The sequence below is a fragment of the Salmo salar genome, chromosome ssa05 (assembly GCF_905237065.1).
Source record: "Salmo salar chromosome ssa05, Ssal_v3.1, whole genome shotgun sequence".
NCBI lineage: Eukaryota > Metazoa > Chordata > Actinopteri > Salmoniformes > Salmonidae > Salmo > Salmo salar.
This window is the reverse complement of record NC_059446.1, coordinates 57,317,447-57,444,233: the sequence shown is the minus strand read 5'-3', so window position 1 is coordinate 57,444,233 and position 126,787 is coordinate 57,317,447. Positions and strand designations below refer to the sequence as shown.

The following is a 126,787-nucleotide window of genomic DNA, read 5'->3' as shown; positions in this document are numbered from 1 at the left end:
ATAGAGGGGGGCTTTGGCCTTCCTCACTTTAAACTGTATTATTGGGCTGCTAATCTGAACATTGTGTCTTTCTGGAGGGAAAGTTTACCTGAGATGTGACAGAATGATATGCCTTCATGGCTTTTGATTGAGCAGGCCTCCTGTCAACGTTCCTCACTCCCTGCACTTGTTAATAGTCCATCATATGTGAAAAAAGCCACTAATGGCTCTAATCCAGTCATTTGTCATACTCTTAGGATCTGTAAACAGATTAGGCATTTTCTTAACATACCCACTGTATACATTGTCAGCCCGATTTGCCTGAATCATGCTTTCCACCCTGCATTGGATGATATGGTGTTTTCACAGTGGAGGGAGAAGGGGCTCACAACAATTGGTAATTTATACATGGATGGTCAGTTAGCTTCATTTCAACAATTACAGGGAAAGTTCAACATGCCAACAACACATTTTTTCAGATACCTCCAAATCAGGAATTTCTTAAGGACACATATCCCACAGTATGGCATTAAGACAAATAATCCTACATTAGATAGCCTGATCCTTGTCAAACCCCATTCAAAAGGTTCGGTCTCTAGACGGTATGATCTGCTACAGGCCCACATAGAGGTATCCACAGACACTATTAAAAGGGCTTGGGAACAAGAACTTGGTTCAGAAATCTCAGATGAGGACTAGGTAGAAGCTCTCAGGAATATAAACCACAGTTCAGTGAATGCCAGACACAACCTTGTACAGTTTAAGGTGATACACAGGTTACATTACTCAAAAGTGAAACTGCATAAAATATTCCGGGACTCCTCACCACTGTGTGAGAGGTGCAAGCAGGAAGAGGGGACGTTGACCCACTTATTTTGGACATGTCATAATTTACATGCTTACTGGGCTCTAATTTTTGATTACTTCTCTAAAGCCTTGGATAGAGTTCTAGCCCCAGATCCATTGATCGCTCTGTTTGGTTACAGTTGATGGGAATAACCAGGAGGGGAAGGCCGTCTCTCTTTGTACTCTATTAGCCAAAAGGCTCATATTGCAATTTTGGAAATTGGAGACTGTACCTACCTTTGAAATGTGGTTACGGGATTTAGGGAATGTAATACATATGGAAAAGATACGATACACTACCTCCAATAGAAGTCCATTGTTTTACAAAATGTGGCAGCCGATACTGGATAAATGGTGTAGTCCCGCTTCATAACTGGGTTGATGATCAGCTGCTACTCTGTGCTGTACTCCACTCAATATTTCTTTTTGGCTTAACTACACTGCTTGTAATGACTATATGCTGTCTTCTTATACATGTACCACCTAATAGGATTTTGTTTTATTTTGTGTATGTGTGAGTTAAGTTTTGTCTTGTCATCTAAATTGGCCATCCCATTCAACAGTACAATGAATGTCAATGTTTGTATTGCTGTCTTTTTTAATAGATTTTTTTATTGGAAAATAATAAACATATTATAAAAAAAGATCAGGACAAAGGACACATTACAGCACCAGGTATAAACGAGGCTTCAGAAACAATTTGAATATCAAAGTCACAAACATAATTACACAATTACACACACTTACCATAAGATGTGCTAATTGTGATAGTAATTGGGATGCTAACCATTTTGATGAACCAGGAATAAGAAATCTTCAAGGTGACACCCCCACACATGTGATATCATTGAAAAGCCCAGAATGTCCTCTCAAAGGTAAAACAGGACCTAACACAGGGGCATGTATGGCCATAGAGCTAAGGAACAAAAATGAATGTCCATTAGAGAGGACAAAAATGAACTGCTGGGTCTCAGGAGGATATGACATCATGACCTTATGATGAATTGATTAACAAATAAATACAAAATATAGTCAAGGGACAGCCCTTTGAAAGACAATGAGAGCGAGAGAAAGAGAAAGATGTGAAGAATGCAAAAACCTTGGAATTTGTTTTAGAAACCTAATCCAACCAAAAACAAAGAGACCCAGAAAACCTTAATTAACTTATGCCTTCACTATGGGGAAACACTGACACAGTACATAAATACCCTAAGAAAAGAAAGGAACAGCATGTCTGAAAACAGTTCAATGTGATTGAAGAATCCATAGAATTAAATCACTTCTGGGAAAATTGGAACACACTAAACAAAAAACACAAAGAGCTATCAATCCAAAACCACTTCTCCAACCTTTTCGCCATATGACAAAGAACCAAGAACAAAAACATGATAATTTACAAAACTTAGAATCAGCTATTAAAGACCACCAGAACCCATGGGATTCTCCAATTACATTGGATGAGCTACAGGACAAAATTCAAACCCTCCATCCCAAAAAGGCCTGTGGTGTTGATGGTATACTAAAGGAAATAATAAATTATACAGACCATAAATTCAAATGGGTTATTCTTAAACTCTTCAAAATGATCCACAGCTCTGGTATATTCCCCAATATTTGGAACCAACATTTGGTCACCTCAATCCACGGAAGTGGAGACAAATTCTACCCCAATTACTACTGTGGAATTGTCACACCCTGACCTGAGAGAGACGGTTTATTTCTCTATGTTGTTAGGTCAGGGTGTGGGGTGGGCATTCTATGGTTTATATTTCTATGTTTTGGCCAGGTATGGTTTCCAATCAGAGGCAGCTGCCTATCGTTGTCTCTGATTGGGAACCATACTTAGGCAGCCCCTTTCATTTTAGTCATTTAGCAGACGCTCTTATCCAGAGCGCCTTACAGTAGTGAATGCATACATTTCATACATTTTTTTTTTCTTTCTCCGTACTGGTCCCCCGTGGGAATCGAACCCACAACCCTGGCGTTGCAAACACCATGCTCTACCAACTGAGCCACACGGGACTTTTCCCTCCTTGAGTTGTGGGATCTTATTTTTGTACTGCTTTGTAAAGCCTGCAAGACGTGACGGTCGTTTTTTCCATTGTTTATTATTTTGTTTAAGTGTTCAGAGTTCTAATAAATATCAAGATGAACACATACCACGCTGCACCTTGGTCTACTCCTTTGGACAACCGTTGCAGGAATCTACGCCAGGAAAAATCCTCAACAGCCGACTCCAACATTTCCTCAGTGAAACAATGTCCTGAACAATTGTCAAATTGGCTTCTTACCGAAATATCGTATGACAGATCACGCATACACTTATTGACAAACAAACAAAACAAAAGCAAAGTATTCTCATGCTTTGTTGATTTCAACAAATCTTTTGACAACATTTGGCATGATGGTCTGCTATACACATTGATGGAAAGCGGTGTTGGGGGAAAAACATATGACATAAAATCAATGTGAAATTGGCAATTAAAAAACACAGATTTCTTATCTCTGGGCCATGGGTGAGACAGGGTTGCAGCTTGAGCTCCACCCTCTTCAACATACTGTATACGGTATATCAACAAATTGACGAGGGCACTAGAATAGTCTGAGGCACCCGGCCTCACCCTACTGGACTCGGTAATCAAATGTTTGCAGATCATCTGGCGCTTCTGTCCCCAACCAAGGAGGACTTACAGCAGCACCTAGATCTGCTGCACATTATCTGCCAGACCAGGGCCCTGACAGTGAATGTCAGTAAGACGAAAAGAATGGTGTTCCAAAAAAGGTCCAGTTGCCAGGACAACAAATGCATATTCTATCTAGACACCGTTGCCCTAGAGCACAGAAATCATTTTACATACTGTACCTTGGCCTATGCATCACCACCACAGGTAACTTCCACAAGGCTATGAACGATCTGAGAGACAAGGCAAGAAGGGCCTTCTATGCCATCAAAAGGAACATAAAACTCAACATCCCAATTAGGATTCGGCTAAAAATACTTCAATCTCGACTTTGTCCCGGTCCTAACAAAACTTGTGCCAATATATCCTCCAAACACCGGCTTCTCGGGCATTATCACTTAAATAGAATGCCCTCTATGGTTGTAAGGTCTGGGATCCACTCACCAACCAATAATTCACAAAATGGGACAAACACCCAATTGAGACTGCATGCAGAATTCAGCTAAAATATACTTTGTGTACAACTCAAAACACCAACCAATGCATGCAGAGCAGAATTAGGACTATACCCACTAGTTATCAAAATCCAGAAAAGAGCTGTTCAATTCTACAACCACCTAAAAGGAAGCGATGCCCACACATTCCACCATAAAGCCCTCACCTACAGATAGATGAACCTAGAGAAGAGTACCCTCAGCCAACAGTGGCTCTGTTCACGAACACAAACAGACCGCAGAGCCCCAGGAAAGCGACACAATTAGACCCAACCAAATTGTGATAAAGAAAAAGGACAACTATTTGACAAACTGAAAAGAATCAACCTAAAAACAGAACAAAATGGAATGCTATCTGTCCCTAAACAGAGAGTACACGGTGGCAGAATACCTGTCCACCATGACTGACCCAAAATGAAGAAAATCCTTGACTATGTACAGACTCAGTGAGCATAGCCTTGCTATTGAGAGAGGACACCATAGGCAGACCTCGCTCTCAAGATGTCACGATTGTCGTAAGGAGTGGACCAAAACGCAGCGGGATACTCATCTTCTTTTTTATTTGAAGAAGGAAAAACAAAATAAACACGTATACAAAAACAAACGACTCCAAACAGTCCCGTCAGGTGCAACAAACACTAAACCAGGAAATAACTACCCACAAACCCCCATAGAACAAACACCCCTATAAATAGGACCTTCAATCAGAGGCAATGAGAAGCAGCTGCCTCCAATTGAAGGTCAACCCAATAAACACCACATAGAAATAGACCAACTAGAAATAACATAGAAATACACTAACATAGAACATAACCCAAACAACCCCGAACCACACTAAACAAACACCCCCTGCCACGCCCTGACCAAACTACAATAACAAACAGCCCCTTTACTGGTCAGGACGTGACACAAGAGAAGACAGGATACATGTCCACTGTCCAGAAAATTAGGTAGAAACTGAGCTGCACTTCCTAACCTCCTGCCAGATGTATGACCATATTAGAGACACATATTTCACACAGACCCACAATGAATTTGAAATCAAATCAAATTTTGATAAACTCCCGTATCTATTAGGCGGAATACCGCAAGGTGCAATCACAGCAGCAAGCATTGTGGCCAGTTGCCATAAGAAAAGGGCAAATACTTATTTATCTTCCCCGCCTATTCGTACTACAACTATTTGCACATTGTTAAAAACACTGTACATAGTTGATAATATAACGCTTGAAATGTCTTTATCTTTTATAAATTATTTTGAGTGCAATTTTTACTGTTAATTTCTAATCGTTTAATGTTGATTTTGTTACATTTCTTTAGTCACACTTATGTTCATTGTTTATTTCACTTGCTCTGGCAACGTAAACATAAGCAATAAAGAAGAACCATTGAATGGAGAGAGTGAGAGAGAGAAGGGAGAGAGAGAGAGAGCATAAAATTACAACAGAATGTGTCTTTAAATTACTAGCGCACAATGTTTTCAGAAGAAAGAGAGGCAATATCTGTACTGCGATAACATGGTTTCCATCAGCATACTGTACAGTAACAGACTATGGACTATCAAGGAAGTAAATAGCAGATATGCTGTGGTAACAGTTATGACCATAGGATGGCAGCAAAACATCAAGGAAAGGAGAAAGAATTGTCCCTCCCTTTCCATTGAAGCACTGACCAATAGATGTGATTGTCTCATCATGACAGAAGTGCATTCAAGTATAGTTCCTTACATTGCATGCTATTATGGAGATGATGCCTCAACAATTCAATGACAAAGATACAATGAATAACAATTTGTTGAATCCTCATTGTGAGTTTCATCATCATAAGCCTACCAAAAGGCTGATGACTGAACCAAATAACCTTTTTTATGTCTGTATCTATGTAATGTATATTTGTGTGCATCTATATCTATGTAATGTATCTTTGTGTGTATCTACTGTATATCTATGTAATCTATCTTTGTGTGTATCTACTGTATATCTATGTAATCTATATTTGATATAGATACACACAAAGATACATTACACAGATATAGATTACATTGATATAGATACACACAAAGATGCATTACATAGATACACACAAAGATAGATTTCATAGATATCTTTGTGTGTACACTACTACAAAAGTTTGGGGTCACTTAGAAATGTCCTTGTTTTTGAAAGAAGAGCACATTTTTTGTCAATTAAAATAACATCAAATTGATCAGAAATGCAGTGTAGACATTGTTAATATTGTAAATGACTATTGTAGCTGGAAACGGCTGATTTTTTATGGAAAATCTACATAGGCGTACAGAGGCCCATTATCAACAACCATCACTCCTGTGTTCCAACGGCATGTTGTGTTAGCTAATCCAAGTTTACAATTTTAAAAGGCTAATTGATTATTAGAAAACCCTTTTTCAATTATGTTAGCACAGCTGAAAACTGTTGTTCTGATTAAAGAAGCAATACAACTGGACTACTTTAGACTAGTTGAGTATCTGGAGCATCAACATTTGTGGGTTCGATTACAGGCTCAAAATGGCCAGAAACAGACGTTTCTTCTGAAACTCGTCAGTCTATTCTTGAAGAGGTGACGCCGGGATGCTGGCCTTCTAGGCAGAGTTGCAAAGAAAAAGCCATATCTCAGACTGGCCAATAAAAATAAAAGATTAAGATGGGCAAAAAAACACAGACAGTTGACAGAGGAACTCTGCCTAGAAGGCCAGCATCCCGGAGTATCCTCTTCACTGTTGACATTGAGACTAGTGTTTTGTGTGTACTATTTAATGAAGCTGCCAGTTGAGGACTTGTGAGGCGTCTCTTTCTCAAACTAGACACTCTAATGTACTTGTCCTCTTGCCCAGTTGTGCACTGGGGCCTCCCACTCCTCTTTCTATTCTGGTTAGGGCCAGTTTGCACTGTTCTTTGAAGGGAGTAGTACACAGCTTTGTACGAGATCTTCAGTTTCTTGGCAATTTCTCGCATGGAGGAATAGCCTTCATTTCTCAGAACAAGAATATACTGACAAGTTTCAGAAGAAAGTTCTTTGTTTCCATTTTGAGACTGTAATATACTGCTCAAAAAAATAAAGGGAACACTTAAACAACACATACTGGATCTGAATGAAAGAAATAATCTTATTAAATACTTTTTTCTTTACATAGTTGAATGTGCTGACAACAAAATCACACAAAAATAATCAATGGAAATCCAATTTTTCAACCCATGGAGGTCTGGATTTGGAGTCACACTCAAAATTAAAGTGGAAAACCACACTACAGGCTGATCCAACTTTGATGTAATGTCCTTAAAACAAGTCAAAATGAGGCTCAGTAGTGTGTGTGGCCTCCACGTGCCTGTATGTCCTCCATACAACGCCTGGGCATGCTCCTGATGAGGTGGCGGATGGTCTCCTGAGGGATCTCCTCCCAGACCTGTGGTGCAACGTGACGTTGGTGGATGGAGCGAGACATGATGTCCCAGATGTGCTCAATTGGATTCAGGTCTGGGGAACGGGCGGGCCAGTCCATAGCATCAATGCCTTCCTCTTGCAGGAACTGCTGACACACTCCAGCCACAGGAGGTCTAGCATTGTCTTGCATTAGGAGGAACCCAGGGCCAACCCCACCAGCATATGGTCTCACAAGGGGTCTGAGGATCTCATCTCGGTACCTAATGGCAGTCAGGCTACCTCTGGCGAGCACATGGAGGGCTGTGCGGCCCCCCAAAGAAATGCCACCCTACACCATGACTGACCCATCGCCAAACCGGTCATGCTGGAGGATGTTGCAGGCAGCAGAACGTTCTCCACGGCGTCTCCAGACTCTGTCACATCTGTCACGTGCTCAGTGTGAACCTGCTTTCATCTGTGAAGAGCACAGGGCGCCAGTGGCGAATTTGCCAATCTTGGTGTTCTCTGGCAAATGCCAAACGTCCTGCACGGTGTTGGGCTGTAAGCACAACCCCCACCTGTGGACGTCGGGCCCACATACCACCCTCATGGAGTCTGTTTCTGACCGTTTGAGCAGACACATGCACATTTGTGGCCTACTGGAGGTCATTTTGCAGCGCTCTGGCAGTGCTTCTCCTGCTCCTCCTAGCACAAAGGCGGAGGTAGCGGTCCTGCTGCTGGGTTGTTGCCCTCCTACGGCCTCCTCCACGTCTCCTGATGTACTGGCCTGTCTCCTGGTAGCGCCTCCATGCTCTGGACACTACGCTGATAGACACAGCAAACCTTCTTGCCACAGCTCGCATTGATGTGCCATCCTGGATGAGCTGCACTACCTGAGCCACTTGTGTGGGTTGTAGACTCCATCTCATGCTACCACTAGAGTGAAAGCACCGCCAGCATTCAAAAGTGACCAAAACATCAGCCAGGAAGGATAGGAACTGAGAAGTGGTCTGTGGTCCCCACCTGCAGAACCACTCCTTTATTGGGGGTGTCTTGCTAATTGCCTATAATTTACACCTGTTGTCTATTCCATTTTCACAACAGCATGTGAAATTTATTGTCAATCAGTGTTGCTTCCTAAGTGGACAGTTTGATTTCACAGAAGTGTGATTGACTTGGAGTTACATTTACATTTACATTACATTTACATTTAAGTCATTTAGCAGACGCTCTTATCCAGAGCGACTTACAAAATGGTGCATTCACCTTATGATATCCAGTGGAACAACCACTTTACAATAGTGCATCTAAATCTTTTAAGGGGGGGGGGGGGTTAGAAGGATTACTTTATCCTATCCTAGGTATTCCTTAAAGAGGTGGGGTTTCAGGTGTCTCCGGAAGGTGGTGATTGACTCCGCTGTCCTGGCGTCGTGAGGGAGCTTGTTCCACCATTGGGGTGCCAGAGCAGCGAACAGTTTTGACTGGGCTGAGCGGGAACTGTGCTTCCTCAGAGGTAGGGGGGCCAGCAGGCCAGTGGTGGATGAACGCAGTGCCCTTGTTTGGGTGTAGGGCCTGATCAGAGCCTGAAGGTATGGAGGTGCCGTTCCCTTCACAGCTCCGTAGGCAATCACCGTGGTCTTGTAGCGGATGCGAGCTTCAACTGGAAGCCAGTGGAGAGAGCGGAGGAGCGGGGTGACGTGAGAGAACTTGGGAAGGTTGAACACCAGACGGGCTGCGGCGTTCTGGATGAGTTGTAGGGGTTTAATGGCACAGGCAGGGAGCCCAGCCAACAGCGAGTTGCAGTAATCCAGACGGGAGATGACAAGTGCCTGGATTAGGACCTGCGCCGCTTCCTGTGTGAGGCAGGGTCGTACTCTGCGAATGTTGTAGAGCATGAACCTACAGGATCGGGTCACCGCCTTGATGTTAGTGGAGAACGACAGGGTGTTGTCCAGGATCACGCCAAGGTTCTTAGCACTCTGGGAGGAGGACACAAGGGAGTTGTCAACCGTGATGGCGAGATCATGGAACGGGCAGTCCTTCCCCGGGAGGAAGAGCAGCTCCGTCTTGCCGAGGTTCAGCTTGAGCTGGTGATCCGTCATCCACACTGATATGTCTGACAGACATGCAGAGATGCGATTCGCCGCCTGGTTATCAGAAGGGGGAAAGGAGAAGATTAATTGTGTGTCGTCTGCATAGCAATGGTAGGAGAGACCATGTGAGGATATGACAGAGCCAAGTGACTTGGTGTATAGCGAGAATAGGAGAGGGCCTAGAACAGAGCCCTGGGGGACACCAGTGGTGAGAGCGCATGGTGCGGAGACAGATTCTCGCCACGCCACCTGGTAGGAGCGACCTGTCAGGTAGGACGCAATCCAAGCGTGGGCCGCGCCGGAGATGCCCAACTCGGAGAGGGTGGAGAGGAGGATCTGATGGTTCACAGTATCAAATGCAGCAGATAGGTCTAGAAGGATGAGAGCAGAAGAGAGAGAGTTAGCTTTAGCAGTGCGGAGAGCCTCCGTGACACAGAGAAGAGCAGTCTCAGTTGAATGCCCAGTCTTGAAACCTGACTGATTAGGATCAAGAAGGTCATTCTGAGAGAGATAGCAGGAGAGCTGGCCAAGGACGGCACGTTCAAGAGTTTTGGAGAGAAAAGAAAGAAGGGATACTGGTCTGTAGTTGTTGACATCGGAGGGATCGAGTGTAGGTTTTTTTCAGAAGGGGTGCAACTCTCGCTCTCTTGAAGACGGAAGGGACGTAGCCAGCGGTCAAGGATGAGTTGATGAGCGAGGTGAGGAAGGGGAGAAGGTCTCCGGAAATGGTCTGGAGAAGAGAGGAGGGGATAGGGTCAAGTGGGCAGGTTGTTGGGCGGCCGGCCGTCACAAGACGCGAGATTTCATCTGGAGAGAGAGGGGAGAAAGAGGTCAAAGCACAGGGTAGGGCAGTGTGAGCAGGACCAGCGGTGTCGTTTGACTTAGCAAACGAGGATCGGATATCGTCAACCTTCTTTTCAAAATGGTTGACGAAGTCATCCGCAGAGAGGGAGGAGGGGGGGAGGGGGAGGAGGATTCAGGAGGGAGGAGAAGGTAGCAAAGAGCTTCCTAGGGTTAGAGGCAGATGCTTGGAATTTAGAGTGGTAGAAAGTGGCTTTAGCAGCAGAGACAGAAGAGGAGAATGTAGAGAGGAGTGAGTGAAAGGATGCCAGGTCCGCAGGGGAGGCGAGTTTTCCTCCATTTCCGCTCGGCTGCCCGGAGCCTTGTTCTGTGAGCTCGTAGTGAGTCGTCGAGCCACGGAGCAGGAGGGGAGGACCGAGCCGGCCTGGAGGATAGGGGACAGAGAAAATCAAAGGATGCAGAAAGGGAGGAGAGGAGGATTGAGGAGGCAGAATCAGGAGATAGGTTGGAGAAGGTTTGAGCAGAGGGAAGAGATGATAGGATGGAAGAGGAGAGAGTAGCGGAGAGAGAGAGCGAAGGTTGGGACGGCGCAATACCATCCGAGTAGGGGCAGAGTGAGAAGTGTTGGATGAGAGCAAGAGGGAAAAGGATACAAGGTAGTGGTCGGAGATTTGGAGGGGAGTTGCAATGAGATTAGTGGAAGTACAGCATCTAGTAAAGATGAGGTCAAGCGTATTGCCTGCCTTGTGAGTAGGGGGGGAAGGTGAGAGGGTGAGGTCAAAAGAGGAGAGGAGTGGAAAGAAGGAGGCAGAGAGGAATGAGTCAAAGGTAGACGTGGGGAGGTTAAAGTCACCCAGAACTGTGAGAGGTGAGCCATCCTCAGGAAAGGAACTAATCAAGGCGTCAAGCTCATTGATGAACTCTCCAAGGGAACCTGGAGGGCGATAAATGATAAGGATGTTAAGCTTGAAAGGGCTGGTAACTGTGACAGCATGGAATTCAAATGAGGAGATAGACAGATGGGTCAGGGGAGAAAGAGAGAATGTCCACTTGGGAGAGATGAGGATTCCAGTGCCACCACCCCGCTGGCTCGATGCTCTAGGGGTATGCGAGAAAACGTGGGCAGACGAAGAGAGAGCAGTAGGAGTAGCAGTGTTATCTGTGGTAATCCATGTTTCCGTCAGCGCCAGGAAGTCTAGGGACTGGAGGGTAGCATAGGCTGAGATGAACTCAGCCTTGTTGGCTGCAGACCGGCAGTTCCAGAGGCTGCCGGAGACCTGGAACTCCACGTGGGTCGTGCGCGCTGGGACCACCAGGTTAGAGTGGCAGCGGCCACGCGGTGTGAAGCGTTTGTATGGCCTGTGCAGAGAGGAGAGAACAGGGATAGACAGACACATAGTTGACAAGCTACAGAAGTGTTGTTTCTTGTATTATTGTCTCCTGTGTCTTTAGAGAACTGTTTCACTTTGATATCCTTTTTCTTCTGTCCTGATTTTCTCTTTCTTTTCTTCTGTTAACTAGATATTCTTTGTTGTTCTTCGTTGCATTGTGTTGTTTAAGTGTTCCCTTTATTTATTTGAGCAGTGTAGAACCCACAAATGCTGATGCTCCAGATACTCAACTAATCTAAAGAAGGCCAGTTGTATTGCTTCTTTAATCAGAACAACAGTTTTCAGCTGTGCTAACATAATTGCAAAAGGGTTTTCTAATGATCAATTAGCCTTTTAAAATGAAAACTTGGATTAGCTAACACAACGTGCCGTTGGAACACAGGAGTGATGCTTGCTGATAATGGGCCTCTGTATTCCTATGTAGATATTCCATAACAAATCAGCCCTTTCCAGCTACAATAGTCATTTACAACATTAACAATGTCTACACTGTATTTCTGATCAATTTGATGTTATTTTAATGGACAAAAAAGTAGCTTTTCTTTAAAAAACAAGGACAATTCTAAAGTGACCCCAACCTTCTGGATGGTAGTGTATCTCTATAATGCATCTTTGTGTGTCTATACAGTATGTAATGTTTGGCACCATGCACTTTAAGGGACCACAATTTATTTAACTAGGCAAGAACAAATTATTGTTTACAATGACGGCTTACCGGGGAACGGTGGGTTAACTGCCTTGTTCAGGGGCAGAAAGACAGATTTTTACCTTGTCAGCTCAGGGATTTGATCCAGCAACCTTTCTGGTTACTGGCCTAATGCTCTAACCATTAGGCTACCCGCCACCCCAATGGAAAGAACTCCTTGACTTTTTGTTGTGTTATCCCTGTCAGGTGTTTAATATGTACTGTAGGTACTGTGTGTATATGTCTTTTTTTAAACTGGCAAATAAAATCTATCAATCAATCAATTATCGATGGATTTATAACAATTATATGTGTTTAATCACTTATTTGCTTTTATGTAAAGAGGTCATTCGCATTAAAGATGTAAAAACTTTGTGTTATGTGAATCTATGCAAAGTATAATCTACGAACACAGAACCAAATCTACCTAAAGCTCTTCTCTGTCATACTCTTCACACAAATCATAATATGTCTCCTTTCCACTTAATTTAAACTTCTCTTTTCTCTAAGAAGTTCATAGCTTGACCTCTGACTTCACTGGAGGGCTCTAGGCCAGGCTTGGGCTAATCTAGTAGTGTCTCATTTGAATCTTTATCTCCAAAATTTCCAATAATTACTGATGTCCTCCACCTTATCTGTTCCCCCAACTGGTCTTGTCTCAACGTTCTGGATCTTATCAAACCAATTGGTTCTACTTAAACTACACAAGAAAATAGATCATGTTAAAAGAGTTTTTTTTGCAATAAAATTCAATCAGGATAGACTCTCAGAGAATGGTTATCGATTTATGAAGATCTCAATCAGACCGGAGGCTTCCTAACTGATTGATTCTTTCTGTCTGACAAGTGCCATTCTCCGACTGCAGCTTCTGTCCCCACACTTGAGGATAATCTCCATTAAGATCTTGTGTCTTCCTTGTCACAGTCTTGTTCTTTGTTAAAATACTTCCCTCTACCCTCTCACAGTCTCTGCTACATTAGCAAATGTCACAATTAACGAATAATTGAGCAAATTGGGTTGTTTCTGCAACCAACAAACGCTGTATTATTTCCCAGTACACTGGGTCAACATGAAAATGAAAAAAGCTGTTTGTCACGAGAGAGGTTTACACTCCTCCAGATTCCCTGACCCCCAAATGTACTATTCCTGCCTTGATAAGACACTAACAATTGCCCAATTGAGTTTTCTCTCTGCAGTTAAGCTTGATGATAAGGAACCATGGCATTTACTGAGAACCACAATGCACTGCTCTTATCTCTGTATCTGCTGTACAGTAAAGCTATGTCCGGATTTGATGGGAAACAATTGTAGATTGTTTGTATAGATTGGTCGTTTTTATTAATCCATTGGTAGGGAGTCACCATTCCACTGTCAATCCTTATCATGATGGACCTAGGCTTTATGCCAAATTAAAACAATACAAATGAGATGTATAAAAACCTAGGCCCATATTTTACACAGCACAATTAACCACAAGACTCTCCTGACCATTCTTGTAAGCATTATGTTCACTTTACCAGCCTTGTATCTCGACTCTTACAGATGGAGAGAGAAGACCTGATAAAGGCTTTATGCCAAAACCCAGTGCTTTTCAAACATTTCTTTCTCTCTAGAGTAATGACCAGTTAAACCATTTTTTTAAACCTAAACTTCTCTGCCCATCTTTGTGACAAAGTAGTGCCTGTTTCTCTCTACCTTTCCTCAGTTTGTCACTAGAACATGATCCAGATTCCAAGCCGAACTCCTCGGTGCCAAGTCATGATTCATCACTTCTTCTGCTTGTGTTTGAAGATTAGTCTGTAGCACAGATACATCCTCACTGGGCATCCAGGCAGCTTAGAGGCCAAAATCCATAATCCCTTCCCCTTCATGGGAATTGTCCATGCACTTTACTATACTGCAATACGGTCCCATTTTCAGCAGGCTTTCAAGTCCCAGCCACTGACAACCAGTGATGTGTATGTTGTGTGTTTCACCAAGTGTTGATTTTGGAGGTTTAGATTGGGATATTGTACTTTGGATCCCCTACGCATCAACAGTTAATTGTTGTCGGTTACTCTCGGAACAGATGTGACAAGCACTCTTAATGTTCAAACTACTCAATAATATTTGCTTTTAATAGGCTGAATGACATTGAAACCGTGTCTTGTTTTTATAGTTTCTCAGAATTTAACTGTACAACAAATAGCATAAGCCTTTGTCAGGGAAAGTAAAGGACTATCTCTTAATGCCAGTGCCTGGTTAGTTCCATCCCCACACTTCGGCATGCTATGTGGCACTGAGGACAGAATTCACGTTACTGTGTTGGCACAGAGTTTGACTCATTCAAGGTTATGCTTTGATTTAATGGTGATGCATTTTTTAAGTGCATCATCCCTCTCTCTCTGCGTAGCAACTAGTCCATCTCTGTCACAAACACTGCCTTTCCATCTCACCTTTAGCGGTAGAGGTAAGAGGAGTGGTTCTAGAGATATAAATCAATTGAAAATTAACCCCCAGCTGAAAAACATGCCGACCCTGATTGTTTCATTGCCAGAATATCCAAGGCGGCGTAGCAGCAGAGTAGTTAAAAGTAAACATGGCACCGTATACATCAACTGGTCATGAATCATAATTACCTTTATTTACATGTTTAGATGGTTTATTTTTTCTCCTGTAATTGAAATGGGGCCAAACATATTCAGACAAAGGAGCTGGGCTCAGCCTCTTCTCCTCTCGCTGGCAATGCATAACGGTAGCAGGGAAATACAGCTACATTGTCCCTGCTGATTGGAGGGCTTGATAACGCAGACGGTGGGTAGAGGAATGTGTGAGAGGCATGTAATCCGCTTAAGCCTCATGTAACTTACAGGAGCCAATGGATCCTTAACTTAAAAAAGTCAATACTTACTTAGGTGTCGGCTTTGGATCACACGATTTCACACTTACCATTGATGCTACATCAGAATGATTCAGCCCTGCTTAGTGTAATGTGTAAATATAATAGTGCAGAGCCAGCTGTGCAACTATTACGCTAAATTGGGCCATTATTCCTATGATCAGAATGTGAATTTGATTAATACGGTCAAAATGTCCAATTGAAAATGCTTCCTCAAGTCACATTTAGATAGCCCTCTACGGAACATTTGATTCATGGCTTGATTCTCTTTATTCTATTGAAACAATAGGTCGAGTAATAGTTGACCTGCTTTGAGTTACAGTGAAAACGGTTGGAAATATCCAAACAGAGTTTGAAAAGTGTACCAGCTGACAACACGAACATGTAAAAATAGCTTGAGAAACTGCCTTAATGAATATAATGTGAGAATTTGTAGGTGTGGAAGCCTACTGTTCCAGAGAGTAGCACAGACAGATGTTCATGTGGGAGTCCAATTGCACTCAAATTATGTCAAATATGAATTCCCTTCATACAGTTAAGCGTTGAATAGAATTACGTCCTTCTCCAAATGGCAACAATTTGCCTGGAACTGAGTGACAAAGGTTTAGCATGTCAAATATTGCTGCACGAGCAGTTTGACAGGATTAACAGAGCGTAAACTTAATTTGATGTTGCCACAATTCATTCTATTCATATGGGCTAAATAGTATTGTTCATTTTGCAGCATATTTAGGGGCGACGTGTTCATACCTAGTTCTGCCCAGGGGCATTAATCCAGACTAATGAAATGATCCTATCCTCTGTGGCTTTTTAATCTATTCACTGGGAAAGTAATTGACAAACCACAGTATGTGCATTAGGATAGCTCCATCACCAAAGGACAGCTGTCACTGAAGCAATTAAAAATGACAAAGTTTAATTCATTCTCTCTAGTTTTACCTGATATGAGACATTCACAATGAGTGAGCTTTCATTTCCAGGATAGTAATGCCGTTTGGACGAGAGCAGTTCATTTGTAATTCAAAAAACCACAAGCCATTGTCTGATAGTGCTTTAATATGTCAGCATTTCACACAGAAATTAACACCACAAAGCAAAACATAACATGAATCCTGCAATAACATAACAAGATACAAAATTACATTAATGAATTACTCTGAAATTAGATGCCAATTGCACATACTCAGATAAGTCATTTGACATCCCATCTGATTATCTGTTTATGAGTGATATGCTATTTGGTCACTAATATAGACGTCATATCAGATAAAGAGCTAGGCTAACCAAGTGTACCTAGCCCTACATACAGTAAGTGAAGGACTGCAACAAGCATGATACTTAGCAGGCTTTTAGCTTAGCTTCTTGAAAAAAGACCGAGACACAATTAATTACGGAGCCAACTACCTCTGACACCAGGAGAGCCGGATCCCAATAACGTTTTTAATCCACCTAAATGTCAAGGCAACATTTACAGGTCTCCTCCTCCTCCCAGTCTCGAATGGCTGCCAAAAGGCCAGTGGTTAGTCATCTGTTTACTCCTGCAGCTGCTGGGTGTCATTGGGAGTCTGAAGGAGAAATCCCCTGATTCTATCTGCCATTTGTGACAGTTCCCCCAGACCACATTAATCAGGAAGTTCTCTGAGAGCAGGAGGAGACCGGAGGCTTGGCGTACGGCTATGGCCCAGGAAAACTGCACCAACGGACTGGATCTGAGGTGGGGATAATTCACTCAACAAAAGCCTTGCGTTAATCATGCAGTAGTATATTACAGATAGAGGGTTTCATTCATAGAAATGGTACCAGATTGAGCTTAGACTCAGAACCAAGCGCAACTATCAGACATGGCCCATCTAAAAGAGTGCTATTGAATTCATACATATATTTCAAAGAAATAATCATTTGCCATAACTCAAGTACAGTATAGTGTATTCCACAAAATGAAGACAAAGAGTGCCCAGTTTGGCAACATATTTAACTGATCTTATTCAGAAAACGACACTTTATAACAATGGAAGACGCACTCAAATAAAATAATCTGAAACATTTGTCATCCAGTAGCCATGATGACAGATAACTGCTCTCAATTTACGAGTCAAATATTAATGCTTATTTCTGTCAGCTTTGTTCATTCCCATCATAAATCCTTGTTCACACTCTCTTATCATGTAGGCCCCTCTCTTCACAGGAAACAAACCCCATTTCTTATGAAGTACCTTGTCAAATCTTCATTTCCATTTTTCACTTGTGTCAACAACTAACGAGTCTGTGTGCATGTGTACAGTACTGAGGACCCTGCAGTAGTTGACTAGTTAGATGCACAATGCAAACCGCAGAAAGAACTACACCTCAAGGTGCCTATCAACCTCATAAAGGACTTCTATTCCAGTTGTGTATCAGTGTAATTCCCAGACATTATTCTCTCACACAGGGATGACAATCACAGTGATGGTTCTCAGAGATGTTTCACAATCAGCTACAAGCATCACATTTGCATAATGAAAGCTTAATGGCCAAATCGAATATCCAGTATCATTATCGTATAGTGTTATTACATCATCATCATCCAGAATTTGCGTTATTGATGTCAGAAGTGGTTGTTATAATGTGTGGAGAGATGCCCCTGCAGTTTAATACATGTCCTCTGGCAAGTAGCACATTTTATGCTGTAACTTCCTTTGATTTCCTTGATTTAATGTTTTATAGCGAACAGAGTGGGGACTCTTTACTGTGTTTTTTCCTCATGGGGCAAACATAAATGGTTCTTTTTAAATATTGAATTACACTTAGATCCATAATGAATGAAAGTCCTTCATTGAGCTGATTTACTCCACATTAACTTGTGTCGGATAGGATATAGCTGATGGCAAGAGATTGCTATCAACATGGCATCCACATCAGAGCTGAAAACCATTGCTAGCATTTTTTTCCCCTTATCTACCGAAAACAATGTACACTGAGCATACAACACATTAAGAACACCTGCTCTTTCCATGATATAGACTGACCAGGTGAAAGCTATGACTCCTCATTGAATCAGTGTAGATGAATGGGAGGAGACAGGTTAAATAAGTATTTTTATGCCTTGAAACAATTGAGACATGGATTGTGTATGTGTGCTATTCAGAGGGTGAATGGGCAAGACAAACGATTTAAGTGCCTTTGAACGGGGTATGGTAGTAGGTGCCAGGTGCACCGGTTTGTGTCAAGAACTGCAACGTTGCTGGGTTTTTCAACACTCAACAGTTTCCCGTTTGTATCAAGCATGGTCCACCCCCCAAAGGACATCCAGCCAACTTGACACAATTGTGGGAAGCATTAGAGTCAACATGGGCCAGCATATCTGTGGAACGAATTGACACCTTGTACAGTCCATGCCCTGACGAATTGAGGCTGTTCTAAAGGCAAAAGGTGGTGCAACTCAATATTATGAAGGTGTTCCTAATGTTTAGTATACTCAGTGTATATCTGTAGGAAGTTGCTCTTATTAAATGCGATGTTGATGTTTCAATAATTCACTGAGACTGAAAAAGAAACAATTTGAAAGGATCTGTATTTCTGGCTGTCATACAGATACAAACACGTAATGAAATAGATGGCAAGCCTTAATGCATTCTGACACTTTCCTTCACTGTAAGTCGACATCTACCTATTTAATTTTCCACTTTGTAATCACCAGTGACAAACAGAAATGGACAATGAGAGAAAATGAAAAATGCTATTCCATCAACACACAGAGTTCAATTAGAAGATAGAAACAGTATCTAATAGAATAAAGTGGGCTTGATCAGTTATTATTTACATAAGGACAAATCTTCAGCGAGGGCTCCGGCTGAGTACTTTCTTATAGCTACTATAGAGGGTCAAAATACATGAGGAAAAAGTATGCCAAGCCAGGAAATGTTGCGTCCTAAATGCTCGTACAATGGCCATAGGGAAGGTCTGCTCAGTGTAGCGATCTCACAAGCAGCAGGGAAGCATTAGCTTTAATAATACCTTTTAACAGTTCTGTTCCGACAGTTAAGCATCCCCCCCGTTCTATTGAGGGCCATGCCAGCCTAGCTCAAATCAACTGACACCTCTCAGGAGCGAATGCCCTGTCTGTCTCTGTTCCTTTCCCTTAGCCGCTCAGCCAATCACCCGGTGGGGAGGTAGGGAGTATCGCTGTGGTAGTTGTAATCCGGACACACTTTCTGCACCAGCTTGTAGTCGGTGCTGTAGAAGGAGATGTAGATGCAGATGACTTTGAAGGGCTTGGAGCACAGCCAGGACACATGGCTCTGGGTCTGCTCCTGAGGGCAGCTCTGCGAGGGGTCGTGGGAACACAGCGACTTCCTGGTGCCCTTCTCCACCTTCTCGTACTCCACCCTGCAGTTGAACAGCTTGGTGTCTTTGGGCTCGAGGACCGCCGACTGCTGCAGCTGGAACTCCACGGCCTTGGTGGGCGGCACCAGACCCACCGACACGTTGCCCTGGCCCGTCGCGTTGTGGCGGAAGTAGACGCTGAACGTGCCGTTGCCGTGGTCTACGATCTTCCCGGTGATCAGCAGGTTGAGCTTCACTGTCTTGATGTTGGAGTGGAAGTCTCCCCAGCCGAACATCTTCTTGAACTTTCCTGTCTTGACGATGGGTCTCCTCTTGGATCGGGAGCGGGGGTCTTGAAGGCTCGAGGTGTTGTGGAGCCAGTCCCAGAGCTCCTGTTTAGAGTACGGTTCCAACTTGTCATAGTTCAGATCCAGGCCAGACAGGTTCTTGTCATAAAAGGTCTGGGAGAGCAGGCGACTGATGGATAAGTCCTTGCTGGTGTCTGTTGTCCAGAGGTCCTTAGCTCTTGACTTTGGGCTCTCTGACTTCAGAACGTCTGAACTTCCAGAAGCAGACGAATGGGCACTTGTAACCTGTAGAAAACAAAGAGACAATCCTATTTCAATGATGGAACACAACAGGCATGCCGTGAATGTCTTAAACCGTTAAAAAAATAAGCCTGCTGTGTAGGATAAAAAGTGATGTCCTTGATATGCCATTGTTTTGTTTTATACCAATAGATCATACATGAACTGTAGATCTGAAATGGCAATAAAATCAATACCCATTTGAAATTCAGTGACGCTGAAGGTCATGACTAATGGATATAGAAAGAATATGAGACAAATTCACTGCATGACACAATTGCCTCATATGAACACAGTGTCTTTTATCAAGAGTAAGGACATTCCAATCCTGCCATACATATAGATGAATGAAGCGTTTATTCAGTAGCCTACAGACGTGACGCCACACCAGACTATTACCCCCTGAATGTTCCCTGAACGGTTGATTGATGATTCCTTTACTCTGTCCCTCATAATAATACAGATGAGAGGGCTAAGATTCCCACTGCACTTCACGAAGAATGGTGACAGTGATGGCCTAACCCCATCTGTGGAACGTGACAGCAGATCTGTCTGGGCAAAATCTTACATGTTGTACCTTTACCTCAGATCAATACTAGGAGAATAAGGTCTTCTCTCTTTCACAAAGTTCACAGGATGATATTGCGGTAGGGTAGTCTGTATATTGTAACAGTTATAGTGTGAATGCATGTTGGATTTGGACATAGAATACTTCATTTGAAAAATATCAAATCTTCTTATTTTTGGTGCTCAAGCCGAATTTCAATCTCATCTTTGTTTTGGGCCAAATTTGACTTCATATCCATGAACAGTGCAAAAGAATTGTGCAAAAACCTAATTATAAATCTGCCAACTTGATTTAATTTGAAATTTTTCTTCAACAATGTGTTATAAAGGGGGCACTATTTATGTATTGCTCACTTTAGTAAACTCTGGTTAAATAATCGCCTCCTTATAACGCACATTGTTGAAGAAAAGTTTAAAATTAAGTCACACTGCGAGAATATAATGACGTTTATGGTATTTTTTGCACTTTGCAGAATTATTTTGTACTAAGAAAATGTCGCTGCAATGTTCTTTAACTTGTACATTTGCGTTCTACCTCTGAAAAAAATAGGGAAGGTTGAGTGGTTCAGTTTCATTGAATAGGAAGTATGAACCATCATTCAAAAAAGCACAATTTATTTCCAAAGGCTTTCTCTTTCCTGATTCATTAGCAGTGGGCTCTCCAATGACCAAATGAAATATAGCTTTCATAGAGCTGTAATTACCTGTGCTGCTAAATGACTGAAGCTCAATCTCAATGGATTCCCCCTACTCGGATTCCCCCTACCATTTTTTCCCCTCGTTTGACCTTTATTTAACTAGGAGAAAGACTCAAGGTTAAAAGCATATTTTGCGAGGGCGACCTGGAAAATAAAATATTGAGTTTTCCCTTTAAGGATCTCACAACATATATCCCATTTAGTTGATTCAGACATGTTTCTCCTAAGCAATCATATGCACAATTCAATTTCAAAATGTTTCTTGAGAGCTAGCTTAGTCCTTGCTGTCTTGTCATGACGGTTATTATACTGGGTTCAACACTGACGTGCAATTAGCTTTCATCTGAAGCACCTGACAGCCTGCGCAAACTGTCATGGTCGGGATTAGAGGGCTCCGTGTCACATTCGCAGAGACCCCAATTCCCGGATTATAACCAACCTGTAATCCACACTACGAGATTAGGCAAATCAAGGCACTCCTGACTAAACCAACATTTACATCAAGGCAGCCTTGTCTGAGGAAACAGAGGAAAGGCCAAGATTACCTCGCTCTGTTTGAGAGCATGTGAGACAGAGAAGACAGAAAATTATTATTTTCCCTGCTGGTGTTAAATGGAGGTGGAGAAACGGGTTGTCACCAACAGCTATAATGGGGTGAATTTGAAAAGTTTGAGGCATTGCTCATTAGACAGTTCTAAATCTCACCTGTGGCCTCAAACAAACCAGAAATCCTGCACATGATTACACAAATACTGGGATGATTCTATCATGGAGGACATACCCTGTTAAATACCCTACTGAGTCCTATTGAAAATACCCATAGACATAATGTGGTATACACAGTAGATGGATGTGCCTGAATGTTATCTCTTCCTGTTAAGGAATCCTTTCCTAGAGAGAGGAAGATACAGGCTGGTACTGTACAGTAGCTTCCCTTGTGCTAAGGAGGATATGCTATAGGTTAAAACCCCAATATAGCAAAAATGTCTTGTTCTGATAAGACAACCTTGGTAGCTAAAAAAACACCTAGGAGAGACTATTAAAAATGTGTGAGCTTTCATTCACTGAAATGGTACTGCAGCTGGAACTCGTAGGGGGGGGGGTTATGGGGCAGACTTGTTTCTTCCGACAGACTGTTACCATTTTCGCCACTAAATTGAGTGAATTCTGGGTGCTGCGATTAGCCGACACTTCCGGTTAAACAGTCATTAGAGCTGGAATGGTTGGAACCGGCTATCTCTGTTCATAGCAACAATGTCGTCCATCCTGTTTGGGTAGTTTGGAGTTGTTTGTTTACCATAGCTTGTCTCAGTATTTTGTGTTATAGTGGAACAAAATTGCACCATGTTGATGAATCAACATGAATCATGGCCATTCCACCCATTCTATTTAGTATATAAAGGATCTTCACTGACATGACATACTTCCCTTTCAACTCTCAGCTACCATATGTGCCTAAATGAATCTCAGAGAGCACCTTACAGCACTGGTCAATCAGAACCATTCAGAATCTGTGAATCCACAGGGACATGATTCCATCGTTCAGTGAGCAGAACGGAATTGGATCTAAGCGCAGTAAGACTGTACACATCTCCAGGGATATGTTTTAGGCCAGATGTGGCCTACTCTTCTCCTGGAGAGCTACTCCCCGCAGGGTTTTGTTCAAGCCCTAATCTAACACTTGATTCTACTAATCAGTAGCTCTCCTGGGGGAGTTGGCCATCACTCATTTAGGGGATCGTTTGGTTGTGCTGATATCCAAATTGATCTTGGAATATTTAGGATGTTCTTTCTCTGGTGTTTTCATGGATCAGCTATAGCATTCTCAGAGATGAACAGAGATCAACGTGAAATCACCAGAAAGTTCGGTCTCCATGTTACCCCCACTGTTACCTGAGGGGGTCAAAGATTATGGGCTTTAGAGTGAGGCATCAAGACATCTCAAATAGGTGTGAAATAGAATGGTAGACTATCAAATGTAGCACACATAGGGCAGTATTATCGCCATGAGTTCTGTACAGGATGAAAACGGTCAGCAGTTGGACTGAGGGTATTACCGTGGCAAAAAAAAAAATAGCCACTATTTTCTCCAACTCACCCAGAGGATAAATACATAATCACATTATTTCACACACGAGTTGGTTCAAAGGCGTCCAAAATAAGTTTGCGAGGTTCCCATGGGTCTGTCAATCTGTCGAAGGAGCTCGAGGCTTGAGCTTAGGATGCGCCGAGCACGAAACAATTATGAGCACCCCATTAAAGCATGGCGAAGCAATTTGGAGGCGAAGCCTGGAAAAAACATTCACATCAAGTGGTACTATTGAGAGTAAACACTTTCTGTACATCCAACACTTCATGTTTACAATACTGTAATGACATTTTACAGTAATATAGTATTAGTTTAATATAATTGCATCATAATCCACTGAATAAAAGTGTTCCTTAAAGAGAAGGCTTCATTAGTTCAAGGGATAAAATGATTAGTGAGCCTAGTGAAGTGTGAAATTGAGTTTATAATTTTCAAGACTTCGAATTCAATTCGATAATGGGAATCGTATAAATAATTATTAATAATTGACTTATTTCAATCACTATGGAAATTAAGTGCTGATAACCCAAGGTAACTATTGAAGATTAGTCACCTTTGTGGGATTAAGTTAAAATAATGTGTAAGAGACAATTGGGCCTGTTTCTCTTGCTTGTCTGTTGACAGATTTACCTCATGCAGGGTTACTATGTACCAGAAGATTAACACAATCGGGGTGTGAGAAACTGTGATGGCATAACAATGAAGATATTATGTCAAGCTTATCAAAAGGTGAAATGTCAAGCATTATTACTTTTCAACTGAATTGAGTGACTCAAATGGGAGTTTCATCTGAGTTGATTGATTAAAATTAGATCTACAACAAATCGGGGAATGTGAATGACAAAATGTTTCCCTCTGCACCTAACACAATAGTACATCTACTAAAACAATAGATGATTAGGTAAAGATGTAAAGGGAAATTTCACAATTGTTCATCTTCATATTCATCATCTCCAGCACCACCCCAACATCAACATATGTGAAATGGCGCATTTCTATGTTTTGTAGTGAAAAAAGATAGAGGAAGATAAGTGTTTTCAATGACATTATCGGTGTGCATCGTGTGATTTTAATCAATTATTAGTATGCATTGCCCACTAATGGTCTACTAATTGGATGATGATGTCATTGGAAAGACTTATCTTCCTATATCATTTTTACTACAAAACATAGAAAAGCGGCATTTTCACATATGTTGATGTTGGGGTGGTTCTGGAGATGATGAATAGGAAGTTGTAGTATGGTGACATTTCCCTTTAAGAGTAAAAGCAAAGACTGGTGCTCTCCAATGTGCTGAAAAGTATACTCAAAATATATATGCAGCATATACATTTACCAAACACTTGTGAGTAAAAAAGTCTTTGGAAAAATGCTATGGCACAGGCAACATCTGTACATTTAGCTGGTAGCTTTGAACACAAGATTTCAAAAGAGAGAAAATTAGATTTTTACTAGATAATTGACAACAAAAACTCAACTTACCATAGAAATGAGTGACAGGAGAACAACGCACCAACATGTGGACTTCATTCCTCTTGGTAGACCTTCACTTTTCATGCCTACCTGTACGCAAAACCCTTTCTTGAAAAAAAAATCAAATTGACTTGGTAAAAATGCCACAACTAGAGATAAATGACAAAGGGAAACCCGAAAAAAGACCCTGGAGCAAATGGCTGGGATCAATCTTCAGATTGACTGAGGGCTGAAAATCAAATGCTCTGTCTATGTTTTGTCTATTGGAAGATGTGAATGATACGTTCTTTGATGCAGGATTAGTGGCGGTGTTGCGTGAACGGTACTGCTTGTAGGTCTGATTGTCAGTGTTATGTGATGTTTTATAGAGCGAGAGAAAGAGAAGAGAGAAAGAGGGATAGAGAGAGGCAGGAAGAGAGAGAGAGAGGGGGGGGGGCGAGAAAGAGTGAGAGAGAGAGGCAGGAAGAAAGCGAGAGAGAGAGAGAGAGAGAGAGAGAGAGGCAGGAAGAAAGAGAGAGAGAGAAAGACAGGGGAACGAGGGCGGGATAGAGAGAGGTAGGAAGAGGGAGAGAGAGAGAGGGGGTAGAAAGAGAGATAGAGGGAAAGAAGAGACTTCAAGAGAGCCTTGCAGTATAACTTTTCATTTGTGTCTAGAGAGACATCTAGTGGTACAGCTAACATAATGACAGTACACTAGAAAGACATCAATCAACATTTCCACTGTAACTTAGCATGTTTATAACACTTTCTTCATTTATTTTTAGTAATACTTCCGATACAATCTCTACAAAATGACGGAGTCTTATCTTTTTGTACAACACACAACTTGCATCAAGAGAACCACCATCAGTAATATCATACACCCACTTTGCAATATTCAAACTAAACATTTGTGTGCAATACAAAATAAATGTACACATATGTTGATCTTTTTTTTCTCCAAAAATTCAAAAATGTTATTATTTAAAAGGAAAACTGACAAAAAAAGTAAACATTCTCCTCATCAGCTGCTCTTCCAGCTATCAGGCAGACTGGTCGAATTCTGCCACTGCAGAACAGCGGCGTCATATTTCCTTTGTATTCATACGCTGTAATGAAGGCTGCTTAGACGGACCTCGATATATACAGAATATATGATGTGATATTGTACGCCGGGAGAACGACTGCATCATTATAATATGTCTAAGGGCACCTATGATATGGGTCATTGTGAAAAAGGACATTTAAATAGTCTTAAGTCAGAACTGAAAACCACTGTCGTGTTCCTAGAGCCTTTGTCCTACAAAATGGTACTGTTTAACTTCTTTCTAAATTCATCAGTCATTCATTACATGAATCAATGACATACAGTTTAAACCTGTGCTGCACCCATTATTAAATATGTTGGTTTCATGAATGTATATGGTACTGTAGATAGCTGATCATTGACAATAAGGCAGAAGTTAGGGTTGCGTGACATTAGAAGTTAGATAAAAATACAATAGTAGTCACACACATCGTTTTAGCTTTAGAAGGGTTTTGTTTTTTTGCGAAACAAGTTATCTAAAAAATAAGAAAATCCATTTACCCATTTATCTTCCATGTACATATGGGCTTTGTTTCATATTTAGAACATTTAAACCATTGGAAATATCTCATTGTAAGCAAGAACAGAATCAATGGTCCTCATTTAAGTAGTCTATTCGATTTCATTCTGGCATAGAGAGGGACAATACCAAACAAACTACAGTATATCGACCACAAAAGATACTGGACCAAAAACAAAACGAGTTGTGACAAAATAAAATCTATACATATTTACTATTGATTCACACCCCTCTGTGTTATAGAATGTGGACATCATCTCCAGTTTTCATGTATCCATGGCCTTGAAAATGCCTATTATTTTCACATTTTGTTTCCAACTGCATATGGTTGTGTCTTAAGAGAGGCAATGTTCTATGGCAATACAACGTATAACTCATCATGTGCATATCATGCTGCACTAATATAGTGCAATAATTGTGCCTGGAACAAAGCAAAAGGGAGACAGGCAATAGATCCAGTAACCAGGGATTGTTTCTCATCTTGTGTTCTCTGTCTGTATATGTTTATCCTTCAAGATAGGCCTCTGTCTAGGAATCAACCGGAAACCAAAAGTATCTCTTTGTTTGCGACCGAAGAAGGAGATTTCAGTCAAAATCCAGAAAGGAAATGAATCCAAGCCTTTTTATGGAGATTTTCTCCCCTTCCCTGTGGTGACTTTTGGCAACGTGCGAACCGTCAGTGCATCCTAAGCCTCCAGCTACTCAACGTTTCAGTGACAAGCAGAAAAACACGGCAAAGAAATGAGCTTGTGCTGTTTGTGTTCAAAGACAGAAAAGTTTGTCTCTTCGCAGCAGCCCTTCCATTTGAAAGCAAAAAAGGGCAAACAAAAAAAGGCATTTTCCTCGTAGTGAGTGGAGGCTGTGAAGGCTTTTGTTTAAGGAAATATCACAAAAGAAAATGGAAAAGGAGAACTACTGCTTGAAATGGACTAAACCCAAATACGTCTAAGTGGAGAAATGTTTCCTCAATTCCAATCTCCATTTAACTCATGAGGACCCAAAATGGATTCAAGATGGCCGTTGGTCTTCTTCTTCTGATCTGCAGATGAAAACATCGCTGTCCGTCCTATGATGGGATATGTCTCTTTGTTTTTACGGCAGGTGTGGCAGGTCTCTAGAGGACTAGGCTACCCCAGAGTCCTACATGTCAGCGTCCCCGTCATAGGCTAGGGTGAGAGGTTTCAATCGGTTGTTCATTTGCCTCTGTCTCTTTGGTTTCTTTGGCTTTTTGCTAAGAGGAAGAGTAGACAACATGTTACTACCCTGCCTTACAATCTGCACACTACAGTGCAAGTAATACACCACCAGCACTAGAAAGTGGCTATTACTATTATGTCAGATCTAACATATCGCTGCGATTGTTCCAAATGAATGATATCTCTATAAAACGGACATTTCGGAAGACATGGGCATATCAAAAAGATAAAAAGCAAGTTAAAGGTATTAGTATGTTAATTTGCATTAATATCTGTGGCCATGCTTCACTTGACTTCTATGGCTCTGAGCTATAAAGTACCTTTTGTATTGGCTCTGACAGTGCAAGAATATTACAGAGCTATTTAGCAAACATCACCATCCTAGGAAAAGAGAAGCACTATTGCTGTCCTGCAATCGTTAATGCCTCAAAAAGATGCATGCATAAACGCTTACTTCTACTGCATGTGTCCATATTTTTTGATGGTAACGTGAACGTGATCATCCTCAACAATTGGTGTTCCGTGCATAACAAACGTGAGCAACATAATACATGTGTGTGACAATGTATGGTAAATAGAGGATAAACAGGGATGAGATGGCAGAGGGGATTTGATAAACGCAGGGGAATGTTGCTCCTGCTCCAAAATATAGTAGCTATCTGTCATGGCCACCAGAGGGCAGTATGACATCATCATTGTGCGATTTTACATTCAAGAAAACAAATAAGTCTACAGGAAAAGGCCAGAATGAGTCTTAATAGGGGTTGAATAAGTCAACGGTGGTCACATCAGTTGTCACTAAGCCTGGTCACAGATTTTGTTCCAGGCCAACACTAACACTTCTGAGTTAACTAATCTTCATCTTGAGATGTTGATTAGTAATTGGGTGTGTTAGGGTCTGGAGACCACTGCCCTAATGGTTTAGGTTAATGATTTGGTGAAGGTAAGCTCATCCTAAAGTCGGAAGCTTACTTACGACCAGGTTCTATCCGGAGCCTACCACCTACAGTATGAGGGACCCATAGAAGGTGATTTCCTGGGACATCACCTGCACTAGCAACTTCACACAGCTGGTCAAGCGGGACATGTCATGTGGCACTGGTGGAGGGGTCACAGGTCAGGGGTCAACGATTGGCACTGCAGCTACTCGTAGGGCCGCCTCTTTTTCCTCTTTAGCCGCTGCCCTGGCCGCTGCTTTGGCCGCTGCCCTGGCCACTGCTTTGGCCGCTGCCCTGGCCGCTGCTTTGGCCGCTGCTTTGGCCGCTGCCCTGGCCACTGCTTTGGCCGCTGCTTTGGCTACTGCTTTGGCCCAACTCTTGGCAATCGGGGCAGGTATAAGTCAACTCATGTGCATTTTGGCCCATCCAGACCACCGTCCCATTGGCGTTGGACTCAGTGGCCTGAAGACGGCGGAGGACACTGTAACTGCTGCTGGCGACAGATGGCATGAAGAAAACAAAACAAACAACAACAAAACAATAAATAAACCAAAAAGATGAGGGGGGGATGAACCGACTAACGACTAAATGAAAAGGTTCAAAATCTAATCGGACCAACAACAACGAAAAATATCTACGGGGATTTTTAATGAATGATGAAGGGATGGATGAGTAAAAAAGGACAAGATCAGAGCGGACTCACCAAGCTAGGTATATCATAGACACTATGAACATGAGCAGTACCAGGGCTCCCGCTGCTACACCATATACCCACATCTTCAGCTTGCCATCTGTGGAGGAGGGAGAGCTGTCAGTTCAGCTGGCTACGCGGCTGACTGTGTCCGTAACACAATCAGAATTGGGAAGAACAATTCATTTGTCAAGCACTTTGCCCACGTATCAAGCAGAACTGGATTCTGGAAGGAACACAAGGTTGATGATGGCATCCTTTTGAAAGAAGTCTTCAGAGCTTCCACTTAGTTCCGCAATTTACAAAATGGACATGTTTTGTAGATTAGCAATGCAAGGCAACATATGCCAGTTTTCGTTCATTTCTGGCGTTGTAAATGTTGATCTGAACTGTGCTTTGAAGGACATGTCTAGACAGTCTCAATCTGTCGAAAATGGTAGAAGCCCAAGTTCCACTTACTGCCTCAGTGACATGCAACACTCTAACCAGAAAGCACTATGGGGTTAACCAAGCATGTTGGTCTTTAGAAATGTTAAAGCAGTTAATATTAACTAAGAGCATACAAGAAATTAGCATAATACATAGTATCTCCTGTATTGGTTACAATCCTGCTGCAGCATCTAACCAATCATCAGCCAAGTGCTTCCTTTTCATTTCATGCACTTATTTAGCAATGATGAAAGAGTAGCAGAGAAACATTCCTCTGATCCAAACTGGTCCTCCCATCACTTTACATTCTTGCTATATTTACTATTGTCAGAAGTGTGTGCAGAAATGTAACTCTCATAAACCAAAAGCCGTAAAAGCTATTTACTGTGGTCGACGTAGCTGCACCTGGAATAAATAATGCCCCTGCAGCATCTATCTAATTTTCGTGGGTTTATTTTTTGTACCCTGCACCTGCAAGTTTCTGAACGTGTGTTCACTACTTCTAGGATAGTCACGTAGCTGGTTCACCTGGTCCAAAGGGCTGCAGGTACCAGGTGCGGCCGGTGCGTCCTGGCTGTATGGTGGCAGGCAGGGTGGGGTTGATGGCACGGCTGGTCTTCACGTCAGTCTTCTTGTCCCCGGCTGTGGGGATTTCCAGAATGGGTATGGGGGTGCAGTGGTCCAGCTGGCCACTGGAGGACATCACCTCGGTGTAGCCCTCCTCGCACATACACACGCCAGCCTGAAGAGGGCAGTGTTACACAAATACAGTTCACTGCTGTGTTTGAATATGCTAGTATCTGTCAAATCCTTGCTTCCTCTGTCCTTGTTTCCTCAATTCCTTTCAAAGCTAATTGGAGGAGGAGGTCAGAGGGAGGGACCTTGGATCCTCTCCTTTCATGCACTTTGAAAGGAATTGAGGAGACAAGGATGGAGGAAGCAAGGATTTGACAGGTATTAATGCTTTCAGACACAACCACGGTTGTCAGCTTGTCACTATCTGGCCATGCTAGAACGGACTGAAGTGCAACACGTTCAGAACACAAACCTAATCTGAACCACTCTCACTCAGCATACATTGACTACCCGTGAACAGCTCACCTCAGTGCAGAAGGACATTGGCATTTGACACGGCGGGTCACAGGAGTTGTTGTCGTCCCCTGGAGGATTGATAGGGGGGCATCCTCCTGTAGGTCAAAGGTCACCAAAGAATGATCAGATGGCATGTGATTGGTCAGATCTTTAGGCTTTGATGTCATCTCTAATAAGGCATATGGAAATAAGTGCATTAAGGCACGCACCATTGAAGGTTTAGTAGTGCCTACCTGTGACGTTGAGTCCATCAGAGCGCTGACACCAGGTGACGCGAGAGGAGCCTGACCACGTGCTGCTCATCCACTTGTACTCAAAACACTCCCCATCTGTAAGAGCACAAGACATAATGATATCGATGAGCCATTAAGCCAGGTACAGAACAGAGCCACATTTAATTCAGATCAGTTCTACTGAATTAAACGGAACTTAATTGAACAGAGTGGTGTGGTTCGATTTTTACATTCTGGATGAACGGCTCAGGCTTTTGCTAGATGGCTTAGCATGAACGCTGTTAATGTTTTATCAATATCTCCATCAGTGCTCCAAGTGACCCATAGTCTTTAGGGAGCCCTCTGTAACTAATCACCTGCACAACCAGTTCAACTCTATCGTAAATGAGGAATCTAACTAAGAATTTAGATTTTTCTCTCAGTGCTCGCTGGCTACAGTATTATCGCTACAATCACTACAATATATTTTTTTTATCATCCGTCAGGGCATAATGATCTGGGCTGTTTCTATCTCTTTCTCCCTCTCCCTCTTCCCTATATTGCTTCCTCTACCTCTACCTCTCCCCTCTCTCTTTCACTCCTCTCTCTCATGTTTTTCCTCTCTATCCCATGTATCGCTCCATTTCCCCCTCCATTTCCCCCTCCCTTCCCCTCCTTGTTAAAGAGCGCTGGGCCACCCCATCCCCTCATGGGCCCATAGTGATGCTTATAAACCAGGTCATCCCAGCGACGGCTTCCGTGTGAGAAAAATAGGGACTCCCCAGCCAGAGCCCAGGGGGACGTAGTGGGGGGTTGGGGATTCACATAACACTGTATGCTCTAGTCTAGTCCAACCCATGAATAAAATGCCTGAGGGACCATGCTAGTACTGTACAAAAACATGAGGAATTTGTTTTGCCATATTTTAAATTCCTCATGGGGAATGTTATTTGACTTAGGTGAAAACATAAAACCTGGGTTGTATTCATTAGGCACCAAATGGAAGAAAACGGACTGAAGCGGGAAGGGACTACCTTAATTGTCCAATAAAAAAGAAAAACATACATTTTTGTCTTCCGTTGCAAAACACTTCGCTCGTGTGCCCTAATGAATACAACCCTGTTTTCCCAATCTCACCAGTGCAAGGTCGAGACTCCCAATCCTGGTCAGGACACAGCTGGACGTTCTCGGGCTCCTGGGCCATGACGGCTCGCGAGCGCACCTGGACAGAGCCAAAGTCCACGCCGGCCCCTTTGGCACACACACTCAGACACGGGCTCCAGTCAGACCACTCCATCAGGTAGCATTCACCTACAGAGAGAGAGAGAGAGAGAGAGAGAGAGAGAGAGGAGAGAGAGAACCACACAGCTGTTAGCTTCTTTGTTCCATTTGGAGTGATATACCTAGAGAAACAGAGCAAGAAACACAACTAAAGCTAACCAAGTCAGGCTTATTAAACTCTTCGGGATGAAGAACGTCTATTACAGCTCAAAGCAGATTGTTGTTGAAGTAATGTATGGGTATATCTGCATATAAAGGAGATGATATGAATTCACAACATGTTGTGCTGTTTTTTTCTCTATGCTTTTCTTGTACAGGAATAGGTTTAATCTAGAGCTATGCTGCCACCCACACTGTACCATGATGCACAATATAAAAAAACAACACATCTACATAAGACAGGAGCGCTGTATACAGTTAGCTGGTTGCTTACCTGGACAGGGCAGAACACAGGTCTCCTTCAGTATGATCAGTTTGTCTCTGTTGACAGCCAGCTCCAGACCTCCGCACAGCTCTTCCTCCACCATGCTGCCCTCTCCCTCTCCGGAGCCGTCTGACACGAAGCACGACAGGTTCCGGTAGCGAAGTCCCGCTCCACATACCACCTCCTGGGGGAGACAGGCACACACACAGAAGCATACACACACACACACACACACACACACACACACACACACACACACACACACACACACACACACACACACACACACACACACAAACACACGCACACACGCACACACGCACAGACACACATACACACATACACACATGGAAAAGTCAGATCATATCCTCTGTGTAGGTTAACTGAGTAAAAGAGTCAAAGAGAGAATAAGACAGTGTGTGGTGTAGCCTACCTCCACTCTGCACTCAGACCAGGGGCTGTACTGCCACCTGTAACAGGGTCTGACAGGACAAGGTTTCCACTGCTCCAGCTGAGAGGGACAGGGGCGCCCGTCTCCCTGGGACCCCTGCACCACCACCCTGTTACGCCACATCCTCCCTGGAACACAAAAATGCAGTGACATCATTAATGTGAGACACTCACTGGACAATTAGTCTTGTACAGAAGTAGGATCTTAATTTGATCACCCTGTTGCAGGACAACTTTCCTGCAACGCAGTGTAGTGTATTCGAGGTTTAAAAGGCTCCTGAACTTTGTAATTTTCACTTTGAAATTTCAGACTTCATTTTTCCCCTTATGAAAAAATCTATCAACACCTTCAAAAATGGCCATGAATTATAATCCAGATAATAATTCACATTTCCGGTTGGTGAGGATTATTTTCCCGCTGAAGGTAAACTGACTCAAATGAAGATTCTACATCTGTAGTAGTTACAGTATCGCATCTACCTAAAGACGTGTAGAAAGTCTGCAGACGTAGGGACTATTTCATTCAGAAAGGAAGCTTTGACTGTGATTTACATCAACATGTGACTGATGTCTGAATAGGGAGATGGATGAGCTCGGGCTACAAACCAAACGCAGCAGTGATCTCCGTCTAGACAAACGCAAGACGATGCGTTGCTCCCTCCTGTATTCGTTTCCTTTCTTTTGAATGGAGCAGTCTTCTAAAGTTCATCCTTTGTTTTAATGTCAGGTCATTCACCATTCAGTGCATTCAATTGGCAAAGAAATGTAATTACAGTATGGGCCTACAAACAGTTATTGTGTGTATTTATGTACATGTGTATTCGTGTGGACTCCTGTGCGTCTTTGCGTGTGTGTTACTATATTATTTATAGGTTGCTGTATTAGTCGTCCCTAACTACTTGACAAAGGCAGCTCTTGAAAAAGCCCGCTACACTGTTCTGTGCTCCAGCCATATTGATTACCTCTCTACTTCCACTCTTCCACTTGAGCAAAATGACTTTTCCTTTCTGTTCTGACAACTACTGCCTTCCTTTTATATAACACCAGTACAGCACCATATGAGGTGGTGAAGTCTCTTATGTGTAATGGATCTGCTGCGCTGCAGTTTGAGTATTTGTAAGCTTTCTTGATTCTAAAGGGCTTTGCAATGTGATGTATACAGTAGATATACTAAGAGTGCATCATCGCAGATGAAGTATAGGCATTAAGTGGGCTAACACACACACACACACACACACACACACACACACACACACACACACACACACACACACACACACACACACACACACACACACACACACACACACACACACACACACACACACACACACACACACACACACGGATTGTGATTTGCTGTAAAACACTGGTACTTCAAGTACTGCAGACTCAATTTCCACCTCTCCCTCGCATTCATTCCTCTCTTTCCACCGCTCTCGTAGAAATCCATCTCCACTGCGTCCACGCCACATGCTCTTTCAAACCCCTTACCCTTTCTCCGTCTCTGTTTTGCAATTGGTCACACATAACAGTTCCTTTTCCAACACAGAGCCAGCAATCCTCTCCCTCAACCAAACAACAAAGAGCACCTGCTACCGTTATCAGACAGTAAAATACAGCATACTCTCTCAGACATAATTCTACCTCACACCCTGTTCTAGCCAGCAGAACATCCTCTATAGATCAGGTGAGGATCCCCATTGCATCTTTAGCCACTATTAAAACACTTATCTCTTGCCTGTGATTTAGCTGCAGGTGCTAGAGGCTACAGGCTGGCTGTTACTTCAAAGGGCTCCCCACAGAGCCGCTAGCAGACAGACATAATAGGACAGAATCAATTGTCTGATGCCGCACAACAAACAAACAACAAAGGACAGAGCAGTCACTTTACAGGGCGACGTATGAGGCAATCTCTCTCAGTTCAATGAGCAGTCTTGCCATTTTTTTGGGGGGTGGGGGGGGGTGTTCTCCCAACCCATTAAGAGTGTGATGTGATGTGTCTCAAATGGGCCGATGTTGTTTTTTTGGTGCAGACGGAGATCCCCGTGATCGTTGGTCATCTGACAGCGTAGAGGAGCTGTTGATCTAACATGGGTTGATAGCACAGCGAACGTAGGGAGATGTGCATTCTATTATGTAAGGCATTGGTTGAACGGAATAGAGTGAGATTGAAGACACTGTATGGCTGTGTTTTAATGCCGTTTGTCTTGTTTGTGATCTTTGTTTTTTTCCCCAAACCATAGCTGCCTGAGATATTCTGGGATTTCAGCTTGAATAGGATATTTGTGGCAAACAAAGCATTCAATTGCAGAACATGCAAACGTTCCTTCTCTAACTCATGCACTGTATCTCATATTGAACCAATATTCATATAACCACCAAGATGAGTCTGGTTTGATGACCCTCAGGAGAAGTTAACCCATTAAGTGTCCTTCACTACTTCTTCTTCTTGATCATCTCAGACGTTCAGCTAGGAGCCGTTGACAGAATAAGTATATAGGAGGAGGATCAGGTCTTTGCCTTACCATCCAGCCCACACGTGTGCGAGCATTCCGACCAGGCCGACCAATCAGACAGCTGGCAGTTGACGGGACACTCCACCACACAGGAAATGTTCATCTGCCACTTCCTCTCCAGGCTCAGCTATGAAAGAGCGGGATCATTATCACTCAGTAACAGTATCAGTCACAACACCTATCATAGAGGGGTTTTGCAACAGACTAGGTAAACAGCCTATAATTCCCAGGAGCTGCTGGTTCTGTTCTGGCACAAGATGGGCACCCGGCTTGTTTAAACCCTATTATCCCTGATTGAGCCGGACTGAAACTGGGCCATGGGTTCAATAGCAGTGAGGTTAGTTTTTCCACTACAGCCTGTAAGGGACAATTTCAGAGCGTCTGAATGGATTATGAATGAACTGAGTTGAATCTGATGGGGCAACAGCAATCCTCATGTGTAAACACTTCTAAATGTTTTATGGAGATGCTGTACATGCCTGTAATTTTATTTGCCTAGAATCACTTGGGGCTGATACTGATCCATATTATGTTACTGCTGCTCTGCTGAGCTAAATTACTAATACTCCAAGGACACACAACTTCAAAATATTGACAGTACAGTTGGTTCAGTTACTCTGGAAACAATCCAATTTCAATATCACTAGTATTGACTTTCATCATAGTGGACCTGAATGAGGGCAAGGATTGTAATCAGGAGTTGAGGATAGAGCGTTTAAGAGGGTCTCACCTCCTTACAGAACTTGAGGTCGACAGACTTGCCGTCGCTGCGTACACAATCCAGCATCCGCGTCTTGATGCCATTCCCACACACAGCATTGGCACTTAGCTGACATGTGCTCCAGTCTGAGGGGAAAAGGCAGACCAGTATGAAAATCACACTCAAATTCAAGACAAACTCACAAACATACACTGAGTATACTAAATATTAGGAACACCTTCCTAATATTGAGTTGCACCACCTTTTGCCCTCAGAACAGCCTCAAGTCGTCAGGGCATGGACTCTACAAGGTGTCGAAAGCGTTCCACGGGGATGCTGGCCCATGTCGACTCCAATGCTTCCCACAATTGTGTCAAGTTGGCTGGATGTCCTTTGGGTGGTGGACCATTCTTGATACACACGGGAAACTGTTGAGCGTGAAAAACCAAGCAGCGTTGCAGTTGACACAAACCGGTGTGCCTGGCACCTGCTACCATACGCTGTTCAAAAGGACACATTCTTTTGTCTTGCCCATTCACCCTCTGAATGGCACACATACACAATCCATGTCTCAATTGTCTCAAGGCTTGATTATCCTTCTTTAACTTGTCTCCTCCCCTTCATCTACGTTGATTGAAGTGGATTTAACAAGTGGCATCAAGAAGGAGTCATAGCTTTCACCTGAATTCATCTGGTCAGTCTATGTCATGGAAAGAACAGGTGTTCTAAAATGTTTTCTATACTCAGTGTACTGTAGGGCCCGAACCAATGATTTATATATACACTAGATGGCTAATAGGTGGAGCTGATTTGAAGCCACCACACCACCATTTTACTACCCTGCCCACCGTTGTAAAAATAAGCTATAGAAATTCATTTGAATTCATTTCTACATTAGTTTTTACCAAATTGATTCTATTACAGACACCTTAATGCATACTTTGAAATTATATTATGTGAGCTAAACATACAAATAATAATAAAATAAATATGTAAAAACATTTTCCTTAAAGTATAATGTTTTGATAGTAAAGTGTTGCTGTCCCAACTACAATATTTAAATACTTAAATCCATGTAATTTTGTCCTTGAAACATTTAATAGAATTACTGTAAAGAGTTCCCTTTATATTCATACGGAGGACTCGTTCTTCTGGGGAGTACTAATATGTCCGACCGGTACCTTCAAAGCCTTTCATTGGCCAGTAAACAGCATTCGTGATCTAGTGTTTATATAAATCATTGCCCCAAACCAGACTTGAGATACACGTGCAAAGCTTCAATCATTAGGCAAAGGGTACATTTGATGTTAAAGCCTGTTTAAGGCAGCGCCAACCCCAAGCCCTTTTCTAAAGATAGGATATTTACTCAGTTGAGTTTGATGGCAGTTGATAAGTTTGGCAACAGATGCATAGAGAACACCTCTAACACTTGAACTCATTAACTGAACAGAGTCATAACCGCTTGTAACACTTGCTCTGCCATGCTTTTGACAGCTGAACTAGGACACGTGACAGAGGAGCACGTAAAAAGATCAAGAGAAATGGCCACGCCTATTTCAAGAGAAGCGGTGGAATTGTCTCACTTGCATAAAAATAAAGATACCTTAATAGAAAATGACTCAAGTAAAAGTAAAAAGTCACCCAGTAAAATACTACTTGAGTGAAAGTCTAAAAGTATTTGATTTTAAATATACTTAAGTATCAAAAGTAAATGTAATTGATGAAATATGAAAAGTAAAAGTATATTATATTAAGCAAACCAAATGGCACACTTTTCTTGTTTTTTTAATATATGTATAGTAAGGGGCACACTCCAACACTCAGACGCCATTTACAAATAAAGTGTTTGTGTTTAGTGAGTCCGCCTGTCACGCCCTGATCTGTTTCACCTGTCCTTGTGATTGTCTTCACCCCCTCCAGGTGTCACTTATTTTCCCTGGTGTATTTATCCCTGTGTTTCCTGTCTCTCTGTGCCAGTTTGTCTTGTATGTTCAAGACAACCAGTGTGGCTTTGCCTGTGCGCCTGTGTTTCTATTCTCTTTTACTAGTCCTCCCGGTTTTGACCTTTGCCTGTTTTTCTGGACTTCATTCCCACCTGCCTGACCAGTCTGCCTGCCCTGACCTCGAGCCTGCCTGCCATTCTGTACCTCTGAACTGGTTTTGACCTTTTGCCTGTCCACGACCATTCTCTTGCCTACCCCTTTGGATTGTTAATAAACATCTTGGACTCTAACCACCTGCCTCCCGTGTCTGCATCTGGGTCTCGCCTTGTGCCCTTATACCGCCAGATCAGAGGCAGTACAGATGACCAGGGACGTTCTCTTGATAAGTGTGTGAATTGGACCATTTTCCTGTCCTGCTAAGCTTTCAAAATGTAAGGAGTACTTTTGGTTGTCAGGGAAAATATATGGAGTAAAAAGTACATACTTTTCTTTACAAATGTAGTGAAGTAAAAGTAATCAAAAATATAAAAAGTAAAGTACAGATACTCAAACTTTACACCAAAACGTAGGTACTTTACACCACTGTTCAAGAGAGACATCAAGTTGTGTGTTGTGCCCTTTCACATTTCCCATCACTAATTTTTCAGACACCACCTTGACTTTGCAGTTCAACCTGTTTAATACAGACCCAAAATAAACGAGCCTCTGAAGTGAAGCATATCATTTGAATCCAGAGAAGTTGGAGTCCCAGAGCCCCCAGTCAAATAACCATGTGGCTCTAGTTAATGCCAGGAAGCCTGTCTACTGCTGAGGGGCCCGGGGATCATTCAAACGCCTGCAACACTCTGACAAAGATGAGTGGCTGTTTTTAAGCGGCTGTTTTGAGAGCTCAACTCCTGCTGCAAAGCTTTGTGGCACTCGGGGGAGTCGAAGAGGGAGATTGTGGAGAGAGAGAATGATTCAGACAAGCAGAGGCAAGATGGTTCCTGGCAACATGAAATAGAGCATTTCCAGTAATGATCTCTACTGGTATTTTATTTACATAGTTACTGTGTGGCCCTGAAAGGCCTGGGTGCCGCTGGGAGCGGAGCGCTACAGATTAGCAGTGAAGTGAGCAAAAGACAGAGAGAGTGGAGAGGGAGAGAGAGCTACGATATTGAAGATAACACTACAAATCTCTGGAATCACAGAGGAGCCACCAAAAAAGACTGTGCAGTTTAATTGGAGCAAGTAGTTTTGGAGTAGCACTAGATAGAGTATGCTGCACCAAGAGTGTGCAATATTAAAACTGCATTGGTTGGGTAAAGTTATTTCAGTATGAGTAAAAGTAGAACACTTATAGGCCCAGTGCAGTCAAAAACATGATTTTCCTGTGTTTTATATATATTTCCACCATATGAGGTTGGAATAATACTAGGAAATTGTGGAAATGATGATAATGCCCTTTTAGTGTAAGAGCTGTTTAAAAAGACCACCTGACATTTCTGCTTGTTTTGGTGGGATGGAGTCACCAGGTGGTTAATAAATTAATATACCAAGAAATTGCTCATGCTAAGAAGCTAGTTTTGTTTCTTTTTGACCATTTTGATTGAAAACAGTCACATTAAGGTACTTAATTGTTACCCAGAAATGATTTGATATTGAGGTAAAAACGGCTGCATTGGGCCTTTAAGTACCAGTGTAAGTAGATAACCACTGATGAGGGAACGTAGCTAATAATAGACAAACTAAATGGAAGATGTCAAAGTGAGATGTTCTGCGATTCCTTCGTTTTTTTTTACCTGTGATGTTGTAGAAATAGTGAAAGCAGTTCAGGTTCAGACTACATGGCTCCTTCTCTGTGGTGTCCGGACATTGTCTCCCAGCTCCAGGTGACCGGATGGGGTAGGCTGTCCGTTTCCTGCTGTTGTTGTAACTGCATGGCTGAAAGGTAGGCACAATTTCACGTCAACAAGGAGGGGTTGAGCAAAAAGGGGGAGGGTCGTTCATTTTTCTTATAGCGTAAATGATATACAAATCCATATTGCAGCAAGTGATAAGAATTCTACGTAGACAGATCACTGAGCTGGAACTAAGCCCTTTTTCAATGGAGAGCCCTTGCCGCCGCGATGTCCATATTTATTGAACATAAAAGTCGATTCAACTGTGTGAATTTGCAGGCTTCTGGATTATTTCCCAGTTCTTTCTCCATATTTAATTGTCCTAAATAAAAGTGGATTAAAATTCCATGTTCTGATGTCATGCCATTCCCAATTCCCAGGGTTGCCAACTTTTCCATATCCTCTCTACTGGCATTCCTAGAATATGGGAATTCTTAGAAATTTGGTGGAAAAACGTTGAGGATGCTTCTCGAATAGATTTTCCATCCTAACATTCCTTCCATTCCATTTACACAGTGTGAGAGTGGAAAAAACACTGCCTCTGGAATATCTCCATCGCTGTAATGTTTTATTCGTCATGAATAAAACATGGGACAAGTCCCGCTGGTACCAGCACGACTCCATGTTGAGATTGGAATTGTGGGAAGTCAGCATGTCAAGCACTTAAAGAGAATGGGGTGTGATTAACAATGGCTGGTGCCCTTTCAGGAAAACAGCAGGTGACGTCAAAACAGTTCAATCGCTCTTTTACAACCAATGAAATGTGTCAGAGGGGGAGGAGTGAACAAAGGCAGCATCCCCTGTTACTGCGGTTAACTACTGGACTACTGGTAGCCTCACAAGTCCTCAACTGGCAGCTTCATTAAATAGTACCCGCAAAACACCAGTCTCAACGTCAACAGTGAAGAGGCAATTCCGGGATGCTGGCCTTCTCAGGCCTGGCAAGGATATGCATATTCTTGGTACCATTTCAAAGGAAACACTTTGAAGTTTGTGGAAATGTGAAAGGAATGTAGGAGAATATAACACAATAGATCTGGTAAAAGATAATACAAAGAAAAAAACAACCGTTCTTTTGTATTTTTTTGTACCATCATGTTTGAAATGCAAGAGAAAGGCCATAATGTATTATTCCAGCCCAGGTGCAATTTAGATGTTGGCCACTAGATGGCATCAGTGTTTGTGCAAAGTTTTAGACTGATCCAATGAACCATTGCATTTCTGGTCCACATTTTGTATCAAGACTGTCTAAATGTGCGTAATGTTGTTTATTAATAACTTTTCATGTTCAAAATTGTGCACTCTCCTCAAACAATTGTATGGTATTATTTCACTGTAATAGCTACTGTAAATTGGACAGTGCAGTTAGATTAACAAGAATTTAAGCTTTCTGCCAATATCAGATATGTCTATGTCCTGGGAAATGTTCTTGTTACTTACAACCTCATGCTAATCGCATTAGCCTATGTTAGCTCAACCGTCCCGTGGAAGGGACACCGATCCCGAAGAAGTTCAGAACAACAGTTTTCAGCTGTGCTAACATAATTGCAAAATAGTTTTCTAACGATCAATTAGCCTTTTAAAATGATAAACTTGGATTAGCTAACACAACGTGTCATTAGAACACAGGAGTGATGGTTGCTGATAATGGGCCTCTGTACACCTATGTAGATATTCCATAATATTCCAGCTACAATAGTCATTAACAACATTAACAATGTCTACACTGTATTTCTGATCAATTTGACGTTATTTTAATGGACAAAAAATGTGCTTTTCTTTCAAAAACAAGGATGCTTTTAAGTGACCCCAACTTTTGAACGGTAGTGTAGTATTTCTTTTTTATTCTTTTTCTGCTTCTGTGGAGGAAGAAATATCATACTGTGAAAGATTCACAATCCATTTATACTAAGACAATCTCCTTATGTTAGGTTCCAGTCTCTTTCAAAAAGTGAGACATGGGTTTCACAGTTTCAATCCCAGGACTTCATATCACAGAATCAGTGGGTGAATAAAAACAAAACGATCCTACAGATCCAGGGTCAGTTCTTACCACAGACGTGTACTAGTGGTTCTTAGCAGGCTGCAGCAACTCCAGAGAGGCCAACAATTTTGTACAGATCCAGGATACCTCTTACCACAGCCATCACATACACACCATACATACATGAATAAAGATGACTGCTCTCAGACCAGTTATTCTTACCAGGCTGCAGCGGTTCCAGCTGCTCCAGTCAGAGAGGACACAGTCCTCGGGGCAGGGCAGCCGGCTTCCCCGCGTCCCCAAGGGCATGTCCTCCGGGTCACACAGGTAGTCCTCCACAGACTCAGATGGACCGTCAATAGTGTTCAGCATACACCTACGGGATTGGCCCAGAGATGTGTTCATATGACCTTACATACTCAAAACATTTTCCATTAAAATCAACTGTCAATCAAATGCAATATATACAGCATATTTACATGCATATGTTGAGGACCATGGATTTGTAGTGTGTGTGACACAACGGTCTTCATATGAGGGAGTAGAACATTGCTTGGGGTGGTTTTATTTAGCATACAGTAGTGTGATGTAGTGAAATGGTATGGTACCTGACTTTGCGGGTCTGGACGCCCTCTCCACAGTTCTCCTTCAGGTCCAAGTTGCTGACCTTCCACACACTCCAGGGTTCAGCCACCCACACATACTGACTACAGTCACTAATACATGGCACAACCTCATACACCTGGGGAAGGCACCAGGCAAGGGGTTTGACATTAATATGTCTATGGTTATTACCTCCGTTATCATTGAAGTTTGGGTGACAACAATAGCGTCAATGATATTACTGTGTTGAGATGATTAAGACATTACCAGAGGTGTTTTGTTAGTGCTTAGGTCTGTCCTTTTTGATCTTACCTCGCTACATCTATGAATGTTCTGTACATTACTACGCACAAAAATAGATATTCTGTATGTGGGACATTGTTTTCAATATGAATTCATAATACTGAAAAGGGTCTTACCTGGGCCTATTGTGTTCATCCGTATCCAGTGTGCATTGTGGAATGAAAGTGGCATAGATTTGGTATAATTGGTATAAATGCAAATATTTGGTATATTTTGGTATAAATGCAAATATTGAACTGCTACGATCAAACATTTGATTAATGTGACATTGTAAATAAAGGCTTCCTCTGTGGAGTCCCCTTTAGAGAATTCAAACACTGAGAAACAGATCAACATGGCTTGAATTTAATCCACTTCTCTGAATCTATTTCTATTCATATTGAAGGTCAAATATTTCACTTCTCAATTCAGGAATCAGCCAGCTCACAGGGGCATTAGTGTGGATAGTTCCATTTATAGCATCCATTCCTCTGGCTCTCTATTCTACCCAGCAAAAGCAATTTGGCAATCTAGAGAGAAAGTAACGGAAGGTAATGCAAACTGAATATTTTCATGAATATTTAATTTGTTTCTCTCTCTCCTATGTGTTTGTAATAATGTGTTTCTAACACAAAAACGGTTTTATTTATCACAAACAGTGCCTGAGAAAACAGTATTTATATTAGGAAAAAATGGCATCCATATTAGGAAGTCCCTCAGCTGTCAGACAAAATTCTTACAAGTAAACATGAACTCATTTCTACATTAGACAGTCTTGTGAGTGTTTTTTCGTGCTGTACCTGGTTGATGTGGTCCAGTTTGGGGCAGGGTCGCCCTCCGTTGTAGGGTTTCTCCCGGAGCCACTTGGAACGCACTTTGACCCCACTACCACATGACTTGCTGCAGCGGGACCAGTTGGACCACTCGCTGAGCTTACAGTCTGACGGACAGGGGATGATGCACGCCTCCTCAATGTAGCCTGCATGGAGGAGAGAGAGAGTGGTGTGAGAAGGGCCAGGAAAAGACAGGGGCCCATAGAGGCCCTCAGGAGCCCTTCCTTTCCATGGTATAGCATCTATTTCGGTCGGATTGCGATCAGGTTATGACATGTTATAAAACTTAATGGCATGTTCATGACATTTTCACCAAGGAATTAAAAGTACTGAGCAAAAATAAAGTGTTACCCATTTTGTTTTTGTTTACTATAATCGACAATAATATAATAATAAACTCTTGTGTCTTGAAAATATTGTATGTGCAACTTGGAGAAAATCCAAGGTGTACCGATATCACATGACCAGAAAACCGATACTAGCACCAACAACATGAGCAAATAATGACTCAACTGTTGATTCACAGAGACTGTCGCTTTTGTGCTAAAACAATAGAGCTACGCTCCAGGGTCTCATATGAAGCTGTTATATAAAGTCGAAAAATGCACTTGAGCAGTGGTTTGGGTCGACTGTAAGCTTTTTCATGTAATCTATGTTTCCTCAAGTGGCTGACAGGGTCATGACATGGTAACTGGGGCTGGCTGGCTTAAGCATCTCACTCTGCTTATTACTCCTGTTTATCTGGATCCCTACATCCCCAAGCCTGATATCCTGTGTCTGTCTCGACAAACACACAGAGGTCGCAGGCTAATTCACTGGAAGAGGTTATCCATGTGAACCACTGGCTACATTTCAGTGGAGAACGACACTTTTCTTCTCTATGCTTTCACGAGACAGTTGTTAATGAACTGGAATGTACAGTGTATTGTATACGTTTGAGGGTTGGGTCTGAACTAAAGCTTCAGGGTTGAAGGCCTGAGGCTGTACTATTGTGCAACAGCATTTCCCTGTGGTCCCATCCAGATTTAAATGGAAAACATCTAAATCAACAAAGTGAACACGCATGGAGACACAATGAAGTGTTTGTGCATAAAATGCACTTTTTGACAACATTCTGTCTTCCTGAAGACTCTCTAGGTGCTGGATGTGTGATTGATTGGAAGCCCTGGCTACTAAACTGCTACCATTGTCAGCAGTACTTAACCCTGGAATCCTGTTCAAACATAGGAGCTCCCTGAGTGATGGGACAGACCACGTGACAGGAAGACGGGGTGGCAGGGAAAGAAGCCTCTCCGATCCCAACAAGGGTGACCCTAGTGGCACAATGACACGCCTTACTCTCATGTGACATCACATACACCAGTGGAGGCTGGTGGGAGGAGCTATAGGAGGACAGACTCATTGTAATGGCTGGAATGGATGAATGGAACGCTATCAAACACATGAAATCCATATGGAAACCACATGTTTGAGTCCATTCCATTTATTGCATTTCACAATGTAAATGGGACAATATTTTAATGTTGCACATCATTTAGTTGTCTCATTAAACGCTTTCAATGTTTCTATATGAATTTATATAATTTATAGTTGGTTAGAAATGTTTAATTTATAGAAATTTGGAGCTATTGACATTTTAAAATATTTTAAATAACATACACACAGTGTGATCTACTGATGGTCCCTAACTAGCCCCTTAAGGATAACGAATGTCAAACCAAATTGACCATGGGCATAACGATTGGTCGCGTGCAGCTGCGCGTTCCTGAGTTGATGATTACTTGGGTGCTGCCGGCTGTGGGCAGGATTGAAATAAACCCAACACAAAGAAAACATATACGCTACCCTTCGTTCCGTAACGTACTATTGTTTTCCTAATTATCTCTCAAACCTCAGTTTGGACGTGACCGACTTTATGAGCAAAATTATCCTATTTACACTTCGTAGTAAATTTTGGCACTAGAACAAATTTTATTTGTTAACAAACTAATATCGACGCCACATAGGCTATTTTCTACCAGAGAAGTTGTTTATTGCCTTCAATTTCTCTTTAAGCCAGCCAAATTAACTGAAATCCTCCCTTATGCCATGTAGTTCATGGACCCTCACAAATGTGTTCATCCCCTATACGTCTACATGAACCCCCTGCTACAGTCCTGTTCCTACAGTGCCAATTCCAATCAGTGGAATTAGAACCAGAGTTAAACATACAGAGAATGTCTATATACACTGCTCAAAAAAATAAAGGGAACACTAAAATAACACATCCTAGATCTGAATGAATGAAATAATCTTATTAAATACTTTTATCTTTACATAGTTGAATGTGCTGACAACAAAATCACACAAAAATAATCAATGGAAATCCAATGTATCAACCCATGGAGGTCTGGATTTGAAGTCACACTCAAAATTAAAGTGGAAAACCACACTACAGGCTGATCCAACTTTGATGTAATGTCATTAAAACAAGTCAAAATGAGGCTCAGTAGTGTGTGTGGCCTCCACGTGCCTGTATGACCTCCCTACAACGCCTGGGCATGCTCCTGATGAGGTGGCGGATGGTCTCCTGAGGGATCTCCTCCCAGACCTGGACTAAAGCATCCGCCAACTCCTGGACAGTCTGTGGTGCAACGTGGCGTTGGTGGAAGGAGCGAGACATGATGTCCCAGATGTGCTCAATTGGATTCAGGTCTGGGGAACGGGCGGGCCAGTCCATAGCATCAATGCCTTCCTCTTGCAGGAACTGCTGACACACTCCAGCCACATGAGGTCTAGCATTGTCTTGCATTAGGAGGAACCCAGGGCCATCTGCACCAGCATATGGTCTCACAAGGGGTCTGAGGATCTCATCTCGGTACCTAATGGCAGTCAGGCTACCTCTGGCGAGCACATGGAGGGCTGTGCGGCCCCCCAAAGAAATGCCACCCCACACCATGACTGACCCACCGCCAAACCGGTCATGCTGGAGGATGTTGCAGGCAGCAGAACGTTCTCCACGGGCGTCTCCAGACTGTCACGTCTGTCACATGTGCTCAGTGTGAACCTGCTTTCATCTGTGAAGAGCACAGGGCGCCAGTGGCGAATTTGCCAATCTTGGTGTTCTCTGGCAAATGCCAAACGTCCTGCACGGTGTTGGGCTGTAAGCACAACCCCCACCTGTGGACGTCGGGCCCTCATACCACCCTCATGGAGTCTGTTTCTGACCGTTTGAGCAGACACATGCACATTTGTGGCCTGCCGGAGGTCATTTTGCAGGGCTCTGGCAGTGCTCCTCCTTGCACAAAGGCAGAGGTAGCGGTCCTGCTGCTGGGTTGTTGCCCTCCTACGGCCTCCTCCACGTCTCCTGATGTACTGGCCTGTCTCCTGGTAGCGCCTCCATGCTCTGGACACTACGCTGACAGACACAGCAAACCTTCTTGCCACAGCTCGCATTGATGTGCCATCCTGGATGAGCTGCACTACCTGAGCCACTTGTGTGGGTTGTAGACTCCATCTCATGCTACCACTAGAGTGAAAGCACCGCCAGCATTCAAAAGTGACCAAAACATCAGCCAGGAAGCATAGGAACTGAGAAGTGGTCTGTGGTTACCACCTGCAGAACCACTCCTTTATTGGGGGTGTCTTGCTAATTGCCTATAATTTCCACCTGTTGTCTATTCCATTTGCACAACAGCATGTGAAATGTATTGTCAATCAGTGTCGCGTCCTAAGTGGACAGTTTGATTTCACAGAAGTGTGATTGACTTGGAGTTACATTGTGTTGTTTAAGTGTTCCATTTATTTTTTTGAGCAGTATATGTCTGATTAGTACTACAGCTACAGTGTAAAGACAGTTTCAAACCAAAACACATTTTGATGTATAGTTGTCCGCTGTGTGTATGCAGGGGTGTGGTGGAGTGGGAGGATACGAAGTGGGAGAAACACTGCATATTGTATCACATTTCTTGAGGGATGCATAGAAAGGATGTGTTGCTATTTAATCAGAACTTTTCTGTTCCACAGCACAGCTTAGCTTTAGCACAACCCATTGCGTTCACCAGATTTTTTTTTGCTGCATCATTTCAGCAGTTTGGAAGTGTCCCAATCATCTCTTAATACCATGGCAGCCCCTCCTCCTCCCACTACATTAGCTAACCCTAATCCTCAACAGCACTCTCCTGCTCGTGTAGAGAAGTTCACTAGCCCTTACTAATATGTCGGCCCCCGATCGCCTCCAACTAAACCACATCACCACCACAACCTCACACACTGCGGTTACTGGTCCTTACCAACATGTCCGCCTAACTACAAGCCTTCACCAGCGCAGATTCCCACAGTGACCTCATTCCCTCTTAACCACCCATTTCCTGTCAAGCAAGGCCAAGCCTCTCAGAGCCATCCCCATAGTATATAATCATAGAAAAGGTCATGGCCGAGTTACAAAGTACAGAATCCATACTAGGAACGTTGTCAAGGTGAGGCGTGAGGTCTAAGGAGGAGGAATGGCAAGGTTCCTAAATTGGATTCTGTACACACGGTCACTAGTCAGTATCCCAACCAACACCTTTTAACCCACCATGGAGACTTGAACAATTCACATGTGAAACATTAACCCCCAAAAATTGGGGAAACTCCATAGACTCCAACAAATCAGCAATAGATGAACTTGTTACGTCAAAGCATCACCAATTGAGTCCAAGACTTTAAAAAAGGTGAACACTAAAAGGACTGTGTATGTCGTCGCTGTGAGCAACACAGCCTTTTAGTGTTAATCCTCGCCTCTATTGATATCTGGGGGGAATAGAGATAACTACATTTGATGATCTCTATCACAGCCTGGGGAAATATGTCACCATACACACAGTGATGGAGAGGACAATGTTTCCTCTTCTATTAATATTAACCCTGATAATGGGAGGAAGATAGAGGGAGAGAGAGAGCAAGAGATATAGAGAGAGAAAAAGAGAGAGGGAGATGACCACTGTGACTGACCCAAACGTAAGGAAAGCTTTGACTATGCACAGACTCAGTGAGCAAGGCCTTGCTACTGAGAAAGGCTGGCTCGCCAGAGAAGACAGACTATGTGCACACTGCCCACAAAATGAGGTGGAAACTGAGCTGTACTTCCTAACCTCCTGCCCAATGTATGACCATATTAGAGACACATGTTTCCCTCAGATTACACAGATCCACAAAGAATTCGAAAACAAACCAGATTTTGATAAACTCCCATATCTATTGGATGAAATACCACAGTGTGCCATCACAGCAGCAATATTTGTGACCTGCAGCCACAAGAAAAGGTCAACCAGTGAAGAACAAACCCCACTGTAAATACAACCCATATTTATGCTTATTTATTTTCCCTTTTGTACTTTAACCATTTGTACATCACTATAACACTGTATATATACATAATATGACATTTGAAATGTCTTTATTCTTTTGGAACTTCTGTCAGTGTAATGTTTACTGTTAATTTTTATTGTTTATTTCACTTTTGTATATTATCTACTTCACTTGCTATGGCAATGTTAACATATGTTTCCCATGCCAATAAGGCCCCTTGAATTGGGTTGAATTGAGAGAGGGAGAGAGGGAGAAAGAGAGAGCAAGAGAGAGAAAGAGAGAGGGAGAGAGAGAGAGTCAGAGAGAGAAACAGAGAGAGGGAGAGAGATAGGGAAGTGATATTGGATGTATTACGACACATACTGTAATGAGACGATACGTGTAATCTCACATTATTCTAGAACACTATCAATAATTCCTTCCATAATAATATACAGTATACCTTGTCCCACAAACACACACATATTTTCTTTCCTAATACGTCCCAAAGTTGGGCTCCAGTCATACCCACACCCAGGCTTACTAATGTGCAACTGAATCTCTGAGTCGTAGCTTAGGCTCTGTTCAGAAATGCATGACACTGATATGTTCATTTCTACATCTCGCTCTGCGCTACGGCTTATATCAGTGTATGTCTTCAAAAATTCAACTTTTCTAAAAGCAATTTGTCTGCACGTGTCAAATTAGAGATGGTATCGAGTGTTCCTTTGCGCTTCATGTTTTAAGAACATGGAGATAAGAGCGATTCAGATAAGAAAAGTTCAGACAAGAACGTTAGAGAAATGAAATCATGTCAAATTCAGTTTGAAAAAAAATTCGGTTTCAAAAATAATAATATTCATGAGAGTCAGAGAACTTTGAAAGTGGTGAAACAACTTCAATTCTAATACAGATATTGTAACGTTTTGTACACGCAGTGCTTACTGAATCACTGAAATCATCACGGAAGAGAAACCTAACAACCCAGTCGACCCACATCCCCTCCCTTGGCGTCAAACCAAGCACTGTAGCTGTGATTTGGGGAAGATTTGGTGCTGACAGTCATTATCAGAGATCAGGGGTCATGGTTAACGGGAGCAATGCATGATGCCATTAGGTCGCACTCTCTCTGTGTGTGTATTAGTATGTGAGTATTAGTGTGTGTATTAGTGTGTGTATTAGTGTGTCTGTATTAGTGTGTGTATATTAGTGTGTGTGTATTAGTGTGTGAGGGGCTCAGGGGGGATTATGGCTAGTCAACTTCCCCCTGGGGGGTACACACAAACACACACACACACAACCCACACCCCCAACAACTCCAGCCCACCGTGGCTGTTGCATCGTGAGGTCTCCACCAGTCTGTTGTCCTGGTCGTAACACACCATGGCCTGGTAGCGGTAACCCTGGCCACACTCCTTGACGTTCCCCTGGACCTTCATGCCCAGGAGGCTCTCCACCCGGTCTCCCCCGGCCAGGATGCAGTCGGACCAGTTGCCCACGGGCTGGGCGTTGTACTTGTCACAAGGGCAGTACTGGGTCTCGCTCAGAGGGTACATCTGGGTGTTCTTACACTTGTCCTTCTTCTTGCTTCTCCCTGGGGCGGAGAGAGGATAGGGGTTAGTAGGTATGAAGGTTGTGTTTGTGTGTGTCTGCCTGCCTGCCTGTCTGTCATGTGTAATTTAAAAGCCGAACTCCATCCTGTCACTAGGCATTAATATGCATCATTATGTTCTCATTGAGTAACATGTAAATATTCCACATCCAGATTAATTGGACCAGACCTCGTTAAAATTCTCAGGCTGCTCCCCAGAACAAGAGACTTGATCTAATAGTTGCTAATAGCATCTATGCTGCACTCTAGCAGGCTACATGCTACTTACCCTTCTCGCAAGGTCATAGCGTAAACTGAATCAGTCATGCTGCTTATAAGCTATAGAACTTCCTTAATGGACTGCCACTGTGCAAAGGTGCGATACTGCCAAAAGTCCACACATTTTGTTACTATTCCTCACCTACAAGTAACCTCTTCCTGGTTCGGACCCCCACACAGTCAGCTGTGCAGGACGAGAACTTGGACCAGTTGGTGAACTGGCAATCGTCCTGGCATGGGAGCTGGCACCGCTGAGTGATGGGGGGCATGGTGTTGGCAAACTTCAGACACTCTCCAATGTCTGCCTGCACTCCGTCCAGCTGGCGACAGGACACGGCTGTGGGGGGAAATCAAAGGCACAGTGTCCCTTAGAGGGTTGGTGGCCATTTTGTCTGGGTCACAGAGATTTAGCAGGAATGGAGACATTGATTGGTTCGGTAGGGTTGCAGAAAAGGTGTACTATGTAATACAGGGTGGTTGTCAGTTGAACACAGCCTCAGGCAGCCAGTTTGTTTATACTGCCAGTATAAACAACTCAGAAGGAAGAGTTATGGTAAAATATAAATAACAATCAATACAGGTCGATGTTAATATGTCAAATATGTTGTGTTTTGATTAAAAGGACATTACTGGAGATATTGCAATATGTGCTTTTCGTTATGCTGTAGACACTCAAGATAAGATTATTTTTCTACCCCAAAGTAACCTACAAGCAGAGTTCTGCTCAAACTCCCTTGGGCCTCTGGTGACTCTATACCTTTGGATTGCTGTACTCTGTTGATATGTGTGGGGTTGTTTGTGGTGGCATGTGTGTTGACAGTGAGTGTGACTGGCGGTCAGGAGTGTTCCAGGTCCCTCCAGGTACACCGCAGTGAGACGCTGTGAGAAGCTGTGAGACGCCCCTGGGGTAAAGAGGCACTATGTCTCAGCATGTCTCAGAGTATGACAAACAGTGACCTGGATTCTTTAGAGCCCAGGGATGTTAACGTCTACTATCACAGGCTATGAGAGTCAGCCCAACGCTACAGGAGGATTGTGGACGTCAGATCATTTGTATCAAGAAAAGGAAATTGTAACGTGTCTCTTTCCATTTATGCACATTAGCACAACATTGCCACTGATAATAGTTCTCCATTGAAGCTATACAACAATGGAATTATTATGTGACCTGAAAGAAAAAAAAAAACTTTTACAATACTTTGTAGTACAGCTTCTTTTATCTACAGTAGGCGAGCCGTTCCTGTACGCAGATAAAAAGTATGCTTCGATATGCTGTCGTATGGTGTTTGCTTACAATTGAAACATATTTACAGGTTGTAGTTAGCCAGAGGGGGAATGTAGCAGTTCTCCCAAATGGAGCTGTGATTAAACCTGCATGAAAAGAGCCTAAGGTACCTGGGTACTAGGAAACACCAACTGTCTCAAGCAAGGTGGATGCCTAGTCATGAACACATTGACATCCTAAATTCACTGAGGGGTGACAAATGGGGTCCTCAGTGCTGTGGGGAGTGTCAACCCCAGTTCACGTCTTCGTCTAAAGAGGGGAATTTGACAAATGGGCTTAAGAAGCACAATTTGCCTCTCCTAACCTTGCCAAATCCATCTGTTTTCTCCTGGCTGAGATTCAGAGGCCACAAAGAATGTCATTTTCATTGTGGATGTTTAAATTGGATAGAAGAGAAAGTAATAGAAGGGGATTTGTGAAGGAAAAAAAAGAGACGGTTAAAGGATGTCCTTTCACCTCTTGTTTGAAGACCTGGTCCACATGTCTCCTGAGCCCCTGGGCTGTCCTCCCTGATGTACCATGGCACCAATTGACACCTTCTCCATTTGTGTGACTTCCACCTGCAACAGAGGAAGTATTGTGATGATGATGATTGTGATAATGATAGTGATATTGAACGTGATTATGATCATCAAGTCAATGTCAACATAATCATTAAAATCATCATATTCAACATGAACATTATCAGCAGACAGTGGAGGTAATTAGTGTATAATACCAATACACTTTATGAGTAAGAGTTGCTAACGATAGTAGCAATAGTATCACCATTGGTGTAATCATATCCATGTACAGTGACTTCCGAAAGTATTCATACCCCTTGACTTATTCCCATATTGTTGTGTTAGATCCTGAATTCAGAATAGAGTAAATCATTTTTTCTCTCACACACATCTGCACACAATACCCCATAATGACAAAGTGAAAACATATTTGTAGACATTTTTTATACATTTAATGAAAATGAAATGACAGCAATATCTCATTGACGTAAGTATTCACACCCCAATACATGTCAGAATGACCTTAGAAAGCGATTACAGATGTGAGTCTTTCTGGGTAAGTCTCTAAGAGCTTTGGACACCTGGATTGTACAATATTTGCACATGATTCTTTTTAAAATATCCAAGCTCTGTCAAGTTGGTTGTTGATCATTGCTAGACAGCAATTTTCAAGTCTTGCCATAGATTTTCTAGCCGATTTAAGTCAAAACTGTAACTTGGCCACTAAGGAACATTCCATGTTGTCTTGGTAAGCAACTCCAGTGTACATTTGACCTTGTGTTTTCGGTTAATGTCTTCTTGCTGGGTCCATGGAACTTATTATGTGACTTGTTAAGCACGTTTTTACACATGAACTTATTTAGGCTTGCCATAACAAAGGGGTTGAATACTTATTGACTCAAGACATTTTAGCTTTTCATTTTCTATTAATTTGTAAAAATGTCTAAAAACATAATTCCACGTTGACATTAGGGGGTATTGTGTGTAGATCAGTGACGCACAGTCTAAATGTAATCAATTTTAAAATTCAGGCTGTAAAACAACAAAATATGGGAAAAGTCAAGGGGTGTGAATATGTTCTGAAAGCACTGTATAACTGTCAGTACTCTTGGTACTGTGCTGTACCTGTAACCAGGGCAGACTTTAGGAGCCTCACAGTCTTTCTCCTCCTCCAGCACCTCAGGACAGTCTTGGCCCCCGTTGGCTGGCAGCTGGAGGATGACGCGCTTTCTTGACTGCTTCTTCTTCTGAATGTTACCAGCTGCCAAACCAAATGGAGTACACGGAGCGTTACTTTAATTCTATATTATAATTACATTTTCAAACACCGGAAATGTGTCACAGTCCCAAAACCTGTCTGGCTCAGTGTTGGACGGTCTGTCACAGTGTACACCTCTCTCACTCATAGAGAGTGAAGTAGAGCTAGGGCTAGTTCACAAGGTTATGCGACTTTCCCCCTCACTGCGGCGCTAGATAGAACTTAGTGGAATAACGCAGATCTGTGAAAAAAGAATCTATGTTCTTTCACAGAGAACAAGCTTTATTCGGGAAGCCCATTCGATTGTGAGATAAATTTGGGTCATGGGATCACAATTCTTACCTTTTCTAAGATCTCTGCCAAGCAGGGAGGAAAAATCTACCCAGGACTTACTGCACATGCAACAACACATGCACGAGGGAACTCCTCATAAACACTACACTCTCACCGGCAGTTTTGTAAATACATTAGGACATCATCCTTTTACTATATTGTCAGAAGCATCATCAGACCTTGGTAGTAGCCTATTTCATATCTCTCTCTCAATGCATTTCTCTGGAAACCAAGCAGACGCTTGAGAAACATGGATAAATGTCTAATTCTGATGTGAGACTGTGAGAGCTGGTAGCTTTTATGAGCTCGGGAAATGTAGCAAACTTTCCCCCACCTTTTAGATAAGAAAATATCCGTCTACCATCCATCCAAATCAAATAATTACAGGTGTCCGCCTTTGTCTTTCTAAACGTTCACTCACGTAGCCTATTCCATGATATGGGATAATCCAAAGAGCAACACAGCAGCTGTTGATTGCCGGTGATCATCATTCATCACATAGCCTTTGCTATATCTAATCAACACCCAATTTTCAAAGAGTATGGTATTTGATGCAAACATATAAAAATACTTTTGCATTTGATTAAATCATATCACATTCTCTTGTTCACTCAAGGAAGGCAATTTGGCCCTGGCTTGCAAACGAAATATGCAATTTCGCTGTCATTTCAGAACGTAGATTATTTTTGTAGATTTGCGTTATTCCACAAAGTTCTATCTAGCGCTGCAGTGAGGGGGAGGGTCGCATAACCTTGTGACCTAGCCCTAGCTCTACTTCACTCTCCCTGATTGAGAGAGGCGTACACTGTGACAGACAGTCCAACACTGAGCCAGACAGGTTTAGGTACTTTGACAAATTTCAGAAATTTGCCGTTGTTCGCTTTTAAATTACTTTGAGACATTCCATGTCAAACTGACATATTCAGGGCAGAGTGGGCGAATGTTGACTGCTTTATAGTTGCAGTAAAATCAACATAGTCGTCAAGTCCAAATCTAATGATGAAGCAACATCAACAAGATGGATGCTTTCTCCACGATCAGCGGTATTCCCAATAGACACACCCGTTGAATAAATACAATTAAGAACTATAACGTTCTGCCAGAGCTCTGACTATAGACCAGTGGCTCTCAATCCTGGTCCTGGGGACCCAAATGGGTGCACATTTTTGTTTTTGCCCTAGCACTACACACCTGATCAAAATAATCAACTCATAATCAGGCTTGGATGAATTGAATCCGGTGTGTCGTGCTAGGGCAAAAACAAAAACGTGCACCCCTTTGGGTCCCCAGGACCAGGATTTGAGAACCACTGATCTAGACTGATTAAGATGTAGTTTTATGGTCCAGGACTGGCGAATCATATTATATGAGTGCATTACAGGCTCTGTGTATCCCTGACCTTTAGTTTCAACCAGTGTGGGTAGGAGGCGGGTCATCCTATACAGCAGGAGAACATCAGCACTTCTATCAAAATATACGACTGCGACTGTGTGTGGCGAGGGCCAAAGATTTATGCTCTCATGACAAATAAAGAGGTCATCAAAATCTGAACGATGATGATTTCATCCCATAAATCAATGTAATGTATTCAACAATGTCCTCCAGCTGTGGCCATGGCTGTCTGACAAAGGTGACCTGGTCTGAAGGCGTTTTTTATTACAGCATGAAAACAACAATAACAACAGCATGGCACCCTGTCACTTGTAGCCACAGGCTAGTATGTTTTCTGGGTTGCACTAAATTAGGTCATCTTAAGGTCATCCTACATGTCAATCTGTCAAATGAAATATCCGTAATGAAACGAGAGTAATACAATTTAAGGAAACTGTAATGAGTCATTTACATTGCATGCATCACCCAATTGGTGCCAGTTTCCTTATTCGTCCCAGTTTTACATTGGTTTATAATATAAATGATCTCCAAATGATGCTTCATGATAACAGCTGACATGCATAATATTCAGCCGAGCAGTTGGATAAGCAAGACATTCCTTTTAGGAGAGCATTTTTGGTCCATAGTTCTTAGTTCCCAAGAGACTTACAATGAACAGGTACAGATGTATGATATTAATTTGAGCCAGTTTGCTACAGCAGGAAAATAATCCTGCAGCAACAGAAAATGTGAATTATTATTATGTGAATTATAATTAATTGACATTTTTTGTAGGGGTTGATATGTTTTTCGTAATGGAAAATGAAGTCTGAAATTTCTGTGGAAATTATAAACTTTCGAAGCCTTTTTAAGCCTCAAATACACCACATAGCAGGTACGTTCTCCTGCAACAGGGCGAATAGGGTTGTTATTTGTGTGCATGTCTTTGCACAGTAGCTTGAATTCTTCTTTCATACCTGCATCACAGGTGGGAGAGCACTGGGACCAGTCGCTGAAAGGGGTGAGGATGCAGTCCTTCTTACAGGGCATTCGACAGGGCCGCACTGTACCTGGACGAGGACTCTCAGGACATCTACATGGTAAACATACACACACGACTGGTAACACATGCAAACATATAGCTGGTAACACACAGACGCAGGCTTCTCACTTTGGCTGCAGGAATTCAAATGACTCATCCGATTGGCCAAGAGCCATGGAGCTATCGAGGGACAGTGGTAGATTCTTGGCTTAGAAGATAGACCTCTCAGAAAGTACGGTAACCTGCTTGGCTTCCTACTATGTTGTTTTTTTTGTTGGAAAACCACTTGGCTTTTACAGAGAGAAATCCAGTGTTTTCTGAAGCACAAACTAGGACCACAGGAAGCAACTGTCTGTTAAGAAGTCCTATGTTTTATGTCCATGTCAATCTATGGTACCACTGACAGATAAGGAAAGAGAAGATCACCTTATGTTTAATGTAGGGCAATGTAAACATTACCTACGGTATACGGCTTTGGCAGCCTTTGTTAATATTCATTCCTCTTAAATGGAGAATCTGCATTTAATTCTTCCAGGCTAAATTCAGTTCACTATAGATAAGACCCTCCATGAGAATCCTTCCCGTTTTAAATTGATTCTATTACTGGACGATAATCCATTAGATCGCTGGGATTGTGGTTGGAGCTGGTCTTCATATTTAACGGACAAAGGGTTATATGTAATCTTCAGCCTATCGTTAGTTATAAGTACCTCTGATCCCCAGTGAATGGCCACTGGATGAAGATAAACGGGGGAAAATTGTCGGTCTAAAAGACATCAAGTAATCTGATTTTTCGGAACATGGGCTCTCCTGGGGCTTTTTAAGTGATGTTCCGGCTTTATTTCCTCATCCTGTTGCTGAGATAGCTTAGATAGCCTAGCTAGCGCTGATCATCTGGCTCAGATTTACACACTGGGAGTAGGAGCACTGTCTTTCTTCTGCGGTTGCTCCACTTGTTAGCACCGTGTCGTCAGGGAGAAATAGGGTGCCTCACGCACAATGTAATAATGCAGGAGGCAGCCATGCGAAGAGAGGAGAGATTTATGTTTAATACCAATAGAGAGAGAGAGCTAAATCCCTCTTTAGTGAGACAAATCCTCTGGCACGTTCGTACACTGTTTCGACACTCCAAAGCAGTGCTCAGGGACGGAGAACAGAGAGCTGCTGATGATGATAAATATGGGTCAGGCTTGGATCAAATCAGTTTCTTATTTCCTCTTTAGGTTTGAAGAGTTTACCCAGATGAACTGCATTAACAACAGGTGTAAAGGTCATGGGAACAACCTGTTTAAGGACAAGCTACTTGAAAGACTTCAAAAGAGAAGCCTACAGGTAGGCAATCATCTAGGCAAAACAATAAAAGATGAGACACAGCAACATGACCCAGATTGAGCTGAGCATTAAGCACCTCACTACACCTCACAGAACTAATGCTGGATGCCTTCCAGCAGACAGAAACATCCCAACTGTTCCTTTTCAGCTTTAACGACGTTCCAGACGAAACACAGTCAAATACGAGACACAGCAACATGACCCAGATTGAGTGGTTGACCCGAGCACTTAACTACCTCGCATAACTAACGCTGAACTAAGGCTGAACTAACGCTGAACTAATGCTCCAGCAGACAGAAACATTCCTACTGTTCTCTTTTGAATTGTATTTTAGGCCAGGTGTAACGATAGGCGTTATGCGAATTTGGATGCTAAAAATGTAATTACATTCTCATTGAAAAGACAAAAGACCCGGCCATGTTGATGGCCAGACCACAAAACCGACGCCACAGAAACTCAGTCTTCACTGCTATTGAAGTACGCAGACTTTTCGACTAGTCATTAGATTATCCAATTAAAGCATCCTCTGGTTTTAGCCGACTTGTTTTCCCTGCTAGTGTTATCGAGTCTTAATGATCTTTAAACGTAATGATTTGTGGTGAGGCAAGAAACACAACATTTACTCTGAGTCTGTCCCACAGCACATCATTAAGGAGAGTCTGCTAGGGTAATGTCACTGTTCTGCTATTTGCTATTATCGCTTCAATAATCTGTTCGGCAAGAGATTCTTCAAAACGAGCATACTGTGTGGTTGAACAGAGAGCGAAGAAACATAGCAACCCACAACATTTTAAGAGACTGCAAAAGCGCACAAAGCCTGGCACAAAATGATAAGCACTAATTAAATTCAGTATTAAAAAGTACAACAGCAAATAAAACATCATTTGTTTCATATTCGGGGAGAAAACAGCTCCGGCTTTGGGTACGTTTCTTTGGCCTCTGTCTCGACAGCTTTCAACCATCTGTCACTGTCATCCACAGGGACTAAACACAGTTGTCGTTAGGACACATTCGCGTAATTGATTACGACTGTCAAACGCTATCACAATTATTCATCCCAACTCCTTTTCCGACAGTCCAAGTAAGAATCAGTAGCGTCATACAAACGTATCGAATGTCAATCCCCATGCAAATTGTCACAATCAATAAACCAAGATGTTTTAGTTCCATATCCCACTGCAGTACTCTGTATATAGACTGATAGAAGCGTATGCCTGAGGGAGTGACATATTTGTCTCCGAGAGTCTCTCTTCTCTATTGGGCTTTGACAGTGTGTGTGGTGACACTGTGTGAGGTTCACTGCCTCGGGGTGTGTGAAGATAGCTCTGAGCCCTCTGTGAGTGAGCTGGAGCACATCTGCATACACACCAGCGAGGCAGACGTGTGTTGTTTGCTCCGCCGGGTTCCCGGGGGAGCACTAATCAAACCTACCTGCCAAGTAGGATGGTGGGAAGAGAAGACACAGGTGGAAAAACAACAACTAGAGACCATGTCAAGTCACAATGCAGCGCACTGAGTGCAGGCAGGGTGAAACCACCTCTACACTGAAGCTAGATAGCTGGTGGGCTTAGTGGTTCAGTTTCGAGATGAGTCCACACCATCTCTCCCAAGCAAATGGAAAAGATTGGCACCAATTGGACATGGACGCACCCTGACATAAGACCACTTTTGAAGTCTTACAATGACTGACAAATATTGATTTTAGAATGAACTATCCCTTCACAACAAAGGACTTAAAGACAAAGCACTGAGAGAAGGCACTTTTGGAGCTTTGCCAGCTTTAGCGGTCTTAACCTAATCCACCATGACAGGGGGCAGCCTCTTTAAGAGCAACAGTGGCTTGAAAGAATGCAAAACATGCAGCAAAGTTATTTCATAACAAAGGCAAAATACCGTGGCCTTAAAAGGATATGGACTCCATAGCAAAGCCTATAATGGCCCAGCACCTTGGACTGGGAGGTTTTATCCTGCCAGGTGAAAGTTACTTCAGGACCTTGGATAGCAGATCCGTAAACCGTAGACTTACGGTTAAGATTTCTGGATCTTAAATACAGCAGGTTAATTCGTTAAATAAACATAACATCCCACCTAGATAAGCCTAGCAAAGCAAATCGGCACCCCATGCAAGAGCACAACTTTAGGCTAACTGTAAAGTAAACTTATTGATGCATTTTGAGGCTGCGGTGTATGTTCTGCATTGCAAACCATAGACATCCTGCATCTCTCGTCTTGTGGTGATTTAATTGCCTTAAAGAATCAAAGCCACTTAATTACTGTCATTATCATCAGTGGGAAATTACACTGGCCTAAATGAACACGGTTAATTAGCCTGTTTGGGACGGCACATATATTTATTTATCTGGGTTTGCCTGTGGAGTAGAGATAGGGCTTGAGAGCTGCTCTTCATACTGTATGACTTCTTGTCATACCTTTCTAACTAACTTTCTAACTCTCTCTCTCACACACACACACACAGACACACACACTCACGCACGTGCACACACCTAGGGCCTAAATGTTCTTACTTCTTGGGCGGCACCTGTCCCACGTTGACCCGGACACAGATGACCTTGCGTGTCTGCATGCCCTGGGAGCAGGGGCCCTGCCCACTGGTGTTGGGGCCGGCAGCAGACCTGGGGCCAGTGGTGGTGTTGAGGGCTGAGGCTGAGGGGTCTTCAGTACAGGGGCCCCAGGGGCCAGTCTGCCAGTGGTACACCGTACATGCATGCTCGTTGCAGTTACGCACCTCCTGCAGGGAACTGCTGTTGGGGCACATGCCACCACCTAGGAACATGCACGCACACATGCACACGCACAAACAAACGCACACACATAGAAAGGGCAAGCTGATGAGTTACTTGATAGAGGTTCGGCATCGTGCACAACGACAGTGCAACATGTAAAAAGCAATAAGTTCAAATTCTCTACCACACCACACACATATACAGGGTAGTCCCAATGTCATCAGTTAGGGAGGCTCTGGCTTATACATGAAGCCCTCATTAAATAATGACAGATTCTGCCATAACAAAGTCTGAAAGATTCAGCCAATTACTGATAGTGACAGTCCATGATGGTGTTGAAAGGCTTGACCTCCCCCGGTGATTGACAATGTATTTTAATCCTCCAGCCCACTTTGAGGCTCAGACGATTCATCTCCTCCTACTGCTAGTTGCAAGTCTGATTACCAGCCCACTTCTCCACCTCCACCAACACATCCAACATCACTCTGTCCCTTCCTCACCTCTCTCTCTCTCTATCTCTCTCTCGCTCTCTCTCACGCGCTCTCTCTCTCTCTTCTGTCTGTCAGTCACTCTCTCTCTCATCTCTGCTCAGTGGAGGCAGGTGGGTTGATTCAGAGCCCTTAGTGCTTCAGAGTAATTGCAGACACTTACAGGTTTGGGCAGTGATGAAGGGGCATTGTGGGACTGTAAGTCCTCCACACCTGCAACATCCTGAGATGAAAACCAACCTATTCCATAATGAGCAGCAGTGGTGTTGTTCACAGGCCGGACTATGTGGAATGCCAACTCAGACTAATCTAAACCTGATGGCAAATGAACAGACCTCCTCCTCCTTCCTTTCTGCTGACTAACCATGTCGGTTTGCTGGATCTGCCAATAGTGTAAACTAACCAGACAAATAAGCCACAGATGGTGCCCAGACTGACCTAGAAAAGTGGTTTGGGTTGGGCAGAGGTAAAGGTCTACGTCGATTCTACAGGGAGTTGTAGTGGATGATTTATGAATGGTGAAGCAACATCAGTCCAGTCTTATTGTGACAAGTGGGATCGCTTTACTGCTACTCAACGGATGCGGCTCATAGAATATGGGTTCATTCATGTTTGCGGTATGAATTTCATCACTTTTCTGACTTATTCATAAAATGTACTCGGAAAGACATCCATAATGTATTGGGTGTCTGAGCTAGCACGGTTACATTTAGTATGCGGATTATGACATACTGGATTGGGATCACCTAACAGACGGCACACTTGCCTGCTAAAATATCTATCTTTTGGGAGGTATTCTTCGAGAGTAAAAGGAAAAAAAAAATATTGAAGTAGCATACATAATGATGTGAAGACTTTCCACATTGGTGGGGAAGAACACCAATCAGAAAAACTTTAAAGGGCCAATATGCAGTTTCTGTATCCATTTTTGGACTTATAAATGATTGATATGTACCGACTAGAAGAATATAACTTAAAAAATGCCTAATAAACTTAGTTTAACTGTCGTACCCCATCAGAACCTAAATTCTAAGCTTGTTTTACTCCAATGTTTATAAACAAAGTCAATGTAAACAAACACTGTACAGCCTCAAAACAGGTTTACAACCATCATTTTGATATAATGGATAATCAATCCTTGCATCCATAGCTCTGTCTATACATTTTAGAGTGGTTACATTTCTCCAGCCTCATCCTGCAGCGTTTTACTGAAACAGTAACGGGGAGTACACTTTTCTATTGTTTCAACAATGATTTGCCCCTTTAAATCATCTACCCAACTCTCTACGCTTACGATATCTACTACTCATCACCTGCTACTACTACTACTGTTACTACTACTACTACTGCTGCTACTACTACTACTACTACTACTACTACTACTACTACTACTACTACTACTACTACTACTACTACTACTACTAATAATAATTTTTAAGATAAAAATAGAATGTACCAAAAAGCTTTGGAAACTTTGGCACCCTTGAAAGACCTTTAGAAAACATTGATATAGAATGTTAAAATTCTCAAATCAAGATATGAGAATGTGTAAATACATTTGAAGAATTAGTTATACTTACTTACAACAACAAAACCAAAAGCAACTACTTATTTCACTACATCTAGTGTTACAAGGATTTTAAATCAAACCTATGGTGCCCAAAGGCTGTCGAGGTATACAGTTGAAGTCGGAAGTTTACATACACATTAGCCAATAATATTTAAACTCAGTTTTTCACAATTCCTGACATTTAATCCTAGTAAAAATTCCCTGTCTTAGGTCAGTTAGGATCACCACTTGATTTTAAGAATGTGAAATGTCAGAATAATAGTAGAGAGAATGATTTATTTCAGCTTCTATATCTTTCATCACATTCCCAGTGGGCCAGAAGTTTACAAACACTCAATTAGTATTTGGTAGCATTGCCGTTAAATTGTTTAACTTGGGTCAAACGTTTTGGGTAGCCTTCCACAAGCTTCCAAAAATAAGTTGGGAGAATTTTGGCTGGTGTAACTGAGTCAGGTTTGTAGGCCTCATTGCTCGCACACGCTTTTTCAGTTCTGCCCACAAATTTTCTATAGAATTGAGGTCAGGGCTTTGTGATGGCCACTCCAATACCTTGACTTTGTTGTCCTTAAGCCATTTTGCCACAACTTTGGAAGTATGCTTGGGGTCATTGTCCATTTGGAAGAACCATTTGCGACCAAGCTTTAACTTCTTGACTGATGTCTTGAGATGTTGCTTCAATATATCTGCATAATTTTTCTTCCTCATGATGCCATCTATTTTATGAAGTGCACCAGTCCCTCCTGCAGCAATGCACCCCCACAACATGATGTTGCCACCCCCATGCTTCACGATGATCATTATGGCCAAACAGTTCTATTTTTGTTTCATCAGACCAGAGGACATTTCTCCAAAAAGTACGATCTTTGTCCCCATGTGCAGTTGCAAACTGTAGTCTGGCTTTTTTTATGGCAGTTTTGGAGCAGTGGCTTCTTCCTTGCTGAGCGGCCTTTCAGGTTATGTCGATATAGGAGTCGTTTTACTGTGGATATAGATACTTTTCACCTGTTTCCTCCAGCATCTTCACAAGGTCCTTTGCTGTTGTTCTGCGATTGATTTGCACTTTTCACACTAAAGTACGTTCATCTCTAGGAGACCTTCTTGAGCGGTATGATGGCTGCGTGGTCCCATGGTGTTTATACTTGCGTACTATTTTTTGTACAGATGAACGTGGTATCTTCAGGCATTTGGAAATTGCTCCCAAGGATGAACCAGACGTGTGGAGGTCTACAATTATTTTTCTGAGGTCTTGGCTGATTTCTTTTGATTTTCCCATGATGTCAAGCCAAAAGGCACTGAGTTTGAAGGTAGGCCTTGAAATACATCCACAGGTACACCTCCAATTGACTCAAATGATGTCAATTATCCTATCAGAAGCTTCTGAAGCCATGACATCATTTTCTGGAATTTTCCAAGCTGTTTAAAGGCACAGTCAACTTAGTGTATGTAAACTTCTGACCCACTGGAATTGTGATACAGTGAATTATAAGTTAAATAATCTATCTGTAAACAATTGTTGGAAAAATTACTTGTGTCATGCACAAAGTAGATGTCCTAACCGACTTGCCAAAACTATAGTTTGTTAACAAGAAATTTGTGGAGTGGTTGAAAAACAAGTTTTAATGACTCCAACCTAAGTGTATGTAAACTTCCGACTTCAACTGTAGCTACAGTAAAGTCTATAAACATTGACAGAAATCCTATTATTTTGTCATGTGTCAACATATCGCTAAGGTTAAATGTAGCTAACAGCTAGTTTCAATCACAAGTGTTACCCTCCATCACTGTGATCCATGCCACTACCATTGCAGTTACTGTGGGGAGTTAAACAACATGCAGATCAACGTTTAGCCAAATGTTTCAATGAAAACAATAAAGACAGACAGACAGACAGACAGACAGACAGACAGACAGACAGACAGACAGACAGACAGACAGACAGACAGACAGACAGACAGACAGACAGACAGACAGACAGACAGACAGACAGACAGACAGACAGACAGACAGACAGACAGACAGACAGACAGACAGACAGACAGACAGACACTTTGAAGGTCAGTGTGACTTGAAAGCTATACAAAGAGAAAGACCCCCTTAACATGGTGTATTACCACTCCAGTAGATATACAACACAGACCGTACAGAACGGTACACCATCTACAGTACATAGTCTCATAGTCACCTTCGCCAGCGTTGTAGGCCAGTATGGAGCGGGTCCTCAGCTGCTTGCCCTCGATGGTTTTGCTGGAACAGGTTTGGGAGCAGGAGGACCAGGAGGTCCAGTCGCTGAGGACACAGTCCTTAGGGCAAGGCACATTACAGGCGATGGGCTCAGGGGCAGAGGCTCCCCCACACAGCTCCTTGTCCACCATGTCACCTGGGTGGCACAAAGAACGGTACGGTCAAGGAATGCACGCCATTCTAACAATAGAAAAACAATAATTGATTGAACTTTTATATACCTTTTCAATACAGAAAAAATCTCTAAGACTCTTATCCAGAGCTATTTACAGGAGCAATTAGGGTTAAGTGCCTTGCTCAAGGCACAACGACAGATTTTTTCACCTAGTCAGCTCAGGGATTCAAACCACTAGGTTACCCACCCCCCATTATAATGTCTACAAAACAATAAACCACACCACAATGTCCTAGTCTATTGGCGGGCTTGTTTATATATATTGTTTCCTTAGTGTCATTGAACGCTAATCAATTTCAACCCACACAATTCATTAACATAGACATTCAACTTGATCTGTTGTCTTCCTTTTGACATCACAGTTGGATCAAATGTTTGGTAACTGTTTAATAGCGTGCACGGATAATCTCTACCATACATTAATAATGATGTCGCTATTCTCAACGCAACTCGATCTGAATACTGAATTAGCTTTGGAAAAAGTAAGTACAAACTCACATGGGACTTAAACATTTTACTCTTACACATTTGTGATTCATGACTGCTTAAGTGGGTTATACTATAACGCCACATATTCTGTATGTGCTTTTAACAGGTTAACCTTTTACTGAAGTGGGCTAAATCAGGGTCACACAAACCGATCTACTTTGAAACAAAAGTATATTCCTCACACACATGGTTATGGGCTTACAGCCACCTGTACCATGTCAGATATACAGTTGAAATGTATAACATTTTGAGTTTGCATCCCAATATTACACTTTATATACGTCACAGAAGACTGAAATATAACAAAACCGTTTGACATAGATACACCGGATTTTCTGTTGTTTAAAAAAAAGAAGAAGATGTTGATTAATTATGAAATTAGGAAAAATATTAGGAAATATTGTTGCAATGAACTTGAATTCAAAACATTTCTCAGCACTCCAAATGAGCAACACAATGGCTCTGCATTGTAAATACGTATCTTCCGACGGTTTGTTTTTGCAATTTCAGGCTGAGGATGAGTTGAGCTTCAAACCCTCCGACCGGCCTGCCTTTACATTAAGATGACACTTTGAGGAGTATTCAGTGAACCAATCGTGACTGAACCGAGACAGTGTGGAAATGCGAAGTGACAGGGAAACCCAGTGGCTCTCACGGTGGCGGAAACACGAATGAACAGAACACCCTTTATTAGAAAAACTCCAGGCTTAGTGAACTGAGAAAAACGGTTCCTATTAAATGAGTCAGAACAATATTAATACCAGTACAGATCAGAAACGCTCAGTATCGACAGTGGAGTTTCAATGACATTTGTATAGACTTTTGTCTGTGGTGTAGCTGTTTGTTGTTGGTGTGGCAGTATCATACAATTCAGCCTCAGTATGGCAGACAGACATTGAGCCCAGAGTCTCTAGGGCAAAAAGTAGCACGAAATCATAACACAACAAATCAATTTCCATCAGCGGAGACAGGGGAAATCGGTCAACGCCAGTCAAGATAGGCAGAAAAACACAAAGAGGTTGTGCCTCTCACAAAGCTACCAGGAAGACATCACCTGACCTGGCAATAACCCTGAATGCCACTAGAGGATGTACATGTACAGTATGTGTCCTGTACGAGGTGAGATGACAATGTAACGTAGGATGAGGAACTTTTTAAATATATTTCAGAATTAGGAGGATGACAAGAGGTCATTGTCAAAGGAGTATCGTAGGAGTATGATTTGGACTCAATCCATTACGGTGCCTGTGTCTATCGCTCTCTCTCTTTGATATCTCTCTATATCTCTTAGTTAACACTCAAACTAGGAATGGTGACTATACTTGGGATTGGTAACATAGCATCTTTGTCAATTACACCCACATTCTGAAACCTGCTCAAAAACCCAGACAGCATCTCTCTGCAACGACTGCCATTGTCTTCAGTCAAACATTCTTCAGTAATAAATTGGAACAGTAAAACCACGTAGCTGCAAAGTTAAGGGAGTCCCCGAGACTCAGGGCCAGAGAGAATTGATTTGATTTAGTGCGAGCAGGGTTTAATTGCTCTGGCTGAGAGAGTGAAAAGGAGGGAGGGCAATATGTGGCTATGCTGAGCTAGGGAAGCGTTAAAGGAGACTGGGAGGGGGATGCGAGGTGGGGGAGGGCGTCTGGAGAGAACTCCTTGATAAATGGCAGCCATGATAAATGGCAGGGCAGCTAAACACCATTCTCTCTCTAGTCGTCTCCAGCTCTTCACTCACTTACAGTATAGGCGTAAGTTAGAGGGTTGGTAGAGAGGTCACCTTGAGCAACATGATTTTTCATCCAGAGGGTGAGACCCTGACTTAAGGCGTCAGCATGCTTCAGTTCTGCTGGTGCCTAGCCGAACTAAATGAGTGTGCTCGCATACTCCCTTAAAAGACCTTCGCTTGAAAAACAAGAAAACTGAGGAGTAGCTTCCATCTGGCCACTCTATCATGAAGGCCTGATTGGTGGGGTGCTGCAGAGATGGTTGTCCTTCTGGAAGGTTCTCCCATCTCCACAGAGGAACTCTAGAGCTCTGTCAGACCAACCATCAGGTTCTTGGCCACCTCCCTCACAAAGGCCCTTCTCCCCCAATTGCTCAGTTTGGCTGGGCAGCCAGCTCTAGGAAGAGTCTTGGTGGTTCCAAACTTCTTCCATTTAAGAATGATGGAGGCCACTGTGTTCTTGGGGATCTTGTGAACTTCACTTTGTCATTATGGGGTATTGTTGTAGATTGATGAGGAGACATTTTTATTCAATCAATTTGAGATTAAGGTTGTAGTGTAACAAAATGTGAAAAAAGTCAAAGGGTCTGAATACTTTCCGAATGCACTGTATGCACAATCTTTTCCGAACTGTTTTCGGCTGGGAAGCATGCGGATACCTTTACTCATCACAGATGTAAATAGTTAATCTGGAAGTGGTGGGCTACTCTTTGGGGGGGGGGGGGGGTATCAGGGAGCTGAGCTAACAATGTGGTGGATTCTGAGCATAATAGTAAGTCAGAATACTATAGTACAGTTTTGTTGTACTATGCTTGCTTAGCAGGCAATACTGGTTGAAATAACTTCTTAACGACGTCATTTCAATCAGTTTTGCCTGTTGGCAGTGTTCTACATTAATTAGTCATGCAAACTAAAAATAAAGGACTATAATGAGCATTAACCGAATCAATAAACCTATAGACTGCAATCACAGAGCTTTATCTACAATCACACAGCAACGATTATGGAGACTAAGTTTAATGGAATTAACGAGGGAAAAATCCAATTGAAATAATCTTTTTCCGATAATTGGTTATTACTATGATTTTCCTCACCAGTGCTGTTGACACACTGGACCTGAGGTATCTGTGTCCCGGGGCCACACGGCAGCTCCCCGTCGGGGATACACTCATCCAGGCTGACCAGGCGCCAGTCCCAGCAGCTGGGTTCGTCACATGGGACAGCCTCCACCAGGTGAGGACAGTTCCCTGGTCCACCTGTTGGCTCATTGCTGATCTCCCGTTTCCTCAGTTTAAAACCTGTCGAAAGAAAAATACACATTATTCCATTTAATATGAAAAATATATCATGAAAAATACATAAAACCATATGAAAAAATATATAATAATTCTGAAAAAATACATAATATGCCTAATTGTCCTCCTTTGGAATTGATCTCTTCAACAGTTCTCTCGAAATAGAATAAATGGATATGTTACTATGATAAGATTAGGGTTAGTGTACAAGTGCAAGCAAATAATTGCCCAGTTAATTGTTGGCACTTTACCAGATACTGTGATCATACTGACCATAAATTGATACAAAAGAGAGGATTTCATTGTGAAGAGCCAGCGTGTAATTATCATGTGGGTGTTGGACCACCCACAGATGTTAGATACTACCTTCATGCCAGAATATGTTTATTCAAGAGGACCTTACAATGGCTACAATAACACCAACTACTATATATGCACAGATAATTACTGTATAATCTTCTGAAACAACGCCATGTTCTGTAAATTCCATAACACCATGCATACCTGATGGCAAATATTTATCATATAACAATCATATGACATACATGTCAGTGGTATGGCAGTTGACATTAGATTGATAAGAGGAACATACAATGTATATTAAAACACATAATACCACATATGTGTTCTGAAAGCGTTATGCTAGCATTACGACATCAAATATAGCCACAGTCACCTGAAACATTCCAACCCGTACCCACTAAGGCCTTGCAGCGGATATACAGGCAACACTTCATTTGGATAGTCCCAAGTAGATGGTTTATAACTGTTCAATAACTCTCAACAACATTTCAACTCACTATCAGTAGACAGTAACCCTGGCCCTAACCTTAACCCTTATCCTAACCCTAAACCTAACCCTAACCCTAACCCTAACCGTAGCAAGCATTTGTTTATTAACAGAGAGTTTGTTAATAATATGACCATCCGTAGATCATCTACATGGGACTATCCAAATAAAGTGTGATCGACATACGATAGTCCCACTCGGAGCCTTATCCACTCACCTTTCTTCCCTTCTTGGACATCACAGTTCTCATAGGTGCAGGGTCCCCAGGCCCCCCATGGGGACACTTCACACTCGATGGGACAGAGGATGTGACACAGCTGGGACGTGTTGGGGACGGGACCCCCACACAGCTTGCTGTCCACAGGACGGGATGCTTGGGGCATGGAAATAAGGAACATTCAAATATACTTACATTATAGTCAGAAATATACTGATATATTCAGAAATATATGTACACACCCCTATGTATTTATTTGTACAGTGAAGCAAAAACATTAAATTTGGCTCTATACTCCATCATTTTGGATTTGAGATAAAAAATGTTTCATATGAGGCAAATACAAATGAAAATACCCTCAAATTAAAGGTGACATTCTGTACAGTCGCCTCATATGAAATGTATGTAGTCCCCCCATTTGAGTGACAAAGTTACAGAAGGCACAAATATCATACCCCCAAGACATGCTAACCTCTCACCATTAGCTTTTTTTGGGGAATATGATATTTACGCCTCTGTAACTTTCTCACTCATCATAGTTCGTGATTATCCGTAATCAGGGTACACATGAAATCAAATAAAATTAGATTTGTCAAATGCTTCATAAACAACAGGTGTAGACTAACAGTAGAATAGCGGGGCCTTTTCCAACAATGCAGAGTTAAAGATAAAGATACATTATTTACCATTCATTTCTATTGTGCACAACATCATCTGAAACACAACCAAAACAAACTGCAAAAGCTTGATGTAATTATTTCATGCTAGAAATATGGCTTTTTTGTTTTTTACTACACATAAGTGAATTTGTCCAAATACTTGGCACCTTCAAATGGGCGGACTAGATACATAAAGTATTTTACATTTCTTAACGGTAAAACAGATATGTATGGAAATACCCTCAAACAAAAAGTGACATTCTGTGTGAAACATTTGATCTCAAATCCAAAATGCTGGAGTATAGAGCTAAATTAAACGTTGTAGCTTCACTGTCCAAACAAATACTTTGGGGAGTGTACATACCAACATGGTCATAAATATACTGATATATTCTGAAAAATACCGATATAACCAGACAAATACTGAGAAATAGATGAACTGTTAGATTAGATCCACCTGTAGTACTGTATTTAAGTATTTTCTTGGAATCGGCTGAGTATATTTTCCATTTATCGGTTTGATCTCATCCCGTACTTGTCTTCATGCAGAATGTTTACTAGTGTGCTTGGTTATGACAATGCAGAGGAGAATGCCAAACGGGGAAAAAAACATTGGCTTTTCCTTTTAAGCACGCCTGCACGGTACATAAGGTCCCAGAAGAGAGCACATGAAACCCACAGTAGAGGTCTACAGTGTGTGAAGTGCTGCCATATTCCTTCTAATTTCCCTTTGTTATAATCACCCCACTGTTAGCATACCTTTAGCATTTCAGGGTGATAAATGAACTCTAATGAACCTTTCAGTGCTATCTAACACTTGAAACAACATGAAGCAAGGCCTTACACTCTCACTGAAGACACATGAAGGCTGTACCGAAGGTGTGAGAGAGCTGCAGTGTCTCCTCTCATACATATTCTATGAAGAATAATCCAGTGCTATGATTCCCCTGTTGTAAACGCTTCAGATTTAGAAGCTGTACACACAATGCGTATATTCCCGCAGAGGAACTTCACTTCACGCAAAGGAACAAAAGAGAGGTTGTTTTTCTCGGCAGGAGGATAAGTGAAGCCGACTGTGAGACGCCATTTTCTGGATGTTTCTTAAATGCACTTGAATAAATGGGTTTGTTTGGAGTTGGAGTGGAACGTTTGGTGGGTGGTTTTATGTGTCTGTCACATCAAAGCTGTTTTGGGACGCAGCAAAGCGCCGGTTGTTCTGGTTGATGCAACAAAGGCTCTTGATCACCTGACAGATTGTCCAAAGCAAAATCCACTACCATTGGCTACACTGTCTAATTGACACCCCTCTGCCACAGCATATGAACACACACACGCACAGATGCAATGTGCAGAGGCACGTGGGCACACATGTGGACACAAACAGACGTACACACACACACATGCACAAATGCACGTACGCACACATGTAGACACATACACCTGTAAATATGCACATACACGTACAGACACTCAATCTATGATCCAAACATTGCATCAACGGTTGCAACACTTTCAATCAATTGCACTTGTACACAAACACACTTTCTCACTAAGCTGGAAGTGAAGACCAAGATGTCCTCAAACGTCTCTCTCCCTAACTCTGACAGCTCCAACAATCCATTCAGCGCTTCAAGTCTTATCAAGTCAAGAGAGCTGAAAAATAATTATACCCAACGTACAGCGAAAGCAAGCGCAGCTTTGAAATTGATATGCAAAAGGCATTATTCCCTTACAAATAGTCAAATACTGCATTTGATAAGCCTGATAATCCTTCTATTATTAGTGTGTAGAACAGATTTAAATCTAAGTACATCAAACCATTCTGAATAGAAATTGTCGACCAACAGATTAGTGGTGTTTGTGATAAAGAAAAACCCAGCATCTTCATTACACAACTTATACAATGTGCTTGTATTTCCTGCATTGCAATGAAACTACAATGGCAAATGTCCCCTAGTGCAACTAATGTGAGTGTTGCTTATTGTGTGCCAGAGTAGAAAAACAGGAGGAAAAACGTCTCACAGATGCTTTGCATATTCCATTTGGAAAAACAACACTGAGTTATTTCGCCATTCCCACAAAAGCTTAAAAACTCGTCTCGACGTGCCAGGCAAATACTTTGTTGTCCTTTTCCCATACCACTTCTTGAAAGCGTTTATGCTCAAACTTAGTTGAAACCACATGTTACTGTTTCAGAAAACTACACCACTTGAGACGCAAAATCTGCGGAGAGGCCAACCTATCAAAACACCGTCATAGTATCATCCATCAAAACAGAAATGCATGTGTACAGTACCCACTGCAACTGAGACACATTATTAGGAAGGAAAAGGGATAAAGTAGAAGACAGAAGCAGCAAGGGGGAGAAGAATGCGGTCTACAAGGCAGAGAGAGGAGGTTCAGATTGGTCTAAAGCACCTACCTGTAACTTCAAAGCTGATGGATAGAAGAGGGGGAACACTAGGCTTCTGCTGGTTTGAGGTCTGACCCTCTGCAGGAACAGGGAGATACAACTATTAGCAACACAGTCACTGGAAAGGGAGAGGGTTTTGGAAGTTGAGGCATACGTTAAGTGCTATTACAGGAGTCTAGCTGTTTTCCAATATGAGAACGAGGCTTGTAGAAAAAAAATAAGGATGGGAAGCGCTGCAGGGATACACTTGTCGATCTTTAATTGAAGGTGCTCTAATAAAATCAGTCTAGTTACTCCTAGAAACTGACCAACAGTCAGTTTTGGATTTTCCCCTCTAGAATGGTTAAGGTTTGGATTTAGGCAGGGTAAGATGATCCTGGACCTGTGCTAAGGATGTGTTCTAAGAGCGTGGTGATTTAGTTTATGCATGCAGTGGGGGTTGCTGCAGACTTCATTGAGATACTGTCTGCCTGTGTCTGCCTCTATCTATGTGGCAGCTGGGGAGATTACCCCCCTGATGGGGGACGAGGAATCCTGCGCCAGGAAGATAAGAACACTCTCCCTTCTAACTCCCACACACACGCACGCACGCACACACACTCAGACAGACACACACGGGAACGCATGCACATGCACGCACACAACGCACGCACACACACACACACACACACACACACACGTGGGAACACAAACATACACATACACTTCAACAAAATCGTTAGTACATTCTCCTTTAATGTCAGTCAATCTTTAACTGCATACTAAAGCAACGTGTTTGTCAACATGCACGAGGAAATTATGTGGTTTCAGTATAGAAAGAGAGAGAGAGTGTTGTCAATGCAAAGAAGCCCAAATTGCGGTAGTGACATAAAGACGTATGACAGTAGTGACAGAGTATAGACAAACATTTATTCAGAAAGTATTCACACCCCTTGACTTTTTCCAAATGTTGTTGTGTGACAGCCTGAATTGAAGATTGATTAAATTGAGATTTTATGTCACTGATCTACCCCATAATGTCAAAGTGGAATTATGTTTTTAGAAGTGTTCATATATTAATTCAAAATGAAAAGCTGAAATGTCTTGAGGCAATAAGTCTCCAACCCTTTTGTCACGGCAAGCCTAAATCAGTTCAGCAGTAAAAGTTTGCTTAACAAGTCACATAATAAGTTGCATAGACTGCAATAATAGTGTTTAACGTGATTTTTGAATGACTATCTCATCTCTGTTCTCCACACATACAATTATCTGTAAGGTCCCTCAGTCGAGCAGTGAATTTCAAGCACAGATTCAACCACAAAGACAAGGGAGGTTTTCCAATATTTTGCAAATAAGCATAGTGCAGTTATTAATTACACTTTGGATGATGTATCAATACACCCATTCACTACAAAGATGCAGGCACCTTTCCAAACTCAGTTGCCGGCGAGGAAGGAAACCGCTTAGGGATTTCACCATGAGGCCAATGGTGATTTTAAAGAGTTTAATAGCTGTGATTGGAGAAAACTGAGGAGGGATCAACAACATTGCAGTTACTCCAAAATACTAACATAAATTACAGAGTGAAAAGAAGGAAGCCTGTACAGAATACAAATATTCCAAAACATGCATCCTGTTTCCAATAAGGCACTAAAGTAATAACTTTTTTTGTCCTGAATACAAAGTGTTATGTTTAAGGCAAATCCAACACAACACATCACTGAGTACCACTCTTCATATTTTCAAGCATGGTGGTGGTTGCATCATGTTATGGGTATGCTTGGCATTGGCAAAGACTAGGGAGTTTTTGTTGGGGATAGAAATAAATGAAATAGCGCTAAACACAGGCAAAAACCTGCAGGAAAACTTGGTTCAGTCTGCTGTCCAACAGACACTGGGAGACAAAGTCACCTACCAGCTGGACAACTATCTAAAACACAAGGCCAAATATACACTGAAGTTGCTTACCAAGACAACATTGAATGTTCTTGAGTGGCCTAGTTACAGTTTTGATTTAAATCGGCTTGAAAATCTATGGCAACACTTAAAAATGGCTGTCTAGCACTGATCAACAACCAACTTGACAGAGAGTAAATCATTTTTAAAAGAATAATGCACAAATATTGTACAATCCAGGTGTGCAAAGCTCTTAGCTACTTACTCAGAAAGACTCACAGCTGGATTTGCTGCCAAAGGTATTTATATAATGTATTGACTCAGGGGGTTGAATATCTAAGGATTATCTAATCAAGACATATTAGTGCTTTATATTCCATTACATTTAAAAAATATATATAATTTTTCTGCCACTTTGACATTCGAGTATTTTGTGGAGATAGCTGACAAAAAATACAATTACATCAATTTTAATCACACTTTGTAACCCAACAAAATGTGAAAAATGTCAAGGGGTGTAAATATATTTCTGAAGGCACTTTAGATGTCACTGCTGTGTGTACTGTGTATGATATGACACACAGAGTTTGTGTCCGTGTTTGTGTCTTGTGGTGCGTCGGTCACAACAGGAGAGATCTTCATCATACTTAAAGAGGCAATATGCGATTTTTACATAGGTTTTTGGACTTTGAAATGAGTGATATATACACATTGATCCTTGAAGAATATAACTTAGAAATGCCTCATGAACTGGTTTACCCCATGAGAACCCGAAAATATAAACTTGTTTTACTTCATTGTTTATAAACACTGTAATTGTAAAAAACACACTGTATAGCCTCAAAACATGGTAGAAACTAAAGCTACGGTAGTCAGTCCTTGCATCGAATTTGAAAGTGATTACATTTCTCCAGCCCCATCCCTCAGCTGTTTACCAAATCAGTGGTGGGGTGAACACTTTGTTGTTGTTTGAACTGCAGATTGCCCCCTTCAAGCTCAAGTTAGCACTTTCTCCTGTGCACTAAAAATATTGGCTGAATAAAATTATCACTCCACCAACAATTACCGTTCCAACGACAGGAACATCTGATATAATAGCTAATTACGCTTCTCGCGTAATGGAAATGCTTATTGTTTTTCTCACACCATCTCCACTGGTGGTGCTTAGCCTTAGAATCCTTGCTAATATAATTACCAGTGCAGCATTGACTTAAACTGGGCTTGACAGGTCAGAGTGTCAAAGCCGGAGTGTTCTCACTTTTCTAAGGCTCAAGAGTCACACCAGGACAGTTGACGATGCACAAACCAGGTTATGTTATGAAAGCAGCCCCACTTCCCTTGTTGCCTCTCCCTGTAGTATGCAGTGTTCAAGAGTTGCTATGGTAATTCTGTAATGGCTACACTAATTGTAGAGCACAAAGTGTGATTTTAATGGCGTTATTCAGATACTGTTGTTGTTAGGAAATGTCGGAATGGACACAAGGTATGGAACTGTGAATACTGTACATGACAATATGTGTTACTGAATTTGTTTGACACAAGACAATGACGTGTCTCTGATGCTGAAATAGTTTGTAACAATTTAGTCTTTGTTGTTGTGAAATATTTGGGACTCTTTTGTACAACCTTTACAGACTTGAGACATGCAACAATATCAGATGTGGAACTACATTTGTCATGTTATAGCAAAGTCTTCTTTGATGTTGATTATTACACATGAGACGGCTGGAAGGTTTATGAACATAACACCATCAGATATGCATCCGTTTTTTGATATTGGGACAGTTTTACATAGGAAAGACCTTGTTATAGGAACGTGTTAGGGACAGATCAAAATTTACTTGGGGGAGGGTGGTCCAAAACGGGGGAAGGTTGTGTGGTTTTTTATTGGGCAGTGGGTTTTTTCCCTGATTTACATTTGCTCTTCTGCTTGTATTTTCCCTAAAAATAATGACTTGACTTACTTTTGACATTATCCTAATAAAATGTTGAAACATTTGTGAAGGTTTGTTATGGTGTGGCTGTTATTTAGCTTTAGCTACTGCAGGCCTATGATGTAACGGCAATGCGCCCCGGCGCTCCAATCGGACTCTGACAGTTGAACTTGAGGCGAGGAAGACTTATTTCAGACCTACCAGAGTTACTTCTATAATCTAACAATATAATGCTTATCTTTATACAAAATATTTGGATTGAAAATGAACAAATTACCATCCTTCTGCACTCTATATCTGTATAACAGACGCAGTAGCCGTCTCACATAAAGAAATGCAGGTCGGTGTTGTAGCATGTCACAGGCATATCTCTCTCTATCGCTCTAGGGTTAGGTCTAAGCTTCTCTTCCTTTATATAGGCTATATGTATTTATTCAAATGTTAATATCGTACAGTGGACACCTAAGCCCATAGGCCTTATGCATGCAGTGCTCAAATGTCTGACAGCTGAACCGTGAGGTGGACAATTAATGTTTTAGCAAAGTAGCCTAAAAACCAATAAAAAAAAATAGGTTATAAAGTTCGCATATGATACACATCAAAACACAAGGAATAGTGTTTTTGTAATTTGTTATAGGCTGTTTAAGGACACGTAAATGTGGCTCATTGGGCCAATATCTCTTGTTTATTGATGGAGCTGGATGCATATGGATGCCTTGTAAAATGTCTTAAATGTCCAGTAAATTAAGATCTTCCCTTCCCTTGTTTCCTAAAGAAAACTCTGAGATGGCATATTCTTTTTATGAAGATTTTAGAATATTGCACAAAAAATCTGTCGCCAATTGGATGGAAGCCTAGCTAGTGTGCTAGTCCTGTGTCACTTTGATTATGCCTGCACCTCATGGTTCACCAGCAGCCCTAAACATCGAAAGAATACGCTACTAGCCAAACAAGCTGGTAAGAATTGGACTTAAACTGCCCCCTCATACTCATCTGGAGGTTGGGTATTTTTTCATCTTTATCTCTGTAATTTGTCTGTATCTCTGTAATACATCTCTATCTCTGTAATGTGTCTGTATCTCTGTAATACATCTCTATCTCTGTAATGTGTCTGTATCTCTGTAATACATCTCTATCTCTGTAATGTGTCTGTATCTCTGTAATACATCTCTATCTCTGTAATGTGTCTGTATCTCTGTAATGTGTCTGTATCTCTGTAATGCGTCTCTATCTCTGTAATGTGTCTGTATCTCTGTAATGTGCCTGTATCTCTGTAATACATCTCTATCTCTGTAATGTGTCTGTATCTCTGTAATACATCTCTATCTCTGTAATGTGTCTGTATCTCTGTAATACATCTCTATCTCTGTAATGTGTCTGTATCTCTGTAATACATCTCTATCTCTGTAATGTGTCTGTATCTCTGTAATACATCTCTATCTCTGTAATGTGTCTGTATCTCTGTAATACATCTCTATCTCTGTAATGTGTCTGTATCTCTGTAATACATCTCTATCTCTGTAATGTGTCTGTATCTCTGTAATACATCTCTATCTCTGTAATGTGTCTGTATCTCTGTAATACATCTCTATCTCTGTAATGTGTCTGTATCTCTGTAATACATCTCTATCTCTGTAATGTGTCTGTATCTCTGTAATACATCTCTATCTCTGTAATGTGTCTGTATCTCTGTAATACATCTCTATCTCTGCAATGTGTCTGTATCTCTGTAATACATCTCTATCTCTGCAATGTGTCTGTATCTCTGTAATACATCTCTATCTCTGTAATGTGTCTGTATCTCTGTAATACATCTCTATCTCTGTAATGTGTCTGTATCTCTGTAATACATCTCTATCTCTGTAATGTGTCTGTATCTCTGTAATACATCTCTATCTCTGTAATGTGTCTGTATCTCTGTAATACATCTCTATCTCTGTAATGTGTCTGTATCTCTGTAATACATCTCTATCTCTGTAATGTGTCTGTATCTCTGTAATACATCTCTATCTCTGTAATGTGTCTGTATCTCTGTAATACATCTCTATCTCTGCAATGTGTCTGTATCTCTGTAATTGTATTTGTAGAAAATAGGGACCACAGTGGAAATAAGTCCCAGACTTATTTAAAAAATCTGTGTGTATATATGTTTTTTTTTTGGTTTTTTACTGACAAATAAAATCAATCTATCAATTCAAACTGTGCAGCAACCAATTGATGAATGGAAAGACTCATCTGTTACAAAACACCAAAAAGTTGAATGTCATTCAGAGATTGTCAAGTCTTCTTTACTGGGTAGAACTACAAGGTAGGGAGGGAAGTATTTTCTGTTTGTGGAGATTGACATAGTCTATTTATTGCGGTGTTGAAAACACAAACCATGATATCGAAGTGCCAGAAGTCGGTATGCTTTGTTTACTGGTTGTGGCAGTGCACTGGCACAGAAAGCTGTCAGTGGAAAACTCTTTGCATATGTTTTATATAATTATAAATATGGCTCGTCCGGGGTGGTCGGCAAACCCCGAACCTTTTGGCCCATCGACTGTGAAACAAAAGTATGCAGAAGTCGATATCCATGTTTATAAACACAGGGTCGTAAACATGATTTTTAGCTCATTCTACGATAGGGGAGGGTGTTCCATTTATTTTAATGTACAAGGGGTGGGTCATATGAAAATATTTTTTACCTTGGGGAAGGGGGTGCATATTTTTTTACGACACCTTGAGTTGGACCAGCCCCCTCCCCCCCAGTACATTTTGGTCTGTCCCTTATATATAGGAAAGACTTTGTTATAAAAAAAAGTGCTATATATAGAAAAGCCTCATTACCATCTTTGTCTTTGAGGTTGTTGAGGTAGGTCAGTAGTTCGGCGTTGGCCTGGACACAGTACACCTCTCGATTCTGGAGCCCTCCCCCACACAGGCCGGTCTGGTTGCTACGCCGACGGTCCTGTTGGCTTAGCAATGAGTCCACTCTACAGTCGCTCCACTCTGTAGTCCTCCAGGTGTAACTGTGACAGTGACAGAGATGGGTGTGTGGGTGTTATGCTGTCAAAACACATTTAAAATCTGACGGAGGTTTCTTTAGCTAATCAAATCCCTGACCTGTCTGTGCTATAAAAACACATTTGTCAATTGTGTGTTGATCTGTTCTACCTGCATCTGAGGCTGCAGCTGCCAAACTTGAATTACACTAATCCTTATCGTTCCACTACAACTTCAATTGCTATCAGCTCCGTGTTTGGCTAATTGCTTCCAATCCATGTAACACACGAGTAATACAAAAAGATACATTTTAGTCCTAGAAATAATCAATTTTAAAGGCTATGTCACGACTGATAGTTTTATAGATGGTGTGGTTTTGAAGTATTTTGCAGAATCGGAACAGGAAAGCTCAAGTGTTATTGGAATGATTGTGTAAAGACGGGATACGATGTCAATGAGGCCAATCTGTGCGTGTGTGTGTTTGCGTGGCAGGTTACAGGAGAGACAATATTGTCAGAGACTCCATTTGAGTCTGTGTCTGGCAAAAGCTCAAACACACCAATCTTTCTCCATATGTTCTCTCCTCCACCACACACACACACAGGCCCATACAAACCAACTCCTACGGGCCACCCAGGAGAGCAAATTAGCTAGTTGAAGTAGCTAATGGGAAATCAACAGGAGGAATGTATCACCTCTGTCAGTGAGAATCCAGTAGACTTCGGAAAGTTAGTGCACTAAGTGGTTCCAATTTGTTGAAAACTTCCTGGAGGCCTGTCAGGTTCCTGAACTATGTACGGTAGTATCTTTCGACACACTGATACCACTGTGTAATACATTACATTTGGACATGACATTTTATTATTTTAAATTCCACTAATACAACATTGCCTTCACCCACGTTCAAGCTCTAGGCCTTCCATAAATGTTCTGTATATTTCTTATCATATATTTAGTGTAAAACTATAACTTCCACACATACAGCCACACATCCTCATGACACTAAGTGACACTCACGTGGCGCAGGGCAGTACTCCATCCCCCTGGGGGTCACATGGCTCTGTCTCCTCCAGCGGTGGGCAGTCCTCCCCCTCCCCCACGGAGAACTGGTGCACTCGTCTGGTCCTGGAGCGTTGGCCCCTGGAGGACTCAGGGTCTGGGTCTAGACAGGCCTTGGAGCAGGGGCCCCAGTCTGCCCACTCGCTCAGTTTACAGTCCTTAGCGAGGATGCAGGACTGGACCGTCAGAGGGAGGTCCCAGGGCAGACACAGACTGGAACACAGAGGTAAGGCGAGAGCAGAAGTGGCAAGGTCAGTAATCTGAGATCTGTCTGTGATCTGAATGCAATTTGCGACAGTGGATGTGAAAGCTGGTGCTGAGGGAGCCCTGTGTGTGTTGGTGGTCCTAGAACAAGGGGTCAGTGGGTTTCGAAGTCAGTTGAGGTCCATTTTGAGGTAGAATTTGGCGTATGTTGGTTGAATTTGTGGAATGTTGTTTTTTGTCCTGTCTATTGCAGTGTATCACTCATCAAGGAACATTGTCTTACGTCAGATAGATGGTTGTGTAGGATTGACACCACTACCTATCGGAAGACAATGGGAAGCCAGGGGTCATTCATCAATGAGCTGGATGTAAGTACATGATACTAATACTATCATGTACTATAATGTATTAATACTTGTACTATAGTAGAATCTACACTACCATTCAAAAGTTTGGGGTCACTTAGAAATGTCCTTGTTTTTGAAAGACGAGCACATTTTTTGTCCATTAAAATAACATCAAATTGATCAGAAACACAGTGTAGACATTGTTAATGTTATAAATGACTATTGTAGCTGGAAATCGCTGATTTTGAATGGAATATCAACATAGGTGTACAGAGGCCCATTATCAGCAACCATCACTCCTGTGTTCAAATGGCACATTGTGTTAGCTAATCCAAGTGTATCATTTTAAAAGGCTAATTGATCATTAGAAAACCCTTTTGAAATGATGTTAGCACAGCTGAAAACTGTTGCTCTGATTAAAGAAGCAATAGTCACCTCTGAGTCACCTCTTCAGTGTTGACGTTGAGACTGGTGTTTTGTGGGTACTATTTAATGAAGCTGCCAGTTGAGGACTTGTGAGGCATCTGTTTCTCAAACTAGACACTCTAATGTACTTGTCCTCTTGCTCAGTTGTGCACCGGGGCCTCCCACTCCTCTTTCTATTCTGGTAAGGGCCAGTTTGCGCTGTTCTGTGAAGGGAGTAGTAGACAACGTTGTACGAGATCTTCAGTTTCTTGGAAATTTCTCGCATGGAATAGCCTTCAATTCTCATAACAAGAATAGACTGACGAGTTTAAGAAGAAAGTTCTTTGTTTCTGGTCATTTTGAGCCTGTAATTGAACCCACAAATGCTGATGCTCCAGATACTCAACTAGTCTACAGAAGGCCAGTTTTATTACTTCTTTAATCAGAACAACAGTTTCAGCTGTGCTAACATAATTGCAAAAGGGTTTTCTAATGATCAATTAGCCTTTTAAAAAGCCTTCTAAAATGATACACTTGGATTAGCTAACACAACGTGCCATTGGAACAGCTACAATAGTCATTTACAACATTAACAATGTCTACACTGTATCTGATCAATTTGATGTTATTTTAATGGACAAAAAATGTGCTTTTCTTTCAAAAACAAGGACATTTCTATGTGACCCCAAACTTTTGAACAGTAATGTACATTATACTAAGCATATTGCAATAAGCTGTATTCAAGAGTCCTTAGGGAACTGACTGGCATTGAACCCTAGTACTCAACCCTTCATTCAGAATCATCACCCCTTAATAAACAATGCAGAAAAAAAGCTGGCAAGCCCCACATTTAGGTAGTGAATTGGTTGCTGGTTCAAATCCGTCTCAAAGGACCATGAGACGAGGGGTTTTGTACATGTAATACAATACAATACATAAAGTCTGAAGGGTTGTGCCTCAAAAGCATCAGAATAGTAACCACAACTGATCAATCACCAAAAGCAATCACTCTGTAATCATTCAACTTGCAATTAGAGCTAATGAATAAACGCTGCCTCTTTAAGCTCCTTCAAATGATTAGGAATTAAATCCGACTATTTTCTGTTCCTTGCACCGCAGTGTGCATCGTCTTTCCCCTGAGGCGCTGCAGCTGACGATCTTTTACTGCTAATTACAGCTCTGCTTCATTTAGAACCCTCTAATTTAGACTACGCCGATGCCACACTTCACCTCTAGCTTCTCACACTTCTGCTAGAAACGAGTGCAACTGGTTTGAAAAACGCTTGAAAAAGAGTCTGAGTTGTGTTTTTAACCCCTCTGTCTCCACAGATTAAGATACCTATGAATTGTTTGATGTGGTGGGCCTGCAGGTGTGACGTCACGACAAAGATTTGTTGTGCTGCCAACAAGGCACGCAGTTAGAGTTCGTTCTCAGTGAAAAACATTCAGGAATTAAAACAAAGGTTTTGTGACTCAGTGAGGATAATGGCTCGCTTCCTGACTCAGATGAAACTTCACACATGCTTAAAAAGCCTTAAAGCATCCATTGACCCTTTTCACGGCAAGTCGATCTCTTTCAGTATTTGAAGTTTTGGTTGTGTCAACTTTTTATTATATTCTGCATTGTTGTGGGGGTTTTGAAGTCTTGAAAGTAGTCATATTTTATTTTTTATCTCCTTCAGACAGATCGGGGACAGACAAACAATTTCACTTGAAATAAGGGCGTAATATTATTTCAAAAACACTCAAACTCTCATTTTAAAACCACTAAAGGTTATACAACTAACAACAAGAAATTCCATGAAATTCCACAAAAAAGAGTTTGGTTTCTGTAGAATATCCACATTGAACACAAACATGCTCATTACACGAGGCTTTGGCTAAGAAACATGTGGTACAATTGAAGCCAACAACACTGTGTGGGTCAGGGAATGTGAAACCCTGGGAGAAATCTTTTAACCATCTTTTTTAGCGCCTTGATGAAAACACAGTTTAGAAAACAGAGTGGAATGTTTGGAAGGCCAGTGAGGCCAGTAAAGAGAAACATAAGCATGGTAGCATATGGGAGACTTAAATTTGAACTAAGAGATGTAAAGGGATACTTTCTAGAAGTGCTTCTGGTGGTAAACGGAAACCTCAGAGGCCACCATGCAAGTTGGAACCTACAGTAAATAGCCTACACATGCATGCTGATTTCATATGATTACATGTAAAGCCTGCCACTATTCTACAACCAGACTAAAACAAAGTCTAATGAGTCAAGAGAAAGCTGTGGCCCAACGAAGACAGATGTACATCAAACAAAATGGGAAATGAAGTCAGCAAGATGTTCAGAGGACGACTGCCTAGATTCGTTGGATATTGCTTCAGAGAGAACCCAGTAAACCGGGAACATTCCCAGAACATTAGCTAAGATTCTCATTAAGTTCTAGTTGGGTTTTATATAACATTAGGATGATGACATCTCAAAAACATACTTAGAATGTTTTTGATAACAAAATGTCTATTTTATTCAGAAAATGTTTTAAAGGAAATATTCTTGGAATGTTTTCTTAACATTCACGAAAATGTTGTGCACAACATCTGTAACAACCACCACAGAACATTCCCCCAAATGTTCTCATTAGGTTTCCAGGTAATGTAATAACACAATGTACCAGTAATGTTTTTAGAACATACTGCCACAACGTTCTGGGAACGTTCTTGCAACATCAGGCAAATGTTTTATACAAACATTGTATAATCATCATCGCAACTGGACAGTTTTTGTGTTATGAGAACATTGCCGCAACCAAACGAATGTTCTGGGAACTTTCACAGAAACAATTTGGGTTTGCTGGGAAGTTTGTCCCACTTTTCTGAAGTGCCAAAAACAACGATGAATATTTCAGAACCAGAAATAAACAAGTCAAAGATTAGTATTTACCTTCCTAAGGGCATAAGATTTGTTTTCACGGTTCTTTTGAAATATTTGATCCCAGCCACTGCTGAGAAGTTGGCACCAACAGCGCATTAATTAATAGATTTAGTACATAATTGATCACATCTGTGGCATGTAACACATACATAATGTGGATATAAGGCTATATAACGGAGACTGTAGCTCTCCTTGCTAGAGATGAAAGACCTCATGGATTCTAAGATGAGAGATACCGTGCTGACATTTGAAGTTATTGTCACTCAGCATAAAACAAAGACATCATTCAATGCAAAAGAAAGAGCTTCAAGGCAAGACAGGGTTAGGGACTTGCCTCAAGCCAAGACAGGGCCCAAGGAAATGTCAGTTTACTTGAAGGGTACGCATGCAGTCTTGTCTACTGTATATTGTATATAAGATATAGCATTTGAAGAACCTGAATCATTGATAACCTGAACCATACTCCTAATGTGAAAGATTATCATAAAAAGTATTTGGTCAAAAGCAAAATAACTGTACTTTTAAAAAAAGTTGAACTGAAATTACTGTTAGTAATCAAGCTTTTTGATTTGAAATGCTTTTATCTTTCCTCACCTGCACATGTAACATTACCAACACAATGATGTACATTGTGAAACTCATCCTGCTCTTTTACAGTCAAAGATCACAGAAGACTTTTCAAAGTGCTTTACAAAGTACTGGCTAAGATTCAATCCCTGTCACGGAATGAGCACCAGTGAATATAGAGTTGTCATCTCCACCGTTGAAAGTAGACACCAGAAAGTGGGAGTGCTCCATTGCTTTGACAGCAAAGCAGAGACAAATAACCATTACCCTACCTGTCATCCACTGTATATCAGTACAGTACATCACATCACAACATAATACTGTGCTTACAGTTCTGAAGAAGATAAAAAACAACCCCTTACGAAGGCCTGTTTAGACATGTGGCAGGTTTGTGCCTATTTTAAAATTGAGTTTTATTTAAGGACAAGCCAAGAGATAACTCACTATGATGAATTACAGTTCTGAAAGGACAAAAACGCATGGTTTCCAATGACCAATGAAATATCATGGTTTGCCCATTTAGACTAAAAGTACCATTTTAAAGGACAACCAGCACACAGACACAGACAAAGGCACCAGTATTACCCCAGACCCTGAAATACTGACGCTGAGCCACTTACCTGAGTCCCACCGTGCTCCCGTTCCTGTGTGCACAGGACACCGTGCGACTCTGGTATCCCACCTGGATGTCCCAGAAGGGGCTCTCCTGCCTGTTGAGCCGGTTCCTGGTCCGTTTCTTCTGGATCAACTCCCTAGTATCAGGGTCTTTGACCCCAGGCCTCTCCCTGGCCCCCCCTTTACCCTTTCTATGCTTGGCCTGCCGCACCGGCCGGGAAATGGGGAGAGAACAGGGCATCCAGGGCCCCACCCTGAGGCTGTACACACCCTCAGGCCCCTTACAAGGCCCTGGCTTACAGGTCTGGAACTCGGTTAGGTTTGGGCAGGCTGAACCCCCGAAGAGTGGAGGCACCAGGACACTGCGCACCCGGTTCTTTAGGCCGGTTCCACAGGTTTTTGAGCAGGATGTCCAGGGAGTGAATTCAGACACTACACAGTCCTGAGGGCAGGGGATGAGGCAGGCCTGTTCTAGTCGAGGCTTGGGCTCAAAGTACTCACAGATGGTGTCGTCTCCGAGAGACTCGTCTGACTTTAGTATGCAGCCCACCTCCCGGGTCTGAATGCCCTCCTCACCCCCATTGCATACGTATGGCCGCATGCCCCCAAAGGTTCTTGCTGACACGGACACACACTGGTTCCAGGCACCCAGTTTCCAGTCGTAAAGGTCCTTGTGCCAGTCGCACACACGGAAGCAGTTCTGCTGGTTGGAAGGCCGCTGGGACTGGTCACAGTTGGTGTGGAGGGTGGTCCAGCCGTCCACGTGGGCACACCACACAGCCCGACTCTGGCTGCCACCTGGGCCACAGTCACTGCCCATACATCTCCCCCATGGCCCTTGGGAACACAACACAGACAGTGTTAAAATAACTATGAAATAGGCAAGAACTAGGCTTTTTATTTTATTTTTTACATCAAATGGTAAAGTGGATACAGTGTACACTATACAGTATATCAATTGATGGCAAATTGATTATTTTAGGGGCGGTAGTTTATTGATCATTTGGAAAAAGCAAACCATACAAATATCAACCAGGACGTAGAATTAACCCACACCAGCAGGCGCAGTGGACGGATCGATGGAGACCAATAATGTCATAGAGAACCCAGACCGCGCCTTCATACCCGCCGACGGAGACATACGGCATATTTACAATTCATGCACTGAAAGATTAGTACATCAGCTATTCTACTATAGCTCCCCTTTCAGCTCCACGTTTTACTCTGAATGAAGTCTCCATTGCAGCCGTAAACACAATAACTTTCTCTGACTTTTATCCCCACAGCAAACCTCATCACAGTAAAGAATCTGCGGCTTAGTAGCAGTGTTGTTCATTGAGTCATTCAGCTCAACCTAATCCGTTACCATGTTGTGCTCTGCTGCTGTTATCCACATGCTAGTGACAGCACAGGACAACCGAGAAAGAAGAGGAGACTAATGTGCAGCTTCACCTCAGACCAACCCCTTCCATCTACAGCCAATTGATTGTGTTACATGATCGCCTCTGGCTGAGTGGTATCCGGGTGAGGGGGCCTTGTGTTTACCCATGTTGCACCCCTGAACCAATTGCCCCCCTGTGGAGGACGAAGAACTCTAGTCTGGCTGAAACAGGCTGAAACATTTCCTGCAATTATCAGACCCAAATGCCTCAGATGACAGCCTATTAGTGGACTCATCTCCTCGCTCAGCTGCTGATCTCGCTGGCAGGAACTGGCTTCAATCAGTGTGTCATCATGTCGACAGAAGCCTCAAAGCACATCACACATGGCAGTTTTATTTCCCCCTATATCAACACAAGATCAATGCCCTGCTGTCAGACTACGCATGCATCATATATACCGTGGCAAGAAAAAGTATGTGAACCCTTTTGAATTACCTAGATTTCTGCATAAATTGGTCATCAAATTCGATCTGATCTTCATCTAAGTCACAACAATAGACGAGGATAGTGTGCTTAAACTAATAACACACAAATTATTGTATTTTTCTTGTGTATATTGAATACATCATTTAAACTTTCACAGTAGGTTGGGAAAAGTATGTGAACCCCTAGGCTAACGACTTCTCCAAAAGCTAATTGGAGTCAGGAGTCAGCTAACCTGGAGTCCAATCAATGAGACGAGATTGGAGATGTTGGTTAGAGCTGCCTTGCCCTATAAAAAACACTCACAAAATTGTTGTTTGCTATTCACAAGAAGCATTGCTTGATGTGAACCATGCCTCGAACAAAAGAGAGCTCAGAAGACCGAATTGTTAACTTGCATAAAGCTGGAAAGGGTTACAAAAGTATCTCTAAAAGCCTTGATGTTCATCAGTCTACGGTAAGACACATTTTGCAGGAGAATGTAAGGCTATCTGTCCACCAATTGAACCTCAACAGAAGTTGAGTGATGCAACAGGACAACGACCCAAAACAGAAGTAAATCAACAACAAAATGGCTTCAACAGATAAAAATACGCCTTCTGGAGTGGCCCAGTCAGAGTCCTGACCTCAACCCAATTGAGATGCTGTTGCATGACCTCAAGAGAGCAATTCACACCAGACATCCCAAGAATATTGCTGTAATGAAACAGTTTTGTGAAGAGGAATGGTCCAAAATTCCTCCTGACCATTGTGCAGGTCTGATCCGCAACTACAGAAAACATTAGGTTGAGGTTATTGCTGTCAAAGGAGGGTCAACTAGTTATTAAATCCAAGGGTTCACATACTTTTCCCACCCTGTACTGCCAATGTTTACACCGTGTGTCAATAAAGACATGAAAACCCATAATTCTTTGTGTGTTATTAGTTTAAGCAGACTGTGTTTGTCTATTGTTGTGACCTAGATGAAGATCAGATCAAATTTTATGACCAATTTATGTAGAAATCCAGGTATTTCCAAAGGGTTCACATACTTTTTCTTGCCACTGTAGTTGTGATTCAGGGGATGTCTGGGCATCCTTTAGCTACCGATCAGATTTGGGTTCATTTAATAGCCTTTTGAAATGGGGTGTCTGGGGTATTGGGCACAAAAGAGGCAGGGGGTAAACTATCTGGAGCATTCCCAAGGCTTATCCCTATATGCTGTTTGCCTGAGTAAATGAAACCCTAGCAAAATGATTTCACCAATAGCAAAAGGAGCTTACTTTGAAGTTTTGTTCGACACATGGTGTGAGCGGTGGGATCTTAGCAGTGATTAGGTTGTTGGCACTCAAGACAGTATGGCATGAAACACATTCATTTTGGAGCTGTAGCTACGTGCCATGGAAGCCAAACTGACCATCCTCTCATTAAATGCTGTTAAAAATGTGAAACAGCTCTTTAATCCTCAATCATTGTAGGACAATATCATCCATGTTGGTCTGAGTTATGGCGTTGTGCTTGATGAAACAATGAAGTACAGAACTAACATTTAGTATATCAACAGTTAACATCAACAGTCTGAATAGTATACCATAAATTATAAACTGGGTGGTTTGAGCCCTGAATGCTGATTGGCTGAAAGCTGTGGTATATCAAACCTTATACCACGGGTATGACAAAACATTTATTTTTACTGCTCTAATTACGTTAGTAACCAGTTTATAATAGCAATAAGACACCTCGGGTTTGTGGTATATTGCCAATGTACCACGGCTAAGGGCTGTATCTAGGCACTCCACGTGGTGTTGTGCTTAAGAACAGCCCTTAGCCTTGGTACACTGGCCATATACAATACCCCCTCGGGCCTTATTGCTTGAATATATAACTCAGGGGGAGATTTGAACATTTTCACACAATGTCCAAGAGCCTTAACAGATCTCCCGTAGGCTCAAGTGCATATACTTCCCTCTCTAAGCAGCAGATTAGGCTGGAGTAAAAAGTGTTATATCCCAACTGTTGGAAAGTCAGTTGGATCTCTCTGTCCCAATGTGTTCATTAACGAACAGACATGTTTTGGTTCCCACAGGGTCATCCTCACTAAGGATGGTGTCACACAGAGCTGTACACTTGGTTGTGTTTGCTTGTTATTGATCCATCTAAGACAGGAACTACTTACAGCCAAGGTCAGAGATCATTTTGAGTTGTCCTTGCTGTCTGACAGATGTTAAAGTGGTGGTCCTATTGCCAAGAAATCCCTGTCGTTACTTCTGGTTTAGGCGTATCATAGAGCACTCAAAATGTCTGTCATTCTACAGAATGTCAGGACCAGGGTGGACAGGTGTTATTATGAGCAGATTAGGTTTGCTTTATGAAAACCGCTTAAAATAAAGAGCAATCACATCTCAGATGGCCAAAGCTACAAAAAGAACTGTAAAATGAAAGCGAGCAAAAGACTTTGTATCCCCTAACTACCATACCCAACTCCTAATAAAGTTCAGTTGCAGCACAGAGTGAAACGGAATACAGAAGGCCCTCTTAAATACAATTGCACATAACCCTTGGCAGAGATGAACGTCGACACATTGAACATGCCATGTCGAGTTCCTGTTAAACCCAGTAGAGGAATTAGTTAGCTAAAAGGTCAAAAAGCTTGCAAACAATCTGATGAGCATTACACAAGGTCAAACTGTGTATCCCTTCAGAGAGACCACATAGTCCTAAGGGGTAGTACAGAAGTCTGTATTTGAAGAGAATGCATCATAAGTTCTTAAATTACTAAGTATGGCCAGACACTTCATTTCACTTCCAAATGTTGTATTTTTATTTAACTAGGCAAGTCAGTTAAGAACAAATTCTTATTTTCAATGACGGCCTAGGAACAGTGGGTTAACTGCCTTGTTCAGGGGCAGAACAACAGATTTTTACCTTGTCAGCTCGGGGATTCAATCTTACAACCTTACAGTTACAAGTCCAACACACTAACCACTTGGCTACCTGCCGCCCCAAATGAAAGAACAAATGAACATTGCCCTTTTTTTAAATAAACAACACCAAATTGTAAATCATGGGTTATAATAAAAAAGAGAAAAATATGTCTGAATAGAAGGAAGAGACCAGAGGCTACCACTTAATGTCTGCTGAAAAACTTTGAGCTGCTTAACATTCATGGATAATTACCAACCCTATGTTCAGTGTGATCTGTGCCCTTGGCCGTGTTTCGCTAAGCTACAATCCATTGACTAAAGCTCTTCCTCTCACAATTGACCTGAATGTCATTAGCTGAAATACCACAATGACACTTCCATCGTTTAAAGGGCTTTTTGATGATTCTGATTCATCTTGCACAACATACATCACTGCACATAACTCTAAGGCAGACTTTCGATTTATCCCATACAATGTTAAACAGTTTCTTCCATTTAATTATATATTTCACAAATAGGAAACATCGTGCAGGCTCTGTGTCATTATTGATGCCATGCCACCTTTAGTGTCATGGTTACCATCTGCAAGTCATCTCATTGGATTCAGCTAATTAAATCACTAACTTCGGTGATCAATAACAAATCGAAGGTGGAATACTGCACTGCAGCTTGTAGGAGACAGACTCATTTGTCACTCCTGCAGTGACAAGATATTTTTTGGCATTCTGCACAAACCACCCATTCGTGTGTGTGTGTGTCAAAATCCAACTGTCAACGCATTCAACAGCAGACAAATTTCAAAAGGTCAAACGCAATGGTCCATGCACCACTTGGAAATCTGTCCAAGCTGTCAATAACAGTAAGAACGCAATCAATAAAACCTCACAATTTCCTTGACGCTCAAAATCCACCATCAATTCAGCAACCTGCCGGAGGCATAAAGGTTGCCCTATGCATGCTAACCAACGTCCTATGATTTCACTAGCTGCCACTAAAGCACCAAACGCCATAAAAACAACATGTTCTACAGAAACACCTCTTTCTCTACACTCTAACTAACACATGGATCTCTTATGTGTGTTGTGGGAGTTTATCTTGTTTCCCAAATGTTATTTTGCCCCAGTTTGAGGCAGGATGTTGTGGGAGGGGCAGTCAGTGACCTTTAAATAATGGGATAGGGATGGGAGTGTCCCGCCTGCTTTGCAGTGATATTTAACATGCCCATCATGCAGCTCTGACAGGCGTGCTTTATGAGAACACAGGAAAGGTAAACCAGATAGCCAACAGTAAATCCTACCACAATTAGTCACAATTCACTGAGTCATATTTCAATGAAAGGGAGAGAGCTGTTTGCAGATAGCACGCGTATGATATCTATTGTAATGTGGTCTGACACAGTAATTGGACCAAATCAGCAATCTACCATTCATAACATTGATATGTTGACATTTGAAGTTCAGAGGTTGGACATTTTGATTGATTACTTCCACGAATTCTAACTGATTCTGTCTCTTCATCTGGGAACAGTCTGCAGTGTTTTTCTTAAACAATAATTACAGAAAGGATAAATGGCAGGAGGACATAATGAACACATTTCATAGCGGAATAGACTTCCATTATGCAAAGTAATAGAATGGAATGGGTTTTGATTTTGATGTATATTTTTGACTTTCATCAACACAAGCGCTTATTGAACTGGGATACAAATAATCGCACGTGCTGCAATGTAGCCTATATGCTGATCACTTTACGAGATTAAACAAGTTGTAAAAAAAAAAGAAGGTATGTACTAACATCATCTTTATTTATACCGAAACACAAAATGTAAACCACTAAAATATGAAATATAATCCAGGAAAGGATGAAATAGAGGGCATCGCCGCAGGTTTTAGTTAGATATCCTATTTCATTTAAAACATTTGAATGCCACTGCAATACAAAAACAAAGCCCCTGAAATTATGCCAGCAAAACTGCATTTCAAGCAAAAAAGTCCACCATATTGAAAAAAGAGTAAGAATAAGACAAACCACAGGGAGAGAATGTGCCCCTTGGTGCTTGGCACTGCAGTTAAATATTAATATGATGCCAGTTAGGAGCATATTGTTGACTCCAATCTAAAGAGGCATTTCCATGGAAGACTTCCTTGGTGTGGTAGTGGATGAGGGGTGGGAGGTGGGGTTTCATTGCCTGTAATCTGCCCTTTAAAGAATCCAGCCATTAGTCTGCGAGGAAGAGCTGCACTGGCTGGCTTTACATGAAGTGAGCTGGGTTGTGAAAACAGTTGCATGTGTTGCTAGGAAGCCTGCACGGATACCAAGAAAAGGGGCATTGTTTGCATTTCTCCTTCAGTAGGGAAAATCATAGTGTCTCTGTTATTGCTATAAAACCTGGGGGCATATACAGTCTATACAGCCATATACAGAATATCATATGTCTAATGTTATGCTAATGCTTTATGTGACTTAACTCTTTGCTACTGTGTCTGCCATTGTTGTGTTAGTTAATTTTGTATCAATTTTGGGGTTAAAAGTGCTCTTGGCATGAATGTGTGCGCCAGTACATCTTTGTTCACGTGAGTATGTTTCTGTTGTACGTGTGCACGTGTGTCCATGTGTGCGGACGTGTGGGGGCATGCACAAGCGGGCGTGTCTGCATGTGCCGTGTTCCCATGTGATTGCCTGCACGTGTGTGTGACTGTTGCTCCAGGGCCAGAGATTTGATAATGTACCTGCCACTTTATTGAGATAAATTCTCCAATCACATGGTGAGATCTCCCACCCTCTGGAGCGTCTCTGCCAAAGATTAGATTACTGCTGCCTACCATGCATCATTCTCTACATCTCAATTCAATAGTAAAGTAACACAACACTGGGAAACTTCATAGAATAAGGATTTGCAACTGGCACTGAGGAGGTGTCCGCCAAAACGAACACACATGTTCTAAAAGGCAGCCAAATGCAGCATAATTAAGAGCAACATGAAGGTTTAACCTTTTCATTTTAGAGCTGACAGTCCACAGCAGGTCATGGATGAAAGTAGAAATAGGAAGTGAAATGATAATTATTGTTTTGTGGGCCCGGAAACTCAAATCAAATCAAATCAAATTGTATTAGTCACGTGCGCCAAATACAACAGGTGTAGACCTTACAGTGAAATGCTTACTTACGAGCCCCTAACCGACAGTGCAGTTTAAAAAAAATACGGATAAGAATAAGAGATAAAAGTAACAAGTAATTAAAGCGGAGCAGAGTCAGTGTGTGGGGGCACTGGTTAGTTGATGTACATGTAGGTAGAGTTAATTAAAGTGACTATGCATAGATGACAACAGAGAGTGGCGGTGGTGTGGAGAGGGGAGGGGGGGGGGGCAATGTGAATAGTCTGGGTAGCCATTTGACTAGATGTTCAGGAGTCTTATGGCTTGGGGGTAGAAGCTGTTTAGAAGCCTCTTGGACCTAGACTTGGCGCTCCGCCACCGCTTGCCATGTGGTAGCAGAGAGAACAGTCTATGACTAGGGTGGCTGGAGTCTTTGACAATTTTCAGGGCCTTCCTCTAACACCGCCTTGTATAGAAGTCCTGGATGGCTGGAAGCTTGGCCCCAGTGATGTACTGGGCCGTTCGCACTACCCTCTGTAGTGCCTTGCGCTTGGAGGCCGAGCAGTTGCCATTCCAGGCAGTGATGCAACCAGTCAGGATGCTCTCGATGGTGCAGCTGTAGAACCTTTTGAGGATCTGAGGACCCATGCCAAATGTTTTCAGTCTCCTGAGGGGGAATAGGTTTTGTTGTGCCCGCTTCACGACTGTCATGGTGTGCTTGGACCATGTTAGTTTGTTGGCGATGTGGACACCAAAGAACTTGAAGCTCTCACTTTTTCCTGTAGTCCACAATCATCTCCTTTGTCTTGATCATGTTGAGGGAGAAGTTGTTGTCCTGGCACCACACGGCCAGGTCTCTGACCTCCTCGTCTTGTTGTTGTCGGTGATCATCACTGTTGTGTCATCTGCAAATGTAATGATGGTGTTGGAGTCGTGCCTGGCCTTGCAGTTGTGAGTGAACAGGGAGTACAGGGAGGGGCTGAGCACGCACCCCTGAGGGGCCCCTGTGTTGAGGATCTGCGTGGCAGATGTGTTGTTACCTACCCTACCACCTGGGGACGAACCGTCAGGAAGTCCAGGATCCAGTTGCAGAGGGAGGTGTTTAGTCCCAGGGTCCTTAGCTTATTGATGAGCTTTGAGGGCACTATGGTGTTGAACGCTGAGCTGTAGTCAATGAATAGCATTCTCACATAGGTGTTCCTTCTGTCCAGGTAGGAAAGGGCAGTGTGGAGTACAATAGAGAATGCATCATCTGTGGATCTGTTGGGGCGGTAAATCGGAGTGGGTCTAGGATTTCTGGGATGACTAAACTGTGACTAAGCGCATGCTTTGTCTGCTACAACAAAGCGTACGTTTAGAGAACAATACAATTAAGTCACCGCTTAGAAATTACATTAATCCCATAATCTTATAACGTTCCCTTTACAGAGCTCCGAAGACAAAATACTAGTAATTCTCAATAACACTTAGAGGTTATTCTCTATGATCCCAGCAAAGGTTTATAGTTCATATCAACTAAGTTGCATTTGTTGATCAAATGACAGGTAACTTCAAAGGGGACGACACATCTGTAAAGGCGGTGGGAACGTCTACAGTACTATACTTCAGACTAAACATCGCTCTTCAAAGTTCGTTTTGGCAGTCAAAGGCTAATCATAGATTAGACAAAGCTTAGAGTTGCTAACATCGATCCTGATCCGACAGAGGCGTTGACATGTTAATGTAAACAAACAAGATCTTTTTTTCGATCAGGACACGAGGAAAGACAAGGACAGGAATAGGCTGAGCGGTCCTCAATTCACAACAATGTCGCGTGGGTCCACAAAATCATCATGTGACCTGTTATGATTGAGAAGGATCTAAGATTGATGTTAATAGATGGAACATGTTTCTTATCAATTACTGGCTATACAATACAACAGAAATGGCGAGAAATTGTTGTGTTGGGCTGATAATTAGTGCAACATGGGAAAATAACACTTCTAGGACACTAGTGGCTAAACTTGGAACACAAGATGTGGACTCTCTTTCCTGGGCCTATGGGGATCCCTCTTGGATTGTGATCCAGCAGCACTAGTCTTTTGGACTGAGTAGGAGTGTGGGAGGTGTTGGTAGAGAGTGGATACCCCAGCCAAGCCTAGCACAGTACACACACTCAAACACACATACACATTCACACACACACAGTGGGCCAAAACAGATAGACAGCCTTCTGTCAACTCTTTTCATGTTTGCTTTCATTTCATATCAGTTGTGAGATGTACGATGTAAACAGCAATAAAAACACACCTTCGGGGTGAAAATTATTTCGTATCATGTCTCCTAATCAAAAATGAACGACTATTGAGTGCACGTACATGCAATAGTACTCTTAAAAGCCCTCAAACCATTAGAATGTGCTCGTGTGAATACCAAATCTGAATGTCAGATTATGTAGTACTGTACATACTGTATTTACATGGCATGTAAGCCCTGAGATCAAGAATAGAAACATGGCACACTATAATTCACCATCATTTTATTGAACCATCTAAGGCCAGATGACCTAGATCTTGTCACTCACAATACAGAGACAACATGCCAGATGACAGATGCAAAGGCCTATGAATGCAGGAAGTGTGTGCCAAAGAGAGTGGTTTACCCTCACACCTGTTATTTCTCCGGGCAAACTAATTCTACCTTTTCATTTCTTGATTCTAAAACCAACAGCAAGGGTCAGGTAGAGGTAGCTACAGTAGTGGTCCCTTGGGTGATCCAGTTGTAATGATTTTTGGGGGAGCGGTTTCAGAGCGCATGACGGTGAGGTTGGGGGAACGGTTTCAGAGAGCATGACGGTGGGGTTGGGGGAACGGTTTCAGAGAGCATAACGGTGAGGTTGGGGGAACGGTTTCAGAGTGCATGACAGTGAGGTTGGGGGAACGGTTTCAGAGAGCATGATGGTGAGGTTGGGGCAACGGTTTCAGCGAGCATGACGGTGAGGTTGGGGGAACGGTTTCAGAGAGCATGACGGTGAGGTTGGGGGAACGGTTTCAGAGAGCATGACGGTGAGGTTGGGGGAACGGTTTCAGAGAGCATGACGGTGAGGTTGGGGGAACGGTTTCAGAGAGCATGACGGTGGGGTTGGGGGAACGGTTTCAGAGAGCATGACGGTGGGGTTGGGGGAACGGTTTCAGAGAGCATGACGGTGAGGTTGGGGGAACGGTTTCAGAGAGCATGACGGTGAAGTTGGGGGAACGGTTTCAGAGAGCATGACGGTGAGGTTGGGGGAACGGTTTCAGAGCGCATGACGGTGAGGTTGGGGGAACGGTTTCAGAGAGCATGACGGTGAGGTTGGGGAAATGGTTTCAGAGAGCATGACGGTGAGGTTGGGGGAACGGTTTCAGAGCGCATGACGGTGAGGTTGGGGGAACGGCTTCAGAGAGCATGATGGTGAAGTTGAAGGAACGGTTTGAGTGCATGATGGTGAAGTTGAAGGAACGGTTTGAGTGCATGATGGTGAAGTTGAAGGAACGGTTTGAGTGCATGACGGTGAGGTTGGGGGAACGGTTTCAGAGAGCATGACAGTGAGGTTGAGGGAGGTTTGCTGCAGTCTCTCAGCAAAGTGTTGAGACGTTTACTGAGATCTCACCTCTCAAATTGACAGCGACACTGACTGCAAGTCCACTGTGAGGTCTAGTTAGGATGTTGGGAAATAATTGTATATTATGTTTACAAGAGAAGCAGATAGTGAAAGGGCAAAGCAGTGATGATAGGTTTATCGTCCTCTGACTTCTTCGCAATTAAAATGGTTAGTGAGCTTTCACTAAGCATCTGTACCACTGATTCATTACAGTAGATAGAGCTTGTTAGCTATTCTCACCCATCCAGACATTGCTCTGATGCTAAGAATAACATTAATGATTGACAGGTCCCGTTCCCGGAGGACCCGAGGTTCTCTCTCCCTCTAATTTGAGCCGTTTCATTGACACGTAGAGAAAGAGAGCATGTCAACATCAGAGAGGCTCATAAATTCTCACAAGCATTCATTCAGCTTCAAATATCCCACCCTGGAACACGAGAAAGAACTTGTGTGCTTGTGCAAGAGCTCAACCACTTAAAAAGGCTTAAAACAAAGACTGAGAACTGTCCGACAGTATTATATTTATTTAAAAACTGCATCATTTGATTTGAATTAATACTCCGAAAGGTTATGATAAAACCAGAATATCTTCTTCACGTGTTGCATGAGCATACTGTGTGTGTACGTGTTGCTTTAGATAATGTTTTTTTGCATGAAGTGATATTTCCTGCATAGATGCGGAGGAAAGGACAAATACAGCAAGAGTAGGATGCGGTAATCATCTCAATGTCAACTCTGTAACTAAGAACAAATGCTTTGAATTATTAATCAGGGACTCTGCAGCAAGCTATGCCAGTGAACATGAATGCTGTTCAGGCTATGGCATCTTTGATGATAAAATGGAGAGAAAAGAAGTATCGGGTGTACTGCATTGACATTCTATCATACTCTCCAAAGAACTGCTGGAAAACTGTCAAATTGTTTAAAAGAGATAAAGGTATTTTTCAAGAGAGTGAACTTGATCCAGCAGCATATTGCCTAATGATCCTGCCATGAGTAGAAGACAAAAGAGAACATCATTCTCTACAAGAAATATCAACTTCCTCAGAAAGAACTGTACTCTGTTCTCACGAAACCAATGTATTTATCACGTAAAGTTTCTGCTTCAGCTCTTGGTTTAATTAGACACCAGAGGTAAGCTCACTGAATGCAATTTCATAGCCTTTTCCATCCCCATGTCGCTATTACAGGAACACGAGCCCAGTTGGTATCCGCGCTACACCGGAGTGACGAGTGGCGTTGCGCCTAATGAAATCATGAGGCAGGGAAAAAAGTGTTAACCTGGAGCCACAGAAATAGCCCCCGTGTCAAGTGGAGGGGAGAGAACTGTGATCCCAATCTCAAGCATTTCCATCCACAGTGCTAATGCTCCAATCCCCTTCGTTTCTCCCCTCCATGTTCCCCTGACAGCTCCTCCCTCTGTTAATTGGCCAGATGGGGAGATTATGGTACCTCTGGGACACGGTTGCTAGGATATTAATGGTGGTCACGGAACCGACACGGATCTCGTCATTTCTCGCTTCTCTTTGGTGTAAAGGTCTCAAATTAGATGTTCTCGAAGGCGTTGGTTTTCAAACATTGCACAGCATTTGATGATTTTGTCCATATGGTTATTTACCAGTATAGCCATACTGTATGTCCCATATCAAATCAAATCAAATGTTATTGGTTGTGTAGACATATTGTGCAGATGTTATCGCAGGTGCAGCGAAAGGCCTATGTTCCTAGCTCCAACAGTGCAGTAATACCTAGAAATACAAAACAATACACGCTACTACAAAATATAAAAAGAGAGGAATTAAGAAATATAGAAATATTAGAACGAGCACTGTCAGAGTCCGGATAAGAAATATACATTGAGCTCCAAAAGCATTGGGACAGTGACAGTGTTTTTTTGGTTTTGGCTCTGTACTCCAGCACTTTGGATTTGAAATGATACAATAATTATGAGGTTAGAGTGCAGACTGTCAGCTTTAATTTGAGGGTATCTTCATCCATATCGGTTGAACCATTTAGAAATTACAGCACTTTTTGTAGATAGTGTAGTCCCCTCATTTTAGGGGACCAAAAGTATTAGGACAAATTCACTTATACTGTATGTGTATTAAAGTAGTTCAAAAGTGAAGTATTTGGTCCCATATTCCTAGCACACAATGATTACATCAAGCTTGTGACTCTACAAACTTGTTGGATACATTTGCTGTTTGTTTTGGTTGTGTTTCAGATTATTTAGAAATGAATGGTAAATAATGTATTGTGTCATTTTGGAGTCACTTTTATTGTAAATAAGAATATACCATGCTTCTAAACACGTCTACATTAATGTAGATGCTACCATGCTTACGGATAATGCTGAATGAATTGAATGAATCGTGAATAACGATCAATGAGAAAGTTACAGACGCACAAATATCACCCCCCCCCCCACACACACAAAATGCTAACCTCCCTGTTATTGTAATGGTGAGAGGTTACCATGTCTTGGCGGATATGATATTTGTGTGTCTGTAACTTTCTCACTCATCATTATTCACGATTCATTCAGGACTGTCCGTAATCATGGTAGCATCCACATTGATGTATTTAGAAACATTCTATTCTTATTTACAATAAAAGTGACTCCAAAATGACACAATACATTATTTACCATTCATTTCTACTGGGCCCAAAATAATCTGAACTCATGCTCAATCCATGTCTCAATTGTCTCAAGGCTTAAACATCCTTCTTTAACCTGTCTCCTCCCCTTCATCTACACTGATTGAAGTGGATTTAACAAATTACATCATTAAGGGATCATAGCTTCCACCTGGATTCACCTGTTCAGTCTATGTCATGGAAAGAGCAGGTGTTCTTAATGTTTTGTACACTCAGTGTACATACGAAGTGTTTAAAACAGTATTTAAATATTATTAAAGTGACCAGTGTTCAATGACTATGTACATAAGGCAGCAGCCTCTAAGGCACAGGGTTCAGTATCGAGTGGTAGCTGGTTAGTAACAGTGACGTAGGTTCAAGGGCAGGATACTGGTCACAGGCCGGCTAATGGTGACTATTTAAAAGTCTGATGGCCTGGAGATAGAAGCTGTTTTTCAGTCTCTCGGGACCAGCTTAGATGCACCTTTACTTTCTTCGCTTTCTAGATGGCAGCAGTGTGAACAGATTGAATGATATTGATATCAATAGCATTCAATGTGTCAGTTTCGAAAGACACAAGCTTGACAAAAGCCACACATATTTTACATACACTGCATTGGTGGATGTATGCAGTACCATTTGGAGTTCATACACTCTGTTTGCCCCTGCCAGCTGTGCAGCTCTCTACCCTGTATTTTCAAAGAGCCAATGTAAGGAATCAATATCAATTATTGATACTAAACTGTACAAATCAAGGGCCCTCTGAAAGATTGGCCTGTGGCCAGTACATCTTGCACAATCATATCGCTTGAGAGAGGTCCTAAAAGAGATCCCCAAAGAATTCATTAGGGAAAACGTACCAAATGGGGGGGGGGGGGGTAAATAATTGAGAGGTCTGTTTGTACACCAGAACAGTAGCATAAATCAGCATACACCAACACATGAGCCAATCTACTAGAAGGATGTTTAGTGAACCATAGGAATGATGAAACTGTATGAGGGCTGTGCCTGCTTGCCAGTAAATCCACATGGCTAAACCTGTACAGTGTCCAGGACCTGGACCACAAACTTCCGAAATGAGAAATACATCTGAATTCATGTTGCTTTGAAAATGATTTGAGAACATCTTTTACAACGAACCTTTTGCTTTTGATTGAGATCCAGACTAGATCTAAAAGAAACACACGTTGGGGTTGTATTTATAGACCATGAGCATCTTCCATATTCCATGCATTCCTGATATTTATCCGAGCACTGAATCCTCTATGAAGCAACGGAAAGCTAGATGAGAGAGAAACTCATTAGCCACAAATAAACCACCCACAGTTCCTCACATCTGTTCCAGCTCCACACGTTAGAAAAACACCAGCTTCATCGAGTCACAGCATAAGATGCTCCATTCTCGGCTCGCTCTTTGGTGATGTCTTTGCGGGATTGCAGGTAGAGACTGCAGCTTTTGCTGGTGTTTCCTTGTGGAGCGGGAGGCCTGAAGTGAGGCACACGCACACACCTCGCAGGTGGCACACACTCTTCGCTGTGATCACACCAGGGGTCGGGTGCAATAAAGGCTGCCACCCTCAATCTGCAGGCGAGGAGATGAATGAGAAAACCTCTCTGTTTCTGCTCTTTGATTCCACCGCTGTGCTGAGCGAGGTTAACATGAGAGGAGAGGGGAGAGGGGGGGGGCTTCTGTCTTAGAACACACACACACACACACACACACACACACACACACACACACACACACACACACACACACACACGTGCCCAGATGAGGGGTTTATTTATGTGTGCCCTCCATAGTTGCTTCTTTTATTCATTGATCAACGGAGTCTGCTTTGCATCTGCAGCTTGATACGCCATCATCATCATACTTACATACATATCCCTCTTCCTCCATCCACTCACAGTATTTCTCAGCTCAGTGACAACCCACAAACTGCGTATTTAGATTCCATACGAGTTAAGACAACACAATCATACTAAACACACATCAACTAATAGCTTTCGTGTATCTGGGATAGAACACGAACCCCAAGGGCAATACAAACGCAGCCAGAAATGCCGGGACTCATCTCGTCAAACATAGGCACCTTTCCCTGTCACAACATCTGGAACTTTCCACAGTTGAAGGTTTAATCATGTTGCGGTGGCAGGGCATCAGGATGGGTGGAGAGAGAGTGGTAAATCCATTAAATATGGATTACAGTGGTAATCAACATAGAATGGGACAGGAGGGCAGAGGGGGTGGAGAGCTGCCAGGTAGGCAGGATGGTGGCACACAGAAAGGGGGCAAGAACAGCATGGACATGGTGGTACTGTACCCAGACAGACTGACAGACATACAGACACAGATCCCCCTCTACATGCTGCCTCATGGTTCCATCTGTTAGTGTTAGGGGGCATGGGTGGAGAAGAGGGGGAGAGTAAATATGACGACGGAAGCATTTCTGTTTCCAGTAAGTGTGTGTGTGTTTGGGGGGATTGTGTGTGTGTTTGTGTGTGTGTTTCTGAGTGACACTGAAGACATTCAGTGTGACAACTGTGAGTGTGATTTGGGAATATTGCAGGGTAATGTTGTTGCAAGCCAGATGTTGAAGGCTACATGGGATTTTTTTCCTCCCAAAACATGTCGTATTTTATGACGTTTTCTGAGCAAAAAAAGAAACAAAATGTTATTTTTTTTTAAAAAATTTTTTGGAAATAAAATACTGTAAAAAAAAAAAACAGCTTCAAGTGATTTACATTTTCTAAATCTGTTCCAAAATATTTCACGCATAATAATGAGATATATGTGATGGTGTACAACTCCGAGCAAGGTTTGAAATTATTATGTTTTAGTCAAATATTCTATCTGTCTGGGCTTGCAGTCTACAAATGATTTGTCATTAGGTTCCGGCCCCCTGACCATCCACTCAATATTTTTTTTAATCTACAGTAGTTGATGATCGCTGCCCTACTTCATGGTTTATTCATTTGGATGGTATTCCTGCATTTCACTCTATTACTATTCGAGTATACGAGTATACGAAAGGATATAAGATCGTGTTGGGGCTCAGAAATGTAACCACTACGAGACAATCCAATAGATCAGATTGAAATTTAAGCGACTGAGTGGATAAAACTAAAGTGAAGACATGTTCTGATGGGCCGAAGTCGAACTCTGTAAAAAAGGGTCTGAGGGAGTCATCTGGTAAAGACAGTCTCTTAATTTGTAGCTGTGATCCTTAGCTTCGCCTTTCCAGGGTCAGATGACTTTAATCCAAAGAGAAGTGTTCAAAGAGACCCCAGTAGGTGGACAGATCAAAGAATCGCAATACCAGCCAAGGTCCGTGTTCTTTAATACTGCATTTCCTGGGAATGAAACGCTACTCTGCCATACCCCCCACGTTTCAAAGAAAGATGGGAGAGGTTTGGCGAAATGTAAGGATGAGAGAAGAATGATTCTCCCATGGCAATTCTTTGATAGATGATTTGAGGAACATAAAATAATGCAATTTTCTAGAAACGATAAGAGAGATAGTGTGCTGGATGTTGAAGTTGCTACAAGTGTATTTTGCTACAATGTAGAAAAGTAGTTTGAGTTTAGAGACTTGTTTAATATACACTTTAAAATACAATCCTCTCTTAGGAAGTAGGAACATAAGATGGACTGGTAAAGTAAGTCACCTGGTTTTCACAACAAGGCCGAAACACATTGGTATATAAGCTACATTTGAGAATACATTTATTTTGATGGATGGAAATAAATGCCATCTGAAATTGAACAGCGCACATCACTTTCGAAGCCAAAGTCGTGTAGCAATACCCAGCCACTGAGGTAATAAAGAGGGAATCTCTGACTTAATCAATCTTCGGATTTGGCAACAGCCTGGACTTAAGAAGCCACATTATTCCATCCTGAGATTCTGCATCCGTTTTCACAAGGGTCTTCTGTAGCTACTTCTCTGTTCTTCTTTCTCTCTCGTTCTCTTACTATCTTCTCTCTCCTCTCTCTCTATCTGAATGTCTGTCACTCTCGTTTCTCTTTCTCTCTGCAGTCTCTCCATCTTTCTCCCTGACTCTCTCTTTCTCTGTCCTTCTATCCTTCTCTCTCCCGCTGTCTGCTACTTTCGCTCTCTTTCTCTTTTTCACTCTAAAAACAAAGGTACCCCAGACGAGATAGATCGTACGTGAGGGGCATGTGAAATCCACTCAGACAACTGAGTATTATAATGTCATGCACCCTTAAAGGTTAATACAGGCTGTTCCCTTGCAATAGACTTAAGCCTTTGATGATAACCAATTCATTTCATAGAGATAGTGGCGCAGTTGAAGGGAATTGATGCCACTGGGGATAGCCTCTCTCTCTTCCCTCTCCCCTACTTGTTCTCTTTCTCCTCCTCCCTCTTTCAAATCAAATCAAATCAAATTGCATTTGTCACATGCACCGAATACAACAGGTGTAGACCTTACAGTGAAATGCTTACTTACAAGCCCTTGACCAACAATGCCATTTTAAGAAAATACCTAAAATACCTAATCACATTTTATTTATTTTTTTTAATGAAAAAATACTAACAACAATAATACAAAAAAAAATCCTTTCTCTCTCCTGGTTTCCTCTTTAGCAACAGCTTTGTCCATCTTTCACACTGTAAAAAATGGGACGACGCTGCTGTTCATCTGAAGTGCTTTTACTGATTGGAATGATTTGAAAATGACGCTTTAGTTTGTTCCACCTATTCTATTAAATTTGTCTGAAATCAAACAACTAATTCGACAGATTAATGTGATTTTTTAAAATTGAATAAAGGTTCTAACAGCGGTGGGACAATGTAGCGGTGGCAGCCTATCAGAAGAGTTTGAGGCGTGGCATATTGGGGGTGTGGCTTTCAGTTTGTTCTTTTTGCCCACCCGTGAGGGTAAATGTAATTCCAGTTCATTTAGTATATTGTATTCCTCTTCATTCTACCTTGTCAGCATCTGTAATGATAATTGCGTAAGTGCGATGGGTCCCCCACAACACCCACGGCCTGACAGCGCTGCGGCGCCTAGGGCGTTGCACCTAGGGGAGGGATCTCCTCTGGGCCCCGACGGACAGAACGGTAATTGATTCAGAGGAGCAGGAGGAGGTGAGCTTGATAAGGACTCACCCCATTCCTGTACGAAGGACCAAAGACAGCCTTTTAAAAAAGTGACTTTTTAACATGTTTTTCATGTCTTAAAAATGTTTTACCTTTGTTAAATCATTTGTACACCTTTGAAATAGTTTTTACAGGATTTGATGGGGGTTTTTTTTACAAGAAAAAGTACTTTTATCCTATTGTTTTTAACAACATGTACTTTTTAACAAATTTAAATGTAATATTCAAATGCTGTTTTTATGCTTTTATGCAGTTTTTATGTGTATAAAATGATGTACAAACATATGAGCTGTTTTTAAAGGAAATGCAACAATGAAACTTTTCCAAAAGAAATAGAGGTGCACGTGATACTAAAGAGAAGGTAGGAAATGTTTGGTTAGGATCTTGTTGCAGCTAAATGTGACAGTCTTGTGTAAAGAATATGGAAATATTATTTATATTTATTGAACAAACTTAATTTCTTGTTTGATAGGGAATTTATTTAATTGCTTGTAACCCAATTGAGGACATTTGGATAGCTTATTCTAAACTAAAAAGTGAACTTGGAACAAGATAAAAAAATGGGTTTTATTTATGTAATTTAGTTATTTATTAGGTTTAAACAAAGGGGAAAAGTAAGTGTTGAAAGAAATAGGTTGCAACTTGAGATATACTTCGGTAATAATAAAATAAAACAGTTGGCATTGAATCACATACAGTATTCGGTCTCAACAAATGTAGTATTTTCAATTGAGAAAACCTAACTTATTTACTTGTAACCAGGAAGTCTTTTTTTTAGGTTGATCCATTTTTTACAGTGTTTCTCTGCATACTGTATCTCCTTTTTCATCCACCTCTCTCTTGTTTCCTTCCCTCCATCTCTCTCCACTCTCACCCTGTCTCTCCACCCCTCTCTTCTCTCTCCCCCACATGGTGTCTCCTCTCCAGTCTGTGATCATGTAAATACCAGATGCAGTGGGGTCCTCGGGCCAAAGTGCTTCACACTAGGGTTCGGGCAGTCAACCAGAGAGGCCCTGAGCATGGAAGAGAGGGCTTCAATGATATTAATCCTCTGAAAATTGCCATTGGCCAGGGTAAGATTTTATCCAAACCAGACTTTCTTTAATGGAGTGCAATAGCGCTATAGTGCTGATCCAGTGCCTTCTTACAGTGATTTAGATGTGTTATCAGTGGGAAACATCTATTTTTAATGGTGGCGGCGGTGGGGGATAGATGAAAGGATGTGTCCGCATGTAATAACCCCACACTGTACACAGACAAGCATACATACCCCCCCCCCCCAGCCCCTTCAGATCTGCAATAGTCTCACCCGAGGGTTCACCAGTAGGGTACAACAGCAGCAGGACTGACCTAGATTTTGCACACATATATAATGCAATGCGGTCGCACGTACACACACACACACAAATGCATGCACATACTCATGCACGCACGCAGGCACACACACACACACGCTCGAGCACACACACAAACCTGTCTGTGTTCTGTTAAACTGAAGAAGGGCAGAGAAGAAACAGCTCTTCCCTTTTAAGTATTTCTTTTGTTGCTGTGTTGATTGTTTTGCACTGTTATTGTCACTACCGCTTATTTTAAATAATCTTGCTCATGATACTTTGTTTTCTACTGCGGTAAAGCTATCACTTTCTATTAAATAACAGATTTGAAAAAAGTTAAACTACAGCATTTTTGTCAAAATTGATTTATTGACATAGCCTTGTTCTGTTCAATGTTCTCTACCTATATAGTATTATAAGTACTCTAATTCATGTTGTTGAGTAGAAAAGAATACAATATAAAAATTGCTGACACCATTCAAGTGAATGAGGCTTCGGAAATTTAAAGCCAATTATCTCAGAAACATCTTTTTACAGATAGAACCTTAGAGCCAAGCTCTCGACTCTCTCTCTTGCCATGAAGCAGTCTAAACTTTGGGTCTGCACTACCACTCTACAACAGGGAGCCAGAATTAAACAGATACAGGTGCGAGGGGTTTACGTCATCACATAAAGCCGTCGTCATATCACTGTTGTCATGGCTACAGCTTTCTAGCAGCTCCAGAAGGGGTGGAGGAATGACTGACAGCTGTGACAGCTGTGTAATCCCACCGGCCCCTCTCTGGAAAAACACAATCTTCATTAAAGCCCAGCCACTCAGCCTTGCCGTCCGCCACAGATCCACCAACCAAGAGAGATGAAGACAGGGAGAGATGGGAATGGAGTGGGAGGACTGAATGTGGATTCGTAGAGCCAGCACTTGATTAGGATTATTATGACATATAGAAATGGAGGGAGGTTTCAGGTACAGAGGGCTCGGGCTGTTTTATTTCTGAGCCCAGATGAAGGCACAGACGGAGGCATGGTGAAAGACGCAAGATTTGTAGTTCAAATAAATTTCAAACAGTCCAGTATTGTTTGAAATCTCTAATAACCAACCAGCTGAGAGTTCAGAGGTGATGAATGGAATGTAATTGCAATGGTGATGCTCACTGGAGACATATGACAGATACAGATGGTTTAATAGCCAGTACATTAGTGGATAGAGCCATGGATAAAAACAGGCCTCACCCTTGTAATCAGTCGTGTTTGGTCCATGTCTCCGTGACAAATGTCATCACAGAGGTCAGCACCAACTCATGTCATCCCTCATTATCTTGGTCTCTATGACATGCACTGTCACAAGCGTCGAAAGGATTAGACCAAGGCACAGCGTGTTGAGTGCTCATCTTGAATCTTTAATGAGAAACACTTTACAAAATAACAAATGACCAACAGCTCCGTCAGGTACAATAACTTAACGGAAAATAAACACCCACAAAACCCAAAGAAAAACAGGCTGCCTAAGTATGGCTTCCAATCAGAGACAACGAAAGACACCTGCCTCTGATTGGAAACCATACTCGGCCACACATGGAAAATGAAACATAGAAACAGAAAACTAGAACAAATTCCCCTAGAAACAAACCAACCCCAAAACACACAAAACAACCCCCCTGCCACGCCCTGACCATTCTACTATGGCAAAATGACCCTTTTCACTGGTCAGGACGTGACAGTACCCCCCTCCCCGAAGGTGCAGACCCCGACTGCACCCCAAACAAAAAACCCACAAAAACAACCCCAAACCTAAAGGGAGGGAAGGGAGGGTGGCCACCATCTACGACGGTTCCTGTGCTACACCCACCCCTTCCGCCAATCCTCCAGCTACGGAGGTGGCTCTGGCTCCGGGCGTAGCCCCCGTTCTGCGCTGCCGACCACCGCGGGAGGCTCTGGGCTGCAGACCATTACCGAAGGCTCTGGGCTGCAGACCGTCGCTGAAGACTCTGGGCTGCAGACCGTCTCTGAAGACTCCGGGCTGCAGACCGTCGCTGAAGACGCCGGGCTGCAGACCGTCGCTGGAGGCCCCGGGCTGAGAGGCGTCGCTGGAGGCCCCGGGCTGAGAGGCGTCGCTGGAGGCCCCGGGCTGAGAGGCGTCGCTGGAAGCCCTGGGCTGAGGGGCATCGCTAGAGGCCCCGGGCTGGAGAGCGTCGCTGGAGGCTCCGGACTGGAGAGCGTCGCTGGAGGCTCCGGACTGGAGAGCGTCTCCGTAGGTTCCGGACTGGGGACCTTCGCTGCAGGCTCCGTGCCATGGATCATCACTACTGGTTCCGCGCCATGGATCATCACAGGAGGCTCCGGGCCATGGGTTATCACTGGAGGCTTCGTGCCATGGATCATTCCTACAGGCTCCGGGCGATGGATCATCACTGGAGGCTTCATGCCATGGATTATCGCTGGAGGCTTCGGACCGTTGATCATTACTGGAGGCTTCCTACGGGGAGCTGGAACTGGTCTCACCAGACTGGGGAGACGCACAGGAGACTGGGTACGCAGAGCAGGCACAAGGCACACTGGGCCGTGGAGGCGCACCGGAGGTCTGGAGCTCAGGGCTGGCACACCCCGTCCTGGCTGGATGGTCACTGTAGCCCGGCACGGGCGGAGAGCTGGCACAGGGTGAACTGGGCTTTGCTGGGGAATGAGGGCTGCCGTGCGTAGAGCAGGCGTAGGATAAACTGGGCCGAGGAGACGCACTGGCGGGCAGATGCGTTGAGCCGGCGCACTTCTTCCTTGCTGCCGGCCAACTCTCGCCTGGCACCGCTGCGGAGCCCGTACCGACCGCACCGGACTGTGCGTGCAGATGGGGGAGATAGTGCGCATCACCCCGTAATGCATTTCTCGCCCCTCTGCACGCCGTCTCCACAGTGCCCTCTCCGCCAGCACAATTTCACGGAATCTCGCGTCGAACTCAGCGCTTGACTCCTTTATTGGCTCCGGTTTGCTCCATGGCTCTCTCCTGTACGCCCGGACAGTTAGGTCAGGGCTCCCCCCTGACCTAGCCAAACTACCCGTATGCCCCCCCAATTTTTGGGGGGGGGGGCTGCCTCTCAGCCTCCTCTTGCCGTTCCAGCCGTTCCTCCCAGTAATGCCGTTCCGCCTTCGCTGCCTCTATCTCCTCCGGCGGGCGGCGATACTCTCCCGGCCTTGTCCACGGTCCTGCCCCATCCAGGATTTCTTCCTAGGTCCACGACTCGACGTACCTCCTCCCACGCTGCTTGGTCTTCTTATGGTGGGTGTTTCTGTCACAAGCGTTGAAAGGATTAGACCAAGGCACAGTGTGTATAGTGCTCATCTTTGGATTTTAATGAATGCACTTCAACAACAAAATAATAAACGCTCAACAGTTCCGTCAGGTACAATAACTAAACGGAAAATAAACACCCACAAAACCCAAAGAAAAACAGGCTGCCTAAGTATGGCTTGCAATCAGAGACAACGGAAGACACCTGCCTCTGATTGGAAACCATACTCGGCCACACATGGAAAATGAAACATAGAAACAGAAAACTAGAACAAATTCCCCTAGAAACAAACCAACCCCAAAACACACAAAACAACCCCCCTGCCACGCCCTGACCATTCTACTATGGCAAAATTATCCTTTTCACTGGTCAGGACGTGACATGCACGTACATCATCATACTGTGTTCATCCTGGGTATTAGTTGTAGTCGCTGTTATTTAGAAATTAGTCATTGTCCATGTTATTATTGACAATAATAGCCACTTGTATCATTGTAGAACGGACAAAACAATCAAATCAGATATCCAAAATAACAAGATATCATTTACTATAGACAAGTGAGACAAACTGCTTATATGACCGAAGAGAGTATAGCGAGAAAACCCTGTGGCACATTCAAGAGGATTTCTTAAAAGATTCTAGAGAGATCAAATGTGCCATGATGAATTACAGTGCCCTGTGATGCCTGGCTGCAGGTTTGCTTCATGAATTCTCATAGAGGCCTGTGTAGCGACAACACAAATGACACCTTCTGATAAAGGTTTTCCATTGTGTCAATAGCAAATTGTTGTGGTTTCACTGGTTTGTGTGCGTAATTTGTGTAAAATACAGTTTAAGTCGGAGGTTTACATACAGTCGTGGCCAAAGGTTTTGAGAATGACACAAATATTAGTTTTCACAAAGTCTGCCGCCTCAGTTTGTATGATGGCAATTTGCATATACTCCAGAATGTTATGAAGAGTGATCAGATGAATTGCAATTAATTGCAAAGTCCCTATTTGCCATGAAAATGAACTGAATCCCCCAAAAACATTTCCACTGCATTTCAGCCCTGCCACAAAAGGACCAGCTGACATCATGTCAGTGATTCTCTCGTTAACACAGGTGTGAGTGATGATGAGGACAAGGCTGGAGATCACTCTGTCATGCTGATTGAGTTCAAATAACAGACTGGAAGCTTCAAAAGGAGGGTGATGCTTGGAATCATTGTTCTTCCTCTGTCAACCATGGTTACCTGCAAGGAAACACGTGCCGTCATCATTGTTTTGCACAAAAAGGGCTTCACAGGCAAGGATATTGCTGCCAGAAAGATTGCACCTAAATCAACCATTTATCGGATCATCAGGAACTTCAAGGAGAGCGGTTCAACTGTTGTGAAGAAGGCTTCAGGGCACCCAAGAAAGTCCAGAAAGCGCCAGGACCGTCTCCTAAAGTTGATTCAGCTGTGGGATCGGGGCACCACCAGTACAGAGCTTGCTCAGGAATGGCAGCAGGCAGGTGTGAGTGCATCTGCACGCACAGTGAGGCGAAGACTTTTGGAGGATGGCCTGGTGTCAAGAAGGGCAGCAAAGAAGTCACTTCTCTCCAGGAAAAACATCAGGGACAAACTGATATTCTGCAAAAGGTACAGGAATTGGACTGCTGAGGACTGGGGTAAAGTCATTTTCTCTGATGAATCCCCTTTCCGACTTTGGGGCATCCGGAAAAAAGCTTGTCCGGAGAAGACAAGGTGAGCGCTACCATCAGTCCTGTGTCATGCCAACAGTAAAGCATCCTGAGACCATTCATGTGTGGAGTTGCTTCTCAGCCAAGGGAGTGGGCTCACTCACAATTTTGTCTAAGAACACTGCCATGAATAAAGAATGGTACCAACACATTCTCCGAGAGCAACTTCTCCCAACCATCCATGAACAGTTTGGTGACGAACAAGGCCTTTTCCAGCATGATGGAGCACCTTGCCATAATGCAAAAGTGATAACTAAGTTGCTCTGGGAATAAAACATCAACATTTTGGGTCCATGGCCAGGAAACTCCCATTGAGAACTTGTGGTCAATCCTCAAGAGGCGGGTGGACAAACAAAAACCTACAAATTCTGACAAACTCCAAGCATTGATTATGCAAGAATGGGCTGTCATCAGTCAGGATGTGGCCCAGAAGTTAACTGACAGCATGCCAGGGCGGATTGCAGAGGTCTTGAAAAAGAAGGGTCAACACTGCAAATATTGGCTCTTTGCATCAACTTCATGTAATTGTCAATAAAAGCCTTTGACACTTATGAAATGCTTGTAATTATACTTCAGTATTCCATAGTAACATCTGACAAAAATATCTAAAGACACTGAAGCAGCAAACTTTGTGGAAATCAATATTTGTGTCATTCTCAAAACTTTTGGCCACGACTGCAGACCATAGCAAAATACATTAAACTCAGTCTTTCACAATTCCTGACATTTAATCCTAATAAATTCCCTGTCTTAGGTCAGTTAGGATCACCACTTTATTTTAAGAATGTGAAATGTCAGAATAATAGTAGAGAGAATGATTTATTTCAGCTTTTATTTCTTTCATCACATTTCCAGTGGGTCAGAAGTTTACATACACTCAATTAGTATTTGGTAGCATTGCCTTTAAATTGTTTAACTTGGGTCAAACACTTCAGGTAGCCTTCCACAAGCTTCCGACAATACGTTGGGTGAATTCTGGCCCATTCCTCCTGACAGAATTGTTGTAACTGAGTCAGGTTTGTAGGCCTCCTTGCTCGCACACGCTTTTTCAGTTTCGCCCACAAATGTTCTATTGGATTGAGGTCAGGGCTTTGTGATGGCCACTCCAATACCTTGACTTTGTTGTCCTTAAGCCATTTTCCCACAACTTTAGAAGTATGCTTGGGGTCATTGTCCATTTGGAAGACCCATTTGTGACCAAGCTTTAACTTCCTGACTGATGTCTTGAGATGTTGCTTCAATGTATCTGCATAATCTTCCTCCCTCATGATGCCATCTATTTTGTGAAGTGCACCAGTCCCTCCTGCAGCAAAGCACCCCCACAACATGCTTCACGGTTGGGATGGTGTTCTTCGGCTTGTAAGCCTCCCCCTTTTTCCTTCAAACATAACGATGGACATTATGGCCTAACAGTTCTATTTTTGTTTCATCAGACCAGAGGACATTTCTCCAAAAATGACAATCTTTATCCCCATGTGCAGTTGCAATCTGCACACTTTTTATGGCGGTTTTGGAGCAGTGGCTTCTTTCTTGCTGAGCGGCCTATCAGGTTATGTCGATATAGGACGCGTTTTACTGTGGAAATAGATACTTTTGTACCTGTTTCCTCCAGCATCTTCACAAGGACCTTTGCTGTTGTTCTGGGATTGATTTGCACTTTTTTGCATCAAAGTACGTTCATCTCTAGGAGACAGAATGCGTCTCCTTCCTGAGCGGTATGACAACTGCGTGGTCCCATGGTGTTTATACTTGCGTACTATTATTTGTACAGACGAACGTGGTACCTTCAGGCGTTTGGAAATTGCTCCCAAGGATGAACCAGACTTGTGGAGGTCTCCATTTCTTTCTGAGGTCTTGGCTGATTTCTTTTGATTTTCCCATGATGTCAAGCAAAGTGGCACTGAGTTTGAAGGTAGGCCTTGAAATACATCCACAGGTACACCTCCAATTGACTCAAATGATGTCAATTAGTCTATCAGAAGCTTCAAAAGCCATGACATCATTTTCTGGAATTTTCCAAGCTGTTAATTAAATGCTCAGTCAACTTAGTGTATGTAAACGTCTGACCCACTGTAATTGTGATACAGTGAATTATAAGTGAAATAATCTGTCTGTAAACAATTGTTGGAAAAATGACTTGTGTCATGCACAAAGTAGATGTCCTAACCAACTTGCCAAAACTATAATTTGTTAACAAGAAATTTGTGGAGTGGTTGAAAAACATTTTAAAAAAGTTTTAAAGACTCCAACCTAAGTGTATGTAAACTTCTGACTTCAACTGTTTGTAATTTCTGAGTCTAACAGGTTCCGATTGTCCAAACCGCCAAAAGATGACAAAGTTTAATTTGCAGATGGTCTGATAGCACAGTGAATGTTTTGATAGGACTGAGAGAAGCAAACAATTACGTTGCTGCTTAGACTGTGTAATCACAATGTTATGCTTTCTCTAATATGAAAAATAAGAGCAAAGAAATACACCAAGATAATTGAAAATGATTATCTGATATATAATTTCAGTTCATATTAATCCCACAGATAGTTCCCCTTCGACACTGGAATAATTGTTTTAAATGTTGGTTGAGCCCTAAGCCTCTTTTCATAACACTCTCTTATCAGTCATACAACTTTTGAAGAAATCCATAAAAATCTAGTTACACCAAGTTACTGTAACAATGTTCTGGAAATATTCGTGAAAAACAGAGGGAGAAAGTAAAGGGAGAGAACAGAAGATAGCAGATCCCTCACCCTGAATCTATCACGTGTTTGTCGTGAGCTATAAGTGGAAGTGTGATCTACAGGAATACTCTTCCTGCATTCCTAAAACCCATGCATGAGCTATTAGCAAGGGGTTAGAGGCGCAAAAGCCAGTGAACGCATCTCTCTGTAGGTGTGAATGTGGAGTTGCTAGTGCACGTGTGTGCATGCGCGTGTACATGCACGTATGGTAGAGCTTGTGTCTGAGCGAATGCCAGAGACCTGGTGTGAAGTGCCATGCGTGAGTCCTGGACACATGCCCAACACCCACGTGAGCCAGGAAAGAGGGAGTGTGGAAACAGAGAGAATGGATGGATGGATTAATAGAGGAAAAGGAGAGGAGGAGGAGGAGGAGGTGGAGAGGCAAGGCTGCCAGCTCCCCAACACATTGACAGTTGAATGGATGGATGGACGGATGGATGGATAGATGGATGGATGGAGGGATTACGGAGGAGAAAAACCTCAAGAAAGAGCAATGAATCAGCCATGATACTGTAGATTTAGATACTGTAGATTTATAAATGAATGGATACCAGAGAATTAGAGTGAACGAGTGGAGAAGCCAGAGGAGGGATCTAGCTAGCAAGGGAGCCTGAGCAGCCCTGTGTGTTGACCAGGCCCTGTGTGCCCTTCCCTGCCCTGCCCTGCCCCGCCATGGCTCTGCTCTGCTCTGCCTGGGGCCATCTGCTGTCCTCGCTCTAATCCAAGGGATTGTCACAAGTGATTAGCCCGTGCATGTGTGAAATTGACATTAAAGATGGTAGTACCGTGGGGAAGGACCCTTCAAGCCTCACATCTCAGACACCAACAGTTCTTCCTGTACAAACACCATCTTAAAAGAGCTAGCTGGCCAGGGATTCATGTCCCAATATCACCAAGACAAGGTTAAAGAGTGGCTAAACAGAGGCCCAGCCGGGTTCAACTGTATGATGCAGAGGGTTTTTTAAGCATACGGGATCTGCTTGCTACGGTTCGGTTAGAGCTACAGTAGCACTTGAGAACTGACAATAGTTGTCAGCTAACCACTTGACGGACAGTTCAGCATCCTACCTCAACACTTATAACCAATATGCAAAGCAACACTTCAGTACTAGATACTGTGGAATTATTGTATAATACATGTGTAATACATGCCTGTGGTTCTCACTGGTAACCATATTATCATCATATTCCATTCCGGCAGGTGGCAGCTGAGATAGTCCTTCATTCTCATGCAATGTCTGACCCAGGAGGCTTGTAGTGTATGATTCCACTACCATAGATTAAATCAATCTGTATTTACACATGATTACACGGAGTATATTAATTCACCCTGGGATCATTGAAATAATGAAAGCAAATATTATCTTGTGCAATATAGTAGGCCTTCATTACTTTGTATATTCATTGCAGCCTAGCAAAGAATAGATTTTCAATTACATTTCCATCACGTCATTGGTAATATGGTACAAATAAGATAAGTAAAACCGAAACCAACACAAATGTATAAAAACGTAATCAAATACGGTACATCGTTGGGCCTGTGATGCGGTACGATGCAGTCAATGAACCCACCACGGAACTAAAACTACATTTCCCACAACATTCCAATACAATGAACACACAAGTCGTGCTCATCCTGAAGTAATACAACTGAGCAGAGCTGAGGGATGGGTGGATGGAGTGATGAATGGACGGACGGATAGATGAGTGGATGGACGGATATTTCTCCACTTCTCCACAGTATGCCTTTATTACCATCAGCAGAGCAGAGCTGTGTGGACTAGAAACTCGTCTCACTAAAGGAAACGTCACTGCTCCCTCTCAGAGAGCCCATTCTCCTCTCAACCCACTGAAGCTGCCTTATTGCTTCCCACAGGAGATGACAGTCTGTTTCGAATGCCACTCCCAGAGTCTAAATAGCATGTTTCCCCGACGTATCCACTGACTGAATGAGAAGAGTTCACCATGTTTCTGCTTTGACCCAGTATGGCTGAAGTAGTTGTCTGTCAAGGTACTGGGAGGACACGACCCTATGTCCCCGCACGATGTGTCCCCCTCGTCGCCTGTCTCCCCTCCTCGTCTTTGAGGGGGCACTTGAGAAGATTAATAGGAAAGTATAGGTCGGTCTATTCAATCATACACTCATCCCTTTAAATTGATAGAGCTTAAACAGCAGTCAAGGGATAGACTTTCATTGGAATTCTATAATATCCCACAATATATCATCTAATATTACCATTAATCTGCTTACTCTCACCATACAAACACTACTATATACAAAGTAATAAATACCAGTAAATACACATTAAATACATTTATGACCTAGCAACCGTTTAAATATCATATGTTGTGAGCCGTTGGAATATTGCAGAATATGGTGTAAATGTGCAAATCCTCTTAAATCACTATAAATACAGTTTGGGGTATAAAGTGTAATCTGTAATCCGGCCTGCATCGTTATATCAGTAATGATCAGGTCTTAGTGGTAACTCTAGATTAAAGGTAGACTCAGCGATATGACGTAGATGCAGAAAGTACATAACATAGTGGGTCTATTTCCGCAACAACTGAGAGCGTTGAAGCGCGAGGCTCAACCTCTCCGTTGTTTTGGGTCCGTGGCCACTACGCTGTGACGCGAACCCGCGAAGCGAACGCGTGCACATGCGCAGATACTGTGTGTGACCGTGGGAGAGCGAAGTTTTGCATCTTGCTCATCACAATCTATGTAGAGCTGCTCGTGGCAACGTCATTTCGCTGAGTCTACCTTTAAACAAACTCTTGTGCTCCCTGGCCTGCACACTGCTGCATCTACGTGGGACTGGACAGCTTTAGGATACAGCTTAATTTGCTCATGCAACATATAGGTGTAAAATAACCCCCCAATGTGGGTCAAAAGAAGAGATTTTGATCACAGTGCAAAGTATACTACCGGTTCTCTATGAATCTCTATCATCAAACAAGTTTCTATGTGATGAAATAACTGTAGCGTTCAAAGGTGCTGTTACAAATGTTACAACTGGGGCAAAACAGCTTGGATCTTGAAATCAACCCCAAACCACTCATCTTGATACGAAACTTTGAAATGTTTCACTCTCCCTTTCAAAGGCAGAAATCTGCTGACGCTGTGTGCAAGTTGTATTGCTGTTGTTGCCGCACTCCAGAAATATAAATACACCGTGGGCTGCAGTGCTGCTGAGTGCTCAGTTTCCAATCTGGATATGAGACCGGTCACACACTATTGCTTCAGTTATCGCCCATTAGATCCAAACTGAAAAATTGAATATACAAGAACAACACTTGCGTGCCACTATCTCCAACTCCCAAGGAAATCACCTTCATTTATTCATGGGCTAAATATGCAGCCTGTTGCTTTGGGTCTTAAAGAGTGGCCAGCCAATTCTATCACAGAAGCTGGTATGCCCCCAGGTACTATTGTAATGAGGGTCAACGTAGGTCATATTAAAATGCAGTCACTAAAATGAAGCTGGGCTCCGTAGGGATACATTCAATTGGGATGTTGCCAGAGATATCCCCCATGGCCATATCTCCAGACAGTATCTTTACTGAGGCAGCTAGATGTGGGCTTGTTTCTTGCCAGAAGGCACTTGTCGATCTCTAACACTGTACATTCAGATGATAGTACAAGGCTATTAAAAACCAGGCCTTAATGTTTTTTCAGTACTGCTGTTTTTTTTTCCTGGCAGTTCATTGATTGACTGATTGATTTCTTAATTGATTGGCCAGATAGTCCACTCTCCTGGAGTCCGAGGTCTGAGTCAGATCCTGAATAGAGAGGAAGGAAGAACACCAGTTGCTCTATGGATCTTGGCCCGGGTTTGAATTACCCTGGTCTAGTGGAAGTATGGGAGAGTGGGACATGCTGCGCTTGTTTGACCATGATAATGACCTTAGGTTATGGTATTGAGCTTCTGACCTTTTCCCGCATATGCTTTCCAGGCAGGCTGTTCACTCTAATACGTACTACACTACATGACCAAAAGTATGTGGACACCTGCTCGTCAAACACCTCATTCCAAAATCATGGGCATTAATATGCAGTCGGTCCCCCCATTGCTGCTATAACAGCCTCCACTTTTCTGGGGAGGCTTCCCACTACATGTTGGAACATTGCTGCGGGGACTTGCTTCCAGTCAGCCACAAGAGCATTAGTGAGGTTGGGCACTGATGTTGGGCGATTAGGCATGGCTCGCAGTCAGTGTCCCAATTCGTCCCAAAGGTGTTCGATGGGGTTGTGGTCAGAGCTTTGTACAGGCCAGTCAAGTTCTTCCACACCAATCTCGACAAAACATTTCTGTATGGACCTCGCTTTGTGCACGGGGGCCTTCGCCAAACGAGCCGTCCCCAAACTGTTGCCACAAAGTTGGAAGCACAGAATCGTCTAGAGTGTCATTGTATGCTTTAGCGTTAAGATTTCCCTTCACTGGAACTAAGGGGCCGAACCATGAAGAACAGCCCCAGACCATTATTCATCCTCCACCAAACTTTACAGTTGGCACTATGCATTCAAGCAGGTAAAGTTCTCCTTGCACCCGCTAAACCCAGATTGGTCCGTTGGACTGCCAGAAGGTGAAGCATGATTCATTACTCCTGAGAACGCGTTACCAATGGCGGCGAGCTTTACACCACTCCAGCCGACGCTTGGCATTGTGCATGATGATCTTAGGTATGTGTGCGGCTGCTCGTCAATGGAAACCAATTTCATGAAGCTCCCGACGAACAGGTCTTGTGCTGATGTTGGTTCCAGAGACAGTTTGAATCTTGGTGGTGAGTGTTGCAACCGAGGACAGACAATTTCTACGCACTATGCGCTTCAGCACTCGGCGGTTCAGTTCTGTGAGCTTGTGTGGCCTACCACATCGCTGAGCCGTTGTTGCTCCTAGACGTTTTCACTTCACAATAACAGCACTTACAGTTGACCGGGGAAGAAATTTGACAAACTGTCTTGTTGGAAAGGTGGCATCCTATGACGGTGCCACGTTGAAAGTCACAGCTCTTCAGTAAGGCCATTCTACTGCCAATGTTTATCTATGGAGATTGCATGGCTGTGTGCTCGGTTTTATATATCTGTCAGCAACAGGTCTGGCTGAAATAGCCAAATCCACTGATTTGAAAGGGTGTCCACATACTTTTGTATATATAGTGTATGTTGTCATAGCAGGTGGTTAGGACTGGGAGAGCCGCTAACAGCTAGGTCGGGTGACATCCCTCACTGCTGGAGCCGTCGTTAGGTGGAAATGTATTCAGTAACAATGGCCTGTCAGTGCTCTTCACACTGGCCCATCTCATTGAGGGATGACATCAGTCCAGCATCATGGTTACACATACAGTAGCTACAGTATGTCCACAACACTAGAATTGGAGTAGTGGGCTACTAGGTTCATTTGTCTTCTGAGTTGCAAGGTCAACAAACATTCACAGATATACATGCACATCTACATTTCCTTCCTAGAAACCCACATATTGACACAAGCGGTTGCGAGGCGGGCCAACGGTGTGTCGTCTGTAGGCCTATAGGCAGGACTCCATTTTGCAACCTTTGACTTGGCTGTGTGAGTTAAAAATTGGACGCACTGGTGTGAGATGCAGATTCTAGCATCTAGCTGGTCACCGCGATCAAAACATCCTATTTGTTAGGTGGCTAAAACCAGGAATTTGTTAAACAGTAAAGTGCATTATCCTCACGATTCCTGTAATAAACGTGCCTGCCCTGCAGCTGTGCCTGCCTGTTTCGCTGGCACCGGCTGCTGTAATGAGCGAACCTCTCACACTCTCTCTCCCCCCTCGCGTGCCCCTCGTGATTGTATGACATTTCAAAATGCAATTGCGGGGAAAAAAGACAACTTTGCAAGCAATTTGTTTTCCATATTAAAAAGAGGGTCTCAGCTTTTTATTTCTCAATGATCATTACTGAGCTCAAAGCACACTGTTTTACAGTCAAGATATCGGATATGGGTTTGACCTGGTCAGTCTATGTCATGGAAAGAGCAGGCGTTCCTATTGTTTTGTACACTCAGTGTAGCTAATGTGTTTTGAGCTTCCACTTCTTCAGGTGGTGAATTAGCATCAATTTCATTCGGCCTATATATAATATTAGTGCACATACAGACGAAGGCAAATGAATCTCTATTGAACAAACCCAATTTTGACAGTCAAATATAACAAAAATAGCCTAATTGTCAACCCAAAATTCGTGGCAATCACTGCATATCCAAATACATTGAACTCCTGCTTGGACATGTTAGCCGTTAACAGCGTAGTTATTGAATACCATCTCAGTAGTCTATTATACCTGTTAATAAAGCGTTGTGAATGACTTTAGAATGACTTTATAAGATGATGACTCAAATGTACTCTGTTGTTTGACGTTGCGGGGGGAGGGGGGGGCGTTAGTCTGTACTGGAGCCCTGACAGGTGTTGGCTGAAAGAAGTTCAAATCAATCATCAGAATTAGCGATAACCATGCACGTTTCAGGTGGCTAATAGGTCTAGGGGGAGGAAAACGTGGTGTAAACCATGAGTAGGCCAGAGAGAGAGAGAGCCAGTCTGGTAAAAGGGGATTGGGATGATCAGAAGTCAGGGACGATGCCTACGTAATCTGAATAATCTGTTTCCCAATGACAGATTAGGACCTGGAGAAACGCAAAGGGGAACGTTGGAGATGCATCAGGCTCTCCTGCTGGGTTTGTGCTGTAACACAGAGAATAGTTCTGAACCACACAGATGAACATCTCTACTGTCAATGTCAATGTTTTTTTGAACCTTTATTTAACTAGGCAAGTCAGTTAAGAACAAATTCTTATTTTACAATGATGGCCTACCCCGGCCAAACCCTCCCCTAACCCCTAACCCGGCTGGGCTAATTCTGCACCGCCCTTTCCCAATCACAGCCAGTTGTGATACAGCCCAGGATCAAACCAGGGTCTGTAGTGATGCCTCTAGCACAGAGATGCAGTGCCTTAGACCTCTGAGCCACTCAGGAGCCCTTTGTAAAGCCCTTTGTAATGTATTCATGCTTCCCTACAACACAGCAGGACATTTGCCAACTGCATTTCTACATCATTACAAATTGATTGGTGGTATTCAAATTATATTGGTGAATATTTGATATGCTGTCACAAATGAAGATATCTCTTCACATTGGAAGAGTCACACCAAATACTGTTGGTTTGATGGTGTCATACCAGTACAAGCCAGGACAGTTGGAGTATCCTCATTTAAATCCCATGGTGTCAGAGTGAGAGTTCAAGGAGTGGGGTAGCGTAGTACAAAAGCCTCATTTGCTGTGGAGGTGTGTACTCCAGGTTGATCTCTGGCCTTGAACGTGACCCACAGTCACACTGTACACACACTGATAATTGCCTTGGCCTCTGATGGGCATACATGCTGGTGCAATCCTGACAGTTCCAGACTACAGCAGTACTGCCACTTCACTAACGGAAACTAATGAAGCGCACACAGCACCAAACTGCGAAAGGAATTCCACCCACTGTGTGTGTTTCTGTGACTGTGTGTGTGTGTGTGTGTGTGTGTGTGTGTGTGTGTGTGTGTGTGTGTGTGTGTGTGTGTGTGTGTGTGTGTGTGTGTGTGTGTGTGTGTGTGTGTGTGTGTGTGTGTGTGTGTGTGTGTGTGTGTGTGTGTGTGTGTGTGTGTAAGTGAGTGAGTGAGTGATAGAGAGGATAGAAATAACTGTGTCATAGAGAGCCATAAACCCTCCAAGGATCTCTTCAAGGCTTGTAACACTACTATACTTTACCATATTATCCTCCTACTCCTTCACAATCTCCTCATTATTGTCCACATCAATATAATCATCATCATCATAATTGCCTTCATTAACCTTATTCTCAACAGGTTGCTCCTCCTCCATCACCTCATCATCATTGTCATCATCAACCTTATCTTCTTCAATAACATCATTATTAAGACTGTTGGCAGCCAGTGCCTGTTTTCACTTTGTCATTTAAATAGAACCTTCCAGAGGGAAATATCCCTGAATTCTCTGCACCTCTAAACATAGATCATATTTTCATAGAAGCCAATAAAAGCAACGTGAGCCAATTCCCTATAGTTTGAAGACAGGGCTGTCTTTCAGTAACTCATCATTATGCAAACATCACAGCAGCATTTGTCACCAGAATATTCCCTCCACTGACTGCACTCACTGAAATGTGCACAAACATAATCATATTTTTGAAAAGAGCTGAAATGCAAAAAAAGTGGTATGCAAAGATATCACATTTGAGTCATTTAGCAGACACTCTTATGCAGAACGACTAACAGTAGTGGATGCATACATTTTTCATACTGGTCCCCTAGTGGGAATTGAACCCACAACCCTGGCCTTGCAAGCACCGTGCTCCAACAACTGAGCCACAAGGGTCACATTTTGATAAAAAAGTGCTTGAAATCCCAGAAATAAATTGCTCTACTGTAGGTTATCTCCAAGCTCCGTGGCATCGCCAAACCAAAGAAGAAAAATACATTTTTTTTTTTAATTATACAATTGTAAAACAAATAAAAACTTCTATCCTAAAATCAATAGTCTTCGTTTAGTTAGAAAGAACAGAAAACCTCCTAACAGAGGGTTACATATCACAGCACAGACCTAAACCCATGTGGCTATAGGCAGTATGAGGAATGTGTGTGTGTGTGTGTTTGCGTTCTTGTGTTTGTGCAGGTGTGTGAGTGTAGCGTGGGAGAGTGGTGTAATCGTAATGATCTACACTGGGAAAGATCTAGCCCCTGACGCTCCATTTCTTAGGGCAGGGCTGCTCCCTGAAACGTCTTGAGTAAATCCCTACTCCTTTAATCTCCTTACTCAGCTACATCCTCTTTAGAGATGCAGGAGCGCGAGAGACAACGACATCCCATCGATTCAGGACTGGCGCTGGGCTGAGCTGTCCAGTGGGTTGGGAAGGGGAGGGTTATTTACCCCTCATCTAGTCCCATGAGGGGGAGGGAGGTGGTGGGGGGAGGTGAGAAAGCGAAGAGTTAACTAACACCACGAAGGCCAAGGAGATTTGCCCATATATATTTAAAGGCACACGTAAGTGCGTCAAGTCTCCCTGGGCATGATTATTCCTGGCTCAGATCTTCTAATTATGTTAGAGGAGCCGTACATTACTAATGCATTGCACTTGTTCATACCAGAGGTTATCAGAAAACAATCTGCAACCACCCATCCCATTTCATCTCATGTTTGCGATCAACTCCCCATTTTTTTTTGTCTACTATTGTGCTCCAACACATATACAATCATCAAGCTATCATGCAACCACACACACACCCCAACCACCAATTCACCTAAGTGACAGAAATGTAAGTAATCCTGTCAGAATGGATCAAGACAGCTTTTGGTGCCAAATTCAATGCACTTACTAATAGACTTCTTGTGGATTTCTTTTATCATTCTCTGCCTCGTTCTCCCATGATAGCTTGCTATTCAAGACTTCTAGACTTCAGTTACAATGTGCAAACTATCAGCTTGTGAGACTAGTGTAAGGGACCGGGAAAATGAGGTAATGAGATGACGGGGGTTTTAAGGACCTTGAGACCTGCTCTAATTTTTCAAAAGGTTCACAGAGAGGAAATGAGAGCAGAGAATATCGTGTACAAGCTGACGGTCTTGTCCACAAGCTTTTTCAATACTGAATACATAGTCACCATTGACTATTGAAAACATACTCCTTGAAACACAATATTCTGCTTCGACTTCAATATCGCGGATTCTTTATTCTGATCGCCATTAAAGTCAAACAGTACAAAACAACAACCAATCTGTCCCTAAGTCTCTCATAGTACAATAGGAGTCCAGTACCTGTTTCCCAGAAGTACACAGACTTGGTGTTCTCTGCCATCTGTGTGTTAGCCCTCCAGGTACCACAGAGCAGTAGTACTGTCACCCAGAGGAATGTGCTTCCCCCTGTCCTTATGCTGGGGGTCCCTCCTGCACCCCTCCACCTCCACCCTAGCCCCATGGTCCTCTCCAGGGTCAGCGTAAGTCCACACAGTCGAGAAGGTGACCGCAGGTTAAAGATAGCCCAAGACGTACACAGGTCCGACAGGCAAAAAAAAAAAAAGAATAGTGTGTGATTTGTCCCACTAGAGTAAGGGACTGGTGCTTCCTCTCCTGAAGGGCAGATCGAGAGAGTCCTCCCCTTGTCCTCTATCTCCCTCCTCTTCTCTTCTCAACTCCACTCTTCATGGGGTATTCCCAGAGGAAGGTTGTCAGTGAGAAGGGTAGAGGTCCAGGTGAACGATAGAGTCTTGCTCCTCCATGCTCTCTGGTGCTGCTGCTGTTCACTGCCGTTCCTGCCTCTGTCCTCTGGCTGTGGAGCTGTGACAGTGGCTGCGCGTCTGCAGTGGTACCTCCTCTCCTCCTCCCTCCTTTCCTCTCTCTCTCTCTCTCTCGCTCGCTCTCTTTCGCTCACTCACTCTCTCGCTCCCTGTCTCTCCAAGCTCCAGCTCCGTCTCTTTTTTACACACACAGTCCCTCTCTCGCCGAGGGCACAGGGACGGATGCGTCTTCTGTTCCACTCCTCGCGAGCAGCGCTGAGAGGACAGCTGGAGACCAATGTTCACATTGAGCAGAGGAGCTATTGCAAGCACAGCTTCCAGGATCAGAGACAGTGCAGCGCGGAGAGGGAAGAGATATAGATGGGGGGAAGTGTGTGTGTGTGTGTGTGTGTGTGTGTGTGTGTGTGTGTGTGTGTGTGTGTGTGTGTGTGTGTGTGTGTGTGTGTGTGTGTGTGTGTGTGTGTGTGTGTGTGAGAGAGAGCGAGGGGGGAGTTGTAAAAGCGATCAGCGAAATCAAGCAGATATAGATTGTTGAGTGACTGGGTTTTGTCTCTGTTGTAGAGTATTAGGCTTATAGATAGCACTGCAGTGCTTCAAAACAGAACAGAACAGAATAATACCATGGTGTGCATAATATCAATTCCAGGCTCTTTGCACATAATCTATTGGGTTAGTGTGTTGGCGTTTCATTCTATTTTGAGACTGAAAAGCGTGACACAGACTTAACAAAGCAACTTCACAATCGTTTGGTGCCTAAATATTCCAGTGACGCTGCAATGACGTAGTGTTTGTCAGACAGACTGAATGTCAGACAGACTGAATGTCAGACGGAGAGAGAGAGAGAGAGAGAGAGAGAGAGAGAGAGAGAGAGAGAGAGAGATGTAGTCATACGGCATGTTCCCTGGCCAGGAGACCAGCCTAAGACCCTGCCCAGGCTTCTGACCTGCAGACACGTGGGTCTGCTGAGTCGGTTTGCTTTAGCTAGCTTTAGCGTTAGCTTAGCGAGGACAAGAGAGGCTCCTAAACAGCTTCTACCCTCAAGCCATAAGACTCCTGAAATAGCTACCCAGACTATTTGCATTGTCGACATCCCCCCCACCCCCTTCTATGCTGCTGCTACTCTCTGTTATTATCTATGCATAGTCACTTTAATAACTCTACCTACATGTACATCAATTACCTCGACTAACCGGTGCCCCCGCACATTGTCTCTGTACCGGTAGCCCCTGTATATAGCCCCGCTATTGTTATTTACTGCTGCTCTTTAATTATTTGATATTCTTATCTCTTACTTTTTTACGGTATTTTCTTAAAACTGCATTGCTGGTCAAGGGCTTGTAAGTAAGCATTTCCCTGTAAGGTCTACACCTGTTGTATTCGGATCATGTGACAAATACAATTTGATTTGATTTGACAACCACTTCAGAGGGAAAGCCAGCGTTAGCTACATTTTCATAGACTGAGGGCTGCCATACTGGAAAAAACATTTGGTAGACCAACGTTTAGAATGGTCGTGCCCAGCTTGGTTGGTGGTCAACATGGTTTTGTCACAAGAAAAGTTGTAAGAATAGGTGGGTCACAACATAAAAAGCTTAGGAAAGACTAAAGACACGCATTTCCAACTCATCTGGGATTAGTCGAGAGAGGCCATTAAGGACACAAAAAGGGCACAAAAGGTGAACATACAGTACAACCTCAATGCTTTACAGAACAAGAAAACGTCAAAATGTCACAAATATTTTCTGGGTGAAACGTAGCCATGTAACCATTTATCAGAAGTGTTACCTGTAACCATGACATCTAGAGTTTATTTTTGGCTGAGCCCTAAGGGGACAGTTTCATTTCAGTTCACCAAGCACAACCTAAATAACCTAAAAACCAAGGTGTCGAAATTGGATTAGACACAGTGGGTAAATTCATAATGCTGCCGAATTCATAAAACAAAATATTTGTATTTTGCATTCTACCCTGTCTTGACAGTTTCCATTGGATATGCCATACTTCTGCTATTGTTTTCACATTTTTCAGTAGATGTTTTTCTATGACTTTGGTTCCTGGACAAACGATAATGCATGATTAATGAGGGAACAGGGTAATCGCCTAGCAGCACTGGGGCATGGCAGTCACATTATGTCTCTCTC

General features: G+C 42.6%; 2 protein-coding genes across 2 annotated transcripts; both read right to left on the bottom strand.

The window, feature by feature from the left end:
- Window positions 1-18,338: 18,338 nt before the first annotated feature.
- Window positions 18,339-25,302, bottom strand: LOC106605258 (neurexophilin-1). The gene is made up of 2 exons (XM_014200696.2): window positions 24,952-25,302; window positions 18,339-20,121 (listed from the first exon to the last, which is right to left on the bottom strand). The coding sequence occupies exons 1-2, from the start codon at window positions 25,024-25,026 to the stop codon at window positions 19,360-19,362; spliced, it is 837 nt and encodes a 278-aa protein (XP_014056171.1). The 5' UTR covers window positions 25,027-25,302; the 3' UTR covers window positions 18,339-19,359.
- Window positions 25,303-25,656: 354 nt separating this feature from the next.
- On the bottom strand, window positions 25,657-124,959 carry LOC106605193 (thrombospondin type-1 domain-containing protein 7A). The gene is made up of 28 exons (XM_045718411.1): window positions 124,168-124,959; window positions 86,013-86,844; window positions 80,911-81,165; window positions 79,738-79,919; window positions 70,028-70,183; window positions 68,820-69,023; window positions 65,274-65,468; window positions 60,815-61,073; window positions 56,893-57,008; window positions 54,079-54,214; window positions 52,907-53,010; window positions 51,308-51,502; window positions 50,623-50,889; window positions 43,953-44,131; window positions 43,290-43,295; window positions 42,876-43,009; window positions 42,490-42,643; window positions 40,185-40,326; window positions 36,491-36,606; window positions 35,770-35,887; window positions 33,225-33,370; window positions 32,801-32,975; window positions 32,224-32,397; window positions 31,108-31,203; window positions 30,884-30,969; window positions 30,311-30,524; window positions 29,366-29,453; window positions 25,657-27,759 (listed from the first exon to the last, which is right to left on the bottom strand). The coding sequence occupies exons 1-28, from the start codon at window positions 124,325-124,327 to the stop codon at window positions 27,669-27,671; spliced, it is 4,980 nt and encodes a 1,659-aa protein (XP_045574367.1). The 5' UTR covers window positions 124,328-124,959; the 3' UTR covers window positions 25,657-27,668.
- Window positions 124,960-126,787: the final 1,828 nt, after the last annotated feature.

Coding starts and splice junctions, on each gene's coding strand:
- LOC106605258 (XM_014200696.2), bottom strand. CDS start 25,026: ATGAAAAGTGAAGGTCTACCAAGAGGAATGAAGTCCACATGTTGGTGC. Junction 20,122..24,951: donor TCCTGTCACTCATTTCTATG/GTAAGTTGAGTT, acceptor TGTTTTCTACAG/GTTACAAGTGCCCATTCGTC.
- LOC106605193 (XM_045718411.1), bottom strand. CDS start 124,327: ATGGGGCTAGGGTGGAGGTGGAGGGGTGCAGGAGGGACCCCCAGCATA. Junction 81,166..86,012: donor GGGAGCACGGTGGGACTCAG/GTAAGTGGCTCA, acceptor TCTGTGTTCCAG/TCTGTGTCTGCCCTGGGACC. Junction 36,607..40,184: donor CTATTTCTACAACATCACAG/GTAAAAAAAAAC, acceptor TTTTCCCCTCAG/ACTGGAGCACATGTCAGCTA.